Below are 118,560 nucleotides of genomic sequence, written 5' to 3' on the forward strand. Positions count from 1 at the left end.
GTGTGCGTGACTAGTCACCCATACAAAAATATATACAGTTGCAGCAAGGCAAAAGGAATATGGCAATAGGCTAGTAGGGGCCAAAGATGGCATGAGGCCTCATGCCATCTTGATATACACACAGCTGCAGGCAAGTAAAAACATACATGACAATACGCTAGCCATGAAATTGCAAGGGCCCAAGATGGCATGTGGCCTCATGCCATTTCTAAATGTGGTCCTAAACCATTCCATGGTGAACATACCAGGAAGCACAAGTGCCGAATATCAAGAGGAAGCGGTAGCCACACCAAAGACAGTGCCGCTCGCAACACCGCAACTACTCGTAGTGCCGCTCGCAACACCGCAACTGCTCGTAGCGCCGCTCGCACAAACTGCCACTCGCATAAACTGCCGCTCGCAATGGCGCTCGCAATGCCGCAACCGCTTGTAGACGCATAAACCACAGCTCACAACGCCGCTTACACAAGCAGCGCTCACTGCGCTCAGCGGAACCAAGAACACGGCGCACAAAACTGATAGACCTAGGAATGAGTTCGAGAATTCAAAAATAACACACGCTTGAACGTCACATCAAATCCTCTGACAAACCAGATCTTATGATTCCTCTGACAAATTTCAAACTGAGTAGCTTCTAGACTTTGCTGTCGGAGGTTGAACTTTGTCACATCATGTCCTTGCCTCGATCCAGCTGTGCCATGTCAGTGATTCGAACTTTGCCATGCCATGTCAGCGATCCGCGCCAAGATTATTCGCCGTGTAAAGGAATAATTATGCTGTGTGTGTACGTCCATTTATGGCAATATAAGGCCACATGCCATTCAAAGAATAATGCTAGTCGAGCATCTTTTGGTGCATTTTTGGGTTCAAAATTGCATGAGCCCACACGCTATAAAGTTTACCTGTACCAAAAATAGAAACAACTTTATTTACTTGGGAATTTATATGGTTGAGGCATTTTTAAACTTACAAACACATGCCCTACTTACATTCCTTTGGTTGCTTAAAATTCAAAAATATTATAAACCTTTCTTTTTGCATTTTCAATGTTTTCAATTATGGTTTTTGATTTTCGCAGGACCAGCCTAGTAATCTATTTGCATCCCGTCATGTTTATAGCTAGCTTTCGTTTGTCCCCTTCGCTAGCCTGAGATACATCTGCTCGGCATCTGCCTCTTACAGCATTTGCCCAGAAAGGGCATCTTTCTTCACGCAGCATTTGCCACATGTTTAGGGTTAGGGTTTAGGGTTTAGGGTTTAGCAATTCAGTAGCTTGATAAACATGCAAATACAGAACTTGATGCAAAATCCTTTGATATGTCACAATGCCCCTAGGACCATAAACACATTTCAATAGAGAGGGTCCTTTCATTTCATAACTCCTTACGTAGATCTTGGTGAAACCAGAGTTAGTGAAGTTGGTTTCTTGTGATCCCGCATCTGATTGTGATGTCCCTTTGCAGTGTCGATGGAAAGGTCAATGCACACCAAACTGTAGAATCTTGGAGCAAAATAACGGTCGGATCTATGGCAAATGCCCCTGAAACATTGTAAGGCTCGTGTGGTCTCATGTGGTGTCCGATCGAGATGCTTCTTTGCAGGGTCATCAAGAAGGACATTGTATACCATTCTGTAAAATCTGGTTGCGATCTAACGGTTGGATCTCCAGGAAACTCAAAACAATCTCGCGTGTGTCAGAATATTCTAGGAATATACTCCTATGTGCTCCAAGATTATTCGCCGTGTAAAGGAATAATTATGCTGTGTCATTCATTAATCTCGCGCTTGCATCACACTCGCGCTCGCATCGCGCTCGTGTGCATCGGCGTCCACTTCAAGACACACCCAGTTTGTAACTTCGCCGCCAACTCCGCCTCCCACTCCGCCACCCACACGCAGCCCACTTGGCGTCCCGGGAGATTTCAGCGCCACTCTCTAACTGTAAGTGGCAGAGTAGCCTTGCTGCTACGATCCGCTGCACACACAGTGCACATTCGCCAGCGAGTCCGGTTGTCACGCCTCCATTCGGCTTCAAATGGTAAGTCTTTTAGGCCAAGTAGAAAATGACATGAGGCCACATGCCATTCAGTAGCAACATTGGCATGCACCGATTGGGCTCTCGAGTGCAGTCCGGTTACAGATGGCGTGTAGCCTCACGCCATCTTAGGATGCAGCCTCAAGACATCTGATGCAGTGGTGAATGGCGTGTGGCCTCACGTTATTTCCAACTACTAGCTTTTCATCTGTCAGCTCTAATTGTTGTGCATTTCTGAACAGGCGAGGAATTGCGTTCTTCTTCCAGTCACTGTCAATGTGGATGTAGAGAAGGGGGAGGAGCTCACCAGTTGGACTTTCGGGATGGAAGGCGAGGATCTGAGGCTGTACAACACAGATGGTGGGAGAAAAGAATGCATGGGGATCCTCATCCAAGTGACAGACACTCCATGCAGTTCCATGCAAGAATATGGACTGGCACTTGTGGTAGAGACAGCGTCTGCCTTCAAGATCCACCTTGCACATCCTAGCGGCTTCCCGGAGGGGGGCAGCGGCTATGAGGAATTCCTAGAGGGAGCTAGGGAGAGGTTGTCTAGGAGGCCCACAATTTCAAAGACGCTGCGGGTCTATGAAGATCACATGGAATCCACGGACCTCACCTATGGCGATGTTCAAAAACTATATTCCAACATTGAGCCGTTGAGAGTGACTCCAGTTCGCGAAGCAAAGGGGAAGGGGGTCGATCTGGAAACTACCTCGAAGCAGAAAAGGGTGGTCAAGCTCAAGCCGAAGTCCGACTCTCCTGCTCCAAAAAAGAAGTTACTCAGTGATGCCATTGCCTCGGGTTCGAACACTACACCCACCAAAAAGAAGAGCCGCAAAGAGCAGAAAGAGCAAGAAGAGGCAGCAAAAATCGTCGCAGATAATAGTACTTGTTACTATTCCAACAAAGTATATACAATCGACATGAGCCGTATCGACATCCAAAGCAAATACAACCACAGGCTAGTATCTGATGAGTGGGTGGAGAAATTGAAGCAGAAGATGCTGGCAAGTCCAGTAACACCCGACATCGCAGACGTGATCCCCTACTACCAAAAAATGAAGGGCGAGATGAGGTTTCCAGACTTGATCAATAGGAAGGTGTTGGACGATCAGAACATCCGGTTCTATGCCGTCTCCGGGCAGCATTCTAGCTTGGCGATGCAAGAGATAGTTGTGGATATTATGGTGGGCGAGGAGGTGAAGAAAGTCTTCAAGACAAGAGTTGTCCGCCTGATAAAAGGCAACTCGCCCCTCCGATCTATCATATACATCTCCCACGCGTAGAATGTCAAGCAAGAAACGTGCTACAAATCGGGTCTGCACGAGACATTGGCACGAACACGGAAGCTCTAGGTTCAACTGAAGAAGCCACAAAAACCAGGACAAGGACGTGCACTAGCAACTAGCGCCTGGCAGGTAAGCCTCGTTGTATGTGGCATAGCATGTGGCCTCACGCCATTTCCATTGCAGGAATTCTCGAGTCTTCTCTCGAAAACACTGGGGGTCAATGACACACTCAGCATCCATAACATTCTACTCGCGACAAAAGTTGTTTTTGACAAATGGGTAGATGTGCTGAGGAGGTACCATGACGGGGAGTTGCCAAACTCAATGGGTGTGGAGGACGGCCGGAAGCCCAATGATTTGAAGCTCAACGCCTTGCGTTTCTCGCGGTCTCTAGACGACGACGACCTTCTGACAGTGGCTAATGCTCTTCTATGTGGTGAGGTAGTCTTCAACAAGACCAAAATGACTCCCGGCCATATTGTGACATACGAGGACTTGTGCACGACTCTAAGAGCTCGTGCGCTATTGAAGGATTGGATCTTCGAGCAAGTGGCCGTGGAGAGGGTGAGCATCGACACCACGCAAGAGATGATGGAAGCGCTGGAGTTGTCAAATGAAGACATCAACGAGTACGTGAAGGGGGCCCCCAAGTTCATCGATCTACTGCGGGATGCCACGAAAAGTAAAGCTGAGAAGTTGGATCAGTATCCAAATTTCATTAAGATTGATGTCGACCGCCGGCTTCAGAAACAGCTCGACCCCGCAGCAGAGGCCTATCGAGAACCTTACCGGGTATACTTGAATTCGGATGAGGATCAAAGGTGGAGGAGCATCGTTTCCCGTGGAGATGAGCAGGTCAAGAACATCTTTTGTGTGATGGACTTCACAAACGAGGAGATCACTCATGCAGACGAAGTCAGCTCCATCATTGACTTAATCGTGGGACTTGCGGAGGTGGAATCTTCAGTCCACTATATGATCTACGACTCCGAATCCTATCACAAGTTCTGGAAGGCCTTGAATGAGGTGAAGGCTCGGTTGAAAGGCAAGGAGATGCGGGAGATCCATGGGATAATGGCTAAGAAGAAGATACCGACGAATGTCCGCATCTTCACACTCGCCCTTGTTATTGGTCCTGCAGCAGAGTGGGACTGGAGTGACTTCCCAGCTTCGTTCGACAAGGCCAATCGAATTGATCTGAGGGAGGTCAATTTACCCGTGCCTGAGGAACTGAAGACGGCTATGGAGCTTTCGAATCCAAAGAAAGCTCCAGGTGCAGCATGGGAAATGCTCAGCTGGGTCTTCAACGCAATAGCGGGTGGGTCACCTGCTTCCGACTCCAAGGGCAAATGCGTTGTCGAGTACAACTGCGGCGGACTATTCTTTCGAGCCGCACTACTCAAGGGTGTCCCGTGTGTTGCGGTGACAAACTCCATTGAAGAGGTGACTTCAATGGAGCATATAATTACAGTTGCCAAAGAAAAACAGTATCTTCTCTGCGAACCTGGTGAGTACGCACTTTAAGTTTAAATGTTATCTCACAAGCTCTGTATGCAGGAGCGTGGCCACCCCCAGATGCTGAAACGGCGTTAACAGCTACTGTTGAAGATACCCATGTTGGGCCGAGCTCACAACCTGCACAAGGTAAGGTCACGTGAGGCCTCACGCCATTTTGATTATAGATCGTTGTGAATATTCAGACACGAGGACTGAAAAGCGCACTGGTGGCGCATTGAAGAAGGACAAACAGAAAAGCAATAGGAAAAAAGGAGGTACAAATTATATTTGCAATGGCGTGTGGTCTCATGCCATTCCTTGCAGGAGAAACTTCTTCAAAGGCAAAACAGGCAAGCACCAGCCAAGCTCAAACTGACAGTGGTCATAAAAAGCGAAAGCACGTTGGACAGTCGTCGAGATCAGAGGCGTTTGATTCGAAAAGGAAGAAGGGCAACGAAAAGATGATAGGTAATGCCTCGCGGTTATGGCGTGTGTGCTCATGCCATTCATTGCAGATCAAGGGCTGAGTGAAAGCAGGCAGTCACCACCTCATGACTCAGATTCCTATGGCGGACTCCCCTTCCCCAATCTCAATGGAGAGGTACAATGGATGAGGGAAGCTTTTCAAGGTAGGGCCACGTTTTTCTCATCTTGTCGTCTTCGAAGGGTGCAAGAACGTGCAGAAACCATGTTAAGACAGTCGGGTGAGGATACGGTCCTAGGTCACGCACTAAAACAGGCTATGGATGTCTTGTATTTTGAGATGGAGACTCGGCCAGATGATTTTCCCAAGATGGTCCTAGAAGAACAAGCCATCCAGCCTGAGCAGCCTATGGAAGAAATGCAGGAGGGGGATGAGGAGCCAGAGAAAGATAATGAGCAGGAAGAGCAGAAGGACGAAGAGGAGGACAAAGAAGAGGAGGACGAAGAAGAGGAGGACGAAGAGGACTTGGATGGTCGTCACAATGGTGACGATCACAATAACGACGACGATGATGATGACGACGATGGCCAGCTTGAGGTGGCCAAAGAGCGGCGGAGGAAGGTCATACAAGACAAACCATCAGGTAAATAATAATACATCCATTCTTAACCTTTTACCATTTCTAACATTGTCCATGTAGGTCGCAGAGCAAATGGTAAGTAGAGATTATTCAGTTGAATTTACAAACTCTAGCCTTTAGTGTCGAGGAAGGATAGTGCCAAGCAAGGGTCGAAACGTATGTCCAATCCTTCAGAATCAGCAGTGCGCTCAAGTGATATCGGTCCTAGTTCCTCAATAGCAGTTGATGGTAAATACAGTATAGTCGATTCAATGTGCTAATGAGTTTGTTTTTAGTAGCACGGGAGGATACCATCTCAATCGAAGGGAGATATTTGGACATGCATATGGATCCGCCAGTGGACTCTACTTGGCTGCAAGAGTCATCAGAGCTGGTGGAGGCTACTATCCATATCAACGCCAAGCAAGCTGACCACACTCCACTTGATGCTGCCCATACCACTGAGTCAATCTTGTCCACGTATCCAACTGACGGTGACCAGGCGCCATTGGACCCACATGAGGCCGCCCCAGCCGCCGAGCCGGTCGTATCCTCATTTCCAACGGACTCAACGTGTGCCCAATCGTCTGACTACGCACCGTTGGAACCTCCCTACACCGCCCCTGCTGCCTGTTCGGTCATGTCCACTTTGCCAACGGAGGCACCAGCTGAAATGGCGTGTGATCACACGCCATCGGAACCACCCCATGCCACTGTTGAACCAGTTGTACTAGAGTCTACAGCTGAAATGGCATGTGCCCACACGCCATCGGATGCGATTGACCCCACATTGCAGAGGAGAGTATTTCCGCCCTTCACGTTTCCTCGACCAAAACCCTCTCAACGACCATCGGGAGCAACATTCGCTAATATTGTAGATGGTAAAATTGACTTGTACCATTTTTTATGCTGACGCATTTCATTTCAGAGTCACGGCGAAGGTACTGTATCGTTTTTGATCTGAACGGTGTCCTTTTCTCCCATGAGCGTGGCTCGTCCTCGAATGTCATTGCACCCTCCAAAGCCTACGGTCGCAAGTTGGTCAAAAGAGACAGATTCACATTAATCACACGGGAGAAACTGCGGGATCTAATAATGACCATGCGACACTTAAAACAGAGGGCCGGGTTCAATTTGCAATTGGGAGTTTGGACATCCATGATGCGCCACAATGCATTAACGTTGCTACAGATGATGCACGATCAGACGCGAGTAATATTACCATTTGACTTTCTCCTAACGCAGGAGGATTGCTTGACTATGGTCCATGTGAGGGGTAGCAAGCCCATCTTCGTCAAGCCAGAGGCTGTAGTGATGAACCGGACTGCTAGCTCAAGTGAAATCCTCATCATCGATGACTCGCCGATTAAAACTGCAGCGAACACGCACACATATGCAGTGCACCCCATCTCTTGCAGTATGGAAACTAGGGAGAAGAAACCGTATGTTCTGGGGGACCTTGCAAAACGGCTTGGAGCGATGGTGATAGAGAACTAGCCAGTCCAGGAGGTGGCTGCAGAAATCAACCAAATGGCAGATGGAACGGTATATCAGAAGCCATTTGATCGGACAGACACCAGTCATCATTTATGGCATGTATATTGTCTAGCCAAGCACTATCCGCATCTCCATAATCTGCTCAACCGGATGGGTTCTTCGACCACTGAACATGAGCGTGGACGTATTAGAGAAGAGATGGCATTACTATTGGGTTTAAATCCTGATAGTGTGGAGAGTGATGAAATTCCAAGATTATTGTATAGGCGTTGGAGGCAAAAAATAACAGTCTGAGATGGCATGTATTTATTTAAAAATGTAACTTATTATGGCATGGGGTTCCATGCCATTGTATTAATATTAAAAGACAATTCTTTGAGAGGATTTGCATTATACTAGAAGTGTTACAGCATGTTATTGGAAGTCTACGAAGTTGTTTTATTAATAATGGGAAAGTAAAGATTGAATGGGGACTTGGGCTCCACCTAGACTCGGAGCAACTGAGCCAATATTAAAAGGATGGAAAGAAATTGGACGACGATGACAAGGAGAAGAGAGAGGTGAAGCAGTGGCAGGGGGAGGAGAAGTGATTGAGTAGACATTTCCTTGTTTAAAATAAAATGGCATGTGCCTCAATGCAGTTGAATTTTGTTATATTTATATACTATATAAAGGTTTGGAAACTTTATTTTACAAGTGGGATAATGACAATTCCCACTTTAACGAAATAGAGCTTAATATAAACAATTTATCCCCCATAAGGGTATGTCTAACTTCTTTATCCTAATAAAAAGTCTTTGGTAGTTACCTTCTACCAGTTTAATCAATTATTTTGCACCTTTTGCTTAATTGCCTTATAGTTGTCAAGTTTTACAACTCATTATTGGTGCTTCCACACCTCATCATTATTTAGGACACCACACTCCAACCACATGCCTTCCAACTTAGACCATACAATTCCCCTTTCCATTAGGATTCCATTGGGGTTGGAGTCCGAAGTGGAGTCTGAGATGGACCCGAGTTGGAGTCCGAAGTGGAGTCCGAGAAGGACCCGAGATGGAGTCTGAGATGGACCTGAGATGGAGTCCGAGATGGACCCCAGATGGACCCGAGATGGAGTCCGAGATGGAGTCTGAGATGGACCCGAGATGGAACTGAGATGGAGTCCAAGATGGAGTCCGAGATGGAGTTTGAGATGGAGTCTAAGATGGACCCGAGATGGAGTCTAAGATGTAACCGGGACTAAGACCGAGACCGAGACTGAGACCGAGACCGAGACCTAGATCGAGACCAAGACCGAGTCCGAGTCTGAAACCGGGACCGAGACCGAGTCCGAGTCCGAGTCTGAATACTAATACAGGCAGTTGGGTGAAAGCCCAAAGCGATCGTCCCCCGGGGGGGGGGGGCTGCGGGGGGTTCCAAAAGTATAGTAGGGAGAGTGTGGGGGTTGGAGCCCAGTGGAGCCAGTTTGGCCAGAAAGGGCCAGTTTGGCCTAAGAAGGCCATACCCAGTGTTGGGTGATAAGCTGACCACTGGGAAGTCCAAGACTAGAGTGAATACAGACCGACAAGCGGGGTAGCTTGGTGAAGTATTCAAGAGCCGGCTCTAGTTCCCCTGGGAGATCGACTGGCCGATGCTCTCAGTCCAAGTATGGGTGGCACTACCTACTTGAATACCTGGCGTGGCTCAACAGAACCTCACTTTAAGCCCATGGCTAGAGCACCTAAAGGCGAAAGGTAGGGAGAGTACCCATGCAGCTTGCGTAAGGCCACGGTGTTCCGAAATGTTGTCCCAAAGTCCCAAACAGTGAAAGGGAAGAGGAGTCCTCCTCTAGTGCAGTGACCAAGGATACGGTCACATGGTGAGGAAGTCCTAAAGGATAGTGGGACTTAGAGGTCGGGCTTGCGGGCCTTGATCTAATGGCAGTGTTGGCGAATATGGCCATGGACAAAAAAGGGCTTGGTGGGGACTGGAAAAGAGTTGTCAGGGAAGGTTATTCCCCATGTCTGCAGGCATCCTAAGGATGCTAAGGAGTAGATCTGGGATGATCACTCATGGACGGATGGCCCAATCTTTGAGAGACGGGACTATGATACAGGTGGCATTAGACCACCGGTGTGACCAAGGTGAATAGGCATGGCCTTAGCATAACGGGCCAATATGTCGGGGGTACCTTGGGGTGTCAGTCATGGGATCGGACACGTGGAGCACTTGGACCAAGTGCAAAGGTTGAGTGGCATGGATGCCATTCTTGGGGCTAGCATGCCCCAAGTCCTAACTGGGACTTATGGAGGTTGTGAATGAGACTCCTCCAAGTGGTCGGAAGTGCGGTTAAGTGACTAAAGAAAAATGGAAAAATTAGTCGCTTACAACTTGGTATCGGAGTTGTTCCTTAGTCCGACTTTTATTAGTGCTCAAGTATATCACCACTAGTGTTGGCATCGGAAGGTCCGAGGAGTGGGCCTATCCTTGAGGAGTAGCAAGTTGGGAAGACATGGCTCTCCATTACAGTTCATGTGTGAACTTGTAGATAAGGTGGTGGATAGAAAAGGGCCAATAATGGAATGACTTTGGGATCTTGGGAACAATGCAAGGTTTTCCTCATTGAGTTGAGGAGGTGATCTAGATGAGCATTTGACTCAGAAAATTGGCTAATGTAGTTGTGGTAAACAACTATAGTTGGGATCACGGGGAAGATGCAGACTCGAAAACAATAAAGGAGTTACAAAATTATCCTCATATAGTTGAGGCTGGTGCTCATAAATTTGAGATTGGAATTGATGACTGTGAGAGGTTAAATACAGAAGAGGACACAAGTCCTTGAAATGGTAGCCGGGGCTACCTCTAATAGATGCTGGAACAACCCAAGGAGTTGGGGGTGTACTTAGAGGATGAGTTGGTATTCTCATCACATAGACAAGTAGTTCTAAGGGGCAAAAGGTTGCCCCAGAGAACGAAATCGAGTGTTGGAATAACACTCATGATGGTGGTCCTGGTGAGTAGGACATGAATACAAGAAGTTGTATTCTAATGAGTTGGCACCTCAAAAGTAAGACCTTATAGGTCAGGGGATTAGGAAAAGTCCAAAAAGCTGAATGACTTAAGTGGAGTCAAGGAATGATCCTAAAGGACTGATGGAAGTATTTGGACTGAGGTGTTTGGCAAGTATTGGTTTCACCCTAAACCCTAAACCCTAAACCCTCTATCTGAATTGGACAAAGTCCAAAAGGTATTTTGGCAAGGCTAATGATGGGCATAGAAAGGCCCATAAGTAATAACGGTAATCCCAATGGGTGGGATTACAAGGTGAGCAAACCTGGATTGAGGAACCACTCCTTAGGTTGTCGGGTAGGTTCATCCCTATGAATACTTGCCAAGGCATGGTAGAAAGTGCAAAGCTATCTTCCTAATTTGGAGGAGAATAACCAAAGGAAATGTATGAGGCCAAAAGGCAAGTAGTAAAGGGATAGAACCAAACCCCAAAGGTGGTTATGCAAGTTGGGAGTGGAAAATCAAATGGGTGCTCAAGCATGTTGTTACTAGTGACTGGGATGCCATGGAGAGTCTAAAGCATAGGATTGTCCATGTTAGACTATATGGTAATTGGAAAACTTGCGAAAGGAGAGACCTTAGCAAGCTAAGGAACAGAGTTCCTTGAAAGTTCCCCTAGGTAGATAAGTATCTAGTCAGCCAAGTGTAAATGGTTCATAGAACGCGCGAAATCATAGTGGCATAGCAGATGCATGGTTTTGAAGCTTGCCATGAAGGTTGAGGAAGTAATTCCCAAGTGTTCAAAGAAAGGGCTTTGAACGAAAGTCGATGGTTAAGGACTTTCACGCTTATGCATGAACCATGTTACAATGGCCAGATGACTTGCTAAGTGAGATTGGCAAGTTGGGGGAATGAATACCCTAGTTGAAGGAGCCAACTTCAAAGGGGTGGCCCGTGGGGCTGAGCATGGAGGAGTTCATGCATGATCACAAACTTGTCAAGTGAGAGGACTTGGTAGTGCGAAGGAACTAAGTTCCTAAGCTGTGATTTGTAGCGCGCTTTAAATATAAGTTGGTGTACCGGCGTGGGGAGTCATGCCAGGCATCCGGTGTGATGCTGTCCGTAGATGCATGCATATATGGAGGTTGGGTTTGAGTCCCGACCCTCTAGTGTTTGGGTTCGAGTCCCAATTCACTAGGGCGCGGTGATGGTTTGGAATATGAGGACACTCATTTTTTGGTGGTCATGGACTCTTAGTAAAGAGACTAGCTTGGGCACACCGCCAAGCAGGGGATGCCCCGGAGTCATGATGCACGGTTAGATTGCTTAGTGTGAAAGCTTGGCATATCTAACTTGAAAACTTTGGTGCAAGTGGCACCAAAGACGTGGTGAATGAGATGGGGACACCCAGTCCTAGTTGCTATGGACCCTTGGCCGAATGGGCTGGCTTGGGTGCACCGCCAAGTGTGAGGGATGCCCTCGGGGTCATGGTCAACAACTTAAAGGTTTAGAAGACCTAGTACCTTTTAGCAAACCTATTAAGGTGCCAAGGTTAGATCACTAAGTGATCTTGTGGCCAAAACAAGGACGAGGTCCTTGTGAGGTTAAGGGATAAAATTCCAAGTTCAAAGTGTTGATTGGAACTATTGATGATGGTATGGCTTGGTCAAGGTGACCATGTGAGAAGGACATATTAGGGAAATGAGATATATTAATGCGATGACATAGTGAGTCCGAGGAAAGTAGTCTTTATAATAGACTCATGGGAGGGTCACGAAGTTGGTGTAAGCAACCAAAGGGAACGACTCGAGAACGATCCATAGGGGTTCAAATATAGAGGGAAAGGGCCCATGAACAAGAGTGCACCCCCTTTTCCAATCGGTTAAGGGTCTTGGGATACTTGGGGTTAAGCGTCCTTGGGTTTGAATAGTACTGGGTTGGGTGACCTCCCGGGAAGTCCAAACTCAGGAGCTTACATTTGGTATCATAGGGGTCTCGGGTCCGACTCTGTTGGTTGGCTAGGGGAATCGCACCACATGTTGATTGACATCTGGCTGGTCCAGTTTGCTCCGCTGGGCTCGACCCGAGGGGTAGGGTGTCAAGAGAGCGGGGCTCTCGGGAGAGCTGCGGCTCTCAGCTTCCGTTCACGAGGGCGTGAACTTGCAGGGAAGCGTGGTAGATTGTAAGCAACCAAAGGGAACGACTCGAGAACGATCCATAGGGGTTCAAATATAGAGGGAAAGGGCCCATGAACAAGAGTGCACCCCTTTTTCCAATCGGTTAAGGGTCTTGGGATACTTGGGGTTAAGCGTCCTTGGGTTTGAATAGTACTGGGTTGGGTGACCTCCCGAGAAGTCCAAACTCAGGAGTTTATAGTTGGGCCGTGGATAGAGCCCATAGCAGAAAATGCTAAAGAGACGTACTAGGGGTGAATACCCTTCGGACTTGGCAAAGAAGAGTCTTTGCTATGGAACCGAAAGAATACCTCGAAAATGGAAGTAGCGATCCTATGTTGCTGAGTGCAACAATCAAGGATAGGAGCAAAAGACTAGTGGATAAGTAAAGAGCCATAGGAATCATGAGAAAGAATCCAAATGGCAAAGTTAGGCGAAGAAGACTAAGGTGTTGGGTGCTAACGGATTGTGGGAAAGGCAATGTGTTCCCAAGGATGGATTCCCAATTGCTCCAATGTGGCGAAAGTGGAAGCTCCAAGGGTGTTGGGTGCTAACGGATTGTGGGAAAGGCAATGTGTTCCCAAGGATGGATTCCCAATTGCTCCAATGTGGCGAAAGTGGAAGCTCCAAGGGTGGGAGTGGTAAGGTAGCCAAATGATAGGGACGTGGACAACCTTAGCACAAATTATGATAACTGGAACTTAGTGCCAAAGGTGGCATGAAATCAAAGAAAAGATGATGTTGCCCTCAAGTAGAGAACTTCCTAGGATGGGGAAGTGGAATTGCACAATATGTGCAATGCAAGGTGTTGGAGACACCTAGGAAATTGACTTCGAGAAGTCAAAATTAAAAGTTCTAAAGTGCAAGGGTTATATCAATGGAAAGTGAGGCCACTCGAGAATGAGTAGTGGGTGTGAGACACAAAATCCCTAGGCCCCAAAGTGGAGCCGGAAAGGGTGCCACGTGGTAGTGGCCGAAGTGAAAGCCAAACGAGCATAACACGTTTGGACTAAAAGCTCTGACTTGGAAGGTCGAGAGCGGGAGTGGAACTCCCAACAAAGTGCTCGAGGAGCAAGCACGAGGCAACCAATAAGCAAGGCTCCAAAAAGGGACCCAAAAAGGACCAACACATAACACGTGGAAGTGTCCGAGATGGAGTCCGAGATGGACCCAAAGTGGAGTCCGATATGGAGTCTGATATGGAGTCTGAGATGGAGTCCGAGATGGACCCGAGATGGAGTCCGAGATGGACCCGAGATGGAGTCCGAGATGGAGTCCGAGATGGACCCAAGATGGAGTCTGAGATGGAGTCCGAGATTGAACCGAGACCGAGACCGAGATGGAGTCCTAGTCCGAAATCGGGACTGAGACCGAGACCGAGACCGAGTCCGAGTCCGAGTTCGAGCCCGAGTCCGAGTTCGAGCCCGAGTCTGAGTTCGAGCCTGAGTCCGAGTCCGAATACTAATACAGGCAGTTGGGTGAAAGCCCAAAGTGATCGCCCCCCAGGGGGGGGGGGCTGCGGGGGGTTCCAAAAGTATAGTAGGGAGAGTGTGGTAGGGGTTGGAGCCCAATGGAGCCAGTTTGGCTAGAAAAGGCCAGTTTGGCCCAGGAAGGCCAGACCCAGTGTTGGGTGATGAGCTGACCACTGGAAAGTCCAAGACTAGAGTGAACACGGACCGACAAGCAGGGTAGCTTGGTGAAGTGTTCAAGAGCCGGCTCTAGTTCCCCCGGGAGATCGACTAGCCGATGCTCCCAGTCCAAGTGTGGGTGGCACTACCTACTTGGATACCAGGCGTGGCTCAATGGAACCTCGCTCTAAGCCCATGGCTAGAGCACCCAATAGCAGAAGGCGGGGAGAGTACCCAGGTGGCTCGCGTAAGGCCACGGTGTTTCGAAATGTTGTCCCAAAGGCCAGACTGTGGAAAGGAAGAGGAGCAGTCCTCTGGGGTAGTGACCAAGGACACAGTCGTGTGGTGAGGAAGTCCCGGAGGGCCGTGGGACTTAGTGGTCGGGCCTGTGGGTCTCAATCCAGTGGCAGTGTTGGCAAACACGGCCAGGGGCAAAAAGGGAATTAGTAGGGACTGACAGAGGGATATTGGGGAAGGCTATTCCCCTTGTCGGTGGGCATCCTAAGGATGCTAAGGAGTGGATCTGAGATGACCACTTACGGATGGTTTGCCTAGTCTTGGAGAGCCAAGACTGTGATACAAGTGGTATTGGACTACCAATGTGGCAAAGGTGATTGGGCATGGCCTTAGCGTAATAGGCTGCCATGGCTGTGGTACTTTTGAGTGTCGGTCATGGGATCGGACACGTGGAGCACTTGGACCAAGTGCAAATGTTGAGAGGCATGGATGCCATTCTCGGGGCTAGGAAGTCCCAAGTCCTGAAATGGACTTATGGAGGTTGTGATTGAGACTCCTCCAAGTGGTCGGAGGTGTGGTTAAGTGACTAAAGTAGAATGGAAAATTTAGTCACTTACAATTTGGTATCCGAGCTGTTCCTTAGTCCGACTCTTATTGGTGCTCAAGTATATCACCATTGATATTGGCATTGGAAGGTCCTAGGAGTGGGCTTATCCTTGAGGAGTAGCATGCCGAGAGGACATGGCTCTCCACTCAAGTTCATGCGTGACTTGGGCGCGATGTGGTGGATAGAAAAGGGGCCAGTAAGGGAACGACTTTGGGATCTTCGGAACAGTATATGGTTTTCCTCAGAGAGTTGAGGATGTGATCCAGATGAGCGTTTGGCTCAATAAATGGCCAATGTAGTTGTGGTAAACAACTAAAGTTGGGATCACAGGAAAGATAAAGACTCCAAAGCAATAAGGGAGTCACAAGATTATCCTCATATAGTTGAGGTTGGTGCTCATGAATGTGAGACCAGAAGTAATGACTGTGGGAGGTCAAATACGGAAGAGGACTCAAGTCCTTGAAATGGTAGCCGGGGCTACCTTTAATAAATGCTGGAACAACCCAAGGAGTTGGGGGGTGTACTTAGAGATGAGTTGGTATTCTCATCACATGGACAAGTAGTCCTAAGGGGCAGAGGTTGCCCCAGAGAACAAAAACAAGTGTCAGAGTAACACTTGTGAAAATAGTCCTTCTGAGTAGGACAGGAATGTAGGAAATGTATTCCAGTGAGCTAGTGCCTCACAAGTGGGACCTTACAGGTCTGTGGATTAACCAAGTCCAAAACTACTGGATGACTCAAGTAGAGTTAGGGAATGGTCCTAAAAGGACTAATGGAAGCATTTGGACTGAGGTGTGTTGTACCCCACGAAGGATGGGGGGGATCATAGGATCCAAGGATGAGAACAAAGGGTATCTCATCGATGGCAAAATGTGCCATGCTAAAGTCGTGAGAAAGGTGTTCCCAAAAAAGAAAAAACTTTGACACAAAGTTGTGTATGACCTCTATGGTGCAGTGCTAACAGATGGTTGGCATGAGAAGAGCAGTATTGGTCTTGGCAAAGACTTAGACACAAAGAAGAAGTGTCATAAAGGTAGGCTCATGAAGCCGATGGTGTGGAGACACCAAATGTGCCAAGGTGTGATACCTTGAGGCTATGTTGGTGGGTTCATGAGAACCCCTTGCCATAGGAATCCCAATGGAAATGGGAATGGCATATCCTAAGTGGCAGAGCATGCAGTTGGAGTGTGGTGACCTAGATAATGATGGAGGTGTGGAAGCACCAGCAATGAGTTGTAGGACTTGACAACTATGAGGCAACTAAGCAAGAGGTGCAAAATAATTGGTTAAACGGGTAGAAGGTAACTACCCAAGCCTTCTTAATGGCATAGGGAAGTTGGATGTACCTTTATGAGGGATAAGTTGCTTATGTTGCGATATAGTAAGTCAATGTCATAAAAGGAAATACTCATTGTCAAGGAAGCCATCATTGGGACACTCGAACACTCTAAAACACTAGGAGGTGGTGTTTGATGTCGCGAGGGTAATAAATAAAGCCCAAGGGACTAAGTCCCTAGCGAATGATGGATAGACGGTGCTATCCAAATGTCCAAAGGTGGCAGAGACAGGAGAAGACTGTCTACTCGAATTGGACAAAGCCAAAAATGGAATTTTGGCAAGGCTAGTGATGGGCATGTAAAGGCCCGTAAGCAACAACGTAATCTCGTTGTGTGGGATTATAGGGTGAGCATACCTGGATTGAGGAACCACTCCCTAGGCTATCGGGTAGGTTCACCCCTAAGAATACTTGCTAAGGCATGATAGAAAGTGCAAAGCTATCCTCTTGGTCTGGAGGAGAATGACCGAAGGAAAGGTGTGAAGCCAAAAACAAGAAGTAAGGGGATAGAACTGAACCATAGGAATCGAAAGGCATAACCAAGGTTGGTTATGCCAGCTGGGAGTGGAGAATCAAGTGGGGGCCTGAGGGTGTTGCCCCTAGCAATCGTGATGCCATGGAGAGTCTAAAATATGGAATTGTCCATGTTAGACTATATGGTAATTGGAAAGCTTGCAAAAATGGAGGCTTTAGCAAGCTAAGGGACAAAGTTCCTTCAAGGTTCTCAAAAATGATTCTAGGTAGCTTAGTACCTAGAAAGGCCAAGCGTAAATGGTTCAAGGAATGCGTGAAATCAGAGTGGCGCAACAGAAGCGTGGTCTTGAAGCTTGCCATGAGGCAAGGCTATCAAGGTTAGGGAAGAAGTTCCCGAGTGTTCAAAGAGAGGGCTTTGAACGAAAGTCGATGACAAAGGGCTTTCACGCTTGTGCAGGAACCATGTTACAGTGGTCGGAGGGCTTGCCAAAGCGAGATTGGCAAGTCAGGGGAACAAATACCCTAGTTGAAGGTGATAACTTCAAAAAGGGTTGGCCATGGGGCCAAGCATGGAGGAGTCCATGCATGATCACAGACTTGTCAAGTGAGAGGACTTGGCAGTGTGGAGGAACTAGGTTCCTAAGTTGTGATGTATGGCGCGCTTTGAGTATAAGTTGGTGCACTGGCGTGGGGAGTCATGCTAGGCATCCTGGGTGATGCCGTCCGTAGATGCATATACGGAGGTGGGGTTCGAGTCCCGACCCTCTAGTGCTTGGGTTCGAGTCCCAACTCACTAGGGCGTGGTGATGGTTTGGAATATGAGGACACTCATTTTTCGATGGTCATGGACTCTCAATGTGGAGACTGGCTTGGGCACACCGCCAAGCGAGGGATGCCTCAGAGTCGTGATGCACGGTTAGATTGCTTAGTGTGGCTCAGCATATCTAACTTAAACACTTTGGTGCAAGTGGCACCAAGGACGTGGTGAATGAGATGGGGACACCCAGTCTCAGTTGCTACGGACCCTTGGCCGGAAGGGCTGGCTTGGGCGCACCGCCAAGTGTGGGGGATGCCCCCGGGGTCGTAGTTAACAAGTTAAAGGTCTGGAAGACCTAATACCTATTGGCAAACCTATTAAGGTGCCGAGGTGAGATCACTAGGTGATCTTGTGGCTAAATAAGGACAAAGTCCTTGTTTGGGCTAGGGAATAAGGTTCCTAGTTCAAAGTGTTGATTTGAACTATTGATGATGGTGTGGCTTAGTCAAAGTGACCAAGTGGGAAAAGCACCTTAGGGAAATGAGCTATGTCATTGCGATGGCATAGTGTGTCCAAGGAAAGTAGTCTCTAAAGAGACCTAGGGGAGGGTCACAAAGTTGGGCTGTGGATAGAGCTCACAGCAAAAGATGCTAAAGAAACTTACTAGGGGTGAACACCCTAGTCTTGGCAAAGCAGAGCCTTTGCTATGGAATCAAAAGAATACCTCAAGGAGGGGGGTAAAGATTCGGTGTTGCTTGGTGCAACAATCAACGGGTAGGAGCAAAAGATGAGTGGCCAAGATAGGGCCGTGGAATCCCTTCGAAGGAATCCAAGTGGCAAAGTTAGGCGAGGAACACTAATATGTTGGACGCTAACAAATTGCGGGAAAGGAAGTGTGTTTCCAAAGATGGATTCCGAATTGCTCCGATTTGGCGAAAGGGGAAGCTCCAAGGGAGGGAGCGGTAAGGTAGCCAAATGATAGGGCCATGAACAACCCTAGCACAAAGTATGATAACTGGAACTTAGTGCCCCAGGGTGGCACGAAATAGAAGAGAGGATGATGGTGCCCTCGAGTAGAGAACTTCCTAGGATGGGAAGTGGAGTTGCACAAAAGGTGCAAGGCAAAGTGTCGGAGACATCTAGGAAATTGACTCCAAGAAGTCAAAATTCAAAGTTCCAAAGTGCAAAGGTTATATTGATGGGAACTAAGACCACTCGAGAATGAGTAGTGGGAATTGAGTTAGAGAAGATGTCTCTAACAGGTTTAGTGAGAACTGAATCAATAAAAGGGAGCAAACCACCCCAGGTGGTCGAATAAGTCTCTATGTTGGAAAGACTATGCTCCTTAGAGGATGGGCAAGGCATAGTGAGCCTTTGGTGTCAAACCATTGACGAATATGGAGAAGGCATCGTGAGCCTTCAATGTCAAACTATTAACAAGTATTGGGTAGGTGCCAAGGATGGAAATGGTAACACATGCGGGTGCTACTTTGTAAAATAGTTTATCGTTCGATGAGGACATCGAACTTCGTCTATGGGTGGTGGAGTTGTGAGACACAAAATCCCTAGGTCCCAAAGTGGAGCCGGAAAGGGTGTCACGTGGTAGTGGCCGAAGTGAAAGCCAAACAAACATAACACGTTTGGACTAAAAGCTCCGACTTGGAAGGTCGAGAGCGGGAGTGGAACTCCCAACAAAGTGCTCGAGGAGCAAGCACGAGGCAACCAATAAGCAAGGCTCCAAAAAGGGACCCAAAAAGGACCAACACATGACACGTGGAAGTGTCCGAGATGGACCGAAAGTGGAGTCCGATATGGAGTCCGAGATGGAGTCCGAGATGGACCCGAAGTGGAGTCCAATATGGAGTCCGATATGGAGTCTGAGATGGACCCAAGATGGAGTCCAAGATGGACCCGAAGTGGAGTCCGATATGGAGTCCGATATGGAGTCTGAGATGGAGTCCGAGATGGACCCGAGATGGAGTCTGAGATGGACCCGAGATGGAGTCCGAGATAGACCCGAGATGGAGTCCGAGATGGACCCGAGATGGAGTCCGAGATGGACCCGAGATGGAGTCCGAGATGGAGTCTGAGATGGACCCGAGATGGAGTCCAAGATGGAGTCCGAGATGGAACCAAGACCGAGACCGAGGCCGAGACCGAGACCGAGACCGAGTCCGAGTCTGAAACTGGGACCGAGACCAAGTCCGAGTCTGAGTTTGAGCCCGAGTCCAAGTCCGAATACTAATACAGGCAGTTGGGTGAAAGCCCAAAGTGATTGTCCCCCAGGGGGGGGTGGCTGCAGGGGGTTCCAAAAGTATAGTAGGGAGAGTGTGGGGGTTGGAGCCTAGTGGAGCCAGTTTGGCCAGGAAAGGCTAGTTTGGCCCAAGAAGGCCAGACCCAGTGTTGGGTGATGAGCTGACCACTAGGAAGTCCAAGACTAGAGTGAACACGGACCGACAAGCAGGGTAGCTTGGTGAAGTGTTCAAGAGCTGGCTCTAGTTCCCCCGGGAGATTGACTGGCCGATGCTCCCAGTCCAAGTGTGGGTGGCACTACCTACTTGGATACCAGGCGTGGCTCAATGGAACCTCGCTCTAAGCCCATGGCTAGAGCACCCAATAGCAGAAGGCGGGGAGAGTACCCAGGTGGCTCGCGTAAGGCCACGGTGTTCCGAAATGTTGTCCCAAAGGCCCAGACTGTGGAAAGGAAGAGGAGCAATCCTCTGGGGTAGTGACCAAGGACACAGTTGTGTGGTGAGGAAGTCCCAGAGGACCGTGGGACTTAGTGGTCGGGCTTGTGGGTCTTGATCTAGTGGCAGTGTTGGCAAACACGGCCAGGGGGAGAAAAGGACTTAGTGGGGACTGACAGAGGGATATTTAGGAAGGCTATTCCCCTTGTCGGTGGGCATCCTAAGGATGCTAAGGAGTGGATCTGAGATGACCACTCACGGATGGTTTGCCTAGTCTTGGAGAGCCAAGACTGTGATACAAGTGGTATTGGACTACCAGTGTGGCAAAGGTGATTGGGCATGGCCTTAGCGTAACAGGTTGCCATGGCGGTGGTACTTTTGAGTGTCAGTCATGGGATCGGACACGTGGAGCACTTGGACCAAGTGCAAATGTTGAGTGGCATGGATGCCATTCTCGGGGCTAGCAAGTCCCAAGTCCTGAAATGGACTTATGGAGGTTGTGATTGAGACTCCTCCAAGTGGTCAGAGCTGTGGTTAAGTGACTAAAGTAGAATGGAAAATTTAGTCGCTTACAGTGGGATTGAGTTAGAGAAGGTGTCTTTAACAAGTTTAGTGAGAACTAAACCAGTAAAAGGAGGGAACCACCACAAGTGGTCCAATCAGTCTCTAAGTTGGAGAGACTATACTCCTTAGAGGATGGGGAAGGCATGGTGAGCCTTCAATATCAGACCATTGACAAATATTAGCGAGGGGCCAAGGATAGAAACAGTAATACAAGTTGGTATTACTTTATAAAATAGTTTATCGTTTGATAAGGACATCAAACTTCGTCTATGGGTGGTGGAGTTGTGAGACACAAAATCCCTAAGCCCCAAAGTGGAGCCGAAAGGGTGCCATGTGGTAGTGGCCAAAGCGAAAGCCAAACGAGCGTAACACGTTTGGACTAAAATCTCTAACTTGAAAAGGTTGAGAGTGGGAGTGGAACTCCCAATGAAGTGCTCGAGGAACGAGCACGAAGCGAGCAATAAGCAAGGCTCCTAAAAGGACTGACACATGACACATGGAAGTGTCCGAGATGGACCCAAGTTGGGGTCTGAAGTGGAGTCCGAGATGGACCTGAGTTGGAGTCCGAAGTGGAGTCCGAGAAGGACCCGAGATGGAGTCCGAGATGGACCCAAGATGGACCCTAGATGGAGTCCGAGATGGAGTCTGAGATGGACCCGAGATGGAACCGAGATGGAGACCGAGATGGACCCGAGATGGAGTCCGAGATGGAATCGGGACCGAGACCGAGTCCGAGTCTGAAACCGGGACCAAGTCCGAGTTTGAGTCTGAGTCCGAGTCCGAATACTAATACAGGCAGTTGGGTGAAAGCCCAAAGCGATCGTCCCCTAGGGGGTGGGGGGGGGGGGGTGGGGGGGCTGCAGGGGGTTCCAAAAGTATAGTAAGGAGAGTGTGGGGGTTGGAGCCCAGTGGAGACAATTTGGCCAGGAAGGGCTATTTTGGCCCAGGAAAGGCCATACCCAGTGTTGGGTGATGAGCTAACCACTGGGAAGTCCAAGACTAGAGTGAATACAGACCGACAAGCGGGGTAGCTTGGTAGCCGGCTCTAGTTCCCCTGGGAGATCGACTGGCCGATGCTTCTAGTCCAAGTGTGGGTGGCACTACCTACTTGGATACCTAGCATGGCTCAATAGAACCTCACTCTAAGCCCATGGCTAAAGCACCTAAAGGCGAAAGGCAGGGAGAGTACCCATGCGGCTTGCGTAAGGCCACGATGTTCCAAAATGTTGTCCCAAAGTCCCAAATGGTGAAAGGGAAGAAGAGTCGTCCTCTAGTGCAGTGACCAAGGATACAGTCACATGGTGAGGAAGTCCCAAAGGATAGTGGGACTTAGAGGTTGGGCTTGCGGGCCTTGATCTAATAGCAGTGTTGGTGAATATGGCCATAGGCAAAAAGGGGCTTGGTGGGGACTGGAAAAGAGTTGTCGGGGAAGGCTATTCCCCATGTCTGCGGGCATCCTAAGGATGCTAAGGAGTAGATCTGGGATGATCACTCATGGATGGATGGCCTAGTCTTTGAGAGACGAGACTATGATGTAGGTGGCATTAGACCACCGGTGTGACCAAAGTGAATGGGTATGGCCTTAGCGTAATGGGCCGATATGCCAGGGGTACCTTGGGGTGTCAGTCATGGGATCGGACACGTGGAGCATTTGGACCAAGTGCAAAGGTTGAGTGGCATGGATGCCATTCTTGGGGCTAGCATGCCCCAAGTCCTAACTGGGACTTTTAGGGGTTGTGAATGAGACTCCTCCAAGTGGTCGAAAGTGCAGTTAAGTGACTAAAGAAAAATGGAAATATTAGTCGCTTACAACTAGGCCATCTGTTCATGAGTGACCATCCTAGATCCACTCCTTAGCATCCTTAAGATGCCCGCAGACATGGGGAATAGCCTTCCTCAATATCCCTTTTACAGTCCCTACCAAGTCCCTTTTTTGACCATGGCCGTGTAAGCTACAAAGTTTTCCTTTCCAATTTGCCAACTTACTTTGTCTATCCGACCAACACTGCCTTGGCTTTTGCTAAGTTCACTCGCCAAGGTTCCCGCCTATTGTACCAGCTCCTACTTGGTTCTATTTGGTTTCAGCTACTCACTGCACAAGCAACGGAGCGTTAGCCATCCATCCACAGATTCCCAAATCTCTCCCAATCCCCCTCCCCGGGTTAGACTGGACTTAAGGTTCGGCTACACTCCCCATAGGCACAAGCAGCCAAACACACCAAGCCTCTAGGTTCCTAACATCCCTTGGTACAACAAGACATATCATATGACCCTCTAAATCGCAAATGTCGCAAATGTGACTTTGGGTATCGAAAGTTACCTGTCGGCTAGTCCTTACGGACACTCTTTCCTTACTGCTACGATGGCAGAAGGTCAGTATTGCTAGACCCATTATTAGTCTCCGCATAAGCTAGTTGAAAAACTGGTCATCATATATGCACTTAGACCAGAAGGGCACTAAGGAAGGAAATTCTAAGTTGTCATTTGTCAAGTAGACTTGACACGGTGATGAGAAACTCATGATGTTGACTTGCACTTGCTAATGTTGGGAACCCCCGCGATATTGAGATTGGTCCCTCAATATTCGCTAGATGATAGCTTACCGTGTCTGCCAAACACCCTCGCTATCATGCCCTTTGTGTTAGTCTCATTTCGGTCCCAAATGCTATTTATGGAAATTATCCAGATTTGTTCATTTGGCATATCTACGGAATGTAGAGATTGGCCTGAACACAATGGTGTTCGTCCCGTGTCCAAATTCGCAATCTAACGTCATTCCATATTTAGTAAGTTTCGAGCTTGTCCCAGAGACTAACTCCTAATACTAAGGGAGGCTTGGGGTGAAAGCCCAAAGCGTGTGTTCTTCAAGAGGGGGGGGCGGGGCTATGGGGGGTTCCAAATGTATAGTAGGGATAGTGGGTAGGTCAGGCATGGCCAGCCGACCTGAGGCATAGTCTAGCTCCCGCTTGCGTGCCTGTCCTTGTTCTGCGTCCAGCTTGGGTCTAAGCCCAAGCTCCACACCATGCTAGCTGGTGGAGTACCCATATCCTCACGTTAGGCCACCAGTATGCCGAAATAGCACCAGACTCCGTTTGGCTCCATTTTGCGTGCTAGTCCTGGCATTGGGATGTTGGTTGCTCTAGGACTGTTCCAAGTTGCTCCGGGCTTTTGTCCCTTTGCTCCTTGGGCTATATGCTCGGGAGTTGCTCTGTGGTCCGGTTTCGTCACTCTTGGCTCCATGTTTGGGAGTTTGGCACCGTTCCTTCATTCAGTGGCTCAAGGCCCTGAACCTTGGGTTCCGCACCGTTGTCCTTTGGACACGTGGCATGCATCACATGGCATAAAGAGGGTTTAGGTTCCGATTCGTGGTGTTATCCTATGGTAAATCACCATAGGATAAAGGGTCAAAACCATGTGTGGTACATTTGGTATCAGAGAATACCTCTCAGCGAGTACTATACAATGAGATTGGGCAACTAGTCTTGTTGCATATGCAGAGATGAAAACGATAATCCGAATGGGTACACGTTTGGGTGCAAAGGCTTTACGATTGTTCCTTGGGTATGGATTTGGTTACCTTGTTGTACCGCATTGTATGAGCTTACTCTTGGGCTCATAAGATGGATTGAGATGTTCCGTTTCACACGAGTTTGTGCTTGGCCTCGTGAGTAAGGCACATTAGCAACTCAAGATTATACTTTGAGTTGGCAAGATTAATGTTAGCGTATCGGTGGTTCCATGAGTTGTTCCATGTACCGTGGGTAAAAGTAAACCTTCCCTAGGTTTGCTGTGAGTGGTGAATAGGCTGGTCCATAGCTCTTTAGCAAGGCACTAGTGGATCCTTCCTAGGCATGATTATAAGTGGATCAATCAAGACTGTAGGGAGGAGTCTATTGGTTCAAGTAGTCATTGTCGTGCTCTCTTATAAACTTTTCTTGGATTGGACTGAAGGCAGTGCGAAAGCAAGCTTGAGGTTTGGTCAAAAGATGAGACCAAAAAGAGAGTCGTCAGGGACGAAGGATCAAACATGTAAATCATTTTCTCTTCTTGGAGAGATGATTTGCAACGAAATGTGACTCATTGCTCGTGTTCACATTATGCAATCAAGAATCCCTATCTTGATGCATGTTGGAAATGATGGTCTTGCAAGTGGTGAGTCGTGGGATGGATAGCGGTGAAGTGCTATACCATTTTGTCTAGGCTTGCTATTGGAAGACTTAAGTTGCAATGCTCAATTCTTTTCTGGAGATCTTTACTATTGCTCCTTGAGTAGCTTGGTGTTAGATTAGTTTTAAGTTTGGTCAAAAAGAGAGTGGTATGAGCTTGTCCGTGTTGTGAACAAAAGTTAGTGGTGCTAGGTGTTATAAATCTCTATCGGTGAAGTGTGGCATTTATGTTGCATTTTGTTGAATTGAGTTGGCATTTGATATTCACATAAACTTTTGAAGTAATGACATAGGCATTACTCATGGTGTTATTCAATTGATGATCAAGTCATTGTCATATCCATGTGATAATAAGCAATGTGTTGACGAAGTTGCTTGGTTAAACGATGATCAACCCTAAAGTGGTTGATGGTGAAGCTAGTCTACTTGCACGAAGTAGCATTGTAGTAGCTTTGACTGGATTCTCGATGGTGGTCCACTATGCTAAGCTTAAGTTGGTACCTTGTTTCCTTGAGTTTGCCCATAAGGTGTTAGAAAGGGTTGTAGCATTCATTTGCTATGACTTGTCAGTTGATCCGTTAGCACTTGGAGTAGATTGTTGGATGGAAAAAGTGTGTGGTTGAGGCATTGACATCACTAGCATTTGTGTTAGTGAAAGTGGCATTGTTATTCGAATGATGAGGAATTTTCCTTAGAGCTTGATTTTCCATGTCATTTTTTTTTCTTGTTAGTGTTTTAGATTCACATTGGATTTTGAAGATGATTGAAGAAAGTGTTAGTGTAATGTGGATATCTGAAGATATGGTCTTCGTGATCAAGCCTTGGATGTCCACTTTGCATTTTGCGGATGTCGGAGTTGGATATCAGAAAAATGGGCAAAGATGTTTGAGGCTTAAGCATACTATGGGTCATGAGAATTTATGTTGAGGTGAACCTATGTGAAGTTGTTAGTAGGAGGAAATTGGTTGAGTCTTGAAAGTTTGCATTCCTGGACAGAGAGTCATTCTTTCTCTAGAATGGAAAATTTTCCACAAATTTTTTTAGACTTTTCCAATGGCTGATCTGTTGATTACTTTGACTGAAAACCATTCTATTTTTGTAAGCTAGTACAAACTAGTGAAGGGGTTGAAGTTGACTTCGGTTGGTTTAGACCTTAGTAGATAGTTTGTATGATGCGACCCGAAAGGAATGTTGACTTTTGGGGCTAAGGCAATTGAGTTGGATAGAGTCTGGAGTTGGTGTAGAAAAGTGGCCATTGCGCTTTTCTAAGAAAGGTGACCCTTATGTCTTTCTTCTGTAACATTATGCTTGGTGGTAGATTGCATCTTGCATTTCATTAAACTCTATGAGAGTAGTGAGCTCTCACTGATCTTGACTTGGTCTTGGTAACCTTGTGCCTTGGCTAAGGATGGTGATGTCCAACTTAGTTGTTTGAGTTTGAGATGTTGGTACCCGTATTATAGCTTTGTCTATGAGGAGGTTGTGTATCATATGAGTCTATCTCATGGTCTTCACTTTAGTTTCGACTGAGTGTTGATCATGCATAGCTAGCCTTTTCAAGGTATGCTCAGAGCTATTAGCTAAACTTATTAGTGAGCTTATTGCGGTTGAGTTGGATATGAGTGGTCATTTAGTTTGTGTTTGTCCATGAACCTTTATCTCGTACTTGGGGTATTACGTTCATGTTGGCCAAGCATATAACTTAGTGGCGTGAATTTGGTGTTTGGTTCTTGTGAAGGCAAGTTGAAGAGTGATTATTGGTTGCTTTGTGACTAATGATTGCTTGAAGACTTCGTCAAGAACTATTGACACTTGCTTCACTTGATGATGATTTAGCAGTGATAGACTTGCTTTACCGGATGGTGCTGCGGAGGATTGTGTTGTTAAACTTACATGGTGTTTTCTATGTTGGCATATTGACTCTACCTTTGTCAATATCATTTTGGTTGCATTTAGTTCGTAGTGTTAGATTTCATTGAGTCTTAGATGTGGTGATTCACTCCTTGATGAAGTGTTATCTGTAGCTGAGTATTGTTGAAGAATTGGTCTCATACTGACTAAAGTATCTTCAACTTTGGTTAGCTTGGTTGTTAAAGAGCTTTGAGTGGTGATTCACTTTTGCTTTCTTCTAGCTTGTTATGATGTTAATGGCATTGAAGTGATGCCTTGTCGTTGACATTGTTGATATTGAGATTCGAGTGAAATGAAATGTCTCTTCTTAGGATTGATATTGAGTTTCATTAGTCTCGATAAAGATAGTGTTGATGATTTGGCTATGGCTTTGTGTTATTGGCATTCGTGCATTTGCTAGTTAGCAACTGTATTGACGTTCAAATGAACTAAGTGGCAAGTTTGAGTTAGTTGCGTTATAGACGAGATTATTTAGTAAGGGTTAAGCTTTGGCTTTTCCTTGAAAAGTAATTCAGTCATGGACTATGCTAGCTTTACGAGATGAAGAGTTAGTGATTAATATTGAAGTGATCAAATCTTTGTTGGATTTGAGTTGGGATATATTGATCATTGGTGATTCTTCTTGTACTTGCTATGAAGTAAGTTATGTCTTGCTATAGATGGATTCATGGAGGATCGATTAGTGATCACTTGTTGAGCATAGCTTCGTTATGCTTAGATTTTGGATTGATGCGGACACACTCTTCATTAGCTTTGGCATTATGAAGTTTAGCTTATGGATGTGTTGAGGAGGATGTTGTGGGTTGTACCATGCTTTCTTCTTTAGCATTGAAATTAGTTCATGTGAGATTCGTGATCATTATTAGGCAAGACTTGGCTATAGACTTCTTCAAGCTTTTAGTTCCTTGAGTCTTGTGCTTATTGTTCCATTTGTTAGAAGTTGTTGGGGAAAGGCATTTTGGTTTGTTAGATTCAATGTTGAAATTAATATTTGCATTTGGCAATTATTGGTGATGATTGACTATCATCTGGGATAGTTGATTATCCTTATCAAGGGTTTTGCTTAATTATTGTTGATATAGAATGATTTGCCGTTCTTCGGGATGATGGATTCTTTTTTCAATGATGATTATGCATCTCTCTATTAATGGGATGATTGATAGTTTTTTATGATGGTTAGTTGTTCTTTTTTATGGCTTTTGGCTTTTCGCAATACCACATGTTCTTTGTGGTTTGCTTTGGATTGGTCTATTGGGTTTAAGACATTGGTAGAATGTTGCTGACACTTGCTTGAGCAGCTTTGGTTCCTTGGTATTATTGACCGGGATCTATTCAGAATGGCTAATGCGATGGTTGATATGAACAAGCGTTTGTTTGCTTTGCAACATTCATTTTGTTTTGTTGATTATTGCTCAAGTTCATTCTAATAGATTGGGATGTTATTTCCTTCGGGTGATACATTCGCGAGCATTGTGCTTGTCAGTCAATGATACTTTGTGTTCTTTGAGTTATCTTTAGTAAGTTATTTAGCATACTATTTGCCATCTTCAGTAGTTAAGTTTTATCATTGAGTTTCCTTGATGATATACTTGCTATTGAATTTTATTGGATGGTGATTCCTATGTTTACCAATTATGATGATCTTGGTGGTTCTTATACTCTAATACTGGTTTATCGGATAATAACTTACTTGGAATACTTTTGTGTTCTAGTCTAGGTTTTATTCACTGATACTTTAGTCTCTAAGATATCATTTCCTTTCCAATTTACCAACTTACCTCATCTATCTGACCAACACTGCCTTGGCTTTTGCTAAGTTCACTCGCCAAGGTTCCCGCCTATTGTACTAGCTCCTACTTGGTTTCAGCTACTCACTGCACAAGCAACGGAGCGTTAGCCATCTATCCACAGATTCCCAAATTTCTCCCAATCCCCCTCCCCGGGTTAGACTGGACTTAAGGTTCGGCTACACTCCCCACAGGCATAAGCAGCCAAGCACACCAAACCTCCAGGTTCCTAACATCCCTTGATACAATAAGACTTGATCATAGGACCCTCTAAATCCCAAGCCTTGGGTGCAACACTTGCTTCGGGACATTGAGGCAAAACACCGTGGCTTAACAGCCCGGTATGGGTACTTCTACCCCCCCACTTCCATTCCGAAGGGGAGGTCCAAGCCCCTAGGAAGGGCGAAGACCAATGAGCCACAAGGTACTCAAGTGAGGCACCACTCCACATGAGCCGGGAGCACTACAGTCAGTTTCCCTTTCGGGAGTGGGAGCTGCTCTTGAGCACTTCCTTGGGTGGGCCCTTCAGCACCACCCGAGTCCATGCTCACTCCCACCCAAGGCCCCTCATCCTCAATCTCAACCTCAAGTCGGTTTGGAAGCACTATTGGAGAGTTCCTTCAAGACTGGTTCCTGGACCTCACTATCCCTACTATACTTTTGGAACCCCCTACAGCCCCCCCCCCCCCCCCCCCGGGATGCACGCTTTGGGCTTTCACCCCTTGACCTGTATTAGTATTTAGACTCAGTCTTGGACTCGATCTCGGACTCGACTTTGGACTCGATCTCGGACTCGGTCTTGGATCCGATTCGGATCTCGGACTCTGTCTCGAACACGGTGTCCAATTCGGCCTTGAGCTCAATCCTGGACTCCATCTCGAACTCGGTCTCAGAGTCAGTCTTAGACTCAATCTCAGACTCGGTCCCATCCGATGAACTCTTTGTCATTTTGGTCATGCTTTCGGGGATCTTTTAGCCTACGACACCTTGGGGAGTTGGTTCCTTACAGGCCGTATTCGCCAACACTGGCCCTGGGACAAGGCTCACAAGCCCAAGCACTAATTCCCACTATCCTTTGGGACTTCCTCCTTGGTCACTACACTAGAGGACCACTCCTCTTCCTTTCCATAGTCTGGGACTTTAGGACAACATTTCGGAACACCGTGGCCCTATATGAGCCTCATGGGTACTCTCCCCACCTTCCGCCTTTGGGTGCTCTAGCCATGGGCTTAGAGTGAGGTTCCATTGAACCACGCTAGATATCCAAGTAGATAGTGCCACCCACGCTTGGATTGGGAGCATTAACCATTCAATCTCTCAAGGGAACTAGAGCTGGTTCTTGAACACTTCACCAAGCTACCTCGCTTGTCGGTCTGCATTCACTCTAATCTTGGACTTCCCAATGGTTAATTCATCACCCAACACCTGGGGACAGCCTTCTCGGGCCAAACTGGCATTGGGGGACGATTGCTTTGGGCTTTCACCCAACTACCTATATTAGTATTCGGACTCAGACTCAGATTTAGACTCGGACTTGGACTCAGTCTCGGTCTTAGTCTCGGACTTGGACTCAGTCTCGGTCTCAGTCTTGAACTCGGACTCGGTCCCGGTTCCATCTCGAACTCCATCTCGGACTCAGTCTTGGTCTCGGTCCCAGTTCTATCTGGACTCCATCTCAGACTCCATCTCGGGTCCATCTTAGACTCCATCTCAGACTCCATCTCGGGTCCATCTCGGACTCCATCTTGGGTCCATCTCAGATTCCATCTCGAGTCCATCTCGGGTCCATCTCGGATTCCATTTGGGGTCCATCTCGGACTCCTTCTCAGACTCCATCTTGGACACTTCCACGTGTCATGTGTTCGTCCTTTTGTGTCCCTTTTCTAGAGACTCACTTATTGCTCGCTTCATGCTTATTCCTTGAGCACTTCGTTGGGAGTTCCACTCCCGCTCTCGACCTTTCAAGTCGGAGCTTTTAGTCTAAATGTGTTATGCTCGTTTAGCTTTCGCTTCAGCCACTACCACGTGGCACCCTTTTGGCTCCACTTTGGGGCTTAGAGATTTGTGTCTCACAAGTCTAAGCCCAAGTTCTATACCATTGTAGCTGGTGGAGTACCCATATCCTTGCATTAGGCCACTAATATAATAACGCTAAATTTCATTTGACTTTATTTTATATATTGATCTTGGCATTGGGATGTTGAATGCTCTAAGAATGTTCTAAATCATTTTATGCTCCTGTCCTTTCACTCTTTAGGCTATATGTTCAAAAGTCATTCCACACTCTACTTCCTTTACTCCTTAGCTTTATGCTTAGGAGTTTGGTTTCATCTTTTCATTCAATGGCCCAAACTCAAATTTTGCTCTACTACCTTGGACATATAGCATGTGGTATATGGAAGGTTAAGATTCTACTCCATAGTTATCCTATGGTAAGCCACTGTGGGATAAGGGGTGAAAACCATGCGCCCTATATCTTGGCCGTGACCATGGTAGCACTTTCATCAGCTAAGCAGTTACATACCTAATGGCAAAACTTAATGTCCAACACATTTTGAACATCAATAGATATCTACAAACAAGCCAAGTCTTCCAACAAGATTTAAAGACAATTCTGTTGAATCTAGTTGACAATCATCCTTGACATTGGCACAAACACTTATTCATAATTTTATGGTTGTTTAGAACCATATGGCTTCAGAACTAAGATGTCTATTGCAGCAACACCTTTCTCACTTCTCTATATATTAAGGGTTGTCCTTCCTATTGACATTCAGATCCCGTCATTATAGCTTTCTCTACAACAAGCAACACATCTTCAACTCAACAAGAAGCAATAGATTGAGGCAAGAGCTTGGAAGACTTTGGCATTGGATGAATATGTTGCTAGACACCTTCTAGTAGCTAAAAATTGTCTCAAGGTAGCATATGACAAGCAAGATTTGAATATATCATACTGACTTGAAGATCTTGCATACAAGTTCTTTCCCCATTGGCTTGGCCCATTCATCATCTAGCAATATGTTAGAGGAGGTGCTTACATTTTTAGTGATGATTATAGCCATGAAATTATGCGTGCCGACAACCATTACCATCTTAAGCTTGTATGGGAGTGAGTCTTTCCTTTATTTTTCTTTTTCTTCATTTCTTTTCGACTTTATTCTTTTACTTTTTATCTTCTTTATCCAGGTCATCTGGATATTCACTTAAGGTTGTATTAATTCTACTTGTCCCTGAAGCATGCAATTCTCTAGTTTTTTCCTCAAAGTTTTTGTTTTTCTTTTATATCATTCTTTTCTACAAAACCTCCTCTTCATTTCCATTCATTCATCTTCATACTAATCACTTCCAAAGGTATTACCCATTCATTGTTATTAATACCCTGACTCATTTCATCACTCCCTACTATGGATTTGTTAGATCTATCCCCACAATATAATGCCACCATAATCTTCCTCCCATATAGATTAATCTTCTTTCTACCTAACACATTGTGAGAAATAGCATATTGCACTAGGAAGTCATACATTGTAGCACAATCTATTTCTCTCCCCTTAAGCTAACTGGAAAAGGGGCAATTGCTTGATAAAAGAGCTTTTAATTGCTATTTTATCCCCATTTATTCCCTAAGGTTCCAAGAATTTATAGTGACAATATATTTAAATCTCATCTTACGATCACATGCACTACATACATGTACACCATGGTCAAAAAAACTCAACAGAAACATGAAAAAAGGCTGGTGGTGAAAGCGCTTAAGCATATGCTTATGAAGTTCTACATTATGATAAGTTTCCATGTAGTGTTGAAATGGAGTGTTAAATGGTTCACAATGGCTCAAGGTGATGACAATGCAAACAATGTCCTTACTGTTGCTCTAAGTGTGTGTAAAAGTCAGCTCACCCCACTCCAAGAAACCTTGCCAAGCACTACTATCTGGAAAGCAAAGAAAAACGTCTACTCTATCACACAGCTCAGCCGATAAATTTATGGAGATTTTTGCTTCCCAACTAACTAGAGTTTGGGATTATGCTTGCAAGCTCCCATATTCAACTATTATATTGTAATTTCTATGCGAGGCCTTGATTGCTGGATTCCGGGAGCAACTAGCAGACTCCAGGAGGAGTTAGTGTCCATAAAAAATGCTGGTCTTTGTTTCCTAAACTGCATAACATAGTATTATGTGCTTACAATTTTTTTTTCTAAAAATGAAGCTACTGATTTACAAGCTTTACCTTCTAAGCAATGGTTGAATCGGATCGCTGCTGAGCAGCAATGTAATTGTATCATGGTTCCGTAAAAACCTATGAGCATAATTCGATTCCTTTGATTTAGAGGGGCAAAGGGCTAAACGAGAAGATTCTAGGGTTTTGGATCTCTTCGGCATTAGGGATTTAGTGTATTTTGATCGATCGAGGTAGCTCCGCGCTTCAGCAACGTTTGATGGATGGATCGATCGATCGCTAGAAACGTTTCATGAGAGCAGCAAGATGCCGCGCCCTGGGATTGCGCCTGGCGAGGAATCTAGAACATCAGCGCCCTTGTCTCGTAGAGTTCGATGGCGACCAAGTTGGAGATTCGTCTCAGGCATTGCTTGTGGTGCTCAAAGCCCTCAAGGCGTGTAGCAGCGGCAGGGATTTGGAAGCCGGCGAGAAGATTTACAGCCGGCACAAAGTCTTTTTCTCGGATTTGTTCGTGGCCACCGCGGCTGTGGACATGTTTGCAAAGTGTGGGAGCTTAGAACAGGCACAGATGATCTTCGACAGCATGGCTTTCCATGACGTGGTGTCGTGGAATGCCTTGATCCAAGGCTACGTCTTACATGGCAGAGAAGACTTTGCCCTCGATCTCTTCTCGCAAATCCAGACGTCTCGAGAAACCACACCGGATTCTCGGACTTTCATCGCGGCTTTGATGGCGTGTTCGCAAAGAGCAGCGAAACAAGAAGATGGCAATGGTGGTGGTGGATCGATCACCAAGGTTTCTTCACTCAGGATTGGAGTGTCGCTTCACTCGCAAGTTGAAAAGGCTGGATTTGAGTCCGAGGTTTTCGTAGCAAGCGCGCTGGTGGATATGTACTCGAGCTGTGGGAGCATGGAGGATGCTCGTATGGTTTTCGACAAGATCGCTCCAGCTCGCCGTGACGTCGTGCTGTGGACCGGCTTAATCATGGGATACGTTTCGAATGCACAGGCCGACGACGCTTTCAAGCTCTTCGAGTTGATGACCACCGGTTCATCACCTTGCCGACCAAATGCTCGAACTTTCGTCGCTGGAATCGCTGCCTGCGCGGCCTTAGCAGCAAAGGAAGCAGCAAAGCTGGTCGAAGGAAAGCTTGTCAAAGTGGAGAGTCTTGCGAAAGGATCGCGGTTTCACTCGGAAGCCACAAAGCGTGGATTCGGCTCCGACTTGTTCCTGGCCAACTGCGCGGTGGACATGTACGCAAAGTGTGGAGCCATAGCCAGAGCTCGTCAAGTTTTCGATGGGATGACTCGCCGGAGTGTAGTGTCGTGGACTTCGCTCATGATGGGATACGTCGAGAATGGCGAGCCAGAGCAGGCACTCGACGTCTTCCAGCTGATGAAAAACGAGAGCCCCGATCCTCCAAACGCTCGAAGCTACGTCGCTGCGTTGCTGGCCTGTTCTGTCTTGGCTTCGAGAGAGCAGGGCAGGAAGATAACCGGTGGAAGCATCGTGAAGCTGAGCAGTCTGGAAGCCGGGATGGGTCTCCACTCTCAAGCTTCCAAGCAGGGATTCAGTTGCGACGTCTTCGTCGCGAATACTTTGATCGACATGTACGCCAAGTGTGGAAGCATGCAAGACGCTTGCGCGGTGTTTCACGGGATGACTCAACCGGACGTTGTCTCGTGGACGTCTTTGATCCTGGGATTCACTGCGAACGGACAGAGCAGGGTGGCCTTAGAGACGCTGTCCAAGATGGAGGAGTGTGGAACTTGCGAGCCCAATGCACGGACTTACGTAGCCGGGCTTGTGGCCTGCGGGAACCTAGGTACCGAGGACCGAAAGCTCGGCATAGGAACGAGCTTTTGCTTGGAGAGAGGACGGGAGATACACTCGCAGGTGGTGGGGAGAGGCTACGTCTCGGACGTGTTCGTGGTGAACAGCTTGATCACCATGTACTCCAAGTGTGGGAGCTTGTTCGAGGCTCGCCAAGTCTTCGACAGGATCAAGAGCTCTGGTGATGAGAAGCCGGATCTAGTCTCCTGGAACGCGTTGTTATCCGGCTACGTCGACAATGGTGACGCCGAGGTTGCTCTAGAACTCTTCGCGCGGGTGGAGTCGCCGGACTCTCGGACTTTCGTCGCAGCTCTCTCGGCTTGCTGCGCCTTGGCCTCGAGAGAAACTGGAGAAGAAGCCGGGCTCAAGGTGAAGAGCCTGGAGAAAGGCATGGCGATACACTCCCAGGCCGTGAAAATTGGCGTCTCCTCGGACATCTTCGTGAGCAACAGGCTGATCGACATGTACGCAAAGTGTGGGAACATGGCAGACTCGAGGAAAGTCTTCGACAGGATGGCCGCCAAGAGCTCGGTGTCATGGACGAGCTTGATATCCGGCTATGCGGACAACGGCCAGCCGGAGGTGGCTTTGGAGCTGTTTGAGAAGATGGTCGCCGAGAAGAGCTGCGAGCCGGATGCTCGCGCTTTCGTGGCTGCGCTCTCCGCACTCTCAGCTCTGGCATCCACGGAAACTGGAGAAACGATCGATGGCAATGCCGTGAAAGTAGTCTCGCTGGAGAGAGGCCGAGCTCTCCACTCTCGAGCTCGAAGCTCCGGCGTGGAGCTGGAGAACGATGGCTTCGCTGCCAACGCGCTCATCGCCTTCTACTCCAAGTGTGGCAGCATGATCGAAGCTTGCGAAGCGTTTGAGGCGATCGATCGCCCGGACGTGGCGGCGTGGACGGTCCTCATGCTCGGCTACTCGGACAACGGGCAGCCCGAGATGGCGCTCGAGACGTTTGCTCGAATGCGGTGCCGTACGCAACCCGATACTTGGGCCATGGTCGCCGTACTGGTGGCGTGTGGCCAGGCAGTGGCCCGGGAGGCCGGGAGGAGCGTCCATGGCGAGATTCACAGGAGAGAGGAGGCTGCGAAGTGCCCGATCTTGGCGAATTCGCTGCTGGATTTCTATGCAAAGTGTGGTGCGATGGATTGCGCGCAGCGGGTGTTTGATTCGATCGCGGATTGGAGGGATGTTGTGGCGTGGAATTGCTTGATCGCGGGCTATGGGCGATTGGGCGATTCCGGGAAGGCGACGGAGGCGTTTGGGAGGATGCGCGAGGAGGGGGTGAGACCGAGCGCGATCACGTTTGTGTCGGTGCTCACGATGTGTAGCCACTGTGGGCTGGTCGAGGAGGGAAGGAAGTGCTTGGAATCCATGGCGCCCAAGTTTGGCGTGCATCCGACCGTCCAGCACTACACGTGTATGGTGGATCTGCTGGCCCGCGCGGATCGCGTGGAAGATGCCGTCTCGACGGTGGATGCGATGCCTTGCTACCCGGACGAGGTGACGTGGACGGCTGTGATGGGCGCCAAAGCTCGAGTTTAAAAATCTCCAATTTTAGGGCCACCAACTTCAAAAGCTGCATGGAATCAGGTACGTCTTTTCTGGGCGCAAGCTTTTCATAGCGCTTGGTTTTAGGTTTGACTTCGGCCATGGAATTCTTTGGAACACAGTTTGCTCGCTTCGTGGAATCCCAGCTCGAGAGCTTCAAGGAAGATTTGGTGTGGGAAAGCGTGAAGCATCTCGATGATTTCATGACGGGCAAGCTGCAAAGACACCAAAGGGAGATCCTACGAAGCCTCAGGCCTCTAGAGGATAAAATGACGGCCATGGAGGAATCACTAATGGCAAAAGACTTGAACCTGGAGGGAAGGTTGGCGGCCATAGAGCAATCCCTACGCACAGAGAAGGACCAGATCAAGTATAGCTTGAGTGATGCCAAAATGAACTTGGTAGACGCCATAGCAGATACTAAAATGGAGATTGACGAAGCATTGGATGATATGGCCCAAAGGATGGCCAAGCTCGAGAGGGCATTAACATTGAAGTCATTGGAGAAATGGTTGGCGGATAAAGATAACTTGGGCGCTACTGTTGCAAGGCTCAGGATTGATATCACAAATGCTATAGCACAGCTCAAGGAGAAGATGGAAGAGCGAGACACTGAAATTCTTTCACTGGTGGCAAGTGTGAAGATCTCGGACGAGGAACTCATAGCAAAGTTTCATATTGGTCTCTCCAATGTTCTTGCTCTAAAGGCACTGATCTGCGCTTGAGTATTGGATATTAATATTCATTTGAATGTTTATATAATTTTTTCCTAAATCTTAATATATAAATAAACAATTAAAATATTGAAATTTGTGGTAATATACCAAGAATATATTTGAATATTCTACCATCTATATTCATTTGTATTTATTATTTATAAGCATTCTATGGTTGATATTAATAATATTAATCTTGTGTTTATAAATTATAAACTTCCATTTGATTAATTAGATTAATAAGATTAATAAGATTAATAAATAAGAATAACATTACTATTAAAAAACCCAAATTATTGCTCTCAAATGAAAATTAATATTTTGAAGAAAAAATTTAAATACTTGAAATTAGGGTTCTAGCCATGTGTGGCATTGGACTGATTGTCACTGGAGTGGAATTTAGCTGGGGGATCTCGGCTTCTCGATCAAAGGTATCTAAGCGCTGACTGTGATGGTATCTTGATGTTTTTCTCTCAGGAGACGCCTTGTCTGGAGGATTTACTCGCCGCATTGCGAAGGCGAGGGCCCGATAGTTTTGGCGTGAGAACTGTCCGGCTTGGCACAGGAAAGATCGAGCAGCTGGAGAGGGATTTACAGATTTCTAGCGAGTTTTGGGAAGCTGGGGACTGTGGTGATGATTGGCAGCATCAAACTGGCTCCAAAATCCAGGACGAAAGAGTCGATGAGCAGGATGGAAAGATCTACGTTCCACAGGAAGCTTTTGCTACCTTGGAATTTGCTGGCACCACTTTGCAACTTAGGGGATCTCATCGAGTTTGTCAGCCTCTACGGGACAGCGATGGAAACATCCTCGTCTACAATGGTGAGTTCTCATGTGTTTCTCTTTCCTTTGAGAGAAAATCTTACATCTCTTTCGTGAAATCTTGTAGGTGAAGTGTTTGGAGGCTTGGAAGTTCTTCCAAGTCAAAACGACACCGAAGTTTTGCTGGAGAGGCTTGGAAGATGCGATTCGAGCTTTGGAGTTTGTCAAGCGTTGTCTCAAGTAAGAGGTCCCTGGGCCGTAATCTACTTCCAGGTACGTAGTTAGCCTTCAAAGTTGAATCTGGAAACGTTGTTTTTATCTTGGATGTGATCATAGGCCTCCACTCGGACAATATGGTTTGGACGTGATGTCTTTGGAAGGAGAAGTCTTCTCGTGCATTGGCCTTCGGTGGACGATCCACGGTTTCTTCTATCCTCCGTAGCTCCCTGTGACAACGAGAAGCTGTTCTACGATCCTTTTGCTTTCTGGAAGGAACTTCCCTGTGGGATTCACAGTCTACAACTTAGCAATGGCGAAGTTCTCACTTGCAAGGGAGAGATACGAACTCACAGATGGGAGGATCCACTTCTAAACAAGCTGATGCTTTGGGACCGAGCTCACTCATCACCATCTTCTTTTTCTTCTTCGGCAGCTGTCGAACTCGCTCTGACTGTATTGAAGGAATCTGTGGAGAGGCGTCTCGTTAACAGCAGAATGAACTTAAAAGAGGTATAGTTCTTCTCTTGGTTTTTCTTTCCGGAGCTTGGTTCTTACTCCGATTCATGTTAAAGAGCAGGCCAGAAGATGTGGAGACTCCTGTGGCAGTCCTCTTTTCCGGAGGGATCGATTCGATGATTTTGGCTGCGCTTACTGATCAGTGCCTGGATCCTGCTTGTATGTTGTTTTTATCTTCACAATTATGGAAAGGCTCACTTTTTTTCCTTACAGATACCATTGACCTTCTAAATGTTAGCTTTGATGGTCCATCGGCACCGGATAGAGTTTCTGCGATCGCTGGCATTGACGAACTTCGAAGGATTTCGCCCTCACGCAAGTAAGTTTCTTCTTTGGATTTCTAGTAATCACGGCATTGCGTTGCAGGTGGAGACTTGTTCAAGTCGATGAAGACATAGGCACAAACGAGAGTACAATTTTTTCTCTGATATGTCCTTCAGAAACGTACATGGTACGTAAAAAGAGACCTCCAGTTTCGATTTTTCTTTTCGCTCTTGGACGACTTCTTTAACTTGGCAGGATCTAAACATCGGAACAGCTCTTTGGTCTGCTGCCAGAGGAGAAGGAGCCGTGGAAGATCACAACAAAGTCCGCATTTCTTACAAGTCAGCAGCGAAAGTCGTGCTTGTTGGAGCAGGAGCGGACGAGCAATGTGGTGGCTACTTGCGGTACCGCACGAAATTCAAGCTTGGAGGGTGAGTGATTGTCTCGTTTTCCATCCATAGCTGAAAGTTTTCTTCTTTGTCTTGCAAGATGGGAAGCGCTGGCAGCGGAGATGAGGCTGGACATGCAGAGGCTGTGGAAACGAAACCTGGGACGAGACGATCGCTGCATTGGAGATCATGGAAAGGAGGTTCGCTAGCTTTTCAAAAGCTCAAAGAGATAATCTAGTCATTCTTACAGGCTCGGTTCCCATTTCTAGACGAGGATGTGATCCAAACGTTCCTAGACATCCCTCTGGAAGAAGTTGTGGATCTCAGACAAGATCTCGGCATCGGCGACAAGAAAATCCTGAGACAGGTTCGGAGGAAAAACGTAATTTTTCCAGCCTCACTTGTTGCTTTTCCCAGGTTGCGAGGTCACTAGGACTTTCTCAAAGCGCCAGTCTTGCAAAGCGTGCAATACAGGTTTAGAATCCACTTCTCGTTTTTTTTCTTTCTCTCTGGAGATTTGCTCAAGCTTTCATTCAACTTCCATGCAGTTTGGCAGTGGCATTGCCAAAAAGTCCAACAGGCGCGACTTTGGGAGCAACCGAGCCGCAAACAAAGCCTCGGCTGGAAGCGTGAAGCTCGCGAATCTGGAATGATATGTTCATCCATGACAAGTTTGCGAGTTCACGGAGTAAGAAAATATGGCCAAGGATAAAATGGAAGTTCGATTGATCCGGAAGAACTTCAAGAGAAAGTGTTCATGATAAAAAGATTAAGAGCTAAACTAAGCAAGGTTAACCAAAACCCACATCCACGTGTCAATACACGTGTACTCCTGACCTATCCCACATGCCGTGGTATGGAATGAAGCCACCAAAAGTGGTATATAAACTAGGGTTAGAGGAGGTGAAACATACTTACCTGGACGGGGTCTATTGGTGATCATTAAGGCCAATGGCCTAGGTTTGGCTTTCCCATTGCACTTTGGCTTGGCCGACCTACCATCTTCCCAAAGTGGAGGAATGGACGTCATAATTTGTGGAAGTTGAGGGCTCGCGTACGCGCGGCCCTCTCCAAATATAGAAACCCTAAGTTGGATCTCTAAATATAGAGAAGGTTTAGTATTGACTTTAATTAAGCGATAAAACCTAAGCCCTAATGAAAAAGTTAAAAAATTAGGGTTCTTGCATTTGACTTTAACTTGAGCAGTAAAATGATTCTATTCGAGAAAATAGGGTTCTCTCTCTCCAGGGACAAGGAAAGGGTTTTTGAGCTCCAAGGCCGCATTTTGATGGAGCGGTCATGGAAGGTATGATCATGGAACAGCAGCCGCAGCAGCAGGAGGAGAATGGATTGGATTCTTCTTTCTCGGCTCCTAGGAATTCCAAGAGGCAGCGAAGGCCGAGTGTGCGCTTGGGCGAGATTGGCGACGTTCCCCTAGCGCTGTTTCTCGAGAATCGGCCTTCTTTCAAGAGGAGGAAGAAGCGCGCGGCGGCGGCGGCCCAGGTTTGTCCCTCTTTGCTGCCGGATGTGGTGGAAGAGGAGGTGGAGGATGATCCAACCGCGGTGGACATGACGGGTTTCCATCTCCAGGAGGCGCTGGAGTCGCCGCCATCGAAAACCAAGGCTTTGGAGCTCGTCCACGATGCTGAGGAGAGGAAGAGCGGTGAGAATGGGAACGAGGCGGAGATGATCGAGCAGGCGGCCGAGGTGGAGGAGCACGATCAAGCCGCCGAGAATGGCGAGGACGAGGAAGAGAAAGGTGGCGGCGGCGAGGAGAGGAAGAGAGGCGAGGAGAAGAAGAAGAAGAAGAAGAGGCGGCGGCTAGGGAATGGTGGTAGCGGTGGGAAGAAAGGGAGGAAGAAATCCTCCTCTTCTTCGTCTTTCACTGTCAAGAACTGGGGAGCCAGGAAAGTTGTGGCGGCTGGTGAGGAGGATGGCTCGAAGAGCTCGTCGCTGGCTAAAGAGAACGAGGAGATGGCCGCCGAGGTGGAGGCTCGAGAGAGCAAGGAAGGAGAGATGGAGGAAGCGAGGGAGGAAGCAGTAGAAGAAGAGGAAGAGCTTCCGCAGGACGAAGAAGAGCTCGAGGTGGAAGAGAAGAATGCCTCTCAAGGTCTGTTTGATCAGGCAAACGAAAGCGATGCTTTGGTAGAAGCCATCGATCCGGAGGAGCGATTGCTGGAAGAAGGTGATGGTGGCGATGGTGAGAACTTCCCAGCCAGCGGAGTGCGGGAAGAGAACCAATCTCGCCAAGTAAACCGAGAAGAAGAACGCGAAGAAGAAGTTCCAGAGACTAGGACGCAGCAAACCACGAGTAAAAGTGGCGAGCTCAACCAGGAAGAGAGCTTCGTTTTGCCGGAGCTCGTAAGGAAGTGGCTCGAGGAACGAAGGCTGGCCAAGTATATGGACGTGTTTGAGCTCCATGAAGTGGACGAGGAGGCTCTTCCACTGCTCACCATGGAGGACTTGCGAGAGATGGGAATCCACGCCGTGGGCTCTCGCCGGAGGATGTTCCACGCAATCTTGAGTCTCTCATCTCGCAGCTCGGATTGAAAAAAAAAAAACGAAAAAGAGGAAGGACGAAAAAAAGGCTCGAAAGCGTCAAAAGAGCGTCGAGCAAACAGCTTCCTTTGTAACAATTCCCAGGTACATTGTTCGTTGGCTATTCCAGATTAAAAACCACGATATGCGTTTTGTTTCACCGATCATAGAACTTTCGTGTCCCCTCCAATATGTACACGGTCCTTCCTCCTTGGTTGTCTCTTTAAGTTTCTTCTTCTTCGTCGTCTCGAGAGAGAGCTGCGATGGAGCTGCCAAAGTTTCCAGCGATCCTGCTGCTGCTCTTCGTCTTGATCACAGGTTTAATAGAAAACCTCTCAAGATCTGATGTTGAACTTGAAAAATCTGCTTTTTTTCCCAGGAGTTGCCCCATTCCTGCCTCCATTTGAGTGTAAGTCTCTGTGATCTCCTCTCTTGTTCATGGCGCCGTGACTTTGGCCTTTCAGTTGATGGCTCTTGCCCTGACGAGTGCATGCCCAACACCATCTTGGAGTGCGACCACGGCTACCTCTCCAAGAGCTGCACGAACTGCTGTCGACTCCAGGGGACGTCCTGCGCGCTCATCTTTCTCAACGGGACAAACGCCTGCCGGAGCTCCAGATTCACGTCCTGTCCCGAGAGCTGCTTGCCAGCTCTGGGATACAAGTGCCGGGATCCACTCTACCTCTCTCGCTGCGAGAACTGCTACCCGGGGTGCTCCATTTTCTTTCCACCTGGTAGTCCATGAAGAAAACTCAAAAGTTAAGTTGTAACCAAAGCTTTGAAAGTATCACCTTCTTTGATGTGTTGTTTAGTCATCTAGTTGTGAAAGAAGAGCGACTCCTCGCTTCACCCAGTGAGCCTGCGGCATGTTGGACGGGAGCTTCACTTCCATGACGAAGTTTGTCGAGTGGCCGGTCGTGGAAAGGATACCCCTTCGATCACTGGTTTTGTACAACGGAGACAAGTAGTGCGGATAGTTGCCGAATTTTGAGAGCTCCGTCGGAACCAGCCAGAGGATTGGACATGCCGAGTAGAGAACTTTTGGCTCCGATTCGCCCAGATAATGTGTGTTGTAATCCCATCTAGCTCCTTCCAAGAACAGACCACGAACGTACACGCCAATCTCTGGCTTTACTGTACAAGCAGCCTGTTTGCAAAGTAACATAGCTTCATTAGTAGATCCAGCAAAATGAGCTCAGCTTACCGGATCCTCCATAACTTGAAACTCAAAGTCGATCATATCAATGGGAACCTTGGCAGAACGAGCAAAGTTTTGCTTGGCTCCGGTAAGAAACGACTGTGTGAAGAAGAAACCAGATAGCCAGTAGACGCTGGGAGGTCCATTGACAACCCAGTCGTGGAAGAACGCTACTCGCTCCAGCAAGTCCGAGACGTAGCTTGCAAGCGGCTTTCTCGACGGATATGACTTGGCAGCCCACATTGCCGGTATCTTACCATCCAAAAGGCTCCTCCCAAGTTGGTCTAGTTCCGCACTCATGACAATCAATCCTTTCACGGCCTTCTGAAGCTCGAGAAGGCTGGACCGAATTATACTAAGCAGCTTGTTAAATCTTTCAAGCTCCTGCAATTTGGGAAGTAGAGTGAGCGAGAGAAAGAGAGAATCATATAAGTACCTGGCATAGCACCGTGTTCATGGACTCGAGGTAGACAACGGGGTATTTGTTCTGGACAGCTTCGATGTCAAAGTTTCCAGGAAGCTTTCCCAGGATATCCGACGATATTCCCAGCATAACATCATCCGGAGACATTGCTGGTGCTCCACCTTTCTTGGATGACCCGCCTTCTGAGGCTGCTGGTGATACTAAAAGCAGGGAATCAAGAAGCCGGGCCGTTTCGTTCAAGTCCTTGCTTATGGTAGCGTTGTCGTGAAAACCAAAAACCTCGGGGCGAGGCTGATTCGGAAGTCTCTTAATGAACTCCAAAAAGTTTTCGTAGGTGCCTGCGAAAGGTGAAAGTTTTGATCATAAACAGTTGCACCTTTCGCAAAGCTTACCATCAGGAGGAGCACGAAAAAGACCACTTTCAGAGAAAGAATAGTTATCGTCATGAACAGCATCACAATAAATTCCTTCCAGTATTGTGATGAGTGTTCTTCGGTCGTGATCATCAGTAACTCGACCACCATAATTACACTCTCCAGTCAAGTAGTTGAGAGCCTTGTAAGGAATCTGCACAAGTCATGTCAGAATGAATATGTCACTGTTTCACGTTGCAGAGAACGGAAAACTCACCCTGTCGGGATACTCTTCGATGAACATCTTCAACTGTCGTACGCTAATTCGCAAATCTGATTCGTTGTACTCGTATGGGATGTTCCAACCCAAGGGTCCAAACTTTCTCCGTTCCTAACATCATAGAACATCTAAAGTTCAAGAGCGAATATATCATCACGATAAATGCACACCTGAACAAAAGCATGGAAGAAACAAAGTCCATAGAGCATTCTTCGCCACTCGGGACCTTTCGAACAATTGCTGAAGAAGTCAATATCTGATATCGGATACATGAAGTAGCTGCCGGTCAAGTTGGCTTTGAGACCATTCGGAGGCTCGTTGGTCATCTTCACCGCATTCTGAAGGATTGCTACTGGAAACGCGTCCGAAGGATAGCTTGTCAGCCAGAGCCTGAAATCTTTGTGTGTTTTCTCTTTTGTAAGCTCGTTCTCCCAGTACTTCTCCAGCGTGGCCATCCAGGAAACAGCCAGATGACAGTTCTGGAGCGCCACCCAAGAGCCTTCCTTTGCTGCGACGTTGAGAATGGCAATAGCTACTGGGCCCTGTCCCTGTCCAAGCGAGACTGTCTCTAACTTAGCCTCTTTATCCGCTGCAAGCTTGAGAAGCATCGACATTGGATCTGAGCCGGGCGATAAAACAAAGACGAGTGGCGTCGTAGCTGAAGCGTCTTTGTAGCAGCTTTCAAGGTTGAGAGGCAGTGGTTCGATAAACTTTGATCCCAAAGATTCAGCGACATAATTCGCCGTAGCTAACACAAGCTGGAAGGAAGCCGGGACGAATGCAATGAAGTAAAAAGCAGCAAGTTTATCAAATATACCTTGTCAGGCCGAATGCACCGCAACACTACCATCTTTTGGAATGAGTCGAGCTCAATATTCCAGGGCAAAGGAAGTGGTTCCATCTGATATATATTAAAAAAAACAATAAGCTGTTTGTCCAACCAGCAAGACAACGTACATGTGGTTCAGGACTATCAAAAATGACGCGCCACTTGTCTGCTTGCTGAATGATGTCTGCATCCAAACCGCTAAAGGCTTCTTTCTGTAATATGAATGACTCTCAAAGATTTAAGGATAGTCTTCAGCAAAAAAGAAAAATGTACCTGTGAAAGCCGATAAAGTTCGCCCCACGCCTTGTCGCTAAGCCATGCAGTGGCTTCACCCGCAGGCTTAGCTGGCTGTTTATCAAGAGCAATGCCTCCCGTCATGAAAAACCTTAGCTGAAAGTGAGAACGAAGCATTGTTAGCCGTTATCAAAACAAAATTAAATAGAGTTACCTCGTCAAGACTCAGCTTTCCTTCAGCAGAGAAAAGCTTCACTGTCATTAAAAAGACGAACAGAAGTTTGTCCTTCTCAAACAAAGAACGGCAAACATTGCAGTAGAGGGTGTACAGAAAGTGATCGTTTAAAATCCTGAGCCGTGCTCCGAGATCGGGAGATTTCTCACTGTTCATAATGGAAAACTCGAACAAATCTATGAACCATGGTAGCGAATATTGGTACATCGGCTCAATATTGGCCATGTCTGTAACAGAACAAGTCATTAGAACCGATTCATTTTGAATGAGACGTTCTCACCTGAAACACAAAAAAACAAGATCGCTGTTACTTTTGCCACCGGTTTGTATCCGCTACGTGCATTGTCAATTTTGACCTCAGTTTCTTCGGCAATCTTTTGCTTGGCGGAAATATCCTCAGACAAAATTTTGGATTGTGAAAGAACCTGGGTAACGTATTGTTTAGACATGATATAGTTTGAAAAAGCTTACCTGTATTCCAGTTTCATCTTCAAGAATGTTTCCTTCTTGCGACAGAACCTCCAGCGTTTTATCTTCAATTTCCTTAAGCTGCTTCTTATTGCTCGCACTCTGAAGAATCAGCTGATTTTTTTCTTCCTCTAAGTCAGGCCGCTCCTTCGCAACAGCTATTCCAAGAAGCTGATCGAACAAGCCTTCCGAGGTAATCATAAAGTTGAGTAGTGTGACCTGAAGAGAATCGTTAAAACAAAATAAGAATAATGCAAGGAGAGACCACCTTTGCGGAAGTTTCGGGACTGTAGTGAGGGTTCCGAAGTTTTGTTGTGAGATAGAGACGGAACTTTGAGGAATACTCCAGCGTGTTATCTCCTAGTTTTATACACAGAGTGCCACTCTGTTTAAATGTTAGCTGCAATAGAATAGGTTCAATAGCTGGATCAAGTTCTTCGCCAACGTTTTCAACTAAGACAGGCTTTCCAAACTGTAAAGTGCCCAGTTCAACGAGAGAAACTTTAAAGTGAGGAAGGAGCAACCTGAATTCCAACTTCAAGCTTTCGCAAGAAGTCATTGTCACTGAGTTTTGTGATTATGAGGGCATTGCTTGCTTCAAGATTTTTTATCCACTTGTTAGCTTGACCCTAGAGTACCACATAAGGTTGGTTAACCACGCACAAAAAAATATCATACCTGAGGATCAATCATCAAGCCCCATCTACGAGCAGTTTTGATGATTGTGCCGTTGTCAATCGAGCACTGGTCTTTTGGTAGACCACAGATGTTCCACGCTCGTATCTCTACAGGATCGGCAAGGATATTGCTGAGAACAAAATCAGTAGAGCATGGGATCTTTTTCCCCTTGCAAACAGCTAGCCAGTCCTGCACAAACATTTCCCATGCTATTATTTCGATTCTTAGCTCCGATTCTAACTTACCGCAACTGCTTGATCTCTAAACGTCGGAGTAAACACACCGAGATAAGCTATCATCCCAGCCGACAATAGAATGTCCCCGGTCAATTTGATGTACGTTTCTCCAAACATTTGAGCCTGGGCTGTCCAGCGAGTTTTCTCACCCCCGAGACCAGACATGAGCTGGTTTGCACGGGTAATTTTTGTGGCGCACAGACTCGCTTCATCTTCAACCGTTTTCTTCTTAAACTGTGCACCATTTAGCTGCGCATCTAATTCTGCCAGCCTTAACTCGACCTGCAGTAGTTATTTCAGACGACAAGTATATAAGAACTTGCAAAAGCACCTTTCGCAAAGACGCCTGCTTCACGCGTAACGCAGACATGACTTCCTCGTATTCAGCTTCAGCAATTTTAAGTGCTGCTTGTTTAGGTGCCACCACTTTTGCTACGCGATCATAAGCCTCCATTGCAATGATCCAGGAACAAAGCCCGAATGCAGCTTTTGAAATCACAGCAACTTTAGTTGGCTCCATGTTAGGATTTGCGATGTAACTGCATTTTTCCAAAGTTATCAGCCAACGGTACTAATCTTCACAATAAGCTTACGGTCGAATTTTCGCGATGATTTCGACGGAAATGTTGTCCTTGTCATATTCTCTCAAGCTCTTTAGAAAATCAGCATCCGCCAACATCTTTTTGCTACTTTCCCAGTAGTCCTCAACCATCTGCAACTTTCGATATGAAAAAGATGAAGATCTCCGGTGCATACTTCACCTTTCCTGACCCTCCTGGGTCTTTCATGCGAGTTGGTTTTATGCTTTTCATGATACAGACTGCTTCCATGACAAGCTTTACTCCCGCAGGTGGACTTTTCATTCCTTTCAGCTCTGATATGTCGTTTTTACTCAAAGTGTCGAGCGCCTGTGATAATTAGCTTAAGTTTGTAAGCATTAACAACAGGGAAACGTACCTTGAGAGCAGCTTCTAACATGGGCATTGCGGCTGCTAGTTCAGCCTCTGTGTCATCCTTAATTGCTTTCGCTTCAGCGGCTTTTATGCTTGCTGCAGCTTCTTCCACTAACACAACTTCCCTGACTTTATTTGCCTCAGTTGTTTCTGTATCAATGACCTATTGAAACGCGATCCATCAATGTAAAATCTCGGAGCTAAAAGATAGGAGGAGGAACCTGAAGCAACTCAGTAACTTCAGCAGTAGATTGCACTAGCTTAGGCTGGAGTTCCTCCAACTCTTTCTGCATCGTGTTCACGTCGTTTGCTGAACTCTCTAGCTTTTGCAGTCCCATTTCATATCTGCCATTCGCAATGTCAGAATCTTCTAACTAACATATACATGTACCTTTTCTTAAACCCGCTGACTTCTGCCTGCTTTTTCATTAGCAATGACTTAAACAAGTTGATCAGCTCAAGGAAACTTGTTGGTGTAACATATGAGTACCGACGCATTACAGTAAAATATTGAAGTGAGAGGTCCTGAGTGAAGAAGAATTTATAAAAAAAGAGACATATTTTCAAATAGTAAAATACCTGTACAGAAATATGGAAGTGCACTGTCATGTCTACGAGCCCCGGAATAAGCTTATCATCCACATTTACGTCGTCCAGAAATCTAGCTGCAACTGAACGTAATGCCTGGAAGACCGACACTTAAGTAAATTGGTAGATCCTGTGCAAAACTTACTTCTGTTGGCCAACCGCTAAACCAATCAATCGTGCAACAGTTCACTAAAGATGGGAACTTCCGTAATCGATCTCTGAAAGCTCCACCAATTGGACTAAAAGCCTGCAGACAACTATGTTATTTCCTCGATGAAACACCAGATTTTATGTACCAAAGCAATTCGCATGTTCTTAGAGCACTCGTCTACAAAGAATGCGTATAGCTCTGCACGCGATCCATCCCTTTTTGCGCGTTTTGCTCGAGGTCGAACTGCCTCACAGATGGAACTTAAGTCTGCGGAGTCATAAAGATTTGGAACCTGTAGAACTCTCTAGGCTTCAGTAAAATAGCGGATATTGTCAAATGACGCTTACCTCTCCCGTGTTAAGCAGTGAATTTATATCTTCTACAAATCCTTCCATTTTAATTTGTGTATCAACGAAAAGGAACATGACGCGCTTGTCCGCTTCTCCAGCTTTCCGCAACATTTTTCCTAAATCCTCCCTCCATTCGGACATGCCATAATTTTTCGCTATTTCAACCTGCGTTTAAACATAAAAAGCAGATCACACGAGAAAGCGGGAGTACCTGAAATATATCAAAGCCTTCAATAAACGCAGCTAGTCTTGCAAAACTTTGTCTCCCACTACCACCAACACCTACAAGCAATGCATTTCCTCCCGGCTGCTTAATCACGCGGCAGATACGCGATATATGTTGAATAGCAAACTGAAAAAGTACTAGATTCATTTGCTTCGTATTAACTTGGTTATAATCCTCCAAGTATGCTTGCATAACACGCATAAGCCCCTCCTCGTCAGTGATTTCGTCGTACTGTAATTTTCAAATCGGACGCAAGTTTAACAAAAACTATACCCAAACTTACTTGCGCAGGATCTGCCCCGGGAACCATGAAATCTCCTGCCATAAAATACTTCATGTTTCCAGGACTGCTATCCCCTTTCTTGATTTCGGAATGAGTAAAGCTTGCAAAGACTTTTCCATAACGTTCTTTGTAGTGCTTCTCAAACATTTCCGCCAGAAGTTCGCAAAACCAATCTCTGTCCTTATCGTTGATAAGGCGGTCGTAAAAAATCCTAAGGCATTCATTAGCCCATAGTCGCATGATCTTGTACACATTGTCGGTCTCGGCTGGCGCAAATTGCAGGCCCAGAAACACCTGCACTACAAAAAATGAGATATATACCACAAAATAAAAATCGTACCTTGGAAAGATCACGCAGATTATATGTATAGTGAGACTTCTCCGGAGTGGGGAGAAGCTCACGCTGAACAGTCTGATAGATATCAATTGTCGCAGCAATCATAGGAGGCCTAAGTTTAACCACTTGTGGTGGATATCTGGACCTCTTCATCCAGAAATCAACCAAAGAAGAAAATATCCTGCAAAAGACTTTGTTTGCTAATTGTCACAAAGAGGAGATCCCGTATACCTGCTCAATGTGGCGTCTGAAAATGGAGTAACACATATAACGTTAAAATGACGTAAATAGCGATTTGTGACTGCGTTTCGTCCTCCTCCAGGAGGAGCCATTGCAGATATAAACTGAGTATCTATGATGTTTTTGAATGACAGATCATTTCGGTCGTACCTGAAAAGCAAGATCACAGTTAAGTCAGACAAGCAAGAGCAATATAAGCGTAAAAACTTACCATCCTTTGTGATCCATCCATTGCCTCAGCAGTTCAATAGGTGGCTGAGCGCCGTATTTCTCAAGAGCAGGCATACTAAGGTCGTCCACAAGAATTATGCACTGCTTTCCTTTCTGCGGCCCAAAGATTCCTTGTTTCCTTTTGACGAGCTTCGAGTCAATGATATCCTGCGTCTGGTTAGCACTTGTTTGCGCAGAGAAGTTGAAAAACATGGACTGAAACCTGTTCAACGAAACGTCAATGACAAAAGAAATGGAATCGCAGAACTTACTTCGACGTATCCAGCTTCATCAGGTACTGCTTGACGTATTGGCTCTTTCCGGTGCCCGTCGGGCCAACAAGCAGCAAAGGGAAGGTATGCATCACCAGCTCGTTTACCAAAAACAAATATTTCACCGTATCCGCGGTCGAAACTATTATCCTTGCAAAGTCGGCCTCGGGACTTGGAGGCGTCTCGTCGACGAGATCGGTCCACGGAACCCATTTTGCTCTATCTTTGTTGAAAACAAAATCGTAGACTAGTTTACCATCTGGAAAATTCTGGGCCACTTTTCTTGCCGCGGCAACTATGTACTGCTTGTAATCCTCAGGTGGTTGGTTGGCCTGTTTATTGAATGAATAAGAAACTGATAACATTTCAGCTTTTATGACTTACAATAAGCTTGCGCAGAAGCACATCGAACTTGGGGCGATCTGCGTGATCCGTGCAAGCACCAACCGCCCAAACCAGTGCAAACAAAAATATGCTGTCCACCCAGGTAGCCTTCAAGTTGCCATCCATTTTCTCAGATTGAACCTCTGCACAGCAAACAGGAGCATCACGACATTATGAACAAAAAGGAGGCTTTACTTACTGTCCGTCAATTGCGGATCCATGAGGGACCAGATAATGCGCAGCATGCTCTGCACCATGTTTTGCTCCTGCATTCGACAATGTTAACAGAAACAAAACAACAAGATTTCATACCTGCATTGCAATCGTCAGCTTGCAATTTTTTTGTACGCAACGTAAGCAGGGCGGTAGCAGCCAGTCGCACAATTTTGAAATCTGGTCACTGTAGCGCCCTTGTAAAACCTCTGGCAAAGCTGTGAGCCAAGATGTAACAATCGGCCTCCATCCAATCGCCGAAGGTTCTACATAAACCATTCCGCATCTAGAGACAGTTGCAGGTGAGGCCGCCGCCAAGTCCTGGACTTCAAAAATTAAGTTCATCGTGCCAGACATCTGGATAATCTCTCCGCTCATAAGACAAAGCTTCTTGTTATCATCTAACACCTGCAGAAAAAGATAGTGAGAACTTTCTGTAAGTAGGACCATTACGTTACCGTATTCATGTTCTCGATCCAGATTGCATCTACAGGCCCATCGAAAATAAGCCACTTTCGATTTGGAGTAGTGTCAGCCGACTGGTTTCGAAAAGTAGTTGCAAGAACCCCGTCTGTCCACTCATGCGAAACGGGGTCAAACTGACCATATAGTTGTCCCATCGTGATGGACTTCGGATTTAGAATATTATACCTGCATACTAATGGACAGGCTGCTTTAGCCATTCAACAAAATGTAAGTAAAAAAATAACATACCATGTTACTTGCTCCAGGTTTTGCTGATTCATTTCCGTCAAAGCATCCGCAAGAACCTTGTACATGCAGGTTTTTGCTCCAAACGAATATCCAACAATCATCAACCCGTGCCTCACAATAATCATCTCGTAGAGTTCTAAGATTTTTCGTATGAATGGTTCGATGGGTATCAAATTCATCTTGACGCAATTGTTGTTCAAGGCCAAGAGAATGGCATCATAATCCGGCTTCGGAAGGACCTGTCAAACAAAGAACAAACAAAACAATACAAAACAGCGAAATAAAACAATAACCACGTACCACGCCGGGAAACAGATCAGCCATGATTCCTTCAAACAAAGGTATATCATGAGACAAAAATTTGGGAAGGTTGACATCTCGAATAGCTCGAAGAACGAGCACGGACTCGTCCGCATCTCTGTACTTTCTTTTCAAGTTACCCGCAGCTCTGAGCACGGCTATCACCGCACGCATACCATAATCATAGTGATCCTGTGAGTACATGATTACGAAATTGCAACTACGTCTATAAACTCCTTACCTGAGAAGACAACTGCTCGCTGCAAAGTCTGTAAGTTGCCACTAGCTTACGCGCCATATCTCGAGCAAGTCCATACCCAAAAGAATACAAAATAATCTCCCTACAAACCGATGATATGAGTAAAACCAAAAGTTTCATAAAGAGTTGTGTAGTTACCCAATCATCGCATAATTTGGAACCATCATTGCCACCGGCCGGAACAAAGCCTTCAAATTGTCTGGCAGCTCTGACCGTCCGGCATAACCTGGATTCATGGTGATGAACGATGTGCAAGTGGGAATAAGAGGAAGATCTGTTCCCTCGAACATAAATCGCTTGACACCAGCCATAATGGCTCGTTGAATGGTAAGAATTTGCTGAGCAATGACGGAAAGCACTTCCAGATCAATACGATTAAACTCATCAAAGCATGCCCAGGCACCAGAGGCAGCGAGACCTTTGAAAAACTTCCCCATTGCAAGGTAGTCTAGACCATCTGAACAGTTGAAAACAACGCATTGCATCGCAAGGGCCTGCACAAAAAAGGCATGATTGTTGTTGCAAAAACGTTATAAAAAGTGTACCTTTGCAAGATCTTTTGTTGTTTCTGTTTTCCCGGTACCAGCAGGACCTTCGGGAGCTCCTCCAAGATTAAGATGCAAAGCTCCCATCAGTGTCCGATAACAACGATCAGTAAGGGGTGTAATAACCAGACGACTGCTGTTTCCCAGATACTCGTACCCGTAATTCCGTGCAGCATTAACCATTTTTACAATTACCTGCGATATTGTCATTCGTAACTTATCAAACCACAACCAGAACTTCTCCGTACCTCGTTTTCTTCAAGGTAGTACCTCAATTGGCTGAGCCATTCAAAATCTGTTTCACTGGAGACTTGCTTTTCCTTCAGAAGAGTGACAACGTCCCTTGCATGAACATCAATGACAACCAATGCCCCAATCGTCAACCTCTCCATATTGCTTATGTCGCCTCGAACCTGCGGCAAATCAGTGAAGACCAAAGCTAAAAAGAGCTTACCAGTTTTACGAGTGATTGTAGCTGGTCAGTACATTTATCCTCGTACTTTTGCAGCCCAGCAGTTCCTCCTTCAATTATTGCACTTGCTACTTCCTCTGTCCAGTATATTTGCGACCCACACAAAACGATCATACCGGGCCACTTTAGAATCCAACTCTCGCGAGGCTCAACTGCATAATCGGCAGCGGCTTGCACAACAATGGCCTGTAAGGGCAAGTGTTAAAACGACGTAAGACATGGCGAAAGGAGAACTGTACCCTTAAGCATTCTTTCATCATCGCTTCGACTTCTATGAGCCACTTCTCCACGTTGCCTCCTGCGGACTTTGGGTTGTGAGTACGAGTGAATGGCACTTTCTCCGACTCCACGCTCAGCATGGCAGTTATATCCAAGTTTGGCTGGAACTCGAGCTGGTTGATTCCCTCGAAACACTTCTTTAAAAACGGCTGCACTCTGAGCGGATCTTTTGTCTCCGACAATATTTCCAAAAGTTCGTCATTAGAAAGGAAAAAGAACCGAGGAAATGCAAGACGTTTTGTCTCTAGATAATGGTTGAGACCTTTGTTGACAATCTCAAGTTGCGCGTTTCCTTCTTTGAGATCAGCCAAAAGATTTGGGATATCGGCAGCCTGAGCAGAATAGTTAATGTTAACGTTCATTGGCCCAACGGTTCTCATACCTCCAGCATGCACTTTGTTTTGATAACTTCTGCTACAATCCTTCTCCACACTTTATCCGTTGCATGAAATGCAGTTCCTTCTTTCGGCATTTGCTCGATAATATCAGGTGATCCAAAAATTGGCTCCAGATACATCCATGCCGCTTGCATTTTGAGCCACTCCCGCAGAACGTCTTGCATCAATGTGATCTATGAAAACAACCACGTCAGTATAGGTCTACCCAAACGGAAGCTACAACCTTTTTGAGCCAAATTCCTATCCGCTCTGAGAAAAATTGAGCGAAAGCAGAGGAGAACATGTTCTGTGTTTTGATTATATGTTCCTCCAAAAGGATTTGTGCTTCTTCTATGGGGCCACCTTTCAAAATGTGAGTTCCTGTGTTCTTGTACAAAGCATACTGCTCGAAATTGGAAACAAAAGAAAAAGGAAAAGATGAGCTACAATAACACATGGTGCTGCTCAAGTACCTCGAAAGCTATAGGAGCCCAGTCCGCCTCCATTTGGTTCAATGCCCTTTCTAGCGAATACTCTTTGCTTGCATGCTCACTTATTTCCTCCAGCTTTGTTAGATGCTCGTCAATCTGAAAAGAAAATTGTCATAAGCGTACTACAGTTTAAGTCTCACAGATACCAACATTTAATCTGAGCAACTGTCTGAAAGATATTGTGTCTTCGGCTTTAAGTTCGAAACCAACAATCTGAGATATCTTTTCAAAGTGCCTAGCTCGAAGACCTGCACATTTATTAGTAGGTGCAAAACACGAGAGTCATCCGTCAAATACCTGGATTACAAAGACAGCGAAGAAGAGGAAACGTTTCTTTGAACTTCTCCATCTGTGCTTTGACAGCACTGGCAACCCTTCCCGGTTCCGGATAGTCTTCACCAAATTGCTTTACAAGCTTGAAAATTACTCGAAACATTGTCGAAACCTGGAAAGGAACCAAAGGTCAGAAAGGTGCATTTTTTGTTTAAATGATGCCCCACCTCTCCCTCAATTTTCTCAGTATCCAGCGAGAAGAATGGTGCGCTCATCCATTCCTCTTCAAGTCTTTTAAAATTGGCTCCGACAGTCCACAACTTGAAAAACGGATCCAGGGCGGTAATCATCTGTTGTATCTGCGTGAACTTCGTTGGTGGTACGCCAAAAAGGGTTTCCTCGGCATTTAAAGCCTCGGAGGTCTCCAGAGCTGCTTGTAATCCATTGTTCAGGTTCTACAGGGAAAATAGTCATACTAAGAATGCCAGATACAAAGCAGACAACTAGCATACGGTAACATCATCGGAGATAGCTTCAATCTTATCGAGGTCGGCAATTGTGATATAGCTTTTTACTCGCACATCAAGACTGCAGCACGAGTGTTAAAGTTTACATAGTCAAAAGAAAAACAAGCGTTGATACGAACCTTTCCAACAATGCAAAAAAGTCGATACGGCGCTGCTTAAGTTGTGTTTCGTAGTGCTCGTACTCTTCAGTAATTCTTTTAGTATGCACGTCGATCACAGCCCGAACTCTTTTCGGCCATTCATATGCGATCAACATCGTCCGAAATTCGGTTTCAGGAATATTTAGCTGGTAGCGGTCTAGAAAGTCTTCTCGTTGCCTGTTCTCTCCTAGGATTCTCTCTAAAACTGAAAGCTCGGTGGGAGACGCAGCAAGAAACCTGGTTGCAAAAATGAGCTAGAAACATCGTCAAAACTAAAATTATCTTACTTTCGCAAGTAGACAGCTTCTTCGGAATTTGTGGGAATTTTTATGATCTCTCTGGCAATGTGCTCCATGCGTTCGAGCACATTTGTATTAGCAGCATGCATAAATGCGAGTACCTACATTGCATCTTGAGTGATTGTATAAAATCACAAAAGCCATACCTGCTCTTTTAACAGTAGTGCAATATATCTCGCCTTCTTTATCAAGATATCTTTGTACTCCTTGCACTTCACCCGCACAATGCCACAGTCCACTACGTTTGCGCTTGTAGCCTCAATCTGAATTTCCTTCTCGCTGAACTGTTTAAGAACCTCTTCATACTCTTGAATCGGTTTTTCTTGGGCCTTAAATTCTTGGGCAAATGCTTGTGCTGACATGTTTGCAAGAGCTTCAAAAGGCACATACTTGTCCATAAGCTCTTTAGGATAGTTAACATTTGATTGCACTACCTGCAAGCATATCAGAACTTGAGAAAAACTTGGGCTTTATAAACAATTCATATATTAGAGCAAGGAAATGAGAAAGCACCTGCCTTATGTGGCCTTTGGCAACTCCAACAAGCTCGTCATCCACAGCCATGCTCGACAATAAGCGTCGTGATGGCTCTAAATCTTCAGCATCGACACGATGAACACCAGCGCTTTGAGCCACTGCGTATTCTAGTACTTCCACAAGGCCGAGTTCTAGCGCGTCGTAAGACGGCTCGACTCTGCCATATAGTAGATTAAAGCCAAAAGTTTTGAGCTCATGCTGAGAGTAACATACCTGTAGACATTTTTCTCAAACTTTAGAGTCGTGTAAAACGGAGGAGTAGCTTTGAGTGTCGCCTCGGAAGGCATGTCTTTCCCATACTGAGCCCGGAACAGCTCCTTGAATCTCTGCAGTCGCGGAGTCAGTTTATGATGAACAGTCATAATACTCTCGCGTGGAATCTCGTAGATTTCCCCCTTATAAACGTCGATGAAACGAACAAAGTTGACAACAGAATCCTCCACCAGCCTTCTGATTTGATTCGACATAAGAACTGCCATGGCTTCGTAAAAGCCGATGAGATCAGTGTTGGGAGGAATAGGAACTGCCTGCTCCAACACGGACGAAGCCGTAGATAACCACTCGGTGTCTAGCGACTCCCTCACGGCTCCAGCACACTGCTTACCCCGTTCGATAAAGTCGTCTAGCTCATAAGGTGCTCCAGCAAAGAACTCAGGTGTTGTTGTGTCGATGAGAAACTTTGCTGCATATAAATCCTGCCAGAGAAATGCTAGCTCCAAAGCCTGTGGATTGAGTTTGTGCAAGGTTCCAGAGACCCCGCCGTGTGCGCTTAAGACAGCCTCCCTCCATTCTGCTGACAAAATCTGTATAGTCCGCGTCTTCCCAATAAACCCGGTCGTGACCACTTCGAGAATCTGCTCGATCTCAGTAAGTCCCAGTCGTATTCTCTCCTTCTCGTCCTGCAAGACGTGGACTTGAAACGTAAATCACGAGTGCAAAAACGTTTCACAGGTGAGTTAGTGTTCCACTGTAAACAAAGTTGTAAGGTTTGGAATATCTATACGAAAAGCAAAGAAAACGAACCTGTAATACGTAATCCACAATGGCTTTCCGCATGCTCAAGAGGTACTCATGCTGAACCTCTTCAAGAACCCGCCGCAAAGTAGCTTGAATAACCCGTTCTGAGAGCCCCCTCTTGACGTACTTCCCCACCATATCAACCGCGCGTTTTGTCCACCTCTCTCTTATCGGAGCGATAAAACGCTCGTCCACGCCACTCTCAACGTAGAACTGGTACCTCAAGATATCTTCAGCCACTTTCATCATGTTTGGCGGAATCGGAGGAGCACTGACGGCCAAAGTATGCATACTTCGAGGACTCTCCACCACCCTCGGGTTGAGCTGCCCAAGATTGATCAAACCAATGGGCTTAAGAGCTGGAGTATTCCTCTTGAGAGAAGATATCCTGGATTCTTCTTCTTCTTCGTCTTCTGTTAAGTAAGGAGTGAAAACCGGAGAGCCAACTAGACCTTTGGACTTTCGTCTCCGTGGAGGACTTGGCACTGGTGGATACGAAGGCAGCGTGTACTCAAAGTAAGGAGAGTCCAGCGCTGGATCATAGCACCTGTTATAATGCGCTGGCCTCGTGTCCGAGTTCTTCCAAGCAGGCCTCTTCACAGTAGGAAATACTGGCTTCTCGTAAGAAGTTGAAGTCAATTGCCTGCTCTCCATGATCTTCTCGGAAGCACGCATTTCACTCATCTCCATGGTTTCCGGACTGCAAGATCATATATGAGCTACAGTTCTACGAACAAGTATAGATGGTCTTGCCTGAAGTAAACTCCGATTCGATTGGAAGGTGCTCGACAGTAAACCCTTTGGTTGATTCCAGCAGGTATAGATTTCGTAAACAAAGATTCTGGGCTCAAAAGTGGAGGCAAATCCGACATTCTCATCCCCATCTAGAATGGACAATAAGAAGTGAATGACATAGACTCCAACGAAAAACATACCAATTTTCTCTTCTTCACAGCTTCTTCCAGCTGCTGAAAGTAATCGGGCTCATCCTCAGCCTCCATGAGCTGCAAAGAAAAAAAAAGAGATTGTGACCAAGAACAGCTAAAACTCTATAGTCACTTACAGGTCTTTTAGCTGGAGTCACTGCTACTGGAGGAGGCTTGTCGACGATCTCCTCTTCATCCTTGCCCCTGCTAGCTTCCTCCCTCCAAAGCGAGGCTCGCCTCAGCGATATTGTGGCCCGCTGCTTCCACAGCGAACCCCCGCGGCTGGCTCGCGGATCCTGGCTCAACTCCGGGCCCTTGGCCACCTCGGCCGCCAATGCTGGATCAGCACTCATCCTGGAAGCGCGTAGAATCTCTCTGTCGATCCCCCGAGAGCGCGCGATTCCACTAAACCCTAGATGTCGATCGATGCAGCTAGACCCGGAGAATGAGCGCGATCACGCGATCGCACAAGGGAGGAGCAAAGATTTCTTCCAGAATTCCTGCCCTAGTCCCTAGTCCTCAACGGATCCGGCTGGATCCGCTGATTCAAGAGAACCAGACAGTTGGAAATGTGAACCATTTCTAATCTCGCGCAATCCCAACCGTCCGTTGCCCAGAGCCCATCCCTGCCGTCCAAACCTTTTAGCATTGAGAAGGATATTCGTTTCATAGGGTTAGGGCTTTAGCCGTCGGCTGGTTTGGAAGAGGAGCTGCGCCTTCGCGCCGATGGGTAAGCGTTGCTCGATCAGCTCAGGCGCTCGCATTTCTCTCGCGGCTGATCGCATTCCTTCCTCTCTCTCCAGGTGCCTACAAATACATCGAGGAGCTATGGCGGAAGAAGCAATCCGATGTGATGCGCTTCCTGATGCGCGTCCGCTGCTGGGAGTATCGCCAGCTCCCCGGAATCGTCCGTATCCAGCGCCCGACGCGCCCTGACAAGGCTCGTCGCCTGGGATTCAAGGCCAAGCAGGTAAAATTTCTCCTTTCTTCGTGTGTGCTAGCTCTTTGATCGTTTCGTGCTCGAATCCTCACAGGGATACGTTGTCTACCGTGTCCGTGTGCGTCGCGGGGGCCGAAAGAGGCCAGTTTCCAAGGGAATTGTCTATGGAAAGCCCAAGAACCAGGGTATCACCCAGCTCAAGTTCCAGAGAAACTTGAGATCCGTGGCCGAGGAACGTGCTGGGCGCAAGCTGGGCAATCTCCGCGTCCTCAACTCCTACTGGATCAACCAGGTACTGCTAGACTCTTCCGATTCTTGCAGCTCTAATACTGTGGAGAACTTTGGATTCCAGGACTCAACTTACAAGTACTTTGAGATCATCCTCATCGACCCAATGCACACCGCGATTCGCAAGGACCCAAGGATCAACTGGATCTGCCAGCCGGTTCACAAGCATCGCGAGCTGCGCGGGATCACGTCCGCCGGTCGCAAGCACCGCGGATTGCGAGGGAAGGGTCACAGGAATCACAAGAACCGCCCATCGATCCGTGCTACCTGGAAGCGCAACAACACTCTCTCCCTCCGGCGCTACCGATAGAGAAGAAACATCGAACGAAAGAGCTCTTCGATCATATGGGTCGATCCTTCTCTCTTTTTTGGTTCCTGGAGTTCATCAAAAGCTACTTTCTAAAAGTTTCTCTATAGATTTTGTTAGATCCATCGCTGCCGTTAATTGGATTTTGTCAGATCCATTGCTACCGTTGATTGTTTTGGGCTCATCGTGGCCGTTGCTCTTGGCGCCAAGCCAAGTGTTAGAAAATCTTGGCGGTGGATCTCCAGTGAACCGCAATTTACCTCCATCTCATCCCAAGAGCCATGGAGCGATGGCGCAGCAGGGCATTAGGGAAATCTTTCCGCGGCAGCGGCAGTGGCGGCAGCGATGGAGGTGGATCTCACCGACATGGAGGTCTCGGACAACGAAGGCGAAGGGCCTGAATCCAGCGGCGCGCTTGGGGTTGCATCGTCAACGCTCAAGCCGGTAGTGGAGCTCGTCATGGCGCCCGTGGAGGCGCTGGAATCCGTGAATTCGGCGTCCACGTCGGGGAAATCCAAGGATGGGACGCCGTCGCAGAAGGAGATTCTTGTGGAGGTGAAGAGCCAGGAGAATCGAGACGATGATTCTTCGCTGAGGCCGGTCATGGTGGATTTGCAGCAGATGAGGCCGTTGCCGTATCGAGGAGGATTTTTGGACAAGAGAAATGGTACGTTTTTAGTTTTTCTTTGTTGCTATCTTGTGCGTGTATTCTAGAACCAACCTATAGCTCATTCGTGATCCATCTTTAGTGAAGCTTGCTCTTCCATTCACATAGTTTAGAGTCTTCATCCTGAGCTTCAGAAACTCTGGTAAAAGTTTGTGTTCTTAGTATCGTTTTGAGTGTAATGCCTTTTGCTATCCATATAGTTTTGTGTTGTGACCGTGCATGCTATCCATATGGTTTTGCGTTGTGATTATAGTGTGATGGGCTAACATGAAAAACATCTTCAGGCACCAAGTACCTCCATGCTGGAATGCAGACGGACAGAAAGCCAAAGCCCAAGAAGAACATCCAAATGTTTAGCCGAACCACTCAGAAGTGCTTGATGAGGAACCAAAACTGGAACACTATCCGGGAGACCTTCACTCAGATGGATCGCAGGGACCTTATTCTGGACTGGAGCAGAGACTATGCTCGTGTTCCGGGAAGATATGTTGATTCTATTGAATGGGAACAGATTCGTCGTCGGGCTTCCATCGTTATTCAAAAGTACACTCGGAGGTGGATCGCCCAACGAAACGCTGACAGGATACGAGGGTTTGTCAAGTCCAGGCTTGAGGTTTGCTTTCAGGGCCAAGGCTTCATTCGGAACTTGATAAGAGCTGACGTTGCTCTCTCCAGTTTTTCGAAGACCAAGAGAAGACTCAGAAGGTCCAAGAAGAAGACGCTTTGCAGCGTGAAATTGAGAGAAGAATGTGTCCACGGACTAGTGCAGACTTTGCCATCCTCTATGAGGAGCTCGAGGCATGGAGAGTCCAGGTAAGGCTTTTTAGTGAATTTTTTTTCTTTTTAATTTACTCACACGTTTTCTCGTGTTTTGCAGGAAATGGAGAAGCTTAATGCATGCAATTATGGCTACAATGAACGGGTGAACGCACTCCGGGAGCTCTTAACTAAGGTTAGTCACAGAAGAGAGAAAAAATATAGATTTGATGTCTATCGTGTGATTCTTGCAGGAATTGAAGCTCTTGACTGCAATTGATAAGCTGAGAGCTACTGCCGCGAAGGCAAATCGAAAGGATCGGATCAAAAGAACCATGCTAAAGATGTGTGCTCCCAAAGTCTGGGAACTCACTAATGGCAAGACGGTGCAAGTTCGGACTCCTGCTACAGCTCGTGCGTCGGACTTGATGCATGTAAAGTATCAACCTCTGCTGATTTCTTTCTTTTTCTTTCTCATTGGAATGACTTTCTTGTGCACAGCTTTACACAGCTCTAGGAAAGGAGGTCACTAACATCGACGAGAGAATGGCTGTCCTTGGATACGTCAAGTGGACTGTACAAGAGTTTACGAATCCTCTCACGAAGGAGATCTTGCTACTGATAGAGAGAGAGGCGGACCTTATGTATAGGAACCGGCCAGCTAAGTCGCTTGTTGGTCTCCGGCATCGCATTCTCGCACTCTTTCTTCACGTAAGTCACTCACGCTACACTACTTGCCGTTCTCACAAACGCTTTGCTACAGTTTATCGAGACCCCCGAGTTTAATCCAGAGGCAGCCGCACACCAGTACGTACACAACGACTATGATTTCAAGCAGAAGCAATCCATGCTCCGGAGGGATCAACCGCTAGAGCTGAGCCAAAAAGCCTCGTAGACACTGCCTTGAAGGAGCTGGAAGTTCTTCGTCTCCGGCCACGCGGTAGCTATTTCTCTATCAACTGGTTCAGGGTCTCCATGACAAAGTCAGTAAAGGCACGCTGTTCTCGGGCTTCTCGAAGCACAGCCATGGCGCTCAGCCGGGTGAAAAACTCACGCTGGAACTCGAGCTCGATCTGGGACAACGAGGGATCTGGAATGGCAGCGTCGCCAGAAGGCCGATCAAGGCATGTTGGTCGCCAAGAAAGTGGAAAAAGGGATGGAGAACGTAGCGCCGCCATTACATCTATCCGTTGGATAAATCTTACAAGTTAGTTGATAAAGTACTTCAGCTGAAAAGCTTTACCATGGAAAACAAGCAGAGATGTCGATTTCGATTTATAGCTCGCCATTGCCACCTCACTTCCTTGCAAACAAAACCAAAACTTATAGAAAGTCCTCCTTTCATTTTTATTCCTTTTTCTTTGGCCTCAAAAACGACCGACAAATTAAAAGACAACATCAAACATAAGAGCTCGTCCTGTTCTCGAGTGGACCGGGCGTCTTTTAGGAGTCCTGTGAATCCAGCATTGCGAGCACGCATTTCCCTGGAGAAAATTCGTGTATGAAACAGAAATTTCCTGGAGCAAATGCTTCAGTACGGGCAAATGCGAGTGAGGTCCGCTCAGGCATGTAATCATTCATAAGAACAGATCATAGCATGAAGAGAAAAACTTCCGTACAAAGAGGCCGTGACGTGGCGCGCTGGCCGCCGATAGTTGACTTAAAGCTTGCGTGGCGAAAGATTACAAGTCAAACTAGTCAACCGTAAAATTACACGCAGAGAGTTGCCACTGTCGAGATTCCAAACAAGAGCACGAAGCCAGACAATCTCCTGTGCTTCCGGAAGAAGCATTTCTCGGCTGTCACCCGAAAAAAAAAAATTGTTTATTCTACCGCAAAGCTTTCGCAATGTTCAAAAAGAAGAAAACACACTTGCCTGTTGCTATCATCGCCGCCAAGCAAGTCCAAATCGCCACAAGTTTCTCACTGCTCACAGCTCCTCTGAAAGCCAAAGCTCACGAAACTATATAAGAATGGAGACCAAAAACAAACAGCAAAGAAACTTACAAGCTCACGAACACGGCGGCGGTGGCGAGGAAGCAAACGAGGCCGAGTCCAACTCCATAGAATTCGATCCCCAGCTTGTCACCATCTTTCCTCATCCATGCCGCGATACAGTATCCCAGATGGAAAGCCGAGAATGCAAGCAGCACTCTCGCAGCGACGAGGGACGAGTGCTTCTCTCCACTGTTGTTGTTGTCTCCGTGACCACGCCAGCCCCTTCGGTTGCTTCCATCGTCATTGTTGTTGTTGCCGGATCCCCAATCGTTGCTACTGGTGCTGCAAATCTCCCCCGGCTGCTGGAAGCGCCGGAATCGCCCACCTGGAGTGAACTCCAGAACTGCGCTCGGCAGCTCTCGGATCACAGCAGGGAAAAACTCTGGCGAAGTGTCGTCTTCTCTGAAGCAAAGCACCGAAGGATGGCGGTGGCGAGAAGCTCTTGCGTTTGCTCTCGGGAGAAGCGAGCACGTCCTGGCGAAACTGGACAACGAGAGCATCATTCTCTTCTGCTGCCGCGCAGAGAGCTCGATCGCAATGCCCTGCCGGATGCTCTGCTTTTAATGTACCACGGAGAAACTGGCGTGCTCAGTGCGTACTCTGCTCCTGAGAGAGACAAACTCTAGAAAGACATGTAAGGCACTGCTTTACGAAACCAGAAACAGGAAACCGGAGAAAGAAAACTAAAACAAACAAGAGGAAGAAAAGCACCACTTACACAGATGATCCATCCGAAGTTGACATGGAACTTGAAGGCCATCACGCTGGCGGTGTGACGAATCTACCCGAAATGCTCCATGACGCTTGGCCATCGCTCCACAATCTTCTGGTACATATACAGCTCTCATGCCAGGCGCATGGCGAGCAAAGTATCGCAAGCTTCCGTGGAGGAAAACTTTGATGGCGCGGTACCATGAAAACACCACTTCCATCAATCCGTTTTGCAACGCTCATCAGGACACCGGGAAGGTGCTTCATCGCAACGGCACTGCTGAGAGCGACACTGTAGAGACTAGAATTCACACGAAAGTTACCCCGTGTTGTGTAGTTTCCCGGCAGTAAACTTGGTCTGTACGTAATGCCGGTTTTCTCGAAGAGTTTCTTCCTTGACACTTCTCTCGATGACCTTTTGCGCTTTCATCGGATGCACGACCTTTAGACTAAGCCAAACCGTGAGACAAGCAACACTAAGATCGAGAAAACTTTAAAAAGACAAAGAAACTACGGATATTGTTTGTAAGTTTTGTTTGAGCCTCCCCGAAAAACAAAAGAAAAAAAAATTGCATGCGTCAATAACTACTTGCGCATCGAGACCACACCGTGCAGGCACAAGAAAATCGTGAGAGAACATCAGTGTTAAAGCTTACATGCTTTCACATGTCCTTTGTTATTTTTCGTCCAGGCCAACCGAAGGTTCTAAGAATTCTTAGTGATCAAACAGTCAAGAAGAGAAATAAACACACAAATCGCTCAAGCTTTTGCTCAGAATGTGGCTCTCAATGATACGCATATTTTGCGGCATACCGGTGGATCTAAAACCCTAAGCTAGTTTCGAAAAGGTCAATTGGATGGATATTCGCTTTTCCCTGGCAGCAAATCCACTGGAAAGCTCTTTGGAGCGATGGTCAGCTCTCCCAGCTTCTCGGCCTCCACCGCCAGGCGATTGAATCGCGTCTCGGCGATGACGAGCGCGCGGATGGATCCGCTGCGCAGCGTCACGACTGGGATCTGCGTGGAGAAGCACTCGTCGATCGTCAGCTCCTCCAGCGCCGGGCAGCACGCCACGAATCTCTCCAGATCGTCGCCGTGGAAGATCACATTGGCGAAGCGGCATTTCTTGAGCTCCGGGAAGCGGCAGCCCTGGGGGATTCCATCGAAGTACCCAAACTCGAGCGAGAGGGAGGAGAGCCTGGCGCATCTGGAGAGAGAGGGGAGGAGCTCCGAGAAGGCACAGCCCTTGTTGCTGAGCTTGAGCTCGCGGACGCTGGCGCTAACGTGCTGGATCCACAGCTGGACGGCATTCTCGCACAAGCAGACGAGCGATGGCTCCGTGGGCGAGAATCGCAGCGATAGCTCGCCGATGCCGCCGCCCTGGACCCTGGAGATGGCCGCCCAGACGATCTTCTCGGCGTCGAGCGACCTCACCACGCAATCCTGCTTCCACGACTTGGGGAAGTCGAAATGCAGAGCCGGGACGCGCGCCGTCCAGCGCCGCCAGTCCCGCGCCACGGCCGAGCAGCGCAGCAGCGCCTTGGCGTCCCTGATCTTGGACAGAATGCTGTCGACGATGAGATCGTCGGGGAGAGATTGGAAATCAGCCATGAGAGATCTAAGAACTAGTAATCCAAAGAGTCTTGCAAGAACAAGATCACACTCTGTTCGTGGGAAATTTATAGTACCATTGGGCCCTATCGCGATGGGCCACTGCCAGTGTCGTACGAGTACGTCAAAACTAGCTTATGGTTACTCATCCCCGAGGTCCTGAGTTTTATGGTACTAGCCCACGTGCCCCACGGCCCCCTTCTAGAAGCTGGTCCATGTGCCATGGAGCCCTAAACCCCTGGTTGACCTAATTTTAAGGTTAGCCACTTCGATCTAAGTACCTGGCCCGAGAATGATGCGTTGGAACTAATGGACAGTCTCCCTAGTGACATACATCTCATAAAACACTGTCTTCTGGTGAGCGAACTCCATACTCTGTGAACGAGAAGCCACCATCGCTTCTTTCTTTTTTCCAGGCTCATCCGGCATTGTGAAATATTAATAAGACTTCAATGATTACATCATATGAAATTTTTTCACAAACGTAATTTTCGCAACCTCTTTGCTAGGGTTTTTGGCATGGGAAAGAGGATGGCTGTGGAGCAGCTCAACAAGGCGCTGTGGTGCGACCGCGAGATCTTCGCCACCGGAGGTGAGATTGACGTAGCAAAGTTTCGGATGCCAGCATCGCTGCATGTGGAGGGTGCCGAGAGGATCAGTCTTCCACTTTCGCCGCTAGGTCTCGCCAAGATAAAGTCCGTGTCCCAGCAAGCTCCATACGGCCTTGGGGAGAGAACTCTCGTCGACACGGATGTGAGGCGAGCTTGGCAGATCAATCCCGACAAGGTCTCTTGCCCCGATGTTCCAAACTTCTTCTCGTCGGTGGCCCGCGACTTGGCCGCTCATGGACTCGCCGCCATGGGGCTGGATTCCACTGCTCTGGAGCTCGACGTCAAGCTCTACAAGCTGCTGCTCTACGAGGCTGGCGGCCACTTCAAGTTCCACAGGGACACGGAGAAGGAAGATGGCATGTTTGCCACCATGATCTTGCAACTTCCGACGAGCACGGGACACAGCGGCGCGGCTCTCGCGGTCCGCCAGGGACGGCAGTGCTGCGAGTTTGATTTCTCGGACGGGAGCTCCAGCCACTACTTCTCGACGATCTTCTTTTGCGACTGCGAGCACCAGCTCAAGGAGGTGACGAGCGGGTCGAGGTTGTGCCTGGTTTTTAGCCTGGTGAGGAACAACGTGGAGTTTATACCCGCGGAGAACGTCCCGTCGTTCGTCTCGGCTCTTCCCCGAGTGAGAGCTCTCTTCCAGCAATGGGCTGCTGGCACTGGTGATGATCAAGCAGAAGGTGATGATATAGATGATGATAACCAGGACGATGATATGAAAGATGATGATGATGAAGACCATAGCAATGATGATAAAGAAGATGTTCAAGACGTCAGCAAGAGAGACAGGAAGGGTCGTAAGCTACTGGCGGTTCCTTTGGCTCACAAGTACTCAAAGACGAGCCTGTCTTTCGCGGGGCTCAAGGGTCACGACCGCGTGGTGGCCGCTCTCGTGAGAGCTTGCGAGTTTCTAGAGCTCCATCTCTGCATGCTCACCAAGCATAAGATTGCGGTGGACGAGCCCGAGGTTGAGTACGTGATTGACAATTGGATCACGGTGGACGACCAGCCAGCAAAGTTTAAGAAGTGGAACATAGACGTCAAGCAAGAAGTTCTCAGGGCCTCGGCAAAGACAGCAAAGACAGATTACGATTATGACGACGAGGACGCTGACGCAATTAGCGAGATTGACTTGTTTGATTTCCTCGAGGACGAGTTCCAAGGAGGGATGCTGGCTGGCAACGAAGGTGGAACTGATCAGTACTTCTATCACGTAGCAGTGCTCGTGGTTTGGCCCAAGGACAGCTTCATGAGAACGATCTGCTCGTCGTTGGAGGACGTAGCGTGGGTGCTGGACTGGATGAGAGAAACTTATGGCAGTGACTTTGCAGCTCCTGGATCACCGTCGAGGGGACACTTGCAGGAGATTGTCACGTCTTTGACACACCGGTTTGATTCGCTGGCTTCACTTCTCGAAAGGGACTATTACAGCTTTGAGGAGAAACAAGAGCTCTTCCAAGATCCGGCAAAGCTGCTCGAAGTTTGCGTCAAGTCTGGGCTTAGCGACGAGGTGCTGTCGATCATGAGGAGCTGGGGTGTGGAGCTGATAGACACCAAGGAATTCGCCATTGCCGTGCAAGCTTACGGCTGGGAGGCTTGCAAGGAGATCATTGCTGGAGTCATCGAGCGCGTGGAGAAGACTCCACCTAGGAAACAAGTATCCTTTCTAAGGCAAGACAAAGGTGGTGAAGCTCCTGCGTGGCATGCCGCTGTGATGAAGCTGGGAGGCTTTCCTTCGCGGCTGCGGGACCAGGTCGGGTATCAGGACGGGGCCATTGGAGCTGCAAAGCTGTTGTGTGCCAAGCTCATCGCGATCTCCACCGAGCTCCCGGCCGAGTTCCAGGACAGTTACAAACGGAAAAGAGAAGATGATGGGATCATGCTCTTGGTTGATTTTTGCCTCGAATCTGGGCTCCAGGAGGAGGCCTCGCAGATCCTCGCCAAGCTAACTCTCCCGAGGCTGCGCGGCGGAACGCTGGCCAAAGTGATGCATTATTTCCCGAGCCGCACCAGTGAAGTGGAGGGAGCCTGGGACGAAAGGAAGAAGATGGCGGAAGCGAAAGCGAAAGCGGAGAAGGAAAACCGTTCCTCTTACTATGATTATGTCTATTCCGGATCGAAAGGGCTATGTGAGGCGTACGTGGGCGACATGGTGGAGTTTATGCTGGAGCTAGAATCGCTGGGACACCACGATGAAGCGCTGCGTTTTGCTGCCAGGCCTTTTCCTTGCGACTGTGCTACACAGAAGTTAACGGATCCGGGAAGGACCAGTCTACAAGAGCACTGGATTGTGGTTGCACTGCTGCTAAAGCCCGAGGTCATTCTGGGCGACTACATTCTGGGCGAGTACCATCGTTGTGCTGCGATCAACATGATTCAAAAGGCTGCGGGCTTGGTTGGCTTGAAGAACAACGAGGCGGCCAAGAAGGTGTTGGTCAAGCTTTGCAAGGATGAGGTGGTGGCCACGGCTGATATAGCGGAGATGAGTTCCTGGATTGAATACCACGGTGCCACCTCCAGCAGCAGACAGAAGGATCGATTTTATGACGACGTTGACAGTGAGGAGAAGGTGTACAAGACTTGGAAGAAGCAGAAGAAGTTTTTCGAGCTCTTGCTATGGCTGGAGGACGAGGAGTTGCTGGGAGCGATGGTGGAGTGCGTGAGCAAGAGGGCGAATCTGTTGAGGAGGATGCTGGAGAGGGAGGAGGAGCTCGTGAAAGAGGCCGTGAACCTTGGGGATGGCGTGAAGAGGGCGATGAAGAAGCTTGTGGAGGTGAGGATGGAGTATGTGTCGAGGGAGCCGAGCTTGGGCGACGTGGTGGAGAGCTTGACGCCGGCGTCCAAGAGGCTCAAGCTCTGCGGCGAAGTCGATGTTCGCCAGGCGATTGACAATCCTCGGCAGCAGCGGCGAGTTTACGAGATGGTGGTGGAGAATTGGAAAGGCGATAGTGCCGCGAGATTGATCGAGATAGAGAAGCTTCAAGCGCTCTACCAAATGCTTTGACGATTTGGTTCTTCCTTTTGCTCTAATTAAATTTTCATAGAATATACTATCATTTCAAAACCCGTTGAACCAGCAGTAACCAGCAGTACATTTATAGTCCACTGTCTTGCTCTTCTGCCGGCTCAAGAGCATAATTCACGATTCATTTCAAAAGAAGCTGTCCTAGAGCTTTAACCATTGACAGAACAAATTTGGCGATTGATAATTATCATGACATCTTTGCACATGCTTAAATGGTGGTGCTTTTGCCAGCATTAGCGTTTCTACTAATGTTAGAGGTATGCTATTAGAAAAAGAAATAATCAAATTGTGTGATGTATGACTACAATGTCATATATTAATATTAACATAATGGGATTTTGGTAGCTATCAGATTAAATCATTCGCTACTATGTATAAATTAGTGGTGAAGATGAAGGGCACTATTGATTGTCTCTGAAGAGTTATTGAATTTAGGATTTTTGTTTAAATCTAGCTTTTGTATAGTTTAGATCTAATTTTTTCCATTTCCTTTATTTTATTCTTGAAAATTTTGATTTGAATTTAGCTTTTAAATTTCCCTTTCTTTCTAGCTTTTTTTATTTCTTTTCTTTTGCTCCTTCTTTTTCATTTATCTTCATGGTAGAGCAATAGTCTCCTCCCCCTTTGACTCTAGAGTAGTAGCTGGTGCAATTGCTTGATGCTATCTGATTGTAATTGAACAACCAAACTTAGTTGATAGTGGCATTCACAACACATGGTATAGTTCCTTCTACTTTTTGTGTTAATCCTCGTATTTGGCTGGAGTTCTTTTGTGGGAATTTTAGGGATGATGTGTATCATTGGTTTGATCACTTTACAGTGATTGCTATATATCATTATTAGGATGATGTTCAACATTTGCATGAGTTTCTTACATGTTTCCAAGGGACGGCATTGTAGTGGTACAATAGTTTGAGTGCAGTGTGAGACACAAATCCCTAATCCCCAAAAGGGAGCTGAAGGGGTGCCACGTGGTAGTGGCCGAAGCAAAAACCAAACGAGCGTAACATGTTTGGACTAAAAGTTTCGACTTGAAAGGTCGAGAGCAAGAGTGGAACTCCTAACGAAGTGCTCAAGGAATAAGCATGAAGAGAACAATAAATGAATCTTTAGAAAAGGGACACAAGAGGACAACACATGACATGTGGAAGTGTCTGAGATGGAGTCTAAGATGGATCTGAGATGGAGTTCAAGATGGATTTGAGATGGAGTCCGAGATGGACCTGAGATGGAGTCCGAGATGGAGTCCAAGATGGAGTTCGAGATGGAACCGAGATGGAGTTTGAGATGGAATCGAGATGGAGTCCGGGATGGACCCGAGATGGAGTCCAGGATGGACCAAGATGGAGTCCGAGATGGAGTCCAAGATGGACCCAAGATGGAATCCAAGATGGAGTCCGAGAAGGACCTGAGATGGAGTCCAAGACCGAAACCGAGACCGAGACTAGGACCGCGACTGAGGTCGAGTCCAAGTTTGAGTCCGAGTCTGAGTTCGAGTCCGAATTCGAGTTCGAGGGTGAAAGCCCAAAGCATTCGTCTCCTAGACCCTAGGGGTTTTGGTGAGCTCCAAAAGTATAGTAGCGGGGAGGACTCTAGTGGAGCTAATTTGGCCAAGAAAGGCCAGTTTGGCCCAAGAAGGCCATACCCAAGTGTTGAGTGATGGGATAACCACTGGCAAGTCCAAGGTTAGAGTGAATATGGACCGAAAAGTGGGGTAGCTTGGTGAAGTGTTCAAGAGTTGGCTCTAGTTCCCCTGGGAGGTTGAATGGCCAATGCTCCCAGTCCAAGTGTGGGTGGCACTACCTACTTGGATACCTGACGTGGCTCAATGGAACCTTGCTCTAAGCCCATAACTAGAGCACCCAAAGGCGGAAGGTGGGGAGAGTATTTATAAGGCTCGCGTAGGGCCATGGTGTTTCGAAATGTTGTCCCAAAGTTCTAGACTATGGAAAGGAAGAGGAGTGATTCTTTAATGTAGTGACCAATGATATGGTCACGTGGTGAGTGTAGTGCACCTAAATTTTGGAGCCAAACTCTAAGCCCATTGCACTACGAAACGAGGGTCTGGTACAATCTCACTGTAAGGAGGTCCTGAGTTTGGACTTCCCGGGAGGTCACCCAACCCAGTACTATTCAAACCCAAGGACACTTAACCCCAAATATCCCAAGACCCTTAACCGATTAGAAAAGAGGGTGCACTCTTGTTCATGGGCCCTTTCCCTCTATATTTGAACCCCATGGATCGTCTCTCAAGTCGTTCCCTTTGGTTGCTTACAATCTACCACGCTTCCCTGCAAGTTCACGCCCTCGTGAACGGAAGCTGAGAGCTGCAGCTCTCCCGAGAGCCCCGCTCTCTTGACACCCTACCCCTCGGGTAGAGCCCAGTGGGAACAAACTGGACCAGCTAGATGTCAATCAACATGTGGTGTGATTCCCTTAGCCAACCAACAGAGTTGGACCCGAGACCTCTCTGATACCAAATGTAAGGTCCTGAGTCCAACCCAGTACTATTCAAACCCAAGGACGCTTAACCCCAAATATCCCAAGACCCTTAACCGATTGGAAAAGGGGGTGCACTCTTGTTCATGGGCCCTTTCCCTTTATATTTGAACCCCATGGATCGTCTCTCAAGTGGTTCCCTTTGGTTGCTTACACCCACGAGCACCAGCTCCCCGTATCCAGCACCTGCACGCAAAATGGTGTCAGACGGAGTCTGGCACAATTTTGGCATACCGGTGGCCTAACACGAGGAGGAGGGTACCCCACCGACTAGAGCAGTGTGGAGCTTGGGCTTAGACCCAAGCCGAACACAGAACAAAGAGCAACACAGCCCAGCGGAAGCCAAACTAATGTCTCAAGTGGTCAAACATGCATTCCAACCACTATCTTTACTATACATTTGGAACCTCCCATAGCCCCCCCCCCCCTTTGAAGGACACACATTTTGGGCTTTCACCCCAAGCCTCCCTTAGTACCACGAGTTAGTCTCTAGGACAAGTTCAAAACTTACTAAATATGGAATGGCTTTAGATTGCGAATTTGGACACCGAACGAACACCATTGTGTTCATGCCGATCTCTACATTCCGTAGATATGCCAAATGAGCAAATCTAGACACTTTCCATAAATAGTATATGGGACCGAAATGAGACCAACACTAAAGGCATGATAGCAAGGGTGTTTGGCAGACACAGTAAGCTATCATCCAGTGATATTGAGGGACTAGTCTCAATACGCGAGGGTTCTTGCCAAGCCAGTGCAAGAAAGAGCAAAAGAGAACTAAGAGCCAGGCTGAGAATGCTCAGCTAGAAACACATAGGAGTTCCTACCTTATGTTCATCTGGCTAAGTACAGATGCTAAGCCCAGTAAACTAACACTTGGACAAGAGGGGCTATTGAAGGGAACCAATAGTACCGACCTCCTGCCGTCATGGCAGTAAGGAAAGAGTGCCCGTAAGGACTAGTTGACAAGTATCTTTCGATACCCGAAGTCATATTCGCGACAATGAGGAAGTCCTAGAGAACAGTAGGATTTAGTGGTCGGGCCTATGGGCTTTGTCCCAGTGGCAGTGTTGGCAAACATGGTCATGGACAGAAAAGGGATTTGGTGGGGACTGTAAAAGGGATATTGGGGAAAGCTATTCCCTATATCTACAAGCATCTTAAGGATGCTAAAGAGTGGATCTAGGATGGTCACTCTTGGATGGATGGCCTAATTTTTGAGAGATGGGACTGTGATGCAAGTGGTGTTGGACCACCGATGTGACCAAGGTGAATGGGCATGGCCTTAGTGTAACAGGCTAGTATGTTGGTGGTATCTTGGGGTGTCAATCATGGGATTGGACACGTGGAGCACTTGGACCAAATGTAATGGTTGAGTGGCATGGATGCCATTCTTGGGGTTAACAAGTCCCTAAATCCAGAATAAGACTCACTCACGGAGGTTGTGAGTGAGACTCTTCCAAGTGGTCAAAGGTGTGGTTAAGTGACTAAAGTAAAATGGAAAATTTAATTGCTTACACGCAGCCACTCATAAGGATTAGAGTATTCTCCCGGACATGTTCAAACATGCCTTCAAATATGCCAATGATTATGATGATGCTTTACAACAATTATATCATCTTTATCAAAAGCCATTTGAGTTGGTGATGCAATTTAGTGTTCATTTTTGAAGCTTCTTGCTTCATGCAGAGCTAAATATGTTGAAGCGGATCAAGCTGGGAATGTTGTGGCTAACACTTCATCAAGATTTTGTAGGACTTGTGTATACATTGCTCCAGCCACCCTTTGACGATACCTTTCGCTTGGCACAACGTTATAAAACATTGCATCTTCCACTTCTTGTTGCACATCCTTCAACTTCACTTCTTGTGGAAGATGGTTTTGTTCCAATAGAGGTTGATGCTACTACTACTTGAGTTTAGGATACATTTGTGGATATGAATCTCTATTACAATGGTTGTATATTTGCCACAAGTGCATTTGTTGATTAGGGCGAGGACATGGTTATGGCCGTGATATTCGCTGTTGGGTGTGTGATGAAGTTGGTCACACTTATCAGTGTTGTCGGCATTTTTTGGATTGGCAGCTTCCATTTCTTGGGTGGAGACCTTGGTGTCAACAACATCTTGTTAGTGCTACTATTGTGGAAGGTCTAGATATTGAGATGCATCCAAGAAATAATGAGTTGCATGAGTAATGGAAGGATTTTGTGCAAATAAGTCAGTGACCCCTCCATTTTTTTTTCGAGAGTATCATCAAAGGGTTCATTCGGCACATGTTCATCCAGTGTTTACTTTCCAAGATCATTTTTATAACAAGAGATCTCTTATTATTCTCTTCATGTTGGTTGATACGGGTTCAAATTTATCTTTTATTGCTCAATTTATTGCCATATGTTGCAAACAATGGTTTGAGTGCAATCACTCATGTGGATTGGAGCATTCTCCTGAATGTCTTCAAATGCACTTTTGGATATGCCAATGATTGTGATGATGCCTTCTAACAATTGCATTATTTTTGCTAAAGGCCATTTAAGTTAGTGATACAATTTGGTGTTTGTTTTTGAAGCCTTTTACTTCGTGCGGAGTTAAATATGTTAAAGTGGATCAAGTTAGAAACATTGTGGCTAATACTTCATCATGATTTTGTAAGACTTATACATGCATTTACTCCAACCACTATTAACAATGTTTTTTGTTTGGCATAACATTATGAGATGTCACTTTTTTCACTTCTCATTACACATCCTTTAACTTCACTTTCTATGGGAGATGGCTTTATTTCAATAGAGGTTGATACTATTGTTGCCTAAGTTCAAGGACAAGGGTAAAGATGTGGTCATAATCATGATGTTTTCTATTGGGGGTAAATTAATCACACTTATTGGTGTTATTTGCATTTTTTGGCTATTTCCTAGGTGGAAAACTTGGAAAGCAAGTTCATTTCTTATCCTAGGTTTGTTCTTACCATCTTTTCTTGAAGAATGGATTTAAATCCAGAGCAACACTCATGGCAGGGGATCATCACCTCGATCGAGGTCCAAGAACTTCAAGGACTTTTTCACACCCGCGACAATGTTTTATTAGTGTTGCTACAGTGAAAAATCATAACACTAAGATTCTTTTGGGAAATGAAGAATTGCACGAGTAGTGGAGGGTCTTTATGCAAATAAGTCAATGACCCCTCTATGAGTATCATCAAGGGGTTCACTTTACACTAATTCATCTAGTTCATTCTAACTAGGGATGTTTATCCAATCAAGATTTTTATTCATCATCAATTACTAAAAGAGATCAAGATTTTATATGTAAAACGTAAAAAAGATGTTGGAAAAAAGTGTTATTTAAAAGTCAAGAAGTCTTTAGCCATGTGAACTTCATTTTGTGACAAAGCCTAATAGGAGTATTCATTTTTGTATTGACTATCATCCATTAAACAAAGTGATGATCCCAGATGTGTCCATCTTCCTCACAATGCTAATTACCTAGATCATCTAGGGAGAAGTCGTTAGTTCACCAAGTTAGATCTTGTTTCTAGGTACTAGCAAGTGCCAATGACCAAAGAAAATATTTTTAAAACTATTTTTCATACACCATTTAGTTTGTACAAGTTCTTGGTGATGCTGTTTAATCTAAATAATGCTTCAGCAACTTTTTAGCTGATGATGGATGAAGTTCTTTGCGATATACTAAAGGTGACTGTTGACTTCATCAATGATATCTTTATCCATTCAAAAGGGACGTGGGAAGAACACATTTAATATTCATAAGTGTTGGATCGGTTATGGGAAGATTGTTTAAAGTTGAAATGATCAAAGTGCATGTTTGAGTTTTAAAACACCACTTATCTTGAATACTATATTTCTCGTAAATGTTTGCAAGTTAATCATAACAAACTTATGGCTGTTCTTAAGTTCCTTATTCCAAAGTGTGTGAATGATGTGTAGTGCTTCTTAGGCAATGTGCAATATCTTAGTTTTTTTGTTGATCATTTTTTTGTTGCGAGCATCGTTGAAGTTATTAACATCATCTTTCATTTGATCTATGAATTGTGAATAGGCATTTATTGTTTTCAAAAAATTATTAGCAACTCCAATTTTGGTGTATTTTACTACACTCAACCTTCCATTTTGTACATGGATGCTTTTGATATCAATTTTGGAGGTGTGTTATGCAAAAGAGCCCAAATATGCTTAGTTAATGCTATCCCATTAGATACATTAGCCATACATTATAACTAACAGAGGTGAACTGCTCCATAACAAAAAAGGAGTGTTTAGTAGCAATTTTTAGTTTTGAGAAACTTCATGCATATTTACATAGTTTTTCTTGAGTATTATAAAAGGTGATCATGCTACAGTTACTTCGCTATTAACATAGAAAAACTTAGTTAGTTATATTGCTTGGTGGGCTTTGAATCTTCAGATATATAATTTCGATGTTGTTTATCACCTAGGAAATTCTATGGTTAATGTTGATGCCCTTTCTTGAGCTCTTTTTCCTTCTTCGCTTTTTTCTCATATTTCTGATAAGTCTATTGTTCCAGAATCTGTGAATTTTCTAGATGAGAATTCTATGCTATCAGTGGTTACTATACTTGATATTCAATGTCCATAAGGTGCAGAGCAAAATTTACCTTCTCTTGATGAAGTTTGTGAGGCTCAAAAGATTAAGCCATGATTTGAAGGTTTCAAGATGGGTTTGAGAATATTATATCACTTGCTAATAACTTACCATTTTGGCATTTATATTTTACTATATTCTGATGAACTTATTATTTCAACATCTGTGGATTTTTTGGACAAGAATTCTGTGCCATCAATGCTTACTGTACTTAATGTGTAGTATCCACAAAGTGTAAAGCAAACTTTACTTTCTCTTGACAAGGTTTGTGAGGCTAAAAACATTAAGCTATGAATTTGAAGGTTTTGCGATAGGTTTGAGAATTTTGCATTATTGTTGTGCATATGACTTCACGTATCGAAAGTTACCTGTCGACCAGTCCTTACGGACACTCTTACCTTACTGCCACAATGGCAGGAGGTCGGTATTGCTGGATCCTTTATTAGTCCCTCTTATTCAAGTGTTAGTAAACTGGAATTTGCATCTGTACTTGGCCGGATGAGCATAAGGAAGGAATTCCTAAGTGTCTATTTAGCTGAGCATACTCGGCCTGGCTTGTTAGTTCTCTTTTGCTCTGTCTTGCACTGGCTTGACAAGAACCCTCGCATATTGAGATTGGTCCCTCAATATTGCTACATGATAGCTTACCGTGTCTGCCAAACACCCTCGCTATCATGCCCTTTGTATTAGTCTCATTTCAGTCCCAAATGCTATTTATGGAAAGTGTCCAGATTTGTTGATTTGGCATATCTACGGAATGTAGAGATCGGCTTGAACACAATGGTGTTTGTCCCGTGTCCAAATTCACAATCTAGGGACATTCCATATTTAGTAAGTTTCAAACTTGTCCCAGAGATTAACTCCTGATACTAATGGAGGCTTGGGGTGAAAGCCCAAAGCATGTGTTCCTCAAGGGGGGGGGGGTGGGGCTATGGGGGGTTCCAAATGTATAGTAGGGATAGTGGGTAGGTTGGGCATGGCCGACTAACCTGAGGCATAGTCTAGCTCCCGCTTGCGTGCCTGTCCTTGTTCTACGTCCGGCTTGGGTCTAAGCCCAAGTTCCATTCCATGCTAGCTGGTGGAGTACCCATGTCCTCACGTTAGGCCATCGATATGCCGAAATAGCACTAGACTCCGTTTGGCTCCGTTTTGTGTGTTGGTCCTGGCATTAGGATGCTGGTTGCTCCAGGACTGTTCCAAGTCGCTCCGGGCTCCTGTCCCTTCGCTCCTTAGGCTGTATGCTCAGGAGTTGCTCCATGGTTCGGTTCCATCACTCCTTGGCTCCATGCTTGGTAGTTTGGCACCATTCCTTCGTTCAGTGGCCCAAGGCCCTGAACCTTGGGTTCCACACCATTGTCCTTTGGACACATGGCATGTGACATGTGGCATCTGTCACGTGGCACAAAGAGGGTTTAGGTTCCGCTTCATGGTGTTATCCTATGGTAAATCACTATAGGATAAAAGATAAAAACCACGTGCGCTACAATTATTTGCTGATGACTTGCCATTTCGGCATTTACATTCTCAATATCACCTTGAGGACAATCTTCTTTATTTTATGGGGACGGATCTTGATGATGATTTATAGCTAATGATGCCTTAGATCTTTATTCCACACTTTCTTCATGCTTACCATAATTCTCCTATTGTAGACAAGCATTATATGCTAAGAAGCTATTTTTTTTCTCAATTTTTCATGCTTTTTCCCTTTTACTTTGATACTCCAAACTTTTTTTTCTTCAAAGAGGGTGAAGGAGATGGATAAAAGTTTAACCCCAATGATGAAGGAAAGACGAGTAAATATAATAGTAGAGCAAAAACAAAAGATATAAATTGTGGAATGAAGATAAATATAGTAAGTTCAAATGAAACATTAGTGAAGATGAACTGATATAATAGTTTAAATGAAGTTGATATGAATAATAAAGTGAGAATAAATGCAACAAGTCTAAATAGAGTTAATGGTTTAAAACTTTTTTTCCTTCAAAGAAGGGATAAAGAGAATATGGAGGAATAAAGTGAATTTAAGTTAAATTAATTTAGAGGTTGATTAAAGGGAAGACAAAGAAGTAAGTTTTGCTAATGGTCGTGAGTCTAAGTTATTAGTGGTTTCAAAAAATGATTAGTAGACAAACTTAAATTTAGAATATATTGTTTACTACAATATTGTTTTGTGGATTACAATGGCTCTCAAAATCTTTTTCTTTAGTTCAAAGTTATGGCTTTTAAGTTGGTTCAAGCATTTGGCAATTGAAAATAGAGTTGTAATTGGTTCATCAAAATTATATAGTTGATTGATGCTTGTTCTATGGCTTTAGGTTTTATTTTTTATTTTAAATATTATCAACTATGTTAAGTGGTTTTATAAAAGCTTCAAGTTCTTGTAGCAATCTATACTCTCCTAGAGAAAGCTCCAAATATTCTTTTGCTCTTTCTTTTTCATTCATCTCTATGGCAGATCAGCAATCTCCTCCTTTGACTCTTGAGCAGTAGTTGGTACAATTGCTTGATGCTATACGCTTGCAATTGAACAACCAAACTCAGTTGATGGCGGCATTCACGGCACATGGTACAACTCCTCCTGCTCTTGGTGCCAATCCTCGCGTTCGGCTGGAGTTCTTTCGCGGGAATCCTGGGGATGATGTGTACCATTGGTTTGATCACTTTACGGTGATTGCCACATATCATTCTTGGGATGATGCTCGACGTTTGCATGAGTTTCCCATGTGTCTCCAAGGGATGGCATTGCAGTGGTACAACGGTTTGGGAGCAGCCACTTGCGGGGATTGGAGTGTTCTTCTGGATGTCTTCAAACGCGCATTCGGACATGTCGATGACTGTGATGATGCTTTCCAACAATTGCATCGTCTTCGTCAAGGGCCATCTGAGTCAGTGATGCAATTTGGTGTTCGTTTCCGAAGTCTTTTGCTTCGTGCGGAGCCAAATATGTCGGAGCGGATCAAGCTAGGAATGTTGTGGCCAGCACTTCGTCAAGATCTTGTCGGACTTGTGCATGCACTTGCTCCCGCCACCCTTGACGATGTTCTTCGCTTGGCACAACGTTATGAGACGTCGCCTCTTCCACTTCTCACTGCACGTCCTTCAGCTCCACTTTCTGTGGGTGATGGTCCTGTTCCAATGGAGGTTGATGCTGTTGTTGCGCGAGTCCAAGGTCAAGGGCAAGGACGTGGTCGTGGCCGTGATGTTCGCTGCTGGGCATATGATGAAGTTGGTCATACTTATCGGCGTTGTCGGCGTTTTCCGGATTGGCGACCTCCATTTCCTGGGTGGAGACCTTGGCATCAGCAATGTCCCGTTGGTGCTGCTGCAATAGATGGTTTGGACATTGAGATGCATCCAGGAAACGAGGAGTCGCGCGAGTAACGGAGGGACCTTGCGTGAATAAGTCAGTGACCCCTCCATCTTTCTTTTGGGAGTATCATCAAGGGGTTCACTCAGCACCAGTTCATCCAGTGTTTACTTTCCAAGCTCATCTTTATAACAAGAGGTCTCCTATTATTCTCTCCGTGTTGGTTGATACAGGTTCGAGTTTATCTTCTATTACTCGACTTGTTGCCACACATTGTCATCTACACTTGCGTCGTGCGGAAGAACCAATTTTCATTCTTTATGGCAATGGCCATACACATGCATGTGCACGGGATGAGGCAGACCTGGTTGTGTGTGTGGGCGATCTCGAGCTTGAGTTGCAGTCGTTGCAGGTGGTGCCGAGTCAAGCTTTTGACCTCATTTTTGGTATGGATTGGTTGCAGTGCAATCATGCCAAGTGTGACTTTGAGGCTTCTTCCCCTTGTCTTATACTTCCTTACGTTTCATCCATTCCTCTCACTTCTATACCTCTTTGTCCCTCTACTTCTACCTCTGCTCCCATTACTTTTGTTTCCCCACTCTTTCCTCCTGTGTTTCTATCTTGTTCTGCTCTTCCCTTTTTCGATCCCTCCGACAATCTTTGTGTTGCAGCAGTTGACCGGCTCATGAAGGAGTATTCTGATCTCTTTGACTTTGACCTATCGTCTGGAGCCAAGATTGCCACACGTCATGTAGCGCACTTGAATTTGGAGCCGAACTCCAAGCCTGTTGCACTACGAAACGAGGGTCCAGTACAATCCCACGAGCACCAACTCCCCGTATCCAGCACCTGCACGCAAAATGGTGTCAGATGGAGTTTGGCACAATTTTGGCATACCGGTGGCCTAACGCGAGGAGGAGGGTACTCCATTGACTAGAGCAGCATGGAGCTTGGGCTTAGACCCAAGCCGGACGCAGAACAAGGAGCGACACAGCCCAGCGGGAGCCAAACTAATGTCTCAGGCGGTCGGACATGCATTCCAACCACTATCCCTACTATATATTTGGAACCCCCCACAACCCCCCCCCCCCCTTGAGGGACACACGCTTTGGGCTTTCACCCCAAGCCTCCCTTAGTACCAGGAGTTAGTCTCTGGGACAAGTTCGAAACTTACTAAATATGGAATGGCTTTAGATTTGCGAATTTGGACACGGGACGAACACCATTGGGTTCAGGCCGATCTCTACATTCTGTAGATATGCCAAATGAGTGAATCTAGACACTTTCCATAAATAGCATATGGGACCGAAATGAGACCAACACTAAGGGCATGATAGCGAGGGTGTTTGGCAGACACGGTAAGCTATCATCAATCGAATATTGAGGGACTAGTCTCAATATCACGGGGGTTCCCAGCACTAGCAAGTGCAAGTCAGCGAATGAGTTTCTCTAACCAGGTCAAGTATGCTTGACAAATAGCATGTAGGAATTCCGTCCTTATGCTCATCTGGTCAAGTGCACATGCGATGACCAGTTTTTCAACTAGCTTGAGTGGAGACCATAAAAGGGACCAGCAGTACCGACCTCCTGCCGTCGTGGCAGTAAGGAAAGAGTGCCCGTAAGGACTGGCCGATAAGTATCTTTCGATACCCGAAGTCACATTCGCGACACTCTCCCCCCCTTGGGGAAGATCGACATCCTTGTCGATGCATACCCAAGTCTAGCAAACCGTCAAGGAAACAACTTTGAAAGTTAATGGAAAGCACACTATTGGGAAATACACCGACTTAAATGAGTTATGGAATGACCTCTCCTCTACGTCCAAAGATGTTAAGACCCAGACACCCTCCGGCCGTCGCCGACAAGGAAATGACCAACGGAGTTAGCCACCCTTGCTGCTTTGAGTACCACTCAGCTTACAAAGGAATGATACATCCCTGCCTGCAGGGATTTAGGGAGAAGGCCAGAGGCCCAACTGCCCCTGAGCAAGAAATCAACCCTGTCGGGAAGATTTAGACAACTATTATAAACTGGCAGAGTAAGTTGTTTACACGACCACGCCCCTTTTTCGAAAAGGAGTCATCGAGAGAGAGGCAGGGACTTGTGATCAGTCTATAATAGTTATCCCCATGGTTATGGATTGGACCCATGCACCGAAGTGCCGAAGTCAGCCTGCCAAAACTGACCCAAGTACAAATGATCGAGAGAAACGACACTTTGAGTGATAGAAATATTTTACTTTATTAATTTGCAAGATTTATTACAAGATTTACAAAAGCTAGGCTTTATTATGATTCTCATACTCCATGACAAGCTCACGAGCATGGGTAAGATTACTAAGAGGTTCCCAAGTTGATTCACAAGTCGGGTAACCTTTCCACTTAACTAGATATTCCTTTGCACGACCACCACGTTTCCGCGACAAGCCAGAATGCTTTCAACTTCGTATTCAGGTTCACCATCCACAACATCTGGTGGCGGACGAATCTCCCCTTGACGTGCATCATCCATAGTGTAAGGAGCCAATAGATTGGCATGAAATACATTATGAACATTGGACATCTCCGTAGGCAGATCCAACCGATAGGATACATCACCAAGACGTTTTAGCACCCGATAGGGTCCAACATATCTCGGCAAGAGCTTCCGAGACAAAGAACCCTTAATATTCAAGTTTCGGGAAGATAGCCACACCTGATCTCCCACTTGATAGGATACATCCTGACGATGTTGATCCTTATCACGTCGATACCTATCCTGAGCTTTGCCCATCGCCTCAGTAGCTCTAGACCAGCCTTGGCGTAGCTGCTCCGCATAAGTTTCAACGGTTGGGACCAACACTTCGGTCATTGGTTTTGGTACAACGATCTGTTGAGGTACCCCACGAGCATTTCCTTGCAGCATCTCCCATGGAGAACAGCCTATAGCACTGTGAAATGTGTTGTTATAACATATTTCTGCTGTATCCAAATGCTCAACCCAGTCGCGTTGGTCCGCCATGACATAGTACCGCAGATAATCCTCAACTTGAGCATTCATGCGTTCGGTCTGCCCATCAGTCTGAGGATGATAAGCTGTACTAAACTTCAACTTGGTACCGAACAACTGGAATAGTGTGCCCCAAAACTTCCCCGTAAACCTCGAATCCCTATCCGAGATCATCTTTTTAGGAAGACCACGAACCCGCACTACTTCATGGAAAAAGAGCTTTGCTGCTTGTTTCGCATTCACTGTTCCCACAGTTGGAATGAAGTGTGCAATCTTCGACAACCGATCCACAACCACCATCAAAGTATCATAACCCTTAGATTTCGGCAAGCAAGTGACGAAATCAAGTGTCACACTTTGAAATGGCCATGCCGGTGCTGGAATGCACTGCAACTTTCCAGCCTGCTTCTCAGTTCTACGCTTACATTGCTGGCATATAGGGCAGGAACGGACATAATCCGCTACATCACCTTCCATACCAGCCCAGAAAAATCCCTTTTTCAACGAAGCAAGAGTCTTTCGCTGTCCACCATGTCCCGCTGCTGGAACATCACGATGTTCCCGCAGAAATAACTGCTGCAGATCCTTAGAGGGAAGATAGAATCTTTCTTGCTTATAGAATATAAGCCCATCCCGAATTGAGAACTGAAGCTTCGCATTAGTGCGACTAGCAACTTTTGCTGCTTCGCTACCAGGGCTCTGCTTCAACAACCCCGCGCGGCATAAGATTGCCTTCGCCAATGGATCATTTCCATATGAAGTCCGAACGTCCTCCAACCAGTCCGAATTGATGGCTGATATTGCTCGGAACTGAGCCTGTCGACTCAATGCATCCGGAACAATATTGTCTTTACCAGGTTTATATATGATTTCGATATCATATCTAGCAAGCTTCTCTTGCCAACGAGCCTGCTTTGGCATAAGCTTAGGCTGCATAGCAAAGTAGCTTAGTGTGTTACTATCTGTATAAACCTTGGTGTGTCCACCCAAGTAGTGTCTCCAGTGTTCTAGGGCCGACACTATAGCAAACATCTCTTTCTCATGCGTTGGCCATCTTCGTTGAGTTTCATCCAATTTCTTGGAGTAGAACGCAATAGGACAACCATGTCGCCTTAGCGTAACACCAACCGCTTTGTCACAATCTTGCTGCAACACGGCACCGATAGCATAGCCAGATGCATCACAATGCACTTCGAAAGGTTTATCAAGATCTGGGATCCTGAGAACAGGAACCGTAGTCAAGATCTCCTTCAACCGTGTGAAAGCACGCTGGCAAGCTGGTGTCCAATGAAACGGAATACTACTCTTCGTCAACTCAGTCAACGGAAGAGCAATCCTTGCAAAATTGCGGACAAACTTGCGATAGTATCCCACCAAACCGAGAAAGGATCGAACATCTGATATAGTGGTCGGAACTTCCCAGGACTTCACTGCTTCCATCTTGTTTGGATCGACCTCAATCACGCCACCACCAACTATATGTCCGAGAAAGTTTACGCACAATTGTCCAAAAGCGCATTTACTTTCCTTAGCATACAGTTTGTGTTCGCGCAACTTCTGAAACACCAGCTCCAAGTGTTTCAAATGATCCTCCAACGTTTCACTAAAGACTAGAACATCGTCGATATATAGGACAACAAATGCATCCAAATAATCTCCGAATATTCTATCCATCATAGTGCTGAACGTTGCTGGAGCATTGCATAACCCGAACGGCATGACAAGGAACTCATAAGATCCGTACCGAGTCTTAAAGGCTGTCTTCTCCACATCCTGATCCGCCACCCGTATTTGATGATACCCAGACCGCAAATCAAGTCGCGTAAAATACTTAGCCTTTAAGAGTTGGTCAAACAAGTCATCAATGCGAGGCAAAGGATAACTGTTTTTAACCATGATCTTATTGAGTGCCCGATAGTCAATACACATCCTCATGGTTCTGTCCTTTTTCATAACGAAGAGGACCGGTGCTCCATAAGGTGACTTGCTTGGTCGGATATGACCTTTGTCAAGAAGCTCCGTGACTTGCTTCTTGAGTTCAGCCATCTCCTTGATGTTCAACCGATATGGAGCTTTCGTAGGTGGTTTAGAACCCGGAATAACCTCAATCTGATGATCAACCTTAGGGCTAGGAGGTAGCCCTGGTGGCAAATCCTTCGGGAAGATATCCTGATTCCTCGCCAACAACTCCAATATCTTCTTTGGTACAAGATCAACCCCGTCACCAATTTTAATTGAGTCACCAATACCCTCAGCTTCCATCACTTGAACCCAAAAGGTTTGACATCCCCTCTTAGCTGCTTTTTGAGCGGCCCTCGCAGTCAGGAACTTTGCATCCCAATCTTTTGAGGAACGCTTTTGCAACTGAAAGGATACATCAGGATGTCCTTCTGACTTCAATGTGATACGACTTTGTCCAGCACCATAAATCCCTTTTATATACTTGTTGAAGAAATTTATACCAAACACCATCTGAAAATCTGGTATCTTCAACACTACCAAGTCCACTCTTTCTTTCCACTTGGATATCTTTATTGGAACATCACTCACAAACTTTCTGGCTACTTGCCCACCTTCCTCAAACCGGAAGTGCATAGGCGACATTTGCTTAGCATTCAATCCTAACAACTTAACTAAGTCTTCGGATATCACACTGTGCGTAGCTCCCGTGTCAATCATCACTCGGATTCGGTGTCCACGGACAAAGCCTACCAGATACATCAACGGATCAGTGTTTGCATTGACTGCAAGAAAAGCTTGAGGAAAGCAACGAAAGTTACTCACCTCTTCTTCCTCATAGTCTGCATTGACCAACTCGTCAACCCCTTCAGCTTCACCACCACCGTCTTCCCTCATGACATTAACTCGAGACCTTGTCTTATGCTTGTTGGGACATTCCGAGGACCTATGTCCCGACTCTCCACAATGGAAGCAATGACCCACACTACCCGTTCCGCTAGGAGCAGGTTTTGCAGGTTGCTGTTGCTTGTACCCACCAGGAGGAGGAACAGAGGGCCTAGGACCAGAAGAAGCTGCTGGTGGTCTCCAACCACCACCACCTTTATTCACCGTAGCTTGTGAGCCCCTAGGGCGGTACCTACTTTCCACCCTTTGTTTCCGATCACCTTGCTTATTCCCAGAATTCCTATTCTTATCCAAGTTACCAGCATAAGGTTGCTGATATTGTTCCATGAGCGAGTGACTAAAGGCAACTTGCTGCACTACCTCCTTACACTCCAGGTATATCTTCGGCTTAAACTTCAAGATCTCATTACAAGAAAGTGAACTTAAACCCTCCAAGAAATAACTCCGAGCATCTTCGTCACTCATATTTGCAATCATAATGCGCTTCTGAGCAAATGCATTAACGTAATGCATAAGGTCCCCTCGCTGCTTTAACCGCCGCAGCTCTGCGCGAAGTCTTAGACCAAGATCATCCGGCAAGTATTCTTTACGGATACGAGACTGCATCTTGGTCCAACTTCTAGTCTGCCCTTTTTCAGCACACACCTAGCACCACCAAGTTTTGGCATGATCGGTGAGAAAGGATTGCGCGCACGCAACTTTCGTACGATCATCTACGTTTGCCGCTATGAAATAGTTTTCCATATCGTAGACCTAGTCTTCCAAAACTCGATAGTCCCGCATGCCTCTGAAATTGGGTGGTTTTGGAGGCTTGAACTTTGAAACTCGTGCAACCGGGGGCGGCTGCAAAACTTCATTGTCCTCAGAACTAGAGGAGGAGTCCAGTTGCTTAGGCTTGATTGGTTTAGCTGCCTCAGCTTCTTTCTTCCTCTTCTTGTTCTCCTTCTTCAATTTGTGAATCTCCTTTCGCAAATTCTCGATCTCGACTTCATGAGCCGTGCGCTGTAGTGCTGCAGCATTTGGCTCATCCTCTTCCGACTTGGCCTCAGCCCCTTCCGCAGCATCTCTAGTAGGAGTTTCCTCCTCTCGATTTGCCCATCTAGAGGTTTCAGCATCATCAGCACGGTTCCTCTTCACCATCCTGCTAGCTGCATGCATGCCTCTATCAGTAACTGAACATGAGTACAACGTTCTTACCGAATGGTGCTATCCAACTAATCCTACACAAGTCGCTTTGGATCTACTAGAAAAGTCTTTGTGTATGTAACTTGAGTCAGAAAATCCGACAAAAGTTGGATAGAAATCGCTAAGACAATTTCTCTGATACCAAATGTAGCACACCTGAATTTGGAGCCGAACTCCAAGCTCGTTGCACTATGAAACGAGGGTCCGGTACAATCCCACGAGCACCAGCTCCCCGTATCCAGCACCTGCACGCAAAATGGTGTCAGACGGAGTCTGGCACAATTTTGGCATACACCGCGAGGAGGAGGGTACTCCACTGACTAGAGTAGCGTGGAGCTTGGGCTTAGACCCAAGCCAGACGCAGAACAAGGAGCGACACAGCCCAGCGGGAGCCAAACTAATGTCTCAGGCGGTTGGACATGCATTCCAACCACTATCCCTACTATATATTTGGAACCCCCCACAGCCCCCCCCCCCCCCCCTTGAGGGACACACGCTTTGGGCTTTCACCCCAAGCCTCCCTTAGTACCAGGAGTTAGTCTCTGGGACAAGTCTGAAACTTACTAAATATGGAATGGCCTTAGATTTGCGAATTTGGACACGGGACGAACACCATTGTGTTCAGGCCGATCTCTACATTCTGTAGATATGCCAAATGAGTGAATCTAGACACTTTCCATAAATAGCATATGGGACCGAAATGAGACCAACACTAAGGGCATGATAGCGAGGGTGTTTGGCAGACACGGTAAGCTATCATCAATCAAATATTGAGGGACTAGTCTCAATATCACGGGGGTTCCCAACACTAGCAAGTGCAAGTCAGCGAATGAGTTTCTCTAACCAGGTCAAGTATGCTTGACAAATAGCATGTAGGAATTCCGTCCTTATGCTCATCTAGTCAAGTGCACATGCGATGACCAGTTTCTCAACTAGCTTGAGTGGAGACCATAAAAGGGACCAGCAGTACCGACCTCCTGCCGTCGTGGCAGTAAGGAAAGAGTGCCCGTAAGGACTGGCCGACAAGTATCTTTCGATACCCGAAGTCACATTCGCGACACGTCATCCGATTCCAATTGGGGATGCTCGTCCAATCAAGGTTCCTGTTCGTCATTACTCACCAAAGGAGATCAAGATTTTACGTGCAAATGTCAAGGAGATGTTGGAGAAGGGTGTTATTTAGAAATTGCAGAGTCCTTGGGCATGTGAACCTCATCTTGTGACAAAGCCTAATGGGATTATTCATTTCTACATCGACTATCGTCCGTTAAACAACATAACGATCCCGGATGTGTACCCTCTTCCTCACATTACTGATCTCTTGGATCGTCTGGGGCGAAGTCATTGGTTCAACAAGCTAGATCTTGCTTCTGGGTATTGGCAAGTACCGATGGCCGAAGAAGATATTCCTAAGACTGCTTTTCGTACACCATTTGATTTGTATGAGTTCTTGGTGATGCCATTTGGTTTGAACAATGTTCCAACAACTTTCCAGCGGATGATGGACGAGGTTCTTTGAGATATGCTAGAGGTGACTGCTGACTTCATTGATGATGTCTTGATCCACTCGGAGGGGACGTGGGAGGAGCACGTTCGTGATGTTTGTAAAGTGTTGGATCGGCTACACGACGTTGGTTTAAAGCTGAAGTGGTCGAAGTGCGTGTTTGGATCCAAGGACACAACTTATCTTGGGTACCGTATTTCTCGTAAGGGTTTGCAAGTTGATCCTGACAAACTTGTGGCTATTATGAAGTTCCCTACTCCGAAGTGTGTGAATGATGTGTAGCGCTTCTTGGGCAAGGTGCAGTATCTCGGGCGTTTTGTGGATCATCTTTCTGATTGCATTGCACCATTGCGAGCGTTGCTGAAGTCATCAACGTTGTCTTTCATTTGGTCTTCAGATTGTGAGCGGGCGTTCGGGGATCTCAAAGAGTTATTGACAACTCCTCCGATTTTGGCATATCCTAACTACACTCGACCTTTTATTTTGCACGTGGATGCTTCTGACATTGGTCTTGGAGGTGTGTTAATACAAGAGAGCTCGAGTGTGCCTGATTAGTGCCATCCCATTGCATATATAAGCCGTACATTACAACCAGCGGAGATGAACTACTCCACGACAGAGGAGTGTTTAGCAGCAGTCTGGGGTTTCGAGAAACTTCATGCATATCTACATGGCTCTCGAACGTTACTTGAAGGTGACCATGCTGCTGTTACTTCATTATCAAAGTAGAAGAACCTGGTTGGTCGTATTGCTCGGTGGGCTTTGAAGCTTCAGATATATGATTTTGATGTTGTTCACCGCCCAGGGAGTTCTATGGCTGATGCTAATGCCCTTTCTCGAGCTCCTCTTCCTTCTTCACTCTCTTCTCATGTTTCTGACGAGCCTGTCATTCCAGCATCTGTGGATTTTCAAGACAAGGATTTTGTGCCGTCGGCGGTTGCTGTACTTGACGTTCTGTGTCCACAAGGTGTAGAGCAAGATCTACCTTTGCTTGATGAGGTTCGTGAGGCGTAAAAGATTGAGCCATGGATTCGAAGGCTTTGAGATGGGTTTGAGAATCCTACATCACTTGCTAATGACTTGCCTTTCCAGCATTTACATTCTCAATATCATCTGAAGATGGCCTTCTTTATTTTGTGGGGACAAATCCTGATGATCATTTACAGCTGTGGTGCCTTCTATCTTTATTCCATGGTTTCTCCATGCCTACCATGATTCTCCTGTTCTAGGTAGGCATATGGGACATTGTCGTGTAATCGAGAAGCTACGCAGGTCTTTCTATTGGCCGGAGATGCGACGTGATATTATTCGGTATGTACGTAGCTGCGTTTGGTGCCAAGCTCGTAATACTCCCCCTCGGGCTGCGGAAGGATGGTTGGAGTCAATTGCAATTTCCCGTCCATTTGAGTTGGTGGCATTTGATCTTATGGGACCTTTTCCACGGTCGACTGCTGGCAATGAGTATATTATTATTGCTTCTGACTACTTGACTCGTTGGGTGGAAGTTGGTGCTCTTGCTAGCACCTCTGCAACTGCTGTTAGATACTTCCTCCTCAATCGAGTGGTGTTCTAGCATTCTTGTCTAGAGCAGATTCTTTCGGATAATGGTCCTGTATTTATGGCTGAGGCATTTCATGTTTTGACGTCTCGGTTGGGGATTTGCCACACTTTCACGAGTGCTTATCATCCACAATCAGACGGTCTGGTGGAACGGCTCGTTCGGACGTTCAAGGGGATGATTGCGAAGTATATGAACTTTCAGCATTCGGATTGGGATAGTTATTTGCTGTCTATTCGGTATGCATATGTCACTGGGGTGCAAAGTTCTGTTAGTGCTTCACCATATAAACTCCTATATGGTTATGATCAAATATTACTAATGGAGTTAGGTTTACCTTCGCGATTGCTACGAGCTGCGGATGCTAGGTCATGGGATCAATATTTGACAAGCATTCTTCCACTTGTCCGAGCGGAGTCTGCCGAACACTTAGGCCGCGTACAAGTGGGACAACAACGGCGTTACAACTCCTATCATCGTCCACCTGCAAAGAACAAAGTGGATGATTTGGTATTAGTCCGTTTTCCCCATCTTACGGTACATGGTTTATTTAAGAGGCTCCTTGCACAGTGGAAAGGACTATATCGAGTGTTGCGGCAAGTTGGACCACAAGTTTATGGGGTTTGGCATGATATCCAGCAGGCCGATCCTCCAGAGATTGTGCATGTATAGCGGTTGAAACGCTTCATACAAAAGGATCAGGAGCGGTTAATACCATCTACAGATCCGCCGATGCCTCCTTTTGATATTCCTCTAGATCTCGGCCCGTCTACAAGAGAACTCTGATGGTTTTCCATTATTCCGAGATGAGGGGATGATGTGAGGGCCAAGTGTACGGCTACGATGCCGTATACTAATATTAGCGTAGTGGGATTTTGGTAACCGTCGAATTGGTTTCAATCCAGACCACTTGCTCTTATATATAAGTTAGGGTTTTTGGGCTAATTGATATGCACATTTTTGTATTCCCTTTCCATATTCCATGCACTCACAATCTGAATATTCTGAAATTATATTAAACCTCTTAATATAATTTTAAATTTTTATTTATTTTAATTTGTGAGTGCTTGGGATATAGGAATATGTATATTAATTAGGGTTTAGACCCCTGCTTATATACAAGAATGGATGGACCAAGATTCAGTCCCAAATGGATGGTCAATATGCAATAGTACTATAATTAATATATCACCTAGCCAAGGTAATACATATATATACATATATATTTATTTATTTATTTATTTATTTATTTATTTATAAACCTTACATTATCTTTCTATTCGGAAGATGAAAAGGTGATGATAATAAGTTAGGTGGAACATCTAAAGCTTCTGTTGGGCGATTATAAACTACCAGAAGAATCTAAAGCTTCTACAAAACCACCAATAAAGTTGCTGATAAGCATGATTGAAACAAAACCCAAAGCTATAACATAAGCACCGATCGATTATGGAATCCCGTTCAATCAGTTATAATTTTATATGCAACAACTAAACGCTTAAACTAAATTTGAAACTATAACATTAAACCAAAGCAAGGGACTTCAAGAACCACTATAATCTATGAAATGCCATTGCAACAATTAATACTTCCCACATTTAAATTTGCCCATTAATAATCCTTTAAGACCACTATTAGTTTAGTCTTAGGACTATAAGTAAAACAACCATCTTCCTCATTTAGCACCCTACATGAGAGGTTGAACTCACTCTGCCATTTATGTTCAACCTCACTCCACTATTGCATTTGTTCAGCTTCACTATGTTGGGGTTAAATATTCTATTCAGACTCACTATACTCATTCTCATTCTATAATCCATGTTGTTTATCCTCACTCCACTATTGTATTCGCTTATCTTCACATCATTGTTAGGGTTGGACTCCTGTCTGTCCCCTCTTCCCCCTCCTCCGAAGAAAAAAAGTTTTGAAGTGTTGGGGCAGAAAGAAAAAAATGAAAAAATATTGAGGAAAAACAATTGTAAAAGAAGAAAAAGTGGATAAAGAAGTATCAGAAGAGGAATTTGTATCAACTGACAATGTAGAAATAGGAAATCAAAAAGACATCTACTCAAATCTTGGAAAAATACTTTGGCCAACACAATATAAGTAAAAGATTCACACTGCTCAACTTCCTTAACACACAACTCAACACTTGAGATGAGAAAATTAATAACAACATTCACACTCTTAAGGGAATAGATAAATTCCTCAACAATAACGGTAAAACAAAGACTTTCAATGACACTTATAAATAGGGACATACATTTAATCTGAAACTCTAGCCAAAGTGACTCAACCTTTGGAACAAAAGAAAACTCAGCACTAGAATTGATTAAAGACGTTGCCAATGAAACAAAAGCAAGATTTTCAATTTCATGCACACACTCAACATCTAAATTAATATGAGGAAGATAAAAAACATTCAACTCAACACTGGATTGAGAATAAGAATCATAAGAGTCATAAATGATCAATGTGCCAAGAGAAGAAAACACTATAGATGAGGAAGAAATACTAAAAACATGAAAAGGTGGTTCAAACTAAGAAATAAAAAAAAGTTAAGAAAGAATAAAAGGTAAAAAGAAAGGATCAAATGGCAAATTGAAGGATTAACACTTACCCTGTGAAATTTCCAACTCATCTTCAAAGTTATCTTTATAATAATTAAACTCTTCATCACAATCCAGAATCCATTCAAATTCATAAACATCGTCTTCCCATAAACTTGATCCTTAAACATTCTCCAAAAACCAGACTATATTATCTATAACTTCAGAAGTTAGAAACGGCAATGCAGCATCAATATAATCACACCTCACAGCACTAAAAGTTCAATCTAATAAAATAGCATTAACAGCTTTAAGTGATATACTTTTTAATTGATGACGGTATAGTATGGTAGAAGAAGAGGACGTAATGAAGATCCAAAAAAAGGATAGATCTAAATACAATGATAGTTAAAGTTCTAAATCTTGCAAAAAATTAATACAAATTTAGATCTAAAAGAAAATGAAAAAATAAAAACAAAAAGCATGATCCCAAACATTAAAACCAAATTGCAATGCCCTTCACCTCCACTAATGTGAGTGCTCAAAATATAAGAATAGTTATATTAATTGGGGTTTAAACCTTTGCTTATATACAAAAATGAATGGACCAAATTCAATCCCAAATGAACAATCCATATGCTATAGTACTATAGTTAAGATATTATCTAGCCATGGTAATACATACACGTACTTTACAAATTGTAATTATGTTTTATTAGAAAATTTTAGTGTTCAAGGCTGAATAAGCACTGAACAAGCAATTGCTTTAGATCATCCACATTTCAAATTGTAGTCTTGAGATATCACTCTTTGAGCCAAGCTTGATTGCCTGGGGCAGGAGGGTCAGCCACACCAAGTGCGGCTGGGATCGTAGACATGGGAGGGTCGGCCATGCCAAGTGCGGCTGCGATCATCGACGTGACCGCGGCAATCCAGCCTTGACCTGAAAATCGTTGACTCCTTCACAAAAACATGATCACGGACTGCTTCTCCCATTTTATGTCGCTCTTGCCATTTTCCTGACTCGTCGGGTTGCTTTAATCATATCTCTCATGGACAGTTGTATATAATAAAGAAAGCTAACCCTGCACCGAGATCTGTCTTTTCTTCCTGCTTCCTTCAATCTACGGGTTGTTAGGCATGCATGCAGACCGACTGGAGATTGTCTCTACGGTTGAAGCCTGGAGATTGAGGCGGCGCACGCTTGTTGGAAGAATTGCAGATCGCCACGTTGAAGAGGAAGTATTTCCCATAATATGCCAGATTTTTGCCCATATTTGCAACAGGAAACAGAATGGCAATGGCGCAGCTCAACAAGGCGCTGTGGTGCGACCGGGAGATCTTCGCCACCGGAGGTGAGATTGACGTAGCAAAGTTTCGGATGCCAGCATCGCTGCATGTGGAGGGTGCCGAGAGGATCAGTCTTCCACTTTCGCCGCTAGGTCTCGCCAAGATAAAGTCCGTGTCCCAGCAAGCTCCATACGGCCTTGGGGAGAGAACTCTCGTCGACACAGATGTGAGGCGAGCTTGGCAGATCAATCCCGACAGGGTCTCTTGCCCCGAGGTTCCAAACTTCTTCTCGACGGTGCCTCGCGACTTGGCCGCCCATGGACTCGCCGCCATGGGGCTGGATTCCACTGCTCTGGAGCTCGACGTCAAGCTCTACAAGCTGCTGCTCTACGAGGCTGGTGGCCACTTCAAGTTCCACAGGGACACGGAGAAGGAAGATGGCATGTTTGCGACCATGATCTTGCAACTTCCGACGAGCACCGGACACAGCGGCGGGGCTCTCGCCGTCCGCCAGGGACGGCAGGGCTGCGAGTTTGATTTCTCGGACGGGAGCTCCAGCCACTACTTCTCGACGATCTTCTTTTGTGACTGTGAGCACCTCCTCAAGGAGGTGACGAGCGGGTTGAGGTTGTGCCTGGTTTTTAGCCTGGTGAGGAACAACGTGGAGTTTATACCCGCGGAGAACGTCCCGTCGTTCGTCTCGGCTCTTCCCCGAGTGAGAGCTCTCTTCCAGCAATGGGCTGCTGACACTGGTGATGATCAAGCAGATCAAGCAGAAGGTAATGATAACGAAGCAGAAGGTGATGATATAGAAGACGATGACATGAGAGACGATGATGACGAAGAGGATGATGATGACGAAGACCATAGCGATGATGATGGTGTTCGTGTTCAAGACGTCAGCAATAGTGACAGGAAGGGTCGTAAGCTACTGGCGGTTCCTTTGGCTCACAAGTACTCAAAGGCGAGCCTGTCTTTCGCGGGGCTCAAGGGTCACGACCGCGTGGTGGCCGCTCTCGTGAGAGCTTGCGAGTTTCTAGAGCTTCATCTCTGCATGCTCACCAAGCACAAGACCGTGGCGGACGAGCCCGAGGTCGAGTACGTGATTCACAATTGGATCACGGTGGACGACCAGCCAGCAAAGTTTAAGAAGTGGAACATAGACATCAAGCAAGAAATTCTCAGGGCCTCTCGGACAAAGACCGCTATCGATGCTGATTATGACGACGAAGACGCTGACGCGATTCGCGAGATTGACTTGTTTGATTTCCTCGAGGACGAGTTCCAAGGAACCGGGATGATGGCTGGCAACGAAGGTGGAACTGATCAGTACTTCTATCACGTAGCAGTGCTCGTGGTTTGGCCCAAGGACAGCTTCATGAGAACGATCTGCTCGTCGTTGGAGGACGTAGCGTGGGTGCTGGACTGGATGAGAGAAACTTATGGCGGTGACTTTGCAGCTCCTGGATCACCGTCGAGGGGACACTTGCAAGAGATGGTCACGTCTTTGACACACCGGTTTGATTCGCTTGCTTCGCTTCTCCAAGCGAGCTATTCAATTTACAACTCTGAGGAGAGACAAAAGGTCCTCCAAGCTCCGGGAAAGCTGCTCGAAGTTTGCGTCAAGTCTGGGCTTAGCGACGAGGCGCTGTCGATCATGAGGAGCTGGGGTGTGGAGCTGATAGACACCAAGGAATTCGCCATTACCGTGCAAGCTTACGGCTGGGAGGCTTGCAAGGAGATCGTTACCGGAGTCATAGAGCGCGTTGCCGGTGAAGCTGCGATGAAGCTGGGAGGTTTTCCTTCGCGGCTGCGGGATGGGGTCGGGTATCAGGACGGAGCCATTGTAGCTGCAAAGCTGCTGTGTGCCAAGCTCATGGCGAACTTGACCGGGATCGAGGTCCAGGGTGGTATGAAATGGAAAAGAGATGGGATCATGCTCTTGATCGAGTTTTGCCTCGAAGCTGGGCTCCAGGAGGAGGCCTCGCAGATCCTCGGCAAGCTAACTCTCCAGAGGCTGTGCGGCGGAACGCTGGCCAAAGTGATGCATTTTTTTCCGAGCCGCACCGGCGAAGTGGAGAGAACATGGGACGAAAGGAAGAAGGTGGCGGAGGATAGAAAGCTGGAGGAAGAGGAAGCGAAAGCGAAAGTGGAAAAGGCAAACCGTGGTTATGGCTATGCCGGGTCCGGTTTGAAGAAAGGCAAGAGCTCGGAAGAGCTGTGTGAGGCGTACGTGGGCGACATGGTGGAGTTTATGCTGGAGCTAGAATCGCTGGGACGCCTCGATGAAGCGCTGGGTTTTGCTGCCAGGCCTTTTCCTTGCGACTATGCTGCACGGAAGTTCACGGATCCGGGAAGGGGCAGTCTGGAAGAGCACTGGATTGTGGTTGCGCTGCTGCTAAAGCCCGAGGTCTTGCTGGCCAAGTCGGGCGAGCACAACGATTGTGTTGCGATCAAGACGATTCGAAAGGCCGCGGGCTTGGTTGACTTGAAGAACAACGAGGCGGCCAAAACGGTGGTAGTCAAGCTTTGCAAGGACGAGGTGGTGACCGCGGCCGATCTAGCGGAGACGAGTTCCTGGATTGAATACCACGGTGCCACCTCCAGCGGCATACAGAAGGATCGATCGTATTTAAGCCAGGAGGAGAAGGTGTACAAGACTTGGGAGAAGCAGAAGAAGTTCTTCGAGTTCTTGCTATGGCTGGAGGACGAGGAGCTGCTGGAAGCGATGGTGGAGTGCGTGAGTAAGAGGGCGAATCTTTTGAGGAGGATGCTGGAGAGGGAGGAGGGGCTCGTGAACGAGGCCGTGAAGCTTGGCGATGGCGTGAAGAGGGCGATGAAGAAGCTTGTGGAGGTGAGGATGGAGTATGTGTCGAGGGAGCCGAGCTTGGGCGACGTGGTGGAGAGCTTGACGCCGGCGTCCAAGAGGCTCAAGCTCTGCGGCCAAGTCGATGTTCGCCAGGCGATTGACAATCCTCGGCAGCAGCGGCGAGTTTACGAGATGGTGGTGGAGAATTGGAAGGGCGATAGTGCCGCGAGATCGATCGAGATGGAGAAGCTTCAAGCGCTCCACCAAATGCTTTGACGATCTGGTTCTTCCTTTTGCTCTATTCTCTTTCCTAAAATTTTCGTAAAATATACATCATTTCAAGTCAAACAAACAAGTCTCTAGCCTTTGACAAAGAGTTTGGATCTTTGACGTGAATATCTAGAGCAAACCCAGCCAGCCATCGATCTCACAGCGGCACGCCGCGGGCTCACCAATGAGCGGCCGTCCAGCGTGAAACTCGACAATCAACTTGGCGAAGTTCCCAAGATCGTAGAGCAAGTAATGGAAGTACGCCAGCCGGTGCATCCCTCTCTGCCTCATGAATGCCGTCCCGCCATGTCCACCCTCGCAGGCCAGGCAAGTGCTCTTCCCACCCATCGAGAACTTGAGCTGGTTTCGGCCCGCCACGTATCCTGGAGCCGGCCACGCTTCGTTGTCCTCGCTGAAATCCATGTCCTCCTGGAAACCAAGTTGAGAAAGAGAATATAGAAAGAATGAAACAAGGAGAGGATCTCGAGCGAAGTACCTGGCCCTGGAGGATGATGCGTTGGAACTCACGGACAGTCTCCCTAGTGACATACGTCTCGTAAAACACTGTCTTCTCGTCACCTTTGCACGGCCTCGAGGTGTAGCGAGCCGCGGCACGAAACCTCCCGTCGGAGCGCACTGCATACTCGAGCAGATAGTGGCCGCGTTCCCTCTTGACGCTGAACGAGAAGCCATCATCGCCATCTTCTTCAAGTTCTTCTTCTTTCTTTTCTCCAGGCTCCGGGGGATTTGCCTGGCACAGCCATCCGGCACGGATCTGCTTGCCCTCCACGGTCGACCCATCAAGCTGAGTAATGGTTTTGCGAGCCTGTGTGTCGTCGTCGCACTTGATGATCCCGTAGCCAACGTTGAGGCCCGTGGACATTGTGGTCGCTATCTCGATCTGGTCGGGTGTCAAGCCGTCAAAGCAGCCCGCATAGTCCTCGGGAAGTCCAGTCACCAGGACCAATCCCCCAGTTCCTGCGTGACAAACGAGCATAGTATTTGATTCCAAGAAAAGGATGGGCCTTACCGGATGAGCAGTGAAAGTCCTCGTCTTGTAAGAGCAAGCTCCACTGCTCGACGACATGATTCACGTCCTTTGGAAGCCTCCTTATTCTCGCAAGCAGCCTCTCCATGCCCCAAAACCTAGGCCCGCAGCCGTCGGATTTATAAACTCTCAACCGTCCAAAAGGTATAACGACGAAAAAATTATGTACAGCCCCAAGACTCTGTCAAAAGGAAACAAACGTAAGAAAGGAAAACAAACACAGAACTCTTCACCTGATTTACGATGTTGCAGTATTTATGTTGATGTCCTCAAGTCCCCCTAACTTGATGCTGGAGGGTGAAACAAGCCATTTGAGAAGTGAAAAGTAAGTTCAGATACCTGAGGCGTGCACAGGATATCGACACAAGGGACAGCTGAGCTTCGGCCACTGAGGTGGTGACTCCCCATTGAAGTCAGCATCTAATGCATGCATCGACTCCTGACGCATCCAAGACATGAAACAGGATGTGTGTCCGTGATGATTACAAGGCAGCACCGTCACCAATTCTCCTGGAGCACCAAACTTGTTGCACATACAGCAGTACATTTGTAGTACGTTGTCTCGCTGTTCTGCCGGCTCAAGAGGCGCTGTATGCTGTAACAAAATATAACTATTATTCACGATTCGTTTCAAAAAGAGTGCATACCTGCTGTTCCAGAGCTCTAAAAGCTGACAGAACCAATTCAGCCTGTTCGATAATTCTCGAAAAGTTATTGCAGAAGAGTCTTGGAATAGACTCGGTTGGTGCTTCTGCCAGCATTAGAGTTTCAACTTTGCGACCATAGGCATCAGACATATGTCGTATGGCTCTGTTAAAAGGAAAAAAACCTCATTAAAATGCTGTGTCAATGATGAGTTACCTGTTTATAAGAGCACAAGCTGGTTCAAAGGTCGCGACAATCAAAATATTAGGAACGTCACCCCAACCGCTAAACATGATCTCTTTTCGTCTTGTGAGATATTCCTTCCTAACCGCAAAGCGGTTTGCTTGAGTATAGAGTCTTATGAAATTGGTAACAGCCTGGGTTGAGAGCTTTAGCACCCCTAAAGAACAAAATTGTGAACACATTAGTTTTCAAGAACTCTGTACTTACTTGGACGAGCCATATGGGCGCACATCAAGTGCAAGAGATCCAATGGTTTCACCAGGGAGCCAGGACGGTATGGTAGATATGTACTCTCCAACTGAGACATCGTGCTCCATTGCTGCTGTTTCCAAGTTTCTATCAGCATCCTCTCTGGCGTTTCTTCATGACTAAGACTTATCAGCATACGATTGACACGATCTGGGAGTGGCAAAAGTAGTTTTGTCACCACTCTTGGTGAGTTTTCTGCAAAAACTTTGCAGCCTTTTAGAAAATCACAATTATTCACATAGCAGCCTACCTGCTGTGAGGACGACGATAGTTTTGCCTTGTAAGATGTGAAGACTCTTTGGTGCCAGACAGAGTGCACAAGGAGCTGTGTGATCACTTACAAAACTCGTGTTGTCACCAGGTAACACTCCGAAAAACTGTAGCTGCTGTAGAAGAACCTCAACTACAAGTGAGCCCGTTGATAGTAAGCTTATCACGCCAGTATCGATGTCCGGTAAATTCTTCATTAGCACGTGCTGTGTTTCAGGCGCTGAAGAAAACTCGAACGGAAGCTCGCAAGAAAACACGAGATAGTCATGAAACAAGCCATGACAAGAAATTCTTGCTGCACCCAATTTGTAATCAAGGAAAAGACCTCGGTACAAAGTCACGTTACCAGGGAATAAGTATCAAAAAGACATACCATTCAAAGAAGTGAGAGGCAAAAAGACGTTTGCATTCTGTCGTAGCATCTCCCGATATTCTAGATTGGTCTGGCCGTGTATAATCGCTGAAAATACCTGCAGGGCGAGCAACTTCTTTTAGAACTGTAGTTCCAAATTGTGAGAGAAAAAGTGTTTATACCACTCAAGGAAGTGCGGGCGAGGTAGATGTTTGCATGCTGTTGCAGCAAGTCCGGATATTTTTGATTGATCTGGCCGGGAAAATCACTTCTCAACTCCCAAGTGTCTAAGACTAAATATGAGAAAGAACAAAGATAAATCAGTCGAGAAGAAAAGCTTTTGGGTGTCTACTCACTGCATGGCGGCTCTCGGTAGCGCTCCGTTAAACTCCATCCCATTTGCGGTGCCAGCAAGTTCCTCGAGCCCTTCAAAACCACGATAAAAAAAGACCGTCAAGAGGACATAGCAACTACTACTCTATCGCTCCTAGATCCAGACTCCTACTCATAATGCTCTCTGTTCTTCCAAAAGATTCAGCTTACTTGGGATGCTAGATGACGGTGTAAGAATTTGTAGATTGTCCACTCCGGAGCAAAGCCAGTTTCCGAAACAGCGCGTTCCTTTCCAGCATAAAATGAGTCACAGAATACTACACACCATCATCTTACCTGATGGAGTCTGTAGTAGAAGCGATCGACTTTCAGGCTGTCGATGAGAGCAGCGTCGCAAGGTTCGGCACATCCAAAGTGCGATTCTTTCCAGCAAGAAAGTGGATTGCTAAGAAGAACACGAGAAAAGCTGTACCTCGGAGCGTTCCCTGTAGAAGGGCCATGGATCCCAGGACACGATCTTCAAGATTTCCGCGATGCCATTTGATTTCGGATCCAATGGAGCCTCCTATCCAGAGAAAGATGGAGACACGCGAAGAAACGGAGAAATATGGAGAAGGGGCAAGATTTCGGGAGATTTCACCTCAGAATCTCGACGAGGCCTGTACAAGAAGCGATCGCCGAGCGCTGCATTGCCGATCCCGAGCATTGTATTGCCGATTTCCGGATCATTCGGATCATCCGCAGCGGGCGCGCTCTCCTCCATTCCCTCCTCCCCCATTTCAAACTAAAACCCTAACCCCCGGGGTATATTAAATGCCTTTATCTTTTGATGGCTTAGGTTAGGTTAAAGAGCAAAATTAAAGGTCACGAAATAATTACAACAAAAGCTTCTTCCATTGAGAGTTATCGATCGAGTTTCTCTACAATCGATCGAGCAAGCACGCCGGAGGAGGCGAGAAATACGCTACACGCCTCTGGTGGAGCGGCATGAGCGGGATCCTAGGCGGCTTGTCCTCCTTTCTCACGCTCGAATCCTCCGACTGATCCAACACCCCGGGGCCTCTCGTGTAGACAACCGCGATGGCCGACGCAAACGCTTGCAAGTAGCTCACCGGAGCCTGGAAGGAGATCGGGAACAATCCATCGCTGATCGCTCCCAAGCGCAGCGAGGGAGATTGGCTTTTGTTCTTCCCCTGGAAAAAAAACTTAAAACTCCGATCAGCCAAGGAATAGAAGATAACTTCTCTTACCTGCAAAGAGATGTTGATGAGCTCTTTCGATCTTTGGAGCTCCTGCTGGCCTTCCAGGATCGTTAGACCGCAGCCGAGATCCCAGCTTCCACAGTCGCATCGCCCTCCAGAGCGCCACCGATCCATCAAAGGTTGAGGACCGCCACTTCCTCGTACTGGTAGCCCGTGGTTTCCAGCCGGGAGAACTACCGTCACGGTGGAGGCCGGAGCTTCTTCTCTCCCAAAGTCGGCCTTCACTCCCATCAGTTCTCTGAGCTTAAAGCTGTGCGTCCTGGCCTTGTTGTCGCCCTGGTTTTCTTTCGTCTCGGTCGCCACCTGCAGTGGCAATCGTCCCGGAAGGCTGAATCTCCGGCCATTAGAGCCCTTCCTGGACGAGTTCCTGAGTGCCTTCGAGCTCCATTTCTTGTTTAGAGCCTCCCAGACGGACTGTGCGCTGCTCACACCGGCGGACGATCGGATCACGATGGCGGCAAACTCTGGCGATGACTGGATCTTCACCTCCGCGGCCTCCACTTCGCTGTCACTCCACGAGCTTCGATCGTCGTCCGACTTTGGCCTCAGCGGACTGGAGCTTAGAGACTTCTTTGAGCGCCGGAGACGATCTCGCTTCGAAAACCGAGGCGAAACCAAGCTCGTAGGGACCATGCTCATCGCGACGTAGCGCGAGGAGGTCGCGTTTGCTAGCCGCACCGGAGAAGGGCTAGCCGCAGAAAAAGGTGACGGAAAGCTATACGGTGACTTGCAGCTCGACTGTGGCGATGTTCCAGTCTCCCAAGTCGAGAAGCTCAGCCTTGGGCTACATGCTCCATTTCCATCCGAAAGAACGAATTCCAGCTCCATGGTGTCGTCTTCATCCTTGCTTTCTGCTGGCACAACTTTGCTGCTGAAGGTCATGCTTCCAACAAGCTCTGGATCGGTCCTGTCTCTTCTCACCCAGTTCTTCCAGTGTCTTCTCGATCTTCCCTTCGGCTTCCAGGAGTAGAACGTGTATACCAGCTCCCCGGTCTCTAGGCCGTCAAGAGGACAGGATTTCACCGCTTTCGCAACAAGGATTTCTTCAAGACCGTCGACGGAGAATGTGAAACTCGGGGTGTCGTTCCGGACCACACAGTGAACATGACCATGGACAGTCCGCGATGGAACTACCATAGACATGCTCACGCTGGCCAGCTGCGCATTCTCTTCTCTTGACGTTGTTTTGCCGAATGACAGACGAGGAGAAGGCAGGCAGCGAGTTTTACCCCCGTGAACGCTGTCCTCGGAAGCGAAGTAGAGTGGACCCTTATATTCCTCCAAAAACGTCCCATCCTCCGGCACCACTGTCTTTGCCATCCCGAGACACCCCAAAGCTTTTGCTTCCATACCTCGAACTCGTCTGGGAGATGTCCCATACAGGCTTGTTTTGCCACTTGTCGAAGCAGATAACTCAGCACCAGCGCCTGTTTTCATCTTGAATTGTTCCCCACCTGTCTTCGCAAAAGACAAGCGATTGTTTCTCGGTTGACTGCTTGCAGGGTTTCGTCTCACACCCCCTGGAGAACTATGGTACCCGGACTTCTCTTCTTGCGTCTCAAAGGCTCTTGAAGGCGTAGCCACGGAGTTTCGTTCTGACAGAGGAGAAGGATGGCCGATAGAAAGCCGCGACTTGAACTTGTCATACGAACTTCTCCGAAAAGTCGGTCCGGGGCTCAACGGCAGATGCTTGGTAAGAACAGACCCCAAGCTCTTGGCAAGTTTCTTCCTTCGTGACGAGCGTATCCGCAACTCGCCGCCGCCATCGCCTGCTTGATCGAAGCAAGGATTAATGCAGCTGTGAATGTTCTTGGAGCAGTAACGCGTGCGATCTGTCCAAACTGGAAACGTTTCGTAGGCGTCATCTTGCAGAGAAACGGCTGCCTTGGGCGAGTCTGCTGCAGGAGTTTGTTTGTTCGTTGCCAGTTGCCTGTTGCCTGCGATCCTGACACTATCATCACCTTCGTCCCCCACCAAATTTCCCTCCACGAAAGAAAATTCGAAATAAGAGCTGTTGTCCCTGGAACTCGTTCCGGCAAGTTTCGATCCTGGCAAGAACTCAATGCTGGAGGTGACGGACAAGCTAACAATTGGTGAAACCTCCTCCTTGACGAAAGAGCTTGCGTCACTTCTGGATGAAAACGAAGAGCAATCAACCGTTGAAAACAGTGACGACGTCTCGCTGTTCGATGGCGAGTGGAATGCAGCGACTGGAAGCGTACTCTTGGGTGAAATTTCTTTGTCATACGTGTTTGACGGGCCCTCACCCACATAACTCTCGAGATTCTTCGCTATCTCTTCCCGAACGAGCTCCGACTGTGTGGACACCATAGCCGACATTTGTACAGACCTGATAAGTCACCATGGCAGAGAGAGATAGTATCCTATATTGTAAGAACTCGATCACTTACTGGCAAGAAAAAAACGATTTGATCTCTCCGCTGTCGCGTTTTTATGGAATGGAAACAGTGGTCAACTATAACGTGTTCCTTCCTGTGATCCACTTAGAAACTTTGATACGCGATTGTCCTGACACTGTTATGAAACAGAAAAGGGAATTGTTAGGAGCTACCAAAAGATTTTAAAAACCACTCACCGTCTCAGAAGCCCAGAGCTCTCACTCTTGACTCCCGTGAAGATCACGTTTTCTTCCCTGATGCATGCAAGGACTCTGTCCTCTCCAGCTTCTACTAGACCAAACCTGGCGATCGCAAGAGCATTCCAAAACATTCGCCCCAAACACCTCTGCTGGATTCTACTTTCGTCGCTGCTCGATCAAGTGGAATAGAAAGGGAGCGAGCTCTTGCCACTTCGTTGGAAGACTAAATCCAAGCTGCAGAGACGCAGATGAAGTGCAAGGCGATCGATCATAACAAAAGCTCAAAGAAATTTCTGGGCCTGGCAACTCACATTGATTCGCGACTGGGATAGATATTACGGAGCTCTCTGCCGGCTCCCTGGCAAACCTGATGAAAAAGAGTGGCCGTGATTTTGCAACGATCTCCTCCAGAGCTGCGCGACGGATGCATTAAATGTCTCATGAGACAACAAAAGATCATCCAGCGAAGAATCAGAGGAGCAAGAGAGAAGAGCGCTCCAATCGACCGATGCTGTCGAGGAAATTTGGCATCAAGAACAAGACGGTGCTAGTAGCGCTGCCACATTTCCCATGGCGGATTGCGTCTCTTCCACCATAGCCGCTGTAAATGCGCTCCCATACGAGGACAAAGAGAAATAAAACCTTTCTTGAGGCCTTCTTGAGCCATATGGCATAGATTGCCAGAAAAGTCGTACGCTAAAGTACGGCAAATTTCAAACAGCGACTTATATTTTCTAGAGAATTTACTATGGGTCGCTGCTAAACGAACTAGCGTGACCAGATTTTCTACCGAGCGAAAGCCTACCTAGCGGCCAGTAAGTAGGCTTGCTAAATTTTAACCAAGGGTAAAACCTGACAGTGATGCCGCGTGCATGGGAATAGTAAAGGTGGTGAAAACGAAGTGCATCGTGTGGCGCCAAGTGTCCGGCGAGATTCGCTCACACGGTGGTAAGGAAATTCGAATTTGGTGACAATGGGTCAAAGAACAATTAATACAAATTCTATCATACCATGTTGCTATGATCGGAGAAACATTGTGGAATGAATCTTCCACTATTCCTCCTAACAAACACAAGTCAATGCAAACATCTATTTTGTTAGTTTGCGCCAAATTTAACTGGCCACTATCAGCGCACTAACGCAACCTCACATCACAATCCACAAGAGTCCATACTTTCAGTATCCGAGAGAAAAGAAGAGAATATATCAATAGAATAATCATCCCTCCCAAAACGACGTCTTCCCTCCCATTCCTTAAAGCACGCCTTTTGGTTTTGAATTTCAAACTTTTGCATGGCGCGCGCGCCGTGGCGGCCGTACAGCGACAAAACCAAAGCGCGAATATCCTCTGCCATGCTCCCAAAATTTCAAGGAAAGTTTTAAACTCCGCATGAACGAACAAAGGTGGCGGCGTGTGTGAGTGGATTTCTCCAAAAAGCACGCGAGGTTTTGGACGGACAATAGGTAATTCAAACTGGACAATAGGAAAAAGCCATCTTCCATAGAGCAAATAGCTCGAAAAACTCTCCATGAACGAACAAAGTGTCCACGAAAATCCAGTCTCTGTGAGTGTTTGATTGAGAGCTACGCGCGCGGAGGATAGCCTGGAGGAGGATACCCAGTGGGAGGATAGCCCGCCGGGTATGGCTGGCCGTAAGCTTGCGTCGGCGCTGGAGGGAAGTAGCCAGCGGATGGAGGAACTGGCTGATCGATCCGGGACATCATCTGGAATCCTGGAGCTTGCATTGGGCGCTCGACGGGGCCGAATTTTCCGTCCCACTTGTCCATCTCGACTTTGTGCTGTGTCTGTGGAAGAACAAAACAAAATATACAAAAGAACTTGTCAACCATTGTCACGGGCTCGGTTGGAAGTTTTGTGCGTCTTACCTGCATACACGCGCACACCCTGCAAGAACAAAAGAAAAGAAGAAAAAGAAAAAGAACCCGTGATGAGATTGGAAGAAAAGACCAAAAGGAGTGCTCGGAAGAACTTACGTGCAGTAGACGCCGTCCGAGATGCAGTAGAGGATATTGGCAGCCTCGTAGAGATCCTCGCTGCCAGCGATGGCCGCAACCAGCGAGAAGATGCACGAAAGCTGCTGCAAGCAAAACATAAACCCCTGCGATCCAGAAAGGCAATCGTAAGTTCCATGAAGAACGAAACATATGATGTCAAGACTCCATACGATGATGAAGTTGTCACATTTCGTGTTCTGGAGGTTATACTCGTCCTGTAGCAAGTAGCGTGTGGACTGGACGGAGTTTGGGAAGAACAGCATCACCTGATACAAGTTTTTGCGTTTTTGGTTTTTAGAAACAACAAGGATCATAAGTCTGGGTGAAATTCTTGACTACCTCAGCGCAGAGACAAAGTTCCGGACAGCTTTGCTCGCCGCAGCTGCCACTGCAAGGCATATATCCAGCGCAGCATACGTATCTACAGTGATCAAAAGGGAGAAAAAATAGTTTAGAAAAAAAATTTCATAGAAAAGAGAAACCACGAGGAAAAAGAACGATCGTGCCTGGACATGTCGTTGTGAAGGGCCCGCTTTCTCAAGAGATAAGAAGCACACGGTGCACTGTAGAGAAGATCAAAGAAACAAAAAAAAAGGGATCGATCCAAGAATCGAGGAAGAGAGATCTTTATAAATCTCACCAGAAGGCGGCAAAGCAGCAAACTGGAAGCGAAATAACGGCCAAATATCAGCGAAGAACCAGCATTTGCGAGTAGAAAAGAGCGAAGCGAGAAAGAATCGATCGAAAAACTTACATGGACAATCGTTGAGAGTGGAATGCGTGAGATCGGTGTGCCAGAGGTTGCGGTAGGTGTTCCGCACCTCCATCTTATCGATGAGCGATTGCCTCCACATCTTGGAAGATCACGGGGGCGCGCGCTTCGTCGATCGAGTCAATCGCCCACAAAACCTAACACCAATGGTGGAACCCTAGCGGGGAATATTCGAACCTGGAAGAGCGCCATAGAGCAAGACGTACGAGGAGCCTGTTCTAGCGTCGAGATCCAAGACCTTCTTGGCCGCGCGCGCCGCCAGCACCGATTCGCCGTGGATCCGACACGCCCCCAGCAGCGTCTTCCACTGAATCCCCTCGCGATGGATCATCGGCATGCCGCGGACGAGATCCTCCGCCCTGGAGAGCTGCCCGGCGCGCGCGAGGAGATCCACCACGCACGCGTAGTGATTCTCGCGCGGCGCCATGGCGTAGTCGTCGATCATCGCCAGGAAGAAGAGGATTCCGTCCTCGAGCAATCCGCCGTGGCTGCAAGCGCTGAGGATGCTCACGAACGTCTTCTCCCCTGGGATGAAACCCTCGAGTGCCATCGCCCGGAAGAAACCCTTGGCGCCATCGCTGTGGCCGATCTTGGCCAGCGCCGCGACGAGCTCCGTCCAGGACACGATCGTGCGCTCCGGCATCGCCGCAAAGATCGCCGCCGCGACATCAAGGTCCCCGCAGCAGCAGTACATTTCGATCACGGCATTCGCGACGATCGAATCAGAGAGAAGCCCTCGCCTCGCGACCTCCCCGTGGAGAACCTTGCCCTGGGGACGATCCGTGACACTCGCGCACGCATCCAGCAAGCTCGTGAATGTGATCTCGTCCGCCACGAGATCCATCGCGCAATAGAGCCGCAGCGCTTCATAGCCCTGATCGCTCGCGACGTATGCCTTGATCATCAAATTCCAGGTCGCGACGCTCCTCTCTTTCATCCTATCGAAGATTTTTCTCGCTTCTAGCAGATGCCCATTCAAGGCATATGCTCCTACCATGATATTCCACGAGACTAGATTCCATTCCGGAATCCTGTCAAAGAGGCTTCTTGCCCAGTCGACCATTCCGCCAGAAGAGTAGGCCGATAGCATCAGATTCCACGACGTGATGTTATACTCGGGCATCCGATCAAACAGGCATTCCGCCCCGGAATGGTCACCTTCCTGGACATACGCCGTGAGCATGCAATTCCAAGATACCATGTTCCTCTCCAGCATTGAATCAAATATTCTCTTAGATTCCTCTATTTCCCCATTCTGGAAGTACGCCGTGACCAAAGAGTTCCAGGAGACTACGTTCGGCTCGGGCATTCTATCAAAGAATTTCTTTGCGCTTTCAAGATGCCCGAGGAGGGCATATGCCGAGATCATCGTATTCCACGACACGGAATCTCTCTCCGGCATCCCCTCGAAAAGATTCCTGGCATCGTCGAGATTCCCACTGCCGGCAAATGCCGCAATGAGGATATTCCAGGTGAAAACATTGCGGTGTGGCATCTTCTGGAACAGAAGGTGTGCTTCGTCAACGCTGCCACATCGGCCGTACATCTGGATGAGGAGATTGCAGAGGAACACATCCTGGCCGTCCTTTGCGATCTGTGAGTGCAGCTGCCGGCCAAGAGAGAGGCATCGAGGGCCATTGCACTGCCCCAGAAGAAACGCATATGCCTGTTTCGTTGGATCTGATGCTCTGTTTTTGATATGTTTTTCTGTCATTCACATTTTTATCATTTGAAACAAAAACTTTTTTATACGAAATTATGTCTTGCGAGGATCACGACTTAATCCTAGTTCTTTCAAGGACTTGAGGTACTGCTTCATGAGCGAGATTTTACTGTGGGTGAGGTGATCAAGGTAGTCCCATGTGTAGATTCCAGTGTTATGGAGATCATCAAATGTGATCCTACCATGTAAGAATTCTTTAGATCGCCCAACAAAGAATTAACTGAGATACCTGATAGCATAGTTTCCAATGGGGTCAATTGACATGATGCCAACATGCCTCCTTCCAGAAACTATCTAGAGTTTCAAGGGAAAACGATGATTTTTCAAGAGAAAGAGGAACTATATAAGAGAGAAAAAAGCGAACCTTGGATCTTCTCTTGCTATCAGCAGCTGGACTGTAGACTCGCAAGTACTCGGCAGACATTTGAAATTTCTGCCCATCGTCAAATTCGATCTCTGCCTGGCAAGAGTTGTTTAAGGAAACCACTCAAAGAAAGTTTCTTGCCTGGTGCGGATTTGGGACACGAACATTGATGACGGATCTCCCTCTCTTTCCCGAGAGAGCGAGCTGCCTCAACCACGCGCTAGCAAACACCATAACTAAAGCGTTGCCCTAACCTTGAGCCTAAATGTATTTATAACAAATTAGTTAAAGGCAGACTAACTCTCAGTTCGTTAGAAGTTGCAATGAGATGAGAATTTGTGGAACACTGCACATGGCCAGAGTAAAAGATTTCTAAAGAAGTTGGAAAGCTAAGTTTGGAATGAGCTCCATTAGTTGACTCTACCCCCTTTGAGGCTATGCTGCTCCAGGACCAGTCCATAACTACAATTCCATCCAATTCTAAACACGCGTCATACACAAATTGCATGGATGACGATGAATTGGTATAGTGTAGGTACTTGGTTTATGAATATTTACCTCTTATTTATTTATCATATCTTTCTTATTAAACTATAACAAAGTTGAGAATGGGAACAGTGGGCACACCATATGCTTTTTGGATTTTAGTTAGTGTTTACTATCCACGTGTGCCTAAATGAGGAACATGGGACCTAACCTACGATACTCCCTTAATCCCACCATGTCCTTCCATCTCATGTAGCCACCACTGTAATTGGCTGCCTGTGCTCAAAAGAGTAGCCTTGTCCCATTCATGCCATGTCTTCTCCTTAGCATATACAAGTTGGTGTTTTGAAAACACAATGGAATTACTATCAACGTGAATTTTGTAGAGTGCGAAACTCTATTGCTAGAGTTTGGCACTCTACAAAATTCACATTGATAGTAATATTGCTAGAGTTTGGCACTGACCACAATTCATAACAAGCCTACAAGCCTGCCTATTTGGTTTTCGGATTTTATATATTTTTAATCTCATTAATGATCTAGATCTTAATGATATATATTTAATGTTAAATTTCACTCCAATGGTTATTTTTTAAGATATTTTATTCTAAAAGATCTAAGCCTTTATTTTGAGTACAAAAATAGGTTTATTAATTGGAAGAAATTAATAAAAATTGCAGTTGCCTTGGTATCTATAGAAATGGATGGATCAGGCTCAATTTTTAATATGTTAAACTATTATAATTAAAGTATTTACTTTATATGTTTGTATATATGTGTTTGTATGTATGTATGACATGTATATCTGTCTGTCTGTCTATATGTGTGTGTATTTTTTGCTGAGCTATTGTTGACTACCAATTGAAATTAGAAACTCCAATAGACCATTAATGTAGTTGATCCAAAGTTATATATAAGCTGAAGATTTCACTACCAATCAAAATTTAGAACTCCCATAAAACCATTAATATAGTTGTTGATAACCAAAACAGAACCCAAAGTCATATATAAATTTCATTTGGATTTCTTAGGAGGTCATCCCTTAATTTTTCCCAAGTTGTTCCATTTAATTGCTTATAATTATTTAATACTGAATGTTTATAATTGTTTGAGTGTTTGCTCTTAAATTTGAACTTCCTAGAAAGTTACCCACCAATACTCATTTGCCCCTTAGAACAATTTTGCCACATTATAAGAATGTCAACACATCCTTTAATTACACATCTAACTCTTTGGGTTATTTTAGCATTTCTTAGAGGTAGCCCTAACGACCATTTCAAGAAACTTTATCCTCATCGTTATTTGACTTTCCACAATCATCAACTTTAATCTTAAATTCATAAATACCATGCTTAACCATATAAAGATAATCTTTCAACTTGTTTATTATCTAGGAGTCTCTATCCTTCCTGTGATCCTAACTATAATTGTTTATCATAATTATATTAACTAATTTGCTAAGTCAAACACTTGAGGAAAACCTTCTATTATTCCTAAAATTTTAAACCCATTCTTTTATTGGCCCTTTTCTATCTACCACATTGCTTACAAGTTCATATATAAACTAAAGTGGAAATGATTACTTTGGGCTTTCACCCCATGACTTATATTAGTATTTGGATTCAGTTTCAAACTCGATCTCAAACTCGGTCTTAGTTTCAGTGTTAATCTCAACACCTTTATGTGTCATGACACTTGCCATATATTGGTTCTTTTTGTGTCCCTTTCTAGAGACTCACTTATCAACCACTTCATGTTCATTCTTTGAGCATTTCTGCCACGAAAGCAATTGTGGGTATCAAGAGTTATTTGTCATCTTTACTACTATAACAGCTAGAGGTTGATATTACTAGTTCATTTTTCAGTCTCTGCCTAAAATAGTTGAGAAACTGATCATCATATATATACTTATGCTGAATAAATATAAAGTAGGAACTCCTATGTGTTTCTTGTTGAGCATACTCAACTTGGTAGAAGAAACTCATATGTTAATTTGCATTTGCTAGTGTTGGGAGCCCCGTGATATTGAGCTTAGTTTTCAATATTTGCTAGATGATAGCTTACCATGTCTGCCAAACACCATCGTAGGCATAGTGTAGCTCTTGCTTACATGCCTATCTTTGTTCTGCATTCAGCTTAGGTTTAAGCCCAAGTTCCACACCATGTTAGCTAGTGAAGTACCCATATTCTCGCATTAAGCCACTAGTATGTTGAAATAGTGTTAAACTCCATTTGGCTCCATTTTGTGTGTTAGTCTTGACATTAGGATGCTAAATGCTCTAGGATTGTTCCAAGTCACTCCATGCTCCTATCCTTTCTGTCATGAATACCCCAATTCTTGCCACATTCTTGACTCTCACCAGATTCCTGACTTGCAGATGACATTCCTGACTCTCGAGACACTTCCCTATTCCTGACTCTTTGCTTTCCCGTACGATTCCTGAGTCTTGAGCCATATTCCTGATGATGATGTGGCACTTCCTCGACCTCAACTATATTTAGGCCGTCCTCGATCCAAGAGTGGTGGAGCTTCATCAACCTATAGTATATATAGGTTAGCTTTGTTCCATTTCTCCACAATCTGAATCAATGCCAATCTAAAGCTTTTTCTTCGTTTCCACTAGCTTTTCTCTTTGTTTTCTGCATTTTCCAGTCTTGATCTTGTTAGGGGTCTTGACACTTTCGCTCCTTGGGCTATACTCTTTGAAGTTGCTTTGTGCTCTAGTACCTTTGCTCCTTGGCTCCATACTTAGAAGTTTGGCTCTATTCCTTCATTCAATAGCCCAAAGCCTTGAATTTTGGGTTCCACTCCACTATTCTTAGACATATGGCATGTGGCACATGGAGGGTTTAGGTTCTGTTTTATGGCTATCTTATGATAAATCACTATAGAATAAAGGGTGAAAACCACATGTGCTACATTTGGTATTAAAAGATATCTCTTAGTGAGTACTATCCAATGAGATTGGGCAACTAGTTTTGTTGCATACGCAGAGATGAAAACAATGATTTGAGTGGGTACATATTTGTTTGCTAAGACTTCACATTCGTTATTTGGGTATGGATTTTTGTTATATTTTTTTTGTACCATATTACATGAGCTTGCTCTTGGGCTCATAAGATGGACTAAGATGTTATGTTTGCATGAGTTTGTGCTTGGGCTCATAGGTGAGGCACACTAGCAACTCAAGTTTACACTTTGAGTTAGCAAAATTAATATTAGCCTATCAGTGGTTCCATGAGTTGTTTCATGTATCATGGGTGAAAATAATCCTCCCCTGGGTTTGCTATAAGTGGTGAATAGACTAGTCTATAGCTGTTTAGCATAGCACTAGTGGATCCTTCATACGCATAATAATAAGTGGATCAATCATGATTGTAAAGATTAGTCTATTGGTTTAAGTAGTTATTGCCATACTCTCTCATAAACTTTTCTTGGATTGGACTGAAGTTAGTACTAATGCAAGCTTAAGGTTTGGTCAAAGATGAAACTGAAAAGAGAGTTTTTAGGAACAAAGGATCAAACACATAAATCATTTTTTCTTCTTGGAGAAATGATTTGCAATAAGATGTTAACTCATTGCTCATGTTCACATTATGTAATTAAGAGTCCCTATCTTGACGTATGTTAGTTATGGTGGTCTTATAAGTGGTAAGTTATAGGATGGATAGTGGTGGATGCTAAACTATTTTGCTTAGGCTTGTTATTGAACACTTGGGTTACAATGTTTAATTCTTTCTAAAGAACTTTATTATTATTCCTTGAATAGCTTGGTGTTGGATTAATTTTGAGTTTGGTCAAAAAAAGAGTGGCATGAATTTGTCTATATTGTGAACAAAAGTTAGTAATGTTGGGTGTTATAAATTTTTATTAGTAGATTGTGGCATTTATGTTGCATTTTGTCGAATTGAGTTGACACTTGATACTCATATAAAGCTTTGTAGTATTGACATAGGTGTTACATATGGTATTGCTTGATTGATGATCAAGTCATTATAATTTTTATATCATATCTATTTGATTGAAAGCAATATATTTATGAAGTTTCTTAGTCAGACGATGATGAAAAGGGATAGAAAGAATCTAAGGGCATAGCTAAGGGTGGTTATGCAAGTTAGAAGTGGAAATGAGTGCTAACCCTGCTATAGAGAGTCTAAAGTATGGAATTGTCCATATTAGACTATATAGCAATTAGAAAGTTTGCAAAAGGAGAGGCTTTAGGAAGATAAGGGATAAAGTCCCTTCAATTTTCTCGAAGAATTTTTTAGGTAAGTTAGTACATAGAAAAACAAGTATAAATGATTTATAGGAATGTGCAACATCAAAGTGGTGCATTAGAAGCTTGACCTTGAAGCTTACCATGAGGCAAGACTATCAAAGTTGAGAAAGTAGTTCCCAAAGTGTTAAAAAAAATGGCTTTGAATGAAAATCAATATTTGAGGACTTTCACGCTCATACATAGAACCATGTTACACTAGTCATATGACTTACTAAGTGAGAATGGTAAATCAGAGGAATAAAGACCCTAGTTGAAGGTGTTGACTTCAAGAGGGCTTGCCTATGGGGACAAGCATGAAGGAATCCATGCACGATCATAAATTGATTAACTCACTTGTCAAGTGAGAAGACTTGGAAGCTTAGAGGAACTAGGTTCTTAACTGTGATACATAATGCACTTTAGATATAAGTTGGTGCACCCACGTAAGAAGTCACGTTAGACATCCTAGGTGATGCCTTTCATAGATGCATATATAAAGGTTAGGTTCAAGCCCCAACCTGTGAGACACAAAATCCCTAGGCCCCAAAGTAGAGCCGGAGGGGCGCCACGTGGTAGTGGCCGAAGCGAAAGCCAAACGAGCGTAACACGTTTGGACTAAAAGCTCCGCCTTGAAAGGTCGAGAGCGGGAATGGAACCCCTAACAAAGTGCTTGAGGAATGAGCACGAAGCAAGCCATAAGCGAGGCTCCAAAAAGGGACCCAAAAAGGACTAACACATGACACGTGGAAGTGTCCGAGATGGACCCGAGTTGGAGTCCGAAGTGGAGTTCGAGATGGAGTCCGAGATGGACCCGAGATGGAGTCTGAGATGGAGTCCGAGATGGACCCGAAATGGAGTCCGAGATGGACCCGAGATGGACCCGAGATGGAGTCCAAGATGGACCCGAGATGGACTCGAGATGGAGTCCGAGATGGACCCGAGATGGAGTCCAAGATGGAGTCCGAGATGGACCCGAGATGGAGTCCGAAGTCGAGACCGAGACCGGGACCAAGACCGAGACCGAGACCGAGATCGGGACCAAGACCAAGACCGAGGCCGAGGCCGAGACCGAGTCCGAGCCCGAGCCCGAGTCCGAGTCCGAGTCCGAGTCCGAGTCCAAGTCCGAGTCCGAGTTCGAGTCTGAGAGGGTGAAAGCCCAAAGTGTTCGTCTCCCAGACCCTGGGGGGTTTGGTGAGCTCCAAAAGTATAGTAGGGGGAGGACTGCAGTGGAGCCAGTTTGGCCAGGAAAGGCCAGTTTGGCCCAGGAAGGCCGGACCCAGTGTTGGGTGATGAGCTGCCCACTGGGAAGTCCAAGACTAGAGTGAACACGGACCGACAAGCGGGGTAGCTTGGTGAAGTGTTCAAGAGCTGGCTCTAGTTCCCCCGGGAGATCGATTGGCCGATGCTCCCAGTCCAAGTGTGGGTGGCACTACCTACTTGGATACCTGTTGTGGCTCAATGAAACCTCGCTCTAAGCCCATGGCTAGAGCACCTAAAGGAGAAAGGCGGGGAGAGTACCCATGAGGCTTACGTAAGGCCACGGTGTTCTGAAATGTTGTCCCAAAGTCCCAAACGGTGAAAGGGAAGAGAAGTAAGCCTCTAATGCAGTGACCAAGGATACGGTCACATGGTGTGGAAGTCCCAAAGGATAGTGGGACTTAGCGGTCAGGCCTGCGGGCCTTGATCCAGTGGCAGTGTTGGCAAACCCAGCCATAGACTAAAAGGGACTTGGTGGGGACTGGAAAAGAGTTGTCGGGGAAGGCTATTCCCCATGTCTGCGGGCATCCTAAGGATGCTAAGGAATAGATCTAGGATGATCGCTCATGGACGGACGGCCCAGTCTTTGAGAGACAGGATTATGATGCAGGTGGCGTTAGACCACCGGTGTGACCAAGGTGAATGGGCATGGCATAGCGTAACGGGCTGGTATGTCGGTGGTACCTTGGGATGTCGGTCATGGGATCGGACACATGGAGCACTTGGACCAAGTGCAAAGGTTGAGTGGCATGGATGCCATTCTCAAGGCTGGCAAGCCCCAAGTCCTAACTGAGACTTATGGAGGTTGTGAATGAGACTCCTCCAAGTGGTCAGAGGTGTAGTTAAGTGACTAAAGTAAAATGGATAAATTAGTCGCTTACACAACCCTCTAGTGCTTGAATTCACTAGAGTTTGGAATATAAGGACATTCATTTTTTAGTGGTCACAAATTCTCAGTAACGAGACTACACTGCCAAGTGGGGGATGCCCTAAAGTCGTAATGCATAGTTAAATTGGTTAATGTGAAAGCTTGATATATCTAACTTGAACACTCTAGTGTAAGTGGCACTAAGGACAGTGATTATTAAATTGATTCTTCATGAATCCATATATCTATATCAAGACTCATATCATAGCAAGCATAATAAAAATCATCAATAATCAATTTAATTTCAACTCAAATCTATCAAAGAACTAACAATTCTAATATTGACCATTAAGTATTCCTTTTACAAAGCTAGCACTATTCATAATTACATCACTTTTATAAAAAAAAGCCAAAGCTTAATCTCTACTAAGTAGTTTTATTTAGAACAAAGTTAACTCAACTTGTTACTCAGCTCATTTAAATTGGATAGCTACATTTCATTGCTTGTGCAATGAGTAGATGAACCCAAGTAGATTCAAATAAGAGCTAATACAAATACATAAACTTTGGCAAGGGAACTTAACTAATGCCAAGGCAAAGGTGGTCAAATAATTAAGTAAGTTGATAAAATGGAAAAGGAAAATTTTTAGTTTACATTGGTAAGAGAAGTTAACTAAGACTAAGGGTAAAAATGGTTGAATGAATGAAATAAGCTGGTAAATTAAAAAAGAAAAATTTATAACTTACAATTTGGTATTGACTAAAGTAAAGCATAAGCCAATAAATGTAAATTAAACCACTTGTGGAGATGGAACCTTTAGTCAATCAAGAATTAGTGGATGAAAAATCCTTGCATGAGGAGGATTTCAATGAAGAGATTTTTGAAGGTGAATTTGGTGGTAAAATGTGATTGTCCAAGGTTTGATTGGATACTCTAGAAGGACAATTGGCACAAACCAATGCTCTACTAAAAACCCTCATACGTAAGTTAAAATAATGAGAAACTAAACAAAAGACAAAAGACAATAGATGCTAACAATGTAAAAAGTGTAGACCCTTTGGTGAGTACTGAGGCAAAACCGAAAAATGTTAAGCAAACTAAAATAGAGTTTATCCCACAAACAATTCATAAATACAAATCAAAGCCTCTACTAGTCTTAAAAGGAGTGGTTGACTATAAAGTAGTGGAAGATTGGTTATATGATATGAAATTTTTGAATATTGCAATTACCAAACTTGATAAAAGTCCTATTTACAAAACCATACTTAGTGAATAATGTTAAGTCTTGGTGAAAAACAACAAAAGTCAATAAAGGACCAATAGCTACTTAAGAAGTGATGAAAGCAAGGATTAGAGTAATTTATATTCCTCCAAATGCTACTTTATATTTAAGGGATAAGTTGTAGATTGAGGCAGAAAAGAATTATTCAAGAGTATGTAAATGCGTTCATGGCCAAAAGGATCCTTGTTACAAATATGAGTGACATGGATGTGTTTCATAAGTGATGCAACTATAAAGAATTATTGGATGTGGCTTTTAAGATCAAAGTGTATTTTGATGACAACTCATAGTATGAAAATGGAACTCAATTGTGTCTGGATCTACATTTAACAAAAGATCCAAACCAAGAAGGATATATAGAAAAGGGGGATTCAAAAGGAATTTCTTTAAGAATGAGTCTTCAAAGTTTTAGAAAGGCAAATTTAATAATAAGAAAGTAAGTATATAGGGGAATTAGGTCAAAAAGGACAAACCCACTGGTAAAAAGACCAAATCTATTAGCATCGTGAAGAATAATATATATTTCAATTGCAGCAAGTTTAAATACTTTTCGAGAGAATGTCCTTACCCAAATAAAGTTAGGATCAATATATCCATTAAGTTTGCTGAAGTCTAAAGTAAGGTATATGATCTAATCCTTAGCTTAAAATTACTCATCATATAAACAACTTTGGTAGAAAGTTAATTACAATATCAATTATCCTTTTGCAGAAAGTTCAAAGGTAAATCTTTATATAAGCTTCTGAATTTAAACTTTCTGAGAGGTCATGTAACTCAGTACTATTGAAACTCAAATATCTGAAAACCCTTAACTAATTCAAAAAAGGGGTGCACTTTTGTTCATAGGCTCTTTCCATTTATATTTAAACTCTTATAGATCATTTTTCAAGTCATGTTTTTTTTTTCTTACAATCCATTATAATTTCTATAGTTAATCAACAGAGTCATACCTAAAACTAATAAGTAACATAGCCCAATACTACTTAAACTTAAAGATACTTAACCCCAAGCATCCCAAAACCTTTAACCAATTAAAAAGAAGGGTGCATTCTTGTTCATGAGACTTTTCCCTTTATATTTGAACTCTTATAGATTATTTTTTGAGTCATTCTTTTTTAGCTTCTTACATGTTATTGATAGGGGTGTTATAGACAATTTTATGGTTACAAATATAGTTCAGTAAGTTGGACTAATAGTGAAGCAGCTGGGAGAACTAAAGACTATAGAGTTTGTTCAAAGTAGCCAAAGCACCAATGATGTGCTTTGACAAGTAAGAGTCGAAGTGGGGACATGGAAAATAAATATGGATTTCACCATTTTAGATATAGCAAAGTTTAATGTAATCTTTGGTATGAATTGGTTTAATTAATTTATATTAACTTTACATAAACAATATAAGAACCTAGTGGTATTGGCAAATACCTAAATAATCTAGGGTAAAGGCCCAAGATCTAAAGATAGAGTGAAATAAGTCTAAAAACTCCTGCTTGGACTTAGTGTTCATAAGAAGACAATTCACTAAAGGAATCAAGGTAGCATTTTTGTATTTAATTTAAATTAGATAATAATGTTCTTCACTAGCATCTAAGTATTTTTAGTGTCGAATATCATTCTGCAAAGCTTGAAGTTGCTACTGCAAATGTGAATCTAGTTGTAGCACATTTGGTTTTCACCCTTTATTCTATAGTGATTTACCATAAAATAACCACAAAGTTGAACTTAAACCCTCCATATGCTATGTGTTTCATGCCACATGCCATATGCCATGTGTCCAATGACAGTAAAGTGAAACTCAAGTTTCAGAGCCTTTGGCCACTTAATAAAGGTATAGAGCCAAACTCTTAAATATAGAGCCAAGGAGTTAAGGAATTGAAGAATGAAATAACTCTTGAACATTCAACCTAAAGAGCAAAGGGATAGAAGCACGGAGTGACGTAGGAATAGTCCTAGAGCATCTAACATCTTAATACTAAAACTAACATGCAAAACAAAGCCAAATAGAATTTGGTGCTATTTTAGCATATTAATGGCCTAACATGAGAATATAAATACTCCATCAGCTAGCATGGTATGGAACTTGGGCTTAGACCCAAGCTGACGCAAAATAAGACAATACTCAAGCAGGACTACACTATCCTTAGTTGGGATCCTCTAAGTGACCTCAGCATCACTGCCTGCCGTCTTCTTTTTCTTCGTTAATA

General features: G+C 46.0%; 13 protein-coding genes and 1 non-coding gene across 14 annotated transcripts; 6 read left to right on the forward strand and 8 right to left on the reverse strand.

The window, feature by feature from the left end:
* Positions 1-33,086: 33,086 nt before the first annotated feature.
* LOC112350471 (pentatricopeptide repeat-containing protein At3g09040, mitochondrial-like) lies at positions 33,087-36,751 on the forward strand. The gene is made up of 2 exons (XM_024686718.1): positions 33,087-36,297; positions 36,343-36,751. Exon 1 carries the CDS (start codon positions 33,160-33,162, stop codon positions 36,247-36,249), a length of 3,090 nt encoding a protein of 1,029 aa, XP_024542486.1. The 5' UTR covers positions 33,087-33,159; the 3' UTR covers positions 36,250-36,297; positions 36,343-36,751.
* A 582-nt stretch (positions 36,752-37,333) lies between these two features.
* On the forward strand, positions 37,334-39,927 carry LOC9630075 (asparagine synthetase domain-containing protein 1). Its single transcript, XM_024679975.1, has 12 exons — positions 37,334-37,402; positions 37,449-37,794; positions 37,862-38,007; positions 38,071-38,463; positions 38,526-38,628; positions 38,683-38,788; positions 38,836-38,920; positions 38,989-39,164; positions 39,223-39,322; positions 39,373-39,489; positions 39,540-39,596; positions 39,671-39,927. The coding sequence occupies exons 1-12, from the start codon at positions 37,334-37,336 to the stop codon at positions 39,773-39,775; spliced, it is 1,803 nt and encodes a 600-aa protein (XP_024535743.1). The 3' UTR covers positions 39,776-39,927.
* Positions 39,928-40,032: 105 nt separating this feature from the next.
* Positions 40,033-40,193, forward strand: LOC112350909. Its single transcript, XR_002993928.1, has one exon. It is a non-coding gene; the product is annotated as a U1 spliceosomal RNA (small nuclear RNA).
* On the forward strand, positions 40,054-41,818 carry LOC9656951 (sodium/potassium/calcium exchanger 1). The gene has a single exon (XM_002961415.2). The coding sequence runs from the start codon at positions 40,422-40,424 to the stop codon at positions 41,670-41,672; it is 1,251 nt and encodes a 416-aa protein (XP_002961461.1). The 5' UTR covers positions 40,054-40,421; the 3' UTR covers positions 41,673-41,818.
* LOC9656952 (dynein heavy chain 7, axonemal) lies at positions 41,726-56,515 on the reverse strand. Its single transcript, XM_024679912.1, is given in 56 exon segments — positions 41,726-42,391; positions 42,452-42,807; positions 42,865-43,242; positions 43,295-43,620; positions 43,675-43,849; positions 43,913-44,026; positions 44,086-44,673; positions 44,733-44,816; positions 44,873-44,956; positions 45,018-45,134; positions 45,193-45,440; positions 45,494-45,638; positions 45,685-45,900; positions 45,950-46,153; positions 46,206-46,310; positions 46,360-46,548; positions 46,605-46,877; positions 46,927-47,134; positions 47,189-47,307; positions 47,357-47,503; positions 47,553-47,711; positions 47,770-47,893; positions 47,940-48,073; positions 48,128-48,232; positions 48,282-48,383; positions 48,433-48,579; positions 48,635-48,802; positions 48,849-49,094; positions 49,147-49,440; positions 49,487-49,664; positions 49,715-49,873; positions 49,935-50,156; positions 50,206-50,537; positions 50,590-50,732; positions 50,789-50,855; positions 50,902-51,210; positions 51,261-51,755; positions 51,817-52,008; positions 52,058-52,157; positions 52,214-52,569; positions 52,621-52,815; positions 52,869-53,033; positions 53,075-53,278; positions 53,332-53,703; positions 53,754-53,942; positions 53,993-54,151; positions 54,222-54,335; positions 54,390-54,487; positions 54,537-54,684; positions 54,740-54,967; positions 55,025-55,100; positions 55,159-55,416; positions 55,467-55,579; positions 55,625-55,912; positions 55,992-56,172; positions 56,229-56,515. Coding segments are annotated over 55 exon segments (11,145 nt in total). The 5' UTR covers positions 56,495-56,515; the 3' UTR covers positions 41,726-42,391; positions 42,452-42,468.
* A 260-nt stretch (positions 56,516-56,775) lies between these two features.
* On the reverse strand, positions 56,776-58,495 carry LOC112348028. Its single transcript, XM_024679920.1, has 5 exons — positions 58,096-58,495; positions 57,968-58,036; positions 57,786-57,916; positions 57,039-57,732; positions 56,776-56,982 (listed from the first exon to the last, which is right to left on the reverse strand). Exons 1-5 carry the CDS (start codon positions 58,309-58,311, stop codon positions 56,785-56,787), a joined length of 1,308 nt encoding a protein of 435 aa, XP_024535688.1. The 5' UTR covers positions 58,312-58,495; the 3' UTR covers positions 56,776-56,784.
* A 132-nt stretch (positions 58,496-58,627) lies between these two features.
* On the forward strand, positions 58,628-59,656 carry LOC9630076 (60S ribosomal protein L15-1). Its single transcript, XM_002961416.2, has 4 exons — positions 58,628-58,688; positions 58,762-58,928; positions 58,993-59,190; positions 59,251-59,656. The coding sequence occupies exons 1-4, from the start codon at positions 58,685-58,687 to the stop codon at positions 59,494-59,496; spliced, it is 615 nt and encodes a 204-aa protein (XP_002961462.1). The 5' UTR covers positions 58,628-58,684; the 3' UTR covers positions 59,497-59,656.
* Positions 59,657-59,748: 92 nt separating this feature from the next.
* LOC9656953 (IQ and ubiquitin-like domain-containing protein) lies at positions 59,749-62,168 on the forward strand. Its single transcript, XM_002961417.2, has 7 exons — positions 59,749-60,160; positions 60,445-60,773; positions 60,836-60,973; positions 61,038-61,112; positions 61,171-61,350; positions 61,418-61,627; positions 61,680-62,168. Exons 1-7 carry the CDS (start codon positions 59,839-59,841, stop codon positions 61,809-61,811), a joined length of 1,386 nt encoding a protein of 461 aa, XP_002961463.1. The 5' UTR covers positions 59,749-59,838; the 3' UTR covers positions 61,812-62,168.
* Positions 62,169-62,545: 377 nt separating this feature from the next.
* Positions 62,546-63,673, reverse strand: LOC9656954. Its single transcript, XM_024684942.1, has 4 exons — positions 63,633-63,673; positions 62,924-63,520; positions 62,793-62,857; positions 62,546-62,715 (listed from the first exon to the last, which is right to left on the reverse strand). The coding sequence occupies exons 2-4, from the start codon at positions 63,415-63,417 to the stop codon at positions 62,627-62,629; spliced, it is 648 nt and encodes a 215-aa protein (XP_024540710.1). The 5' UTR covers positions 63,418-63,520; positions 63,633-63,673; the 3' UTR covers positions 62,546-62,626.
* An 801-nt stretch (positions 63,674-64,474) lies between these two features.
* On the reverse strand, positions 64,475-65,665 carry LOC112348044. Its single transcript, XM_024679986.1, has 2 exons — positions 65,552-65,665; positions 64,475-65,338 (listed from the first exon to the last, which is right to left on the reverse strand). The coding sequence occupies exons 1-2, from the start codon at positions 65,663-65,665 to the stop codon at positions 64,475-64,477; spliced, it is 978 nt and encodes a 325-aa protein (XP_024535754.1).
* Positions 65,666-96,351: 30,686 nt separating this feature from the next.
* On the reverse strand, positions 96,352-97,496 carry LOC112348895. The gene is made up of 3 exons (XM_024682249.1): positions 97,361-97,496; positions 96,827-97,308; positions 96,352-96,759 (listed from the first exon to the last, which is right to left on the reverse strand). Exons 1-3 carry the CDS (start codon positions 97,464-97,466, stop codon positions 96,460-96,462), a joined length of 888 nt encoding a protein of 295 aa, XP_024538017.1. The 5' UTR covers positions 97,467-97,496; the 3' UTR covers positions 96,352-96,459.
* Positions 97,497-100,342: 2,846 nt separating this feature from the next.
* Positions 100,343-103,959, reverse strand: LOC9656956. The gene is made up of 5 exons (XM_024682236.1): positions 103,643-103,959; positions 103,329-103,565; positions 103,144-103,267; positions 100,721-103,082; positions 100,343-100,663 (listed from the first exon to the last, which is right to left on the reverse strand). Exons 4-5 carry the CDS (start codon positions 103,070-103,072, stop codon positions 100,391-100,393), a joined length of 2,625 nt encoding a protein of 874 aa, XP_024538004.1. The 5' UTR covers positions 103,073-103,082; positions 103,144-103,267; positions 103,329-103,565; positions 103,643-103,959; the 3' UTR covers positions 100,343-100,390.
* Positions 103,960-104,796: 837 nt separating this feature from the next.
* LOC9630078 lies at positions 104,797-106,314 on the reverse strand. Its single transcript, XM_002961884.2, has 8 exons — positions 106,102-106,314; positions 105,988-106,009; positions 105,854-105,910; positions 105,687-105,768; positions 105,518-105,613; positions 105,327-105,451; positions 105,219-105,237; positions 104,797-105,137 (listed from the first exon to the last, which is right to left on the reverse strand). The coding sequence occupies exons 1-8, from the start codon at positions 106,199-106,201 to the stop codon at positions 104,916-104,918; spliced, it is 723 nt and encodes a 240-aa protein (XP_002961930.1). The 5' UTR covers positions 106,202-106,314; the 3' UTR covers positions 104,797-104,915.
* Positions 105,958-108,278, reverse strand: LOC9630079 (pentatricopeptide repeat-containing protein At4g02750). The gene is made up of 2 exons (XM_024682242.1): positions 108,207-108,278; positions 105,958-108,020 (listed from the first exon to the last, which is right to left on the reverse strand). The coding sequence occupies exon 2, from the start codon at positions 107,831-107,833 to the stop codon at positions 106,277-106,279; it is 1,557 nt and encodes a 518-aa protein (XP_024538010.1). The 5' UTR covers positions 107,834-108,020; positions 108,207-108,278; the 3' UTR covers positions 105,958-106,276.
* Between the last annotated feature and the right edge of the window lie 10,282 nt (positions 108,279-118,560).

The sequence above is a fragment of the Selaginella moellendorffii genome, unplaced genomic scaffold, assembly GCF_000143415.4.
Source record: "Selaginella moellendorffii unplaced genomic scaffold, v1.0 SELMOscaffold_1, whole genome shotgun sequence".
Classification (NCBI taxonomy): domain Eukaryota; kingdom Viridiplantae; phylum Streptophyta; class Lycopodiopsida; order Selaginellales; family Selaginellaceae; genus Selaginella; species Selaginella moellendorffii.

What these genes read in the sequence shown, in the direction of transcription:
- LOC9630076 (XM_002961416.2), top strand. An exon ending in TGGGATTCAAGGCCAAGCAG is followed by an intron (nt 58,929 to 58,992) that starts GTAAAATTTCTC and finishes GAATCCTCACAG; the next exon opens with GGATACGTTGTCTACCGTGT. An exon ending in ACTCCTACTGGATCAACCAG is followed by an intron (nt 59,191 to 59,250) that starts GTACTGCTAGAC and finishes TTTGGATTCCAG; the next exon opens with GACTCAACTTACAAGTACTT.
- LOC9656954 (XM_024684942.1), bottom strand. Translation starts at nt 63,417, where the DNA reads ATGATGCTCTCGTTGTCCAGTTTCGCCAGGACGTGCTCGCTTCTCCCG. An exon ending in GCCGCCGTGTTCGTGAGCTT is followed by an intron (nt 62,858 to 62,923) that starts GTAAGTTTCTTT and finishes TTTGGCTTTCAG; the next exon opens with AGGAGCTGTGAGCAGTGAGA. An exon ending in GGCGGCGATGATAGCAACAG is followed by an intron (nt 62,716 to 62,792) that starts GCAAGTGTGTTT and finishes TTCGGGTGACAG; the next exon opens with CCGAGAAATGCTTCTTCCGG.
- LOC112348895 (XM_024682249.1), bottom strand. Translation starts at nt 97,466, where the DNA reads ATGGAGAGGCTGCTTGCGAGAATAAGGAGGCTTCCAAAGGACGTGAAT. An exon ending in GGACTTTCACTGCTCATCCG is followed by an intron (nt 97,309 to 97,360) that starts GTAAGGCCCATC and finishes TTTGTCACGCAG; the next exon opens with GAACTGGGGGATTGGTCCTG. An exon ending in GCATCATCCTCCAGGGCCAG is followed by an intron (nt 96,760 to 96,826) that starts GTACTTCGCTCG and finishes CTTGGTTTCCAG; the next exon opens with GAGGACATGGATTTCAGCGA.
- LOC112348028 (XM_024679920.1), bottom strand. Translation starts at nt 58,311, where the DNA reads ATGAGTGCTGATCCAGCATTGGCGGCCGAGGTGGCCAAGGGCCCGGAG. An exon ending in CTGTGAAGAAGAGAAAATTG is followed by an intron (nt 57,917 to 57,967) that starts GTATGTTTTTCG and finishes TGTCCATTCTAG; the next exon opens with ATGGGGATGAGAATGTCGGA. An exon ending in CGAATCGGAGTTTACTTCAG is followed by an intron (nt 57,733 to 57,785) that starts GCAAGACCATCT and finishes ATGATCTTGCAG; the next exon opens with TCCGGAAACCATGGAGATGA.
- LOC9630075 (XM_024679975.1), top strand. Translation starts at nt 37,334, where the DNA reads ATGTGTGGCATTGGACTGATTGTCACTGGAGTGGAATTTAGCTGGGGG. An exon ending in GGGCCGTAATCTACTTCCAG is followed by an intron (nt 38,008 to 38,070) that starts GTACGTAGTTAG and finishes ATGTGATCATAG; the next exon opens with GCCTCCACTCGGACAATATG. An exon ending in ACGAAATTCAAGCTTGGAGG is followed by an intron (nt 39,165 to 39,222) that starts GTGAGTGATTGT and finishes TTGTCTTGCAAG; the next exon opens with ATGGGAAGCGCTGGCAGCGG.
- LOC9630079 (XM_024682242.1), bottom strand. Translation starts at nt 107,833, where the DNA reads ATGACAGAAAAACATATCAAAAACAGAGCATCAGATCCAACGAAACAG.
- LOC9656956 (XM_024682236.1), bottom strand. Translation starts at nt 103,072, where the DNA reads ATGTCGGCTATGGTGTCCACACAGTCGGAGCTCGTTCGGGAAGAGATA. An exon ending in TCATCAACATCTCTTTGCAG is followed by an intron (nt 100,664 to 100,720) that starts GTAAGAGAAGTT and finishes TTTTTTTTCCAG; the next exon opens with GGGAAGAACAAAAGCCAATC.
- LOC9630078 (XM_002961884.2), bottom strand. Translation starts at nt 106,201, where the DNA reads ATGTGGAGGCAATCGCTCATCGATAAGATGGAGGTGCGGAACACCTAC. An exon ending in TGCTGCTTTGCCGCCTTCTG is followed by an intron (nt 105,911 to 105,987) that starts GTGAGATTTATA and finishes TCTTCTCTACAG; the next exon opens with TGCACCGTGTGCTTCTTATC. An exon ending in CTTCACAACGACATGTCCAG is followed by an intron (nt 105,769 to 105,853) that starts GCACGATCGTTC and finishes TGATCACTGTAG; the next exon opens with ATACGTATGCTGCGCTGGAT.
- LOC112350471 (XM_024686718.1), top strand. Translation starts at nt 33,160, where the DNA reads ATGAGAGCAGCAAGATGCCGCGCCCTGGGATTGCGCCTGGCGAGGAAT.
- LOC9656953 (XM_002961417.2), top strand. Translation starts at nt 59,839, where the DNA reads ATGGAGGTGGATCTCACCGACATGGAGGTCTCGGACAACGAAGGCGAA. An exon ending in TCCGGGAGCTCTTAACTAAG is followed by an intron (nt 61,113 to 61,170) that starts GTTAGTCACAGA and finishes TGATTCTTGCAG; the next exon opens with GAATTGAAGCTCTTGACTGC. An exon ending in GTGCGTCGGACTTGATGCAT is followed by an intron (nt 61,351 to 61,417) that starts GTAAAGTATCAA and finishes TCTTGTGCACAG; the next exon opens with CTTTACACAGCTCTAGGAAA.
- LOC9656951 (XM_002961415.2), top strand. Translation starts at nt 40,422, where the DNA reads ATGGAAGGTATGATCATGGAACAGCAGCCGCAGCAGCAGGAGGAGAAT.
- LOC112348044 (XM_024679986.1), bottom strand. Translation starts at nt 65,665, where the DNA reads ATGCCGGATGAGCCTGGAAAAAAGAAAGAAGCGATGGTGGCTTCTCGT. An exon ending in TGTATGTCACTAGGGAGACT is followed by an intron (nt 65,339 to 65,551) that starts GTCCATTAGTTC and finishes CGACACTGGCAG; the next exon opens with TGGCCCATCGCGATAGGGCC.